Source organism: Oncorhynchus gorbuscha, linkage group LG22, assembly GCF_021184085.1.
Source record: "Oncorhynchus gorbuscha isolate QuinsamMale2020 ecotype Even-year linkage group LG22, OgorEven_v1.0, whole genome shotgun sequence".
Lineage (NCBI taxonomy): Eukaryota > Metazoa > Chordata > Actinopteri > Salmoniformes > Salmonidae > Oncorhynchus > Oncorhynchus gorbuscha.
Window position 1 is genome coordinate 8,553,862 of NC_060194.1, and position 118,844 is coordinate 8,672,705.

Here is a 118,844-nt window from a genome sequence, read left to right on the forward strand (position 1 = left end):
GGTGCTTGTGAGCCTGAGGACACCTGTCACCTGAACGTCCTTCTGCCTCCCTGAACTACATCATCTGCTGGACATGGGTCTATGCTCATGGTCCCCTGTTCTTTCGTACCTCTGTGTTAGTTATATTTATAATGTTTATACTGCCACCTAGTGGGATATATATGTTTTAACAAACTGTGCAACATCTGGCTGAGGTCCTAAGGGATGTGAGAATAAGGAAGAGGGAGGGGGGAAAGGTATAGGCTTTATTCATAGGACCACCAGGAGATGAGTGTTGACTCCACTGGGACCAGAGAAGAGGTAGGGAGAGAAGTGGTATAGGGGAAGAGAAACGACAGAAAGAGGGGAGAAGCCGAGATAGAAAGGGGAAGGAGCACAGAACAGAGGGGAGGAGGCATAAATATTTGAGGCCCCCAGAAGTAGACTTATGTTAAAGCTGTTGGTGGTCTAGGTTTGGCTGTTTATTGGCATACATGGGTACATTAGTGTACCGCACAAGTCTGCTCAACGCTACGGGGTCTTTCTATAAACTAGGGTACCAGTGAAGATTTCCTAGACTGGACAACTTGTTACAGCTGTGGATAAGTCATTGATAATAATTGGCAATGTTTTTTTTATGTCTATACATGAAGATAAACAGGGGGGATCATAGCTATATTTAATCAAATTAACGAGTTGATTTAACCCTTTATCACGGTTGGTGTCTTGATGGATTTGTCCAAAGTAGTGTGACATAAAACCTTTATTTTCTCTCCATGCATTTATGGAAGTGTAAGTTGTCATATCATATATTAAGCATTAATCAGTTCAATTAGACATTGTACTGTAAGAATCCTGGATCTAGATGTTGGGACCGTTTTTTTGTATAACTACGTAGCATTTTTGTGTCTCCTTATGTTACGGGGTGAAAATAGTTTTCATGTATGCAAAATCGAATGCTTCAAACCGAAATAGTCACCTTACCTTGATACTGAAAACCTAAATTGATACTGTTATCAAGACGGTTCTTCAAAATTAGGCATAATACTTGTTGTATGCGCATTTGGTGTTGAGCTGTTTAATTACAGCGTAATATTTTCACACGTCATCTGATCCAATAAGGAATTTTCTGAATGACAGTCAAGTGATGAACAGCTACTGTGATAGCTCATGCGATGCCACAACAGCCCAACTGCTGGGGGAAAAAAGGTGTTCACGAGTAATGTCCAGAATATTTTGATGTTTCATTCGATACACCGGTGAAGACAGTTGTGCTTGGATCCACAATGGATCTAATATCTCTAGCGAATTGATGTTGATCATATGTTGTCTGCTTAATTTACAGCAGGGTCTCGTTAGATTTAACAGAGACATTATTAAGGTAATGAGTTCATGCTTTCATATGTTTTTTGCGCCTCAGATTAGGCACAGAGTCTTCTGTGCGCTATTGTGTAGGATATACTTTTGCGCAACCTGCCAAAGCTATTCCTATGAATTATTCTGGATATGGTGGGTTTCTTCACAATATGACCTGGTAATGAAATAACATGACAAATACATTTTGGTTTCCATGTTACACCTGCAATGTTAAACAATTCAAGGATCTTGATGTCGACTACTTGAACTTGAATTTGAAGCTCAGAAATGAAATGACTGAAATAGACCTACCTTGAAAATCAGACATACCCTTACTTTGGTGGTTGAAAAGGCCTTGTAATTATTGCAGCCAATTTATAAGTTCTCCTGCTCACTTAAAATGATCTGTGATTACATTTTTTATCCGTTTTGTGAGAAATTTTGCCACTTTTTTTGTTTCCCGCAGCGTCAATGGAAGGGTCTTATTTAAGCAACTCTGTTGAGGTTCAACCATGTGCGGTTATTATAAGCACGACACATTTGATGGCTTCAACTTGGCTTTCCATACAAATCCTTCGATTAAAAGGAACCTGGTTTTTGGTCACTTTCTCATAAAAATAGCGATGGTGAGATTCACATGGTAAGATTAATGCTACCCCTATTCATGATTTATATCCATATCTATTTAGTCAGGCAATGTCCACATTATTTCTCACATATTTTAGAATGTAATAATCATTTGAATATTAATGCATTGGCAAGGCCTAAAAAAATGTGACAATGGCTTACTTTTTTGACACTTCTTGCATGCATTGTCTTGGGGGGGTGTTATGTACAATTATACTTGTATAACATTGAGGCCCTTGAAAATTAAAATGAAGTGTTTGAAAAAGTCCTTGAATTTGACTTTCCAATGTGTTTATGAACCCTGCTTAAAGGATGTATAGTCCTAGGCCTATGCTGATGTATAGGTGGAGTTACAGTATTGGACCATTTGCATGTGTTAACTTTTTGGAACTGCATGACAAATGTTTCAAAGCATTTTACATTTTTTATCCCAATGTCACACAATGGCCCCATTATTTATAGAAATCACCTAAAGCACTGCAACAGTAAAACACACAGACACGCATGCACACAAATACATGTGCACACACACATTCTCTCTGTCTCCATCTCTCCCCCCTGTAGAGGACTTTGGGTTCCTCCCTGATCGATACAGTGCATTTTTCACAACAGTGGTCTGGTGTCTTCTTTCAGGTCCTCTCATCGATCTGCCATGAACAGACGCCAGCCAGAGTCCTCTTCTGTCTGCAAAAGGGTGGCAATGGCATCAGTCATGTGACATGGTGTGTTGGTGTGGACGGGTACAAACTGTCACCCATTCGTTCTCTGTCTTCTTTCTCTCCCAATAACTAACCCCCCACAATAGTAGACAGCCCCAGGTGTGCTCTAACAAACCCCTAGTGTAACTAGATGGCCAATTGGATGGAAAGGGAGGTGGTATGACTCCCTTCTTTTTCTGACTGACAGACTGATCCCAGCCCCTCCCACCACCAGCTGGTGGCAGAGTTCCATATAAGGCTTTGTGTCCCGTGAGGCCAGTCTGTTTGGCATAAGAATGATGATAACAGTTGCCAAGACAGCACAAACAGATCTGGAACTGGGCAACTATCCCCTACACTTTAAAAAATATATATTGTGAGGCAACCAGAGTTTGCTCAACGTTTGGGTATGTAGCTGAACCAACATACAGTGAGGCAAAAAAAGTATTTAGTCAGCCACCAATTGTGCAAGTTCTCCCACTTAAAAAGATGAGAGAGGCCTGTAATTTTCATCATAGGTACACTTCAACTATGACGGACAAAATGAGAAAAAAAATATCCAGAAAATCACATTGTAGGATTTTTTATGAATTTATTTGCAAATTATGGTGGAAAACAAGTATTTGGTCACCTACAAACAAGCAAGACTTCTGGCTCTCACAGACCTGTAACTTCTTCTTTAGGAGGCTCCTCTGTCCTCCACTCATTACCTGTATTAATGGCACCTGTTTGAACTTGTTATCAGTATAAAAGATACCTGTCCACAACCACAAACAGTCACACTCCAAACTCCACTATGGCCAAGACCAAAGAACTGTCAAAGGACACCAGAAACAAAATTGTAGACCTGCACCAGGCTGGGAAGACTGAATTTGCAATAGGAAAGCAGCTTGGTTTGAAGAAATCAACTTTGGGAGTAATTATTAGGAAATTGAAGACATACAAGACCACTGATAATCTCCCTCGATCTGGGGCTCCACGCAAGATCTCATCACGTTGGGTCAAAATGATCACAAGAACGGTGAGCAAAAATTCCAGAACCACGCGGGGGGACCTAGTGAATGACCTGCAGAGAGCTAGGACCAAAGTAACAAAGCCTACCATCAGTAACACACTACGCCGCCAGGGACTCAAATCCTGCAGTGCCAGACGTATCCCCCTGCTTAAGCCAGTACATGTCCAGGCCCATCTGAAGTTTGCTAGAGAGCATTTGGATGATCCAGAAGAAGATTGGGAGAATGTCATATGGTCAGATGAAACCAAAATATAACTTTTTGGTAAAAACTCAACTCGTCGTGTTTGGAGGACAAAGAATGCTGAGTTGCATCCAAAGAACACCATACCTACTGAAGCATGGGGGTGGAAACATCATGCTTTGGGGCTGTTTTTCTGCAAAGGGACCAGGACGACTGATCCGTGTAAAGGAAAGAATGAATGGGGCCATGTATCGTGAGATTTTGAGTGAAAACCTCCTTCCATCAGCAAGGGCATTGAAGATGTTTTTATTTTATTTTTTATTTCACCTTTATTTAACCAGGTAGGCTAGTTGAGAACAAGTTCTCATTTACAACTGCGACCTGGCCAAGATAAAGCATAACAGTGTGAACAGACAACAACACAAAGTTACACATGGAGTAAACAATAAACAAGTCAATAACACAGTAGAAAAAAGAAAAAAGAGTCTATATACATTGTGTGCAAAATGCATGAGGAGGTAGGCGAATAATTACAATTTAGCAGATTAACACAGGAGTGATAAATGATCAAATGGTCATATGCAGGTAGAGATACTGGTGTGCAAAAGAGCAGAAAAGTAAATAAATAAAAACAGTATGGGGATGAGGTAGGTAAATTGGGTGGGCTATTTACCGATGGACTATGTACAGCTGCAGCGATCGGTTAGCTGCTCAGATAGACGAAATGTGAGTGGGTCTTTCAGCATGACAATGATCCCAAACACACCGCCCGGGCAACGAAGGAGTGGCTTCGTAAGAAGTATTTAAAGGTCCTGGAGTGGCCTAGCCAGTCTCCAGATCTCAACCCCATAGAAAATCTTTGGAGGGAGTTGAAAGTCCGTGTTGCCCAGCAACAGCCCCAAAACATCACTGCTCTAGAGGAGATCTGCATGGAGGAATGGGCCAAAATACCAGCAACAATTCAACTTGAGAATATATTCTACCTTATTTGCGTATTTCTCAGTGTAATTGTAACTCATTATGACAATACATTACATACTGTGTATCATAAGGCCTTTGTTTGAGGGCCTAGTTACACCCTGACGCAGTGGTCTGAAACCCCTGGTTTACAAGCCAAATCAAGCCTGTAAGTCACGTTATGCTGGCTTGCGAAGTGATGTGTGTATTCCTATTGAAATCCAGCCAGAGTGAGGATATCCAACAATTGGAACTTTTAATCACTGCAACCTGCATTGAGAATGACTGCCAGGATAGGGAAGATGGATCATTGAGACTACGGAAAATAATTTAAACTAGAACAGCCATCTCAGTAATGGGTGCAAAAAGTCCAACTACTAAGAGATTGGTTTAGTTTAGAAAAAGGTAGCTAACACTTGACACCCAGTTTCATAACATATTATGACGGTCATAACCATGTCATAACAGCTGACATAACTTGTCATAACCTGTCATAATATGGTCATAACACTGTCATGACTTATATATTTACTCCTGTTGTGACATATATTGCGTTATTTTGCGGCTGGTTGTGACACCTCCATAGGAGTGTTAAACGCACATTTATTCAAATTACTTTTTTTCCAGCCAAGAAGTTTCCTTTCCTTTTGAAAGCTTGTTTCTTCAATCTTTTGTTGTCGTAATAAATTCTTTACAGTCATGTTTTTTTTCCATCACATTTTAAATCACTTGTAGAAAATACACTTCACGACCCTGTCATTGAAGCATTATGGCCATTCTGTGTCACTTTACTTGGACTAAGAAAATACACTTTATGACACTCTCAAGAGGCATTATGACCATTATAATCATATAAGCCAGATAGGCCTGTCACGTACATGCCCTTATGTCAGTCATCCGTCAAAAAGAGGGTGTCTTGTCCTGCTCCTGAAATCTGCTCCTGTATTCATCCCAGTAATCAGAAACAGAGCATTTGGGGTAGGTGCATGTCTGATATCAATGCGTGCGCAATTATAAATATAATTAAATATGGTCAATTAAAAAAAAACAAGTATATATCATAAATATACTGCTGACATGTGGCCTATGGTCTAATTGAATGTTTTGCATTGTGTGGTAGGTTTTGACACTCTTATGTAGGTGTCATAACCAGCCATAAAATAACTACCATGGTAGGTTTTGTGGGTTTTAACACTCTTATGTGGGTGTCATAACCAGCCATAAAATAACTACCATGGTAGGTTTTGTGGATTTTTACACTCTTATGCATAACCAGCCATAATGCATATAATATAATGCAATATATGTCACAACAGTTCTAAATATATGTGTCATGACAGCTATTATGACACGATTATGTCCATGCCATAATGTGTTATAACGCTAGGTGTCAAGTAAAATGTTACTGTTATTTTTGTTTGTGTAGCATAAAATGAATTAACCAATCAATGTACATGCAAAAACACAGGTATTGAAACAAACAATTCTGAAAATCAACCTGCAGTAGAGCATGCTGGGAAATATGATAATGATGGGTGTGGTTTTGAGCAAACATATATTTGTAATTTTACTCAACAAGCTTGTTAAAATTCAGCTCACTTTGAGCAGAGTTTGTTGATTCAAAGTACAACTGTAAGGCAACCAGCTGCCATAGGATTGTGTCAACATTTGGGCATATAGTTGAACCAACATACAGTGTTGCCTTAAGGCAAACAGGAATTTTGTTTTTATTATGTTCAGCTAGCTCACTGTGAACAAAGTGTGTAGAGTGAACAAATGCTTACACATTAGCTAAATGTTTTGACTTTCTGAAGTCCACCCAACTCACCGAATAACGCTGAATAAACAATTGGGTAAGTTGTCTTTTTTTGTGTGGAGTTTGTCATTAGAAGTGATGATGACCAGGAACACATTGTTGGTGTTAGTCATTTGTGGGCTTTGGTAACTCCTCTGCAACAACCTGGACCTATTTACACCATACAACATTATTCATCCATATCCTCCTGAACCTTTCTTCTTCGGATCAGGCTCTTTAGCATTATCCTGGACCAATTTACAAACTAAACTAATAGCTTTCATGCAAATAATATGTATATTTTATATAAATGAGGGACTATAGCCAAAGGCAGATGCCCTGTGAGTTTGATTTGGCCATGGGGATCTATTTCAGCAGAGTCTGGAAACAAACATGTTAATTTATACCATCAGGATACACAATATGTTATCATAGTGTCCTAACGGAGTGCTGACTAGAAACCAAATAGTATACCGAAATGTATTTTTTTTAAAACCTGGGTTAAATGCATGGGAGTGAATTTGAGTTCAGTGTATTTGAGTATTTTAATATACGTCAAAATATTCAAATAAAATATATCTGAATACTTACTTTGAATGTATATGAAAGTAAGTTAGATATTTGAAATTGTATTTGAACCCAGGTCTGCAATGCACACACATTACGCTTGTTCTTTCAGGGTGAAAGTGGCGTCAAGGGCTGAGTTGATAAAATGTGTGGTACCTTTTATCTGCTAATAGTATTTCATTTCAATGCTATATTAGATACAGTTAAGTAATGGGGCCCATTTACTTGAGACAATATCATTGATCCTCATTCATCAAATATTGATATCATTCTGCAAAACATCCTCTTTCGCTAGGCTATTAATGGACTTACTGTACATTGTCATACACACATCATCTGTACGCGTCATAACTAAAGACTGCCTGTCACAAATGATCCTGACAGATGACTATACCGAGTCAGCGTTCTGACAGGATAGGGAAAGGGTCAAGGCCAAATGAGGTGCGGATTAACAGAGGAATTGGTTTAGGTGATGACTGAATACACTGTAGGTAAATAAATCACCTTACACCTTGGCCAAACCGTCCCCACTCGTACGCCATACTGCGCATGTTGATTTGGTCTATCCCCACCAGACATTCATGACACCCAGGTTAAAATACCAAAACTAATACTTAACTAACACACATTCAAAATCAATGGACATTTAGCAGACGCTGTTAGGTTTTATTAGGTTTTAGTGCCTTGCTCAAGGGCACATTGACAGAAGGTAATGTTCACCAAGCCTTTTTTAAATCTGGATCTTTGTAGAAATGTTACCCATTTGAATCATACTCAATCATACTCATACTCAATCATACTCATACTCAATCATACTCACACTCAATCATAATCATACGAAAATTAATCCACAGATTAAAGGAGAAACCTAGTTAGTTTTTAGGTAGTTTTCATTGATTAATCTCTCCTCGTTCATCTTTCAATCTCCCACGTGGGTTTCCATACTCATGAAAACCAATGAGTAGATGGGAGAGGTGGGACTTGTAGGGCATCAAGCGTCTCAAATAAAACCAAGTTCTATTTTAGTGCCTGGCTACGGAGACGACCGTGAGCAATTTGAATAAAATGATTGAATAACGTGTGTGTACATTTATTTTTGCAACACTTGCACACGCAGCGTGGCCGGTCTAGTCAGTTTGTTTGTAAGGGGTGGTTAACTGGCGGCAGAGAAGTCAGACGCAGGAGAGAATGTGTTTCCAACGGCGCAGTTTATTACAACAAAAAAACACCGGATAAACATAATAATAAAAATCAATGGGTAAACATAACCCGACGCTCAGCAGTACAGACGTAAACAAACACTTACCATAAACAATCTATGACAAGGACATGAAGGGAAACAGAGGGTTAAATACACAACATGTAATTGATGGGATTGGAACCAGGTGTGAAAGAAGACAAGATAAAACCAATGGAAAATTAAAAATGGAAAAGTGATGGCTAGAGAAGGTCAGTGACGTGGACCGCCGAACACCGCCCGAAAAAGGAGAGGGACCGACTTCGGCGGAAGTCGTGATACTGTTAGGCTATTTTAGGCTTACTGTAATTATTTGGGATTCATAGTATTATTTATTCCATTTTCCATGTAGTAATATTCTTGCAATGTGAAAAATGTACTTCCTTCTACTGATATAAAGTCATATTCGGCAACAAAATCAGGCAGGAATATTTATTACATTGTTTGTTGTAAATTTTAGACCATCTGAACGAAGAAAAGTGCCACTGCATGAGTACATTTACATTACACACTGTACCTGTACATAACTCATCTGTAAAAAGCCCACCCAATCTACCTCATCCCCATATTGTATTTATTTATCTTGCTCCTTTGCACCCCAGTATCAGAACTTGCACATTCATCCTCTGCACATCCTACCATTCCAGTGTTTAATTGCTATATTGTAATTACTTTGCCACCATGGCCTATTTATTGCCTTTACCTCTCTTATCCTACCTCATTTGCACATGCTGTATGTAGACTTTCCTACTGTATTATTGATTGTATACTTGTTTATTCCATGTGTAAGTCTGTGTTGTTGTATGTGCTTTGCTTTATCTTGGCCAGGTCGCGGTTGCAAATGAGAACTTGTTCTCAACTGGCCTACCTGGATAAATAAAGGTGAAATATGTTTTTATTTTAAATATGCCAACATTCCATTCAAACGATGAGGTCAATCCACAGCCGTACACTGGCTCAAATAAGTTGATGAAAGACAAGTTATACATTCAAAAAGTACTGATATTGAGTCATATAATGGTGTAACAGCAAGAAAACCAAATCTGAGACATTTATGTTCTCTTTTACATATATTTTAGAGGCTATGTATGCAGAAAATAAGAATACAACGTGTATAGACTGTATCTGTAATAATATAACAATATCTTAGGTTGACTATAATTCCATGACACCATTTCTGATTCATCACATGCCTTACCTTTATTTTCCTGCATAAGTGAAAGCAGGAAATGCATCACCTAGGTCTCTACTCCCATTCATAGTTTAAGATCTCTCCCTGACCAAGGTGGTTGCCATTTTTTGCCCCATTATGGAACTTTTGAGGGTTTATGACATAGCCCCTCTCGTAATTTATTAGGATCTCTTTGGATTTGGCGTTCTCTCTTGGGGTACCATTTGAAAATATATTACCACAAGTGCAATGCCTTACAAAAATTAATTTGTTGCAGAGAACTTCCTCCAAGACATTGAATACATGTTGTTTAGTAAATTTAGTAAGTTTAGTTTAGTTTTCTGTGAGAAGCAAGTTCATTTAAATTATATGTGATTTTGTTTATGTAGATACATTTCAATGTTGTTAAAGTAACCAAAACCCTGATCTAATTTGCATATTCATAGTGAGGTGGCAGCAAAAATGCAGCAAACAGTAGAATGTTCGCCACAAGTTTTCCAGAAATGTTTGCCAGAATTTGACGCAACAGTTTGCCACATCTCTCTTTCTCTCTCTCTCTCTCTCTCTCTCTCTCTCTCTCTCTCTCTCTCTCTCTCTCTCTCTCTCTCTCTCTCTCTCTCTCTCTCTCTCTCTCTCTCCCCCCCCCCCCACACACACGCACATCTGAACCTCCGCCCATTTCATAAAACTCAAGCACAGCACAGACAGACACGCCAAAATAGCTGCTGCGTCCCTGTCGGATCTCGTCTGTTTATCGATCTCACTTCAGCTCAGAATCCCATTCCGCTACTGCTGTCCCATATGAAGAGGGGGAAAGAAAGCACTCCCCGACCACGCACATTCACACCGAAGCCTTCTTCAACTTACTCGCTGACCAGCTTTTTCGCAGCGGAACATGAGCGATAAAGATAAAAACGCTGGTAAGAAACGTTTATGTCCTTTTTTTTATTTGATTTGTATCGGTCTATCTGCGAAGGTGCCGTGGGTGCAGGCTATTGCAGCGTGCGTCAGTCAGTGTGTGAGTGGGTTGTGGAAGCCTACAGAAATCCTCAACTCCCACTTTTCTGTATTTTTACGTCCATTGCCGTAGGGGCCAGGGAAGTTGCATTTCACGTTAGTTGTGCAGAAGATACATGCGCTTCGTCATGTCAGGTGGTGAGGAAAAGTGCTTACTGATCACTTTTTCCCCCGCGAGATAAATGTTCTCTTACGCCTGTCGTGCGCTCCCTGATCACATCAGCATGCGCCAAAGTGGAGGGGTCGTTGTTTGAGGAACAAGTGCCAAGTCTGCCAACATTTCCGACAGCGGTTAGGGCACCGAGCACCCGAGGTTGCTAGTTGTTAAAATCGAGTATTTAAGACCCTATGACTTTAACTACCTCATTTTGTTTTAATATCAGCTCATAATGGGTTGCATATTGCCAAGATAGTGATTTATGAATAGTAATTCGTGAAATTCTGTATACAAGTGGATTATTGTTTGCATCTATTGTGTGTAGGCTAAGTGTACTAGTTGGCTGAATGTTTTCTAGTGCACGTGTTGTCTTTGTACTTCAGGTATTATGTAATAGCCTACATTAGCTGCAAAAAGTCATATCAGAAGCATGTTCACTGAAAGGAGACTTTCAAAGTGCTGAGTGCAGGTACATGTACTCTAATAATAAAGACATGTACAGTGCCTTCGGAAAGTATTCAGGCGCCTTTACTTTTTCCACATTTTGTTATGATACAGCCTTATTCTAAAATTGATGAAATTGTTTTTTCCCCTCGTCTATCTACACAAAATACACCATAATGACAAAGCAGAAACAGTTTTTTAGAAATTAAATATTACATTTACATAAGTATTCAGACCCTTTACTCTGTACTTTGTTGAAACATATTTGTTAGCGATGACAGAATCTAGTCTATGATGCTACAAGCTTGGCACACCTGGTTTTTGTGGAGTTTCTCCCATTCTTCTCTGCAGGTTCTCAAGCTCTGTCAGGTTGGATGGGGAACGTTGCTTACACAGCTGTTTGATCGGGTTTGAGTCCGGGCTCTGGCTGCTGGGCCACTCAAGGGCATTCAGAGACTTGTCCCGAAGCCACTCCTGCGTGGTCTTGGCTGTGTACCTTCACCCCAGTGTAAGGATCTGAGTGCTCTGGAGCAGGTTTTCATCAAGGAACTCTCTGTACTTTGGTCTGTTCATCGTTGTCTCGATCCTGACTAGTCTCACAGTCCCTGCCGCTGAAAAACATCCCCACAGCATGATGCTGCCACCACCATGCTTCACTATAGGGATAGTGCCAGGTTTCCTCCAGACGTGACGCTTGGCATTCAGGCCAAAGAGTTCAATCTTGGTTTTATCAGACCAGAGAATCTTGTTTTTCAGGGTCTGAGAGTCTTTAGGTGCCTTTTGGCAAACCCGGAGCAAGCTTTAATGTGTCTTTTACTGAGGAGTGGCTTCTGTTTGGCCACTCTACCATAAAGGCCTGATTGGTGGAGAGCTCCAGAGATGGTTGTCCTTCTGGAAGGTTCTCCCATCTCCACCATTGCCACTCTGACCAAGGCCCTTCTCCCCCAATTGCTCAGTTTGGCTGGGCGGCCAGCTCTAGGAAGAGTCTTGGTAGTTCCAAACTTCTTCCGCTTAAGAATGATGAAGGCCAATGTGTTTTGGGGGACCTTCAATGCTGAAGAAAAAAATTGGTACTCTTCCCCAGATCTGTGCCCCAGATCTGTGCTCTGACATGTACTGTCAACTGTGGGACTTTATATAGACAGGTGTGTGCCTTTCCAAATCATGTCCAATCAATTGAATTTACCACAAGTTGTAGAAACATCTCAAGGATGATCAATGGAAACAGGATGCACCTGAGCTCAATTTCGAGTCTCATAGCAAAGGGTCTGAATACTTATGTAACTAAGGTATTTCAGTTCTTTCTTTGTAATAAATTTGCAAAAAAAATCTAAAAACCTGTTTTCGCTTTGTTATTATGAGGTATTGAGTGTAGATTGCTGAGGAATGAAAAAAAATACATTTTAGAATAAGGCTGTAACGTAACAAAATTTGGAAAAAGTGAAGCGGTCTGAATACATTCCGAAGTATGCATGTTGAGAACATGTACATAATTATCATTCATACATCCTTCCGAGTGGTGCAGTGGTCTAAGGCACTGCATCGCAAGGGTAGCTGTGCCACTAGAGATTCTGGGTTCGAGTTCAGGCTCTGTCGCAGCCGGCCGCGACCGTGAGACCCATGGGGCGTGCACAATTGGCCCAGCGTTGTCCGGGTTAGGGGAAGGTTTGGCCGGCAGGGATGTCCTTGTCCCGTCACTCACTAGCGATGACACGGTCACCAGGTGTACGGTGTTTCCTCCGACACATTGGTGCAGCTGACTTCCAGGTTAAGTGGGCATTGTGTCAAGAAGTTAGGTTGTGTTTCCGAGGACGCACGAATCTCGATCTTCGCCTCTCCCGAGTCTGTACGTGAGTCGCAGCGATGAGACAAGACTGTAACTACCAATTGTATACCACAAAATTGGGGAGAAAAAGGTGTAAAAAAACCCAAGGGCATTAAATATGACCATAAACATTATACCCTATTCATTGCATTCTCAAATGCATAGAAAGAATTATAGAACAATGGAATCGATCCATGAATATGCTTATACCAGATATGTTGGTGTGTATCATGCACTTAAACAGACTTACTTGCATATTCCATATCATAATCCCTACCTATACTTACTAAAACATCAGGTACTAACCTTGTTTTTCACATATTTGACATGAATGGCACATACCATTCACTCATATCACAGCCGTACAATAACACACAAACTATTCCCAACAGTCTTACCCTTGTAACTAGAGGTCGACTGATTATGATTTTTCAACGCCGATACTGATACCGATTATTGGAGGAACAAAAAAAAAGCAGATACCTATTAATCAGACGATTTTTTGAATATATATATATTTGTAATAATGACAATTACAACAATACTGAATGAACACATTTATTTTAACTTAATTTAATACATCAATAAAATCTATTTAGTCTCAAATAAATAATGAAACATGTTCAATTTGGTTTAAATTATACAAAAACAAAGTGTTGGAGAAGAGAGTAAAAGTGCTATATTTACCATGTAAAAAAGCTAACGTTTAAGTTCCTTCCTCAGAACATGAGAACATATGAAACCTGGTGGTTTCTTTTAACATGAGTCTTCAATATTCCCAGGTAAGAAGTTTTAGGTTGCAGTTATTATAGGAATTATAGGACTATTTCTCTCTATACCATTTGTATTTCATATACCTTTGACTATTGGATGTTCTTATAGGCACTTTAGTATTGCCAGCCTAATCTCTGGAGTTGATAGGCTTGAAGTCATAATCAGCGCAATACTTGAAGCACTTTCCTGCTGGCAAATGCAGGAAAGTGCTGTTTGAATGAATACTTACGAGCCTGCTGCTGCCTACCACCACTCAGTCAGACTGCTCTATGAAATCATAGACTTAACTATAATATAATAGCACACAGAAATACGAGCCTTAGGTCATTAGCATGGTCAAATCTGGAAACTACCATTTCGAAAACAAAACGTTTATTTTTCAGTGAAATACAGAACCGTTCCTTATTTTATTGAACGGGTGGCATCCCTAAGTCTAAATATTGCTATGACATTGCACAACCTCCAATGTTATGTCATAATTATGTAAAATTATGGCAAATTAATTACGGTCTTTGTTAGGAAGAAATTGTCTTAACACAGTTCGCAACGGGCCAGGCGGCCCAAACTGCTGCATTTACCCTGACTCTGCTTGCACAGAACGCAAGAGAAGTGACAATTACCCTAGTTAAAAGAAATTCATCTTAGCGGGCAATATTAACTGAAAATATATACTTGTGTATTGATTTTAATAAAGGCATTGATGTTTATGATGTTTATGGTTAGATACAGTGCTTTTTTCCCATATGCGCTTGTTAAATCATCACCCGTTTGGTTTGATAAATTAACAGGCACTGCATCGATTATATGCAACGCAGGACAAGCTAGTTAAACTAGTAATATCATCAACCATGTGTAGTTAACTAGTGATAATGTTAAGAATGATTGTTTTTTATAAGATAAGTTTAATGCTAGCTAGCAACTTAACTTGGCTCCTTGCTGCACTCGAATTACAGGTAGTCAGCCTGCCACGCAGTCTCCTTGTGGAGTGCAATGTAATCGGCCATAATCGGTGTCCAAAAATGCCGATTACCGATTGTTAGGAAAACTTGAAATCGGCCCTAATTAATTGGCCATTCCGATTAATCGGTCGACCTCTACTTGTAACACCGCTAAGTGAATCCAATTACGCTCACATAAGCAGTGCCAATAGAACCACTTCTAAACTCCCAAAACTCTCTCTTGTCTATTCATTGTTCAGTTTGTGGCCCAGGAGTAATGAAAAATGTACAGACGTGTCAGAATTACTTTTCTTAGCGCAGGGATACAGAGTTTGTTTTGTGGTTGGATGGATACAGAATGTCAGTAGCTTTATCCTTCTCAACCACAAGGACTCATACAGAAGCACAGGCAGGCATGCGTGAATAAAAACACTCACGCATAGATATTTGCATGCAAACCAAAAATCTTTCAAACACTTATGGTGTCTGGAGCTCCAGACATGGTTTTGTGACTATTCTGTTGGTTCTATTGGGCCAGGTAAGCACAATCAAGCCCAGTTAACGTACATTAAATGATTAAAAATAGTATTTGAACCTGTCTGGTGCAAGCACACACCTACACACACACACACACACACACACACACACACACACACACACACACACACACACACACACACACACACACACACACACACACACACACACACACACACACACACACACACACACACTCAGCCAAATGTCAATATTAGGCGGCTCTGTTCTGTCAGTGTTCTGTGTTTCATTAGCGAAGCTACCCTGCCTTTTACTGACCTAGGCCTCTTTTCTGTTTACCCCGGGTTCTTCTTATTAAGGACTGTGAGATCCTTAAAGACAGTCATGCTTACCTCTTCATATTTTACATCCTGTCTCTCTACCTCGCTGTCCTCATCTTTCAAAATCCCATCTTTCTGTGTCATGCCTACCGCAGCTGTCATCACCTTTTAATTGCTTCTCCTCAGTCTCACACACTTGCAGAGTTTGACAATCGTATTACTCTCTCACTGATACACACACACACACACACACACACACACACACACACACACACACACACACACACACACACACACACACACACACACACACACACACACACACACACACACACACACACACACACACACACACACACACACACACACACACACACACACACACACACACACTTTCAACCCCTTCTCTCCATAATGCAAATCCTGAAGTTTCATCTTTTATATTGAGTTGGACTAGGAGTCCCAAATCAGTTTATTGGTCGCGTACACAGATTTACGGATGTTATCGCAGGGGCTGTGAAATGCTTGTGGGATGGGAGGAAAGCCCTTCTCATGGTATTTTATGCTTGGGGGTGAAGTTTCCCCTAGTTACAGATCTAGGCTCCGCTTCCCCTCCCCCAATCCTAACCTTAACCATTAGTGGGGGAAATGAAAAACTGACCCAAGATCAGCGTCTTGGGGCAAATTCACCTTATTACCGTAACACTCCCCAAAGAGACTTAATTTTCAACTCATGGGACTACATACACAACATAATACATTATGCATGTGTCACAATTGATTGAGTAATAGTACAGTACATGTGTAGAAGTCATGATATGCAGATACACTATACAGATATAACAACAACACAGTAAAACAACTTTATTTATGGGAATTTCATATGTGGTTGGCTCATTCTAGAAATGTGGTTTGCAACCATGGAAAACACTTTCAAATGCCAAATAGTCATATCTGTACAGTTCATTACTGCAGAGACGGATAACATTTTTGTAGTTGCTGCAGACGTTCAATCTCAAACTTCATGATTGTACATATGTTTTCCTCAGACAGACGATTGGCACTCTTGTGGCACCTTAAATAGATTTGCAGTCATGCTTTTGTGATTTGTAGCTCCAGATGCCTTGCCTAGCAGGTTGAAGAGACATTGCTCACTCGTTGACATTTCAGCCAACTGGGAGCTTCCTTTTCCCCGTCCTTTTGTTTCAGTTTATAGATCTCTTGCTATTCCCCTTCCCCTAGCTCTGATCCCAGGTGTTACGCTCGGCTTGCTGATACTCAGCCAGCCGCACGACCTGAACCAGGGCTCCATCTTCTCTCAGAGCAAAAACATCAGATCACCATACCATTTTGGTTGATATTTGATTGAGTGGTCAGCTAACTTAAATTCAATTAGAAATAAACCAACCATAGGAACTATATTGGTGAATTGTGGTTGAAATCTGGGTTAAAATGAGACAGACTGTGTATGTTGTTCACTTTTAACAAATTCAACCAATCAGCTACGTTGATGGACCATGATGACGTTGATAAATTAAGTTGTAATAATGGGAAACTAGGTTGACTCAACCAATGTTAGCTCTGGCCTGAAGGGCATTGGGGGCTGCTGATGGATCTATCAGCAAAAGTGTGGCGTGCTAACTCATTCAGGTTTATTAGGGCCCCTGATTATTAACTTAGTGGCACACCAACTGATGATCATCACGATCATCATCATCATTGCATTCCCACAAACAAGTTTATTACAGGCAAACACTTCATGAAATCCCAGAGTTCCAGGCTAGGTTCCAGAGTATGGACGGATCGTTTAGACCTACAAGGAGTTCTAGGGAAAGTCAGTAGGACAGATGTGGTTGGGGAGCCATGTTCGGCATTGACCAAGTTGGCTGTACAGCACAAACCGACATGGGACCAGGCTAATGCTGGGCCTCCAAGTTGGGGATAGCGGTAGAGAGAGATGGTGGAAATTTAGTTTCAAAGCATTACTGGAGATGTCTAGTTGAATTATTTGCAGATTTATTGCACTTTTTATTTTAACCAAAACGTTAAGTAAAAATGGCTGAACAGTAGATAGTTTGAGGTAACTAGAACCCATTTAGAAAGCAACGAAGAAGAGTATGGGTTGTTTACAGTCTGGCATAGTGTTTGTGTGGGAGTCTTTCCCCTGCAGGTGTCTTGCTTCTTTCTTCCTGTGTAGGCCTCTTCTCTTCTCACCTGAGACAGCTGCCGGGCACTGTCATGTTGGACTCCGATTTCACTGCTGCTGCTGGTATTGAAACATCTGACCGCTGCTATTTGCTTGTTAAGCACGATCATAACCCTTTACCCTTGTGACAAAGTCACGGCAATCGTGTAGCAGTCTAAGGCTTGTGGCTAGCTGATGAAGTGGAGCTGCTGCATGGTCTTAGCCGTTTCTGTAATCTGTGAGGTACGTTCTACAACTGTACAAATCCCCAAATGACCACTACGAATGTCATTTGTATGCAAGAGGAGTAGAAAAGCAGTATGAGGGTCTGCGGTCAGTTTTGAATGAATGGTGGCCGGGTGCGTGAGAGAAAGAATATTCAGCAGGTACTCCCACTCTAACCATAAAAAATTGAAAAAAAATCAAGGAGGCTGAGATGCAAAAATATACTTCATTTTATTCCATGCTCAAAATAATACAAACAATGCCAGTGTAAAGTGCTAAACAAAAAAGAGCATACCTTTTGTTGCAATGGCATCATTGTGCTGTATATTTTTGTATCTATTCCTCCTTGCCTTTTCCCCTTTTATGGTTTGAATGCGTGTGCCTGCTGAATTCTATGCAAGATGAGTGCCAAAAGTCTGTGAGGGGACTACAGTTCTGCACACTTAAAGAAAGAATCATGCAAGTGAAAGTTGAATGTGAAAAAAATATATATATATATATACTTGGGTTTACACTGATAATAAAGTGTATTCGTTTCTTAATTCGTTAACAACTAACTTTTTGTTGTTACAGAGGATAGATTTTTACATTCAAAAAAAGTTACATTCATAAAAGCTACCATTCCCAGACTTTTGCCACTAAATTCACTACATTATGTGGAGTGCGTTTTTAGTGCCTAAATACATAAAACATGTATTTGAATAACAGGTTATCAAGTCATTCCACATGTTAGAACATGTTAGAATTGCAAAAGGAATGTGTTAATTTTGTATCGAACTTCTGTTTGGATCGTAAACAACTTGCCATTAAAAAAGATAATGCATGCAGCAGTGTGTAATGGAACAATAGCAGAGACGGACTGTCCATTTTTAGCCTAATGGGCCTGTATAAATTGGGGTTTTTAGTGGATCATTATTTGGCTAATCATTGGGTCCTCAAATCAAAAAGTGGGCCGGTGTGGGGGGGCCTTGAAGAAGAAAATGGCCTGGTGTGTTAGATAGAAAATCCCCAGGACGATTTCTGTTCCCAGTCCCTCTCTGAACAATAGTGACCTTGCTGTTGTTAAGAAGCTGCAGCACTATGACATGGACTGTTCCAGAAATTGTTATCGTTTATTCTACATCCACGTAAACGCATGTTGAAACATTTGATTATTGTTATGAGGGATCTCAACTGATGTTTAGGATCACTGTATATTATTTACTGATAAATATTATGGAGTATAATAAGATTTCACTTTCACTTTTAACTTTGAGCGTTCAGCTTTACAGTTCTTGTTACTGTCTTGTTTTAAGCTCCTATCACCTTACAAGGTGAACATTTTAACCTCGCTTCTGTTGACATAATTACGTGAAAGGAGAGAGGGGTCGGGCCAAGCTTCTGGCAACACCAGTATCGCAGCCAATAATGAGTTGACTCAAATAGAATATATACTGATACTTATCAATGCATAGGCCTATACATCAAAGGGTCAACATTGCAATATTTTCCCTTTTAAATGTATTCTTAATTGCATAATTTGGTAGGAAATGGAAATGGAAAGAGGCAAGCAGCAAGCATTGGTATATTCCCATATTGAAAATAATCTATATGAATCATATAAGGATTCTTATATGGGTGCTCCTGAAACATTTTAAGTAACATACAGTTGAAGCCGGAAGTTTACATACACTTAGGTTGGAGTCTTAAAACTTGTTTTTCAACCACTCTACTGTCATGTTCTGACCTTTATTTCCTTTGTTTTGTCTTTATTTAGTATGGTCAGGGTGTGAGTTGGGGTGGGCAGTCTGTTTGTGTTTCTATGTTTTTTCTATTTCTGTGTTTGGCCTGATATGGTTCTCAATCAGAGGCAGCTGTTTATCGTTGTCCCTGATTGAAAACCATATTTAGGTAGCCTGGGTTTCACTGTTGGTTTGTGGGTGTTTGTTTCCGTGTGAGTGTTCGTCGCCACACTGTACTGTTTCGGTTTGGTTATTTCACATATTTGTTTATTGTTTTTTGTATTTCATAGTGTTCAGTGCTTTTCTTATTAAAATCGTCATGAACACTTACCACGCCGCATCTTGGTCCGATCCTTACTCCTCTTCAGACGAAGAGGAGGAAATCTGCCGTTACATCTACAAATTTCTTGTTAATAACAAACTATAGTTTTGGCAAGACGGTTAGGACATCTACTTTGTGCATGACACAAGTCATTTTTCCAACAATTGTTTACAGACAGATTATTTCACTTATAATTCACTGTATTACAATTCCAGTGGGTCAGATGTTTATATACACTGACTGTGCCTTTAAACAGCTTGGAAGATTCCTGAAAAAGATGACATGGCTTTAGAAGCTTCGTATAGGCTAATTGACATCACTTGAGTCAAATGGAGGTGTACCTGTGGATGTATTTCAAGGCTTACCTTCAATCTAAGTGCCTTTGATTTCTTTGCTTGGGAAAATCAAACGAAATCAGCCAAGACCTCAGAAAAAAATCATTGGGAGCAATTTCCAAACGCCTGAAGGTACCACGTTCATCTGTACAAACAATAGTACACAAGTATAAACACCAGGGGACCACGCAGCCGTCATACCGCTCAGGAATGAGACGCGTTCTGTCTCCTGGAGATGAATGTACTTTGGTGCTAAAAGTGCAAATCAATCACAGAACAACAGCAAAGGACCTTGTGAAGATGCTGGAGGAAACGGGTACAAAAGTATCTATATCTACATTAAAACGAGTCCTATATTGACATAACCTGAAAGGTCGCTCAGCAAGGAAGAAGCCACTGCTCCAAAACTGCCATAAAAAAGCCAGACTACGGTTTGCAACTGCACATGGGGATAAAGATCATACTTTTTGGAGAAATATCCTCTGGTCTGATGAAACAAAAATATAACTGTTTGGCTATAATGACCATCATTGTGTTTGGAGGAAAAAGGGGGAGGCTTGCAAGCCGAAGAACACCATCCCAACCTTGAAGCACGGGGGTGGCAGCATGATGTTGTGAGGGTGCTTTGCTGCAGGAGGGACTGGTGCACTTCACAGAATAGATCGCATCATGATGAGGGAAAATTATGAAGATATATTGAAGCAACATCTCAAGACATCAGTCAGGAGGTTAAAGCTTGGTCGCATACTTCCAAAGTTGTGGCACAATGGCTTAAGGACAACAAAGTCAAGGTATTGGGGTGACCATCACAAAGTACTGACCTCATAGAACATTTGTGGGCAGAACTAAAAAAGCTTGTGCGAGCAAGGATGCCTACTCAATTACACCAGCTCTGTCAGGAGGAATGGGCCAAAATTCACCCAAGTTATTGTGGAAGGCTACTCGAAACATTTGACCCAAGTTAAACAATTTAAAGGCAATGCTACCAAATACACTCAATTAGTATGTAAACTTCTGATCCACTGGAAATGTGATGAAAGAAATAAAAGCCTAAATAAATAAATAATAAAGTGGTGATCCTAACTGACCTAAGACAGGGAATTTTTACTATGATTAAATGTCAGGAATTGTGAAAAATGGAGATTAAATGTCTTTGGCTGAGGTGTATGTAAACTTCCGACTTCAACTGTCTTATAAGACGTAGGCCACAATTATACACAGGCATAGTACAATATTCATTTCTTTTATTTTTAACTTATACGTTGTATATACCTACTGTAAATGTGATAAACACAAGAATTGTATAAGAATTATACATGTTTTGTGTGTTTTCTTATATGAAGTAGGCCATAATAATCATATAAGATTGACAAATATGAAGATTGACATAAATAAAAATGTGTATGAATCCTTCCCATATGGATTAGCAGAGAATAGTCTTGTACAGTTTATAATGTAAAAACACAACATCATTGGTGTACAGCCCTTCTATCTGCACACTGTTTAGGGTCTATGTTATCTTTTTGTCACCTGCCTTTGCCATTTCCATCTCAGGGCAAAATCTGTGAGACTTCCTTATGTTCAATGTTCAGATAATGATATATTGATATTTGAGGAATTATAACTTATTAATAATGACCTTATTCATTAGTACAAGTGTTTTACTGTATCTTAACTCAACATCTAAGGTTGTATTGCTCCATTGTTTATGTATTATTATTATTATTTTTTAAATTGAACCTTTATTTAAAAAGGCAAGTCAGTTGAGAACAAATTCTTATTTACAATGACGGCCTACCTCGGCCAAACCCGGACGACGCTGTTTCTCCACCGACTATTGGATAAAGGGAACCATGAGTTGTTAACAACACTCGGTGGAGACTAAAGATTCTGACTGCCAATGTGTCCAGCCTGAGACATGCCCTTAACACTCGAACCGCTGGGCCTCGAGGGACGCCCCTTCAGAAGCGCTGGGCCTCGGGGGTGTAACGGCGTTCTTCGTTTGTCGAAAGAAAGTCAGACCGAAATGCAGCGTGGTGGTTACTCATGTCTTTAATGAATGAATCGCGGTACATGAAATAACTGATACAAATACAAATCAACAAAACGGAACGTGAAACCTAATTACAGCCTATCTGGTGAAACTACACAGAGACAGGAACAATCACCCACGAAATACAAAGCGAAACCCAGGCTACCTAAATACAGTTCCCAATCAGAGACAACGAGAATCACCTGACTCTGATTGAGAACCGCCGCAGGCAGCCAAGCCCATACAACACCCCTACTCAGCCACAATCCCAATAACCACAAAACCCCAATACGAAATACAACAAAACAAACCCATGTCACACCCTGGCCTGACCAAACAATCAACGAAAACACAAAACACTAAGACCAAGGCGTGACAGGGGGATGCCCTTTCAAGTTAAAGAGCAGTCATTCTGATTGCTACATTCCTACAGTGTAATTAATAAATGTCATGTATGCTATTGCAAAAATAATTATTTGGTTGTGTTTATGAAGGACTTGGGTAATATTAAAATAATGTTTCTTTTATTTCAAATAACACAATAGCCTTTTCATTAGTTTATGTTACTGTAGGCTATATGTAAAAACAAAACACACCAAAATTCAAGTGTCAATTTTATTCATGAGTGCCTTTGTTACAACTATGAAACAGAAAGCATATGTCTTGGAACACGGTAACAGTTTATTTTTATAACGACAAAATGTCGATGTTTATGACAAAAACGTTATGTTGTGTAATGGTCTGGGTGTAGCTGGTGCAGAGGAGTCAGGTGCAGGACAGCAGAGATGAGTAACACAAGTAACTTTACTCAAATATTCCAATAACGTGTCGTAATACAGAGCCCACAATAACGGACCGAACATACATAAAACAATCAAGCACAAAAACTATGGGGAAAACAGAGGGTTAAATAATGAACATGTAATTGGGGAATTGAAACCAGGTGTGTAAAACAAAGACAAAACAAATGGAAAATGAAAAGTGGATTGGCGATGGCTAGAAGGCCGTTGACGTCGACCGCCGAACGCCGCCCGAACAAGGAGAGGGACCGGACCGACTTCGGCGGAAGTCGTGACATGTTGTTAATGTTGTAATATCTGTATGCCATGGCTGAGCCAGGGGGTGTGTGTGTTTGGTCAGTAAAAAATATTTTTTAAAGACTTTTCAATGCAGACAAAAATGCTAAACTTCCCCCGAAAGAACTGTTGCTGTCTAGGTTCTTGAAACATATTACTTCTTAAAATGGGAAACTGACTTGTAATTACTCTTGTTTATTTCAGCTTCATTAAAACGAGCACCTCTGCACGTCATTTGGCATGTAATCAATTGTGTTTCATCATTCAATGTGTCAAATCACTTGAAGTAAGTACGTAAACTTATCTATTGCTACAGTACCACACACTTTCATTACGAAGTGAATTCCAGAAATAGGACTATAAAATAAACCGGATCGACCCCATCCCGCATAATCAGTGTACATCATCTTGTCTCTTTCTCTCTACCTTCCACCCTGCTCTCTCTTTCCCTCTTCCTTTTGCCTTAACCCACTCCTCCCTTCGATGACACCTTCCTGCTCTCCCTCCTTCTGCTCTCTATTGTCTCTCTATCCCCCAGCCAAGACCCCACTCATCTCTAAACCCTCTTATACAACATCCTAAATCAATCAAAGCCCATGTTTGGTTTGTGTCTGCTTCAGGGCAATCCAAACAGCAAATTCACACCAAACTCATAAGCATGACTACATTTCTACCAGTCCCTGTTCTCAATGTGTCTCTGAGCTTGGATACCAGTACACATGTTCTCGATCCAGCTTGTTAGTGTAACGGTTTAGCTTCCGTCCCTCTCCTTAGTCCAACCTGGGCTTGAACCAGGGACCCTCTGAACACATCGACCACAACCACTCACAAAAGAATATTGACTTTCCGCACCGACCAATGAATGATGGCATATATCTTGGCAGGGAACCTTGATTGAATTTGGTGGATGTCTTGAACTGTGTTGCTTTCTCTACCTCTCCCTTTCCCCTCATCCTTGTCTACCTCCCCCCTCCCTGTCCAAATCTCATATTCTCTTCTCAGCTCACTCTCCATGGAAATGTAATCATACAGCGCCCTCTACTGTAAAATGGGATGTAATTGTTATTATATCGTGTTAAGCAACGCTGATTAATAATATACACTACAGCGTCCTTATATTGCTTTATCATGACTTTTTAATGTGAACACTGTGTAGAGAAATGTAAATAATCAAATGAATTCATGTTTGGAAACATTTGCCTGTTAACAAAATGATGTGTAAGCACTTTTGTTTTGGCTATGTGTGATCGGGTCATAATCCAATCACAACTGGTTTTGGGTCATTTTTAGTTACCTCATTCTTTTGGCTGTTAGTTTCCAGGGTTAAAGGAAACAAAACTCTTCCCATGCCGTGAGAAAGTACTCTATAGTTTTACCATAAACGAAAAGGCTCTGTGCCGAAACGGTGACAGTACAGTTTTTCTCAATCGCGTACAAGCATTTTTCTGGAATAATGTTGTCGATTTTGAAACCGAGTCCAAAAGACACAGAACTCTGGACTTTTTCAAAACAGTAGTTGCCTTCTCAAAACATAAATACATTAGTCAAAGCTATATTATACTATGAAAATTGGAAATACATTAATCAAAAGAACATAACTGTAGGCAAAAAGATTAATGCAAGCAGGTAGTCTTTCCTTTAAACATCCCAGTAGATCAATACATTTTCTTTGCATTCACTAAATTATGAAAATCAAAACTGGAAGTACAACTATCCAAAGTTGCAGAATTATGGGAAATGACTCTCCTTTTATGCATATTCCACCATACAATTTCATACACTTCAAATAAAATATGATTAAAATAAGCAAAGGAAGGATTCATTCATCGGTATCATCACAATCCAATTCCATGTATTCAATACAAAGGTTGGTTTGCTCATAGTTTAGTTGAGGTTCCATTGGCGCACAGAAACACAATACACAATAGCAATAAGGAAAGGTAAATGCAATGGAAGAACACAACTGATATGAATGTATAGGCATAAATCCACACCAAAGAAAACCTCTATAATGGAAGGTCACAATGTTGGAGATGATGATTTAGGACTTAATATTCTGTGAACTAAACACTTAACAGTAAATTTGTATTGCTGATGACATTTGTATTTCAATTTTACCAAAAGATCTGCAAGTCAGGTACTAAAGGCAAGAAAATGATCAGAAGTTCTGTAAATGTATTTGAGCATTTGATCATTGCTGTCCTGCTATAGATACAGTACATTTCAACACATATCTAAAAATGTACACAATTGATCAAAATGGTTAACGCTCTCAACTATATCCCCACTTCTCGTTTTTCAATGGTATGTAGCCTAAGGGGATGAGCATTGACTGTGTAATGTTGATCTTCATTATTCATTACCGGAAACTCAGTCACAAGTTTTAGCATATCAGGGGGTCCCCTGTGCAAAGCACCAAAAGCAATGGTGTAATTCAACATCATTATTGCCTAGTTAAATAAAGGTTTAAAAAAAATGCCTCATCATAATAGATTTTTAAAAAACACCATCATCCCAATAGTTAGAATTACAGGTTGACCGATTTAATCGGTATCAGCCTATTTTTGGTCCTCCAATAATCGGTATCGGCGTTGAAAAATCATAGTCGGTCGACCTCTAGTTAGAATGGTCCATTGACAATGGAAAATGCCACTTGTTTCTGAGAGCGCTATGTACAACTGACCATAATGGCACAGGTACAAAGATGAGGCCTCTTTATATCTCTATGGTGTCAATTGTTTAGATTGTGACAGTTTCGGATTGGACTAATTATACTTATGTTTTACTGTAATTAATCCCCATAGCTAAAATATGGCTGGGTAGATTTCATTTGGACAAATGTATAGTACATACCAGCAAACATATATTTTAGTCCAAAAAGCATTACTTTACATATTTCTTGAAATATTAGATGTTCGGTATTGACACTTCTTAAAAATACTTGAAGATTTACCAACTTGCTTATTCACTTTCTCAAATGTTTGCAGAGGGACTACTGACCATGTGGCCATGCTGGAGAGGGGTGGAATCTCTTTGCCTCATTATATTTGTAGGGGTGTGGCTTAAGGCACACACATTCTAGTCTTTTAATGTGTGTTTTTTTGAGAAAGATGTTTAAAAATAAACTAAATGACTAATTATATCATTATCTTTCAATGTAATAATAGAACAACTCAAGATGCTCTATAGAAATAATAGTGTTGTAGAAAATTACAATAATCATTCCTCTTTATTTTCAAAAACTTCAATTATGCGTCAAGAGACAATGATATTTGATATGAATCATATCATATTATTATATCACTTATCATTAAGATATTCATAAGTCACAGGAACGTTCATGTCTGTTTTATTTCACCTAAGATTGGGGAGCTCAACAGAATTGGTACTGGTACCTATTGGTACTGCAAGAAATGATTTAAAAAATATGTCCTGGCCAAATATAGTCATACTACTCAGATGTCTAGGTTGCCTACGTCATCACCAGACAGTGACCACTGATATGTCTATGCACAGTAGGCTAATAGTTGATGTGGAAATCAGAGTGAGTCAACCTAAGTAATAGACTTGACATCTGCATGGTAGGCTATTGGATAAAAGTTTCTTTACGATACTCTTTCATCATGACCGTGCATTTGCTCATATTTTGTCTTTAAACTGTCGGCTGCATCTGACGTAGGCTATACGTTGTCCTCCGGTTTCCCGTGGATCGTGGAACATTGGCGTTTTAATCCCAACAGCTGTGCAGCGTCTCTTTCGCATTGTCTCGGCTGGACAAAAAGCACGGTACCGCATTACCTCATTCATGGCCGTCCCGCCACTTACCCCTGCAGTTTAACTTTTGCGTGCACACTGCTTGCACTAGGACTCTCTCTCTTTCTCTCTCTCTCTCCCCCCTCCCTGATATTACGTCCGCCAGTGAAGACGCGGAGACGAGCTGTACAAATTAGGAGAACATTCTAACGTCCTTGCGTAGCCTAGCCTTGGAAGACAGAGTGTTCTGAATGACCGTCGGTGGACGAGAATAGAAGAGGGGGAAAAAACACTCATGATGCCTCATTTTTGCGTAATTTGTCCCGGAGACTCTGTGCCCTTCCGGCGTTTTGAAGCTTGTGAACCGAGAGAGCGGCTACTCTAAATCGAGGTGGCTATACGCTATGCTACCTCGCCCAGTGTTGTGATAGTGTGTCCGGATTGCTTGGATTGAGGAAGGCTCCCACCAACCCAAATCAATGAGGATTCTGAGGCCATTCCTTCAGAAAGGAGCGCATATGCTGCAGTGTTTCTGTGGAGAACGATCGAAGTCGACCACAATTACCGCCGGTGAGACATAGCCTCTACCCTTGCATGCTTTCTCTCTTGGGCGATGATGACAAAGAGGGGGGAAACGATTTCATTGGCCACCGAGTGTGTGAGTAACATCTTCCGAGTCTGCGGTACAACAGGCTCCCCTTGCACTTGCCTCTGTCCCGAGTTTTGCCTCTCGCCCGCCGATGCGCGGCGCAGTGACGGCAGTGCGCGAGACTCGTCATCCCAACACTACTGTAGAAAGACCCAAGTATTTGTGTTCCAAGTCCTCATACAAACTGACACACCTCCGACATGTAGTCTTGTTCATCGGCTTTATGTCATTTATAGAGCTATTAGGAAATTCTATTTTTAGGAATGAGTCATTTACAGCACTGCATATTAAGCAGGCCACCAGGACAGCCAATAGGCGACAAAGGCCTGGAATGTCATTTCAGAACCATAGACTGCAACCCAGAGCTTTCAATAGTTTAGGTTTAAGCACCATAGACAACGAGTCATATCTTTCTATGTATGCTTGCGTTTCAACACCATGGACAGCATACATAGTGGCAGTCTTGAACTCAGTTATGCTGGGAGTAGATTCCCCTGCTTTTACCATTTCACTCAATATTTGTGTTTCAGCACCATGGACAGCATACATATTCATAGTCTTTGTTAGTGAAAGATGCCAGCATCCGTTCACCCAGTAAGGCTTGAAGACCCCTGGCAAGTCCTGCAGTCCCCTCGTCCCACAACACACTGCAACGCTGCTCTCTGCAACGATCCAACTCACTTCCTTCATCAATGACACTAAACACTATTAATATTCCTCATCCTGATCTGATCAAATACAGTTTCTGTTAAATTGAAACAAAGGCAACACCATTCCATCACACTGCCATCTCATCTCATCACATAGGACCTCAAGTCGTTTCAGGTCTAGCGCTTCTCAGATTCAGGGCAGAGACAATTAGAAACTCCATTAAGCACAGTTGATTCCTGTGGGGGTAGTTGGACCAAAAGCAGCATCCACACTGGGATCTCCTGGATAGAGAAGCACAGTCACTGACTATCCTATACAGCAATTTTGAAGAAGTTCAAGTGAACTAATTAGACTTGTAATTGTACTTATACAACAAGAGTCAAATCATGGCTAAAACAGCATATGATTATGACTATTTTGTTATAGTATTCTAGTGTCAATTTAAGACATCACAGATGAGTGGTAAAAAAGGACTTAACGGCTTAAATAGTGAAGATACCCTTTAAGAAGTGGAAGTGAAGGGAACTACAACAAAGTAAAGCTAATTCAGCATTTCATTTTGATTGTAATATAATTGATTTGAGACAGATATGCCCCTATAGATATCAGTATAGGTACTAAAGTCATCCCTGTTATACTAAAGCTTATTGGTGAAACGGTGCCTTATACAGATGTCTTGAAGTTACACTTCCATATTCTTACTTTGTTTTAAGTTTCACAATGAGCATGTTCCATTCTTCCACATGACAGGAAATGGTATCTGCAGCAACTTGTAAATCTTACCGAAGCAACTTAGAAAGACAAATAAACTAAACTCAGCAAAAAAGGAAACGTCCTCTCACTGTCAACTGCGTTTATTTTCAGCAAACTTAACATGTGTAAATATTTGTATGAATATAACAAGATTCAACAACAGATATAAACTGAACAAGTTCCACAGACATGGGACTAACAGAAATTGAATAATGTGTCCCCGAACAAAGGGGGAGGAGGGGGTCAAAATCAAAATAAGTCAGTATCTGTTGTGGCCACCAGCTGCATTAAGTACTGCAGTGCACCAGATTTGCAGTTCTTGCTGCGAGATTTTACCCCACTCTTCCACCAAGGCACCTGCAAGTTCCCGGACATTTCTGGGGGGAATGGCCCTAGCCCTCACCCTCCGATCCAACAGGTCCCAGACGTGCTCAATGGGATTGAGACCCGAGCTCTTCGCTGGCCATGGCAGAACACTGACATTCCTGTCGTGCAGGAAATCATGCACAGAACGAGTAGTATGGCTGTTAGCATTGTCATGCTGGTGGGTCATGTTAGGATGAGCCCGCGGGAAGGGTACCACATGAGGGAGGAGGATGTCTTCCCTGTAACGCACAGCGTTGAGATTGACGGCAATGACAATAAGCTCAGTCCGATGATGCTGTGACACACCGCCCCAGACCATGACGGACCCTCCACCTCCAAATCGATCCCGCTCCAGAGTACAGGCCTCAGTGTAACGCTCATGCATGTTCACTAATTGTTTATGGTTCATTGAACAAACATGGGAAACAGTGTTTCAACCCTTTACAATGAAGATCTGTGAAGTTATTTGGATTTTTACGAATTATCTTTGAAAGACAGTGCCCTGAAAAAGGACATTTTCTTTTTTTTGCTGAGTTTAGCTAAGTCGATTTTTATTAAACAATAGTGGATGACTGAGATTTTGCAGACTAAACTAGATTTTCTAAAACAAGCCTACTATTGCAGGTTTCTGACTATGCAATGCAGATTATTCTTGGGGTTAGCTTTGTTCCCACTTATGAGAACATTGTTCTGTCATTTGTTGATAGCACAGACAGATCTGGGACCAGGCTAGTTCATTCAATAGATACAAGGTACAATCTGTATGATGCTTATAATGCAAATAACCATTTGTGTCCAATGAAATGTAGCCCCAGGAACCATCATTTCAATTTACAATGAGGTAGAGGTACAATGAAGCCGTTAAAAATAAAGTGCCTGTCTTGCTAAGTGGTTTCACCTGTGCAACGTTTGCACCTGTTTTTCTTTCCATGTTCGTTATCATGTGCAGCCAATTGGTGTAAAAGATGGAGACTCATGATCAATCAGAAAAACAACAGGTACCGAAAGAGAAGAGTTTTTCAGTTTTGTTTTTGGTGAAGAAATTCTCGAGTTTACTAGCAATTATAAATATTTTGATCTTTGGATGAATATATGACCTTTCTTATCGTCAGGTCAGCAGGTAGAGCTCTTGAGGGGGGAAAATAAGAAACCCTCAAAGACATTGGTTATGCCAAACTGTATCAGACAAGCATGTGTCCTGTCGATAACAGAGCAGTGCATTATTCTTTTAGGTTCACAAGCTTGTGCCTATATTGGCAATAACTGGGGACATGGACTGGGAACCATGTGAGGTGAGATGGAAGGTGTGCATGGTGATAGACTGTTGGCTATGCCAATTGCCAGAATAGCCAGCAAAGTTTTTCAATGGGATCTATACATAGGGGGAGCCTCAGCAATCAAAATGTCTGACCTTTTCCAACAGTCTGACTGTGAGCATTCGTACGAAAACCATATTTAGGGACCCTTACAAAAAAAAAAACATTTAAAAAAATATATTTTATTTTCACGTGTCAGATAAACGATCTCACCATGTAATAACACTATTACTCCCCGCCACAGTTTAAGTTAAAAGCTGGGGGATGAGGCTGGAGAAATGAAACCACTCTCAAATCTATTGACTACGGCATCGATGCAAGGACTGACCATCCATGGTGTCAAAATGATAGTTTTAGGGCTGGATTCAATCTGTACCACTGAAGTATTGTGGATCTTCAGCTCTACGGATTGAATAGAGCCCATAACCATGTTTTTAGGCTAAGCAATGGTTGTTTACATTTACTTTGTTTACAAACATTGGAGTAAAACAAGCTGATATTTTTGGTTTTGATTGGGTACAACAGTTTAAATAAGCTCATGAGGCATTTAACGTTATATTCTTCAAGAATCAATGGGTACATACATTATCATTCATTTATCAATCCAAAAATTGATGTTGCAATTAAGGATTACCCGTTTAACAGGAAGTGACCTTCATACAGCAGAACTATGTTACCATTTGAGATTGATCCATTAACCTGCCCCCCCCCAAAAAATATATTCTGTTCTGTGAACATCCCGCAAAATTGTTCCCGTCCCACATTTGGGCTTTTTAGATGTGGTCACCCTAATTCCACCGGCGGAGACATTGCTTCTGTAATGTGTTGACACCATCTTTTCACGGAGAATAACAGTATTTCAACCCTACAAAGTGAGATTTTTATAGTTGGAGGTTTCCAACTGCAAATTAGATTTAGAAACTGCAAATTAGATTTTCACATGATTGTTTTTCATATATGAACTTGCAATTCCACATGTGAAAGTGAGATTTTCACATGTTCATGTTTTTTTCACATGCAAAACACCATATCCAATTTTCATGTGAAATTATATATATATTATAAATTATATATATATATATATTTTTTTTTCCTTTGGTACTTTTGACCTCTTTTTGTGATATCCAATTGGTAGTTACAGTCTTGTCCCATCACTGAAACTCCCGTACGGACTCAGGAGAGAGCCATGTGTCCTCTGAAACACGACCCCGCCAAGCCGCACTGCTCCTTGACACACTGCTCGCTTAACCAGCTGCACCAATGCGCCCAGCCCGCCACAAGGAGTCGTGCGCCCAACCCGCCACAAGGAGTCGCTAGAGCGCAATGGGACAACACCCGGGTCTGTAGTGACACCTCTACTTAGACTCCTGTGCCACTCAGGAGGCCCCTTACATGTGAACATTTTTAACATGTGAAACAGCAAATTTCACATGTGAACCTACAATTCACGTGAGGTGAAAACATGTTATTCTCCTGCGCGCGCACACACACACACACACACACACACCCTTTAAACACCCTCCTTATGCTCCTTTGAGACCCTCTCTTTCAAAGTCACTGAGATCTATTTTTCTAGCGATGTTAGACAAAATAATGGCCAACTAGGCATTTTTATACACGACCGTGAGTATGATGAGAAGTTAATTGCTTACTTTGTATCCCTCATTTACTCAAGTATGCCCTTTATTTTGGCAGTTATCTGTATCTACTCTGACCTTGCACATAATAGGTGGCAGGTAGCCTAGTGGTTAGAGCATTGGACTAGTAACCGAAAGGTTGCAAGATCGAATCAAAATAAAACAAATCTGTGGTTCTGCCCTAGGTCATCATTGAACATTTCAATATTTCTCCTTAACTGACTTACCTAGTTAAATAAAGTTTTAAAAAATTGAGATCTGGCCATGAAATGTATACTTTATTTCCCGAGGGCACTAAAACTGACATTCCATCATGCTGCATTCTGTTTATGGAATGGGGGAGAGGATTGCAACTATGTATTCCAATAGTTTACAAGAGTGCCAATAGAGTACACAATGTAACACAATCTATGCACTTCTTATTATATCATGAAAAAGTTCAGTATCACACTTCCCTTTGTGTCACATGGTCACATTTCCAGTACAGTAAATAGTTTTATGTACAAGAAAAAACAAATGCAGTATGCTCTAATGACAAGACAACTGAAATTGAGCACTAAAATACTTGACGCATGACAAAGACGCAATGTCCACAAGATGGCGGTAGATATAAGGAAATCTGTAGTGCTCTTCTTGGAACGCCGTGGCCTGCTGTGGCACTGTTCCGCGGGGTTGACAGGCTCACAGCTGGTGAACAAGATCACTTTGGCCACGTTGTTGTAAATGTTTCAATATTTTCAGAATTTGAAGGAATCTATTAAAATTCTAAGTTTGTTAGTGATATTATGAGTTTCCTGTCTAGTGAAACGAGAATCACTCTACAACAGACTGAATGCTGATTAAAGGCCCAGTGCAGTCAAAAACGTGACATCCTATGTTTTATATGTATATTTCCACACTAGGAGGTTGGAATAACACTGTAATTGTAAAAATTATGATAATGCCTTTTTAGTGTAAACGCTGTTTGAAAATATGGCCTGAAATCTCAAACTGTTTTGATGTGATGGAGTTTTGGCCTGCCTGGTGACATCACCAGGCGTTACATTTGTTAATTAATAGACCAATAAGAAAGAGAGTTCCAAACCTCTCTGCCAATAACAGTTAGTTTTCAGTTTTCCCCTCAGACCACTCACAGACAGTCCTATCAACATTCTTGCTTGAGAAATTGATCTTTGCTAAGAAGCTATTTCTGTTTCTTTTTGACAATTTTTATAGAAATATGTTCACAGTAAGATACTTAATTGTTACCCAGAAATGATTTGATATTGAGGTAAAAACAGCTGCATTGGACCTTTAAGCTTTGTTGAGACACAAATGACTTCATTTTGTTGAGTAACAAATAAAGGAGCATTTGTATCCCACTGGGCAAAAACTGGTTGAATCAACGTTGTTTCCACATCATTTCAACCCTAAAAACCTTTGTGACGTCGTTGAATAAATGTGGAAAACTAATCGGCATCGACGTAAGAGCATTTCTTTTTTTTTTCTCACCCAACTTTGAACCTAAATCCAATGATATGGTGATACATTTATTTAATTTCACGTTGAATTCATGTTAGTTGACAACTCAACCAAATGATAAATCAAAACTAGACATTGGAACCGACGTCTGTGCCCAGTGGGATTTGAACAGTGACAACTACACAGAAAGCATTTACTAACATTTACATACACATACACATGCTGTGATATATGTTGATTATTGTCTACAATATGACAAGTGATGAAGTAGAAAAACTTAAAACCTTAAAAAAAAAATGTTTAAAAGGAACAAAAAAAAATATCACTCACTTGACTCAGACATTTCAGGGCATTTATTGATAGTAGAAAATAATGAAGGTCAATGCTACACCGTAAATATATTACCTATAGGGGTATATACTATAGAGAGAACAAGAATAGGTCATGTAATAGAGACTGTTTAATGTTGACATTTCAGCACAATAATATAGATTAAATAGAGTTATACAATGATAACATCCACAATATGAAAACCGATGATGAGGGGTTTTACTGTAACTACTTGTGTTACAGTAAATCACACCACACACAAGAAGACATTCTGTGTGGACAGATGGAATGAAGCAGTAGGCATCTTGAGGAGAGAGAACTTGTAATGTACAATTCACTTTGCGTAAAGTAGTTACCCATTAGGGAAAAGCTTATTTTTTTAATATATATATTTTTTATCTTATTGTGACAATGACATACGTCCCATTTTGGGCCTGGTCTTTATTCGGCACCACAGTGGAGCCACCATAGAGAGCTATTCTATTTGTATTCTGTAAGAGATGATATATAATTTAATTATGTGGGAGCCATTTCCCCTTTCCAAGAATTCTCCATAATACCCATGAACCCCTTCTCCACAGAACGGTATATCAGAGAATTACGTGGGACAGTGAATACATCCTTCAGTAAATGGCATCCTAATCCCTACATAGTGAACAACTTTTGACCAAAGCTCTATAGGCCCTGGTTCAAAGTAGTGCACTATTAGGGAAATAGGGTGCCATTCAGGGCGACAAACAGTAAAAATGATAAATGATGTCATTTGGGATTTGCTATTGATTATGTTTTCTGGTAGTAATTAAATATCAGTTTTGACATATATGCGCTTGCACCCCCCCACCTAACAATATGCATGAACACTTTGGCACTAACTCACAAGGCGAACACACACACACTCAAACCCCTTTCACCGCCCCAGACTTATAAGCTATGCATCCCAAATGGCCCCTTGATTGACAATTTTGTCTCTTACTCTGAAACTTACTTGAGAAGACAGGGGGTAGAGTCGAGACAAGGAGCGAGACAGTAGCTTCCTCAATCATTGATTCCGTTTTCAGAGAAGAGATGTCAAACCCAGACAAAGTTTACCCCTGAATGTTTCATGCCAACTCTCTGTGGCAGGGAGGCAAGAGGTTTTCCATGTACTGTGTGACTCACGTCATTCTCCCTCCCACCCTCTAAGCCGCTGTGGCGTGTGTGCTCCTACATGTGGACACACACGTGATATAGGACACAGCACCAGAAAAAAAAAACACACACACCGCCATTCATCAGTTAATGCAACAGAGGTCAGGAGTTGCCACTTTCATTGAGAGGGCCTGCCACTGCCAGAACACTAACACTGGCAGACTTGATATAACACTTGTTATAACGTGTCATGACACCCTTGTAATGTAATGACACTGTAATAACGCATGGAACAGAATATTACTTTCACCAAATTAGAATTCACATAAAGGCACTGTATTTCATGTGATTCACGTGTGTGTGTGTGTATATGTCTGTAATTTAGTCCTGTTGTGTTGTCGCTGCCTTATCAATATGTGCTTTATTTCTACCAGTATATGTGCATTGTGCGCCGAGATTCGTGTAGGGTGATGTTGCATAAACTCTTTAGCCATCACGTGTCCATAGACACTTCGAACTAATGTGAGACCCAATTAAATAGGGATGTACTTGAATGCTGCAGCGTATAAAACAATATAATATAAAACTGATGTTTGCGAAATGGACTCATAAACCAATGGAATTTGAACGGTATAGTCTGAATACCATTGGGCCAAGTTGTCCCTGTAGCACCAGATGATATAACATTCTTCACTGCTCTATTTCAAACTGAAGAAAGACTCTTGTCCCATGAAAAAAAAAATGTGGCACCGACGTGCTTCTCAAATCCGTGGACAGTTTGGGGTTGACCGCGTGTAGGGACCACAGCACACCGTTATTTTGGAGATCCGCGCTCTCCGTCTCTCTCTTACGCATACACGTACACTCTCTCTCTTACATGCACGTGTACAGACACACACTCTCTCCCTTACTCCGCTGCCCCTCCTGCCTCTCGCTCTCTCCGTGCCCCTCTCATTTATTCTGTGCCCCGGAGAATTCCTCATCCAAACCTCAATCACGTATGATTGCGTAGAGTGAGAGAGATCGAAAGGTGAGCCCATTCACGCTTGCCTGGTCGGCGATAGCACACGCCACACATCCATACGGAACGCATTGGAAATACTCCTTTAGGCTACACCAATGGTTTGTGGGCAATAAGAAAACAAATGCGTTTGGGGTAATCTTTATAGCCTACCTACGGACAATAATAACAACAAAACGCATATTTGTTTTCTCTCATCGTAAAAGCCCAAATCACCATGTTGCTGCTGCATTCTCGCAGACCATTGTCTTTCCCGGAGAGTGCTCGCGGTGTCTGCTACTGGTAGAGGTGCTGGTGCGCTGGCACAAATGCCCGTAGTCCTCGAGAGCGAGTGGGGCAGCCAAACAGACAGTCACCTAGCTCTCGTCGCCTCTCGATTCGGCGTTGTAATTTGGCTTAATACGTTGAAAAGTTACGAGGCGTTGCATTAACGCAGCTGTTGATGAATTTGTTTACAGTGGAGTTTAAGGTGTCCCGAATGCTGGATATTTTGCCACTTACCGACTTTCCGTGCACATGAGGATTGCACAGAGTCGATCTTGTCAGACTTGGCGCCATTCAACTGGAATACCTGAGACTCAATTGTGTGCACGCACGCACGCACGCACGCACGCTCCGACAACGCACAAACTTATTTACCACTGTTGTGACTTTTTTTGAATAGCCTACATTTTGTAGCCATGCTTTTATCTGCGTGTAAATTTGCGGCATATGTTTTATGAGTCAATGGCATTTGACGCTTTCCCTGCAAGGAATTTGTGACTGTAGGCTGGTATCGTTCCCCATGATGCAGTATGGATGCCCGATGATGCGCGGGACTTGGTGGATTTTCTAAAGGGGATCGGAATGACATTTGAGTAAACCCCCGTGGACCGTAAATTCGATTTTCTCCACCCGGTTCCTTTTGCACCAAACAGCTGCACACAACTCGACATCTGTCCAACGATTCTGGGCTCGGTTTCGGTTCGGCTCGCCCGCGAGGGAGATGGCCGCAATCGCCAGCTCCTTGATCCGACAGAAACGCCAGGCGAGGGAGTCAAACAGTGACCGGGTCTCCACTACTAAACGGCGCCCCAGCCCCAGCAAAGACCCACGTTCCATATGCGAGCGGCATTTCTTGGGGGTCTTCAGCAAAGTCCGTTTCTGCAGTGGCAAGAAAAGACCAGCCGCTCGGCGGCGACCAGGTCAGTGCTGTAGTTTTGTGTGCAACGGTTCCCCCTGCCCCTCGACCGAGCCGAGCTAAGGCATTACCGCAGTCGAAGGCTCTAGCTAGCCCATCTAAAAGGCTTGCAGGTAGATTTATCCGCGGTGCCTGAGAATGCGATGCGAAAATTCCACCTGTTCCATAGCTCCCATAGCTCTGTCGAGAACCACCGCAAGACACAACAGTTTACCCACATACTGCCGTATCAGCCTCAATGTAAAACGATGTATATGTTGTGACGTTATCAATATGTATGTTATATTGCTGTGGTCATAATGATCGTTTATCTTGGCACCGTTATTGCCATCCTATCATATAGTCAAATGCTGTGCATTTCTGTTAGAAGGCAAGGCAAATATTGGCTTACATAAATTAACATATATTTTTAATCCAGATTTCTTTTTTACATCCCCCTTGCCAAGTAGAATAATGCTACCTTAAATAATTCAATAATGAATGCAAATTGAGACTTAGTGAAGATAAGTTGCACCGCAGTGCACCAAGGCTCTTTTGAGATGAAATGTTTAATGGTAAATGTTTATTGCAGTGGGGATGTTTATTGCAGTTTAGTGAGGTAGCTATAGTGATTAAGAGGCTACCCAGGCGTATTGATGGACACAGGCTCCGTTCCTACTATGCTAAGGTATCATTCTTCCCATCCTCCTGGTGCACAGATAAAGAGGAACGGGCAAATCATTCCTCTCCTTATCGAACCAAAGGCTGTCATGTGATGAACAGCAGGTGCACCATCCCCACAGACAGACAGGGAGACAGACAGACAGGCCAAAACCACAGACAGACAGGCAGGCAGACCACAACCAAATACAGACAGACAGAACAAAACCACAGACAGACAGAAGAGAAACACATGCAGACAGACCAGAATCACAGACAAACCAAAACCACAGACAAGAGAGACCAGAACCATAGACAAACTGACAGACCAAAACCACAGACGAACAGACCGGAACCATAGACAAACTGACAGACCAGAACCACAGACAGACTGACCAGAATCACAGACAGAACAGGACCATAGACAGACAGACAGAACAGGACTATAGACCGACAGACAGACATAACAGGACCATAGACAGACAGACCGAACTGGACCATAGACAGACAGACAGCACATGTCCTTTACCTCATATCCCTATACTGCTATAATGATTTTAGCATTTTGACAAACAGCCAATGCTGGAGGAATTTGTCTGTTAAAAGAATCTTGTTTTTCCTTTTATCCCCTGTAAGATGCACCCTCCAAACCTCCACAGGTGTCCCGTAAGGGCGGCAGGCTAGGTTAGTAGCTCAGCCTCCATCCGTGTGTGCTGTGTTTTTTTCCGTCTCCACCCCCCGCCCCATCTCGCGCCCATGTCGATACCCCTGTTGCGAGGGAGGGGAGGTGGGTGGGTGATGGCTTATAGCACCTGTCTGGTGCCGGTGACCCCTGCTGATTTGTTTGACACTATGCTTTCAATTTTTTTTTCTTTACTCCTTGTAACGCTCTCTTCCAGTAGTCTCTTTGTCCTTGGCTACTCTCTCCCTCTCGTTTTTTGTCTCAGTCTTTCAGTTCGTATGTGTCAGATCAGTTTTTATTCTCTCTCTTCGTTTTCCTCCTCCAGTGTGTCTTTGTTTGTGTTTAACATGTATGTCACATGTGGAGTGTTGCTGTGTGACTGGGTGGCGGTCTGTTTATTTGTGTGCATCGACCTGCTGTGTTTTCCCTGTCTAACTTGTCGACGGTAGCAGTTGAGGTGATCATTCACCATTTCATGGTCATAACGCCATTTGTCAACATACCCAAATGTCCCTGTGTATGTCTCTGCATCGGTACACGTAAAGTTGTGCCATTTTGAATGGCTCCAGTTAGCATTCATACACACAGGCACATTCTCCCATACTAGGCATATCCCAAGCGCAAAAACAGGTAATTTGCTCCTTCAATGTCCACCCGTCTCTCTCAAACTCATACTTAACACTCCCTCGCCCTCTATTTCTTTCTCCTCTCACACATACCAGCATACTTCACTTGCACGTAAACGCACGTCCATTCTGTTTCCCGCCCCTCTGAATGGAGCTGACGTGCTCTGCTGTCAGTGATTACTTAGCCCTTTATTTACAGAAGTGCAGTTATCACATGTGATTTAGTGAGACCCCCCCCCCCCAGCTAGCCCCCACTCTCTCTGCCCTACCCATGATGGATGATGGCGGGCCTGTCCCAGAGATTGATGGCTCCACCCCCGAAGGGAAGTGAGTTGTGGGTTGATGGACAGAATAGTGTACAGCTGAGGCGACATGAACCTCCACTGCTGCGAGGTCAGCTTGCAGGCCAACCCTGGGCTCAACTACAGTATGGATCAAATGCCACTAATCTGCTCCAGGACCAGCTCTGGAGGCCTACAGATCCACTGTGGACACTAGCCCCGATTCTGATGCTACACCATCAGCCCTATCTGAAGCCGTCCACATATTCACACTACACCTCTAAAGATCTGATCTTGATCAATGAATGGTTTGTTTAATTTAAAGACCAAGAAAATTCAATTGAATAATGAACTTGCATCCAAACACAATTTTGTTTGTTTAGCTCAGGCAAAGTGAAGGATTCATTATTTCCAGATTGCGACTTCCCATTCACTCTCAGTTTGATTATGAACGTTATTTTACACTTTCACAGATTATACGATGGTTGATCCAGTTGGATCACAACTGCCTTAACTTCAACCGTGCTTCAAATTAACCTTTGCATGACTCCATAAGCAGCATCACTTCCATAATATACAGTGCCTTTGGAAAGTATTCAGCCCCCTTGACTTTTTCCACATTTAGTAGGTCACAGCCTTATTCTAAAATGTATTAAATATTTTTTTCCCCTCATCAATCTACACACAATAGCCAATAATGACAAAGCAATAACAGGCTTTTAGAAATGTATGCTAATTTATAATAACATTTAAAAAAGGAAATAAAAATGAAATAGCACATTTACATAAGTATTCAGACTCAGTACTTTGTTGAATCACCTTTGGCAGCGATTACAACCTTGAGTCTTCTTGGGTATGACACTACAAGCTTGGCACACCTGTATATAGAGAGTTTCTCCCATTCTTCTCTGCAGATCCTCTCTAGCCCTGTCAGGTTTGATGGACAGCTATTTTCAGGTCTCTCCAGAGATGTTCGATCGGGTTCAAGTCCGGGCTCTGGCTGGCCCACTCAAGGATTTTCAGAGACTTGTCCCGAAACCACTCCTGCATTGTCTTGGCTTTGTGTTTAGGGTCGTTGTCCCGTTAGAAGATGAACCTTCACCCCAGTCTGAGGTCCTGAGTGCTCTGGAGCAGGTTTTCATCTAGGATCTCTGTATTTTGTTCCGTACATCTTTGCCTTGATCCTGACTAGTCTCCCAGTCCCTGCCACTGAAAAACATCCCCACAGCATGATGCTGCCACCACCATGCTTCACCGTAGGGATGGTTCCAGGTTTCCTCCAGATGTAACGCTTAGCATTCAGGTCAAACATTACATTACATTTAAGTCATTTAGCAGACGCTCTTATCCAGAGCGACTTACAAATTGGTGCATTCACCTTATGACATCCAGTGGAACAGTCACTTTACAATAGTGCATCTAAATCTTAAAGGGGGGGAGGGAATACTTATCCTATCCTAGGTATTCCTTAAAGAGGTGGGGTTTCAGGTGTCTCCGGAAGGTGGTGATTGACTCCGCTGTCCTGGCGTCGTGAGGGAGTTTGTTCCACCATTGGGGGGCCAGAGCAGCGAACAGTTTTGACTGGGCTGAGCGGGAGCTGTACTTCCTCAGTGGTAGGGAGGCGAGCAGGCCAGAGGTGGATGAACGCAGTGCCCTTGTTTGGGTGTAGGGCCTGATCAGAGCCTGGAGGTACTGAGGTGCCGTTCCCCTCACAGCTCCGTAGGCAAGCACCATGGTCTTGTAGCGGATGCGAGCTTCAACTGGAAGCCAGTGGAGAGAACGGAGGAGCGGGGTGACGTGAGAGAACTTGGGAAGGTTGAACATCAGACGGGCTGCGGCGTTCTGGATGAGTTGAAGGGGTTTAATGGCACAGGCAGGGAGCCCAGCCAACAGCGAGTTGCAGTAATCCAGACGGGAGATGACAAGTGCCTGGATTAGGACCTGCGCCGCTTCCTGTGTGAGGCAGGGTCGTACTCTGCGGATGTTGTAGAGCATGAACCTACAGGAACGGGCCACCGCCTTGATGTTGGTTGAGAACGACAGGGTGTTGTCCAGGATCACGCCAAGGTTCTTAGCGCTCTGGGAGGAGGACACAATGGAGTTGTCAACCGTGATGGTGAGATCATGGAACGGGCAGTCCTTCCCCGGGAGGAAGAGCAGCTCCGTCTTGCCGAGGTTCAGCTTGAGGTGGTGATCCGTCATCCACACTGATATGTCTGCCAGACATGCAGAGATGCGATTCGCCACCTGGTCATCAGAAGGGGGAAAGGAGAAGATTAGTTGTGTGTCGTCTGCATAGCAATGATAGGAGAGACCATGTGAGGTTATGACAGAGCCAAGTGACTTGGTGTATAGCGAGAATAGGAGAGGGCCTAGAACAGAGCCCTGGGGGACACCAGTGGTGAGAGCGCGTGGTGAGGAGACAGATTCTCGCCACGCCACCTGGTAGGAGCGACCTGTCAGGTAGGACGCAATCCAAGCGTGGGCCGCGCCGGAGATGCCCAACTCGGAGAGGGTGGAGAGGAGGATCTGATGGTTCACAGTATCGAAGGCAGCCGATAGATCTAGAAGGATGAGAGCAGAGGAGAGAGAGTTAGCTTTAGCAGTGCGGAGCGCCTCCGTGATACAGAGGAGAGCAGTCTCAGTTGAATGACTAGTCTTGAAACCTGACTGATTTGGATCAAGAAGGTCATTCAGAGAGAGATAGCGGGAGAGCTGGCCAAGGACGGCACGTTCAAGAGTTTTGGAGAGAAAAGAATGAAGGGATACTGGTCTGTAATTGTTGACATCGGAGGGATCGAGTGTAGGTTTTTTCAGAAGGGGTGCAACTCTCGCTCTCTTGAAGACGGAAGGGACGTAGCCAGCGGTCAGTGATGAGTTGATGAGCGAGGTGAGGTAAGGGAGAAGGTCTCCAGAAATGGTCTGGAGAAGAGGGGAGGGGATAGGGTCAAGGAGGCAGGTTGTTGGGCGGCCGGCCGTCACAAGACGCGAGATTTTATCTGGAGAGAGAGGGAGAAAGAAGTCAGAGCACAGGGTAGGGCAGTGTGAGCAGAACCAGCGGTGTCGTTTGACTTAGCAAACGAGGATCGGATGTCATCGACCTTCTTTTCAAAATGGTTGACGAAGTCGTCTGCAGAGAGGGAGGAGGGGGGGGAGGGGGAGGAAGATTCAGGAGGGAGGAGAAGGTGGCAAAGAGCTTCCTAGGGTTAGAGGCAGATGCTTGGAATTTAGCGTGGTAGAAAGTGGCTTTAGCAGCAGAGACAGAGGAGGAAAATGTAGAGAGGAGGGAGTGAAAGGATGCCAGGTCCGCAGGGAGGCGAGTTTTCATCCATTTCCGCTCGGCTGCCCGGAGCCCTGTTCTGTGAGCTCGCAATGAGTCATCGAGCCACGGAGCGGGAGGGGAGGACCGAGCCGGCCTGGAGGATAGGGGACATAGAGAGTCAAAGGATGCAGAGAGGGAGGAGAGGAGGGTTGAGGAGGCAGAATCAGGAGATAGGTTGGAGAAGGTTTGAGCGGAGGGAAGAGATGATAGGATGGAAGAGGAGAGAGTAGCGGGGGAGAGAGAGCGAAGGTTGGGACGGCGCGATACCATCCGAGTAGGGGCAGTGTGGGAGGTGTTGGATGAGAGCGAGAGGGAAAAGGATACCAGGTAGTGGTCGGAGACTTGGAGGGGAGTTGCAATGAGGTTAGTGGAAGAACAGCATCTAGTAAAGATGAGGTCGAGTGTATTGCCTGCCTTGTGAGTAGGGGGGGAAGGTGAGAGGGTGAGGTCAAAAGAGGAGAGGAGTGGAAAGAAGGAGGCAGAGAGGAATGAGTCAAAGGTAGACGTGGGGAGGTTAAAGTCGCCCAGAACTGTGAGAGGTGAGCCGTCCTCAGGAAAGGAGCTTATCAAGGCATCAAGCTCATTGATGAACTCTCCGAGGGAACCTGGAGGGCGATAAATGATAAGGATGTTAAGCTTGAAAGGGCTGGTAACTGTGACAGCATGGAATTCAAAGGAGGCGATAGACAGATGGGTAAGGGGAGAAAGAGAGAATGACCACTTGGGAGAGATGAGGATCCCGGTGCCACCACCCCGCTGACCAGAAGCTCTCGAGGTGTGCGAGAACACGTGGGCGGACGAAGAGAGAGCAGTAGGAGTAGCAGTGTTGTCTGTGGTGATCCATGTTTCAGTCAGTGCCAAGAAGTCGAGGGACTGGAGGGAGGCATAGGCTGAGATGAACTCTGCCTTGTTGGCCGCAGCTCGGCAGTTCCAGAGGCTACCGGAGACCTGGAACTCCACGTGGGTCGTGCGCGCTGGGACCACCAGATTAGGGTGGCCGCGGCCACGCGGTGTGGAGCGTTTGTATGGTCTGTGCAGAGAGGAGAGAACATGGATAAACAGACACATAGTTGACAGGCTACAGAAGAGGCTACGCTAATGCAAAGGAGATTGGAATGACAAGTGGACTACACGTCTCGAATGTTCAGAAAGTTAAGCTACGTAGCAAGAATCTTATTGACTAAAATGATTAAAATGATACAGTACTGCTGAAGTAGGCTAGCTGGCAGTGGCTGCGTTGTTGACACTACACTAATCAAGTCGTTCCGTTGAGTGTAATAGTTTCGACAGTGCTGCTATTCGGGGGCTAGCTGGCTAGCTAGTAGTGTTGTTTACGTTACGTTGCGTTAAAAGAACGACAATAGCTGGCTAGCTAACCTAGAAAATCGCTCTAGACTACACAATTATCTTTGATACAAAGACGGCTATGTAGCTAGCTATGTAGCTAGCTACGATCAAACAAATCAAACCGTTGTACTGTAATGAAATGAAATGAAAATGTGATACTACCTGTGAATGCGACCGGGTTGTTGAGTTCTATTCAGAAGACGTTGGCTAGCGTTGGCTAGCTGTTGGCTAGCTAGCAGAGTCTCCTACGTTAAGGACGACAAATAGCTGGCTAGCTAACCTCGGTAAATTAAGATAATCACTCTAAGACTACACACTCTAAACCTAAACAACACAATTATCTTGGAACGAAGATACGAAGACAGCAAAGACAGCTATGTAGCTAGCTAACACTACACTAATCAAGTCGTTCAGTTGAGTGTAATAGTTTTCCCAGTGCAGCTAATCAGTGGACGTTAGCTAGCTGGCTAGTGAAGACTACGTTAGGACGGCGAAATACGATAATTACGCAATTATCTTTGATACAAAGACGGCTATGTAGCTAGCTGTAGCTAGCTGAGAAGAAATTGCTATAATGAAATATAATGAAATGTAAAAAGTTATACTACCTGCGGGAGCGAAGCGCCGATGCGACCAATATTTTTTGTAGACCTCCACAAGTCTGGTTCATCCTTGGGAGCAATTTCCAAATGCCTGAAGGTACCAGTTTCATTTGTAGAAACAAGAGAACGCAAGTATAAACACCATGGGATCACGCAGCCGTCATACCGCTCAGGATGTTTCCTAGAGATGAAAGTACTTTGTGTGCGAAAAGTACAAATCAATCCCAGAACAATAGCAAAGGACATTTTGAAGATGCTGGAGGAAACAGGTACAGGTACAAAAGTATCTATATCCACAGTAAAATGAGTCCTATATCAACATAACCTGAAAGGCCGCTCAGCCAGGAAGAAGCCACTCCTCCCAAAGGAAAAAGGAGGAAGGCGTCAAAGAGTTGAATCTTGATTTCATTAGACCAGAGAACATTGTTTCTCATGGTCTTAGAGTCTTTAGGTGCCTTTTGGCAAACTCCAAGCGGGCTGTCATGTGCCTTTTACTGAGGAGTGGCTTCCGTCTGGTCACTCTACCATAAAGGCCTAATTGGTGGAGTGCTGCAGAGATGGTTGGTTTTTGCACGGACATGCACTGTCAACTGTGAGACCTTATATAGACAGGTGTGTGCCTTTCCAAATCATGTCCAATTAATTGAATTTACCACAGGTGGACTCCAATCAAGTTGTAGAATCATTTCAAGGATGAACAATGGAAACAGGATGCACCTGAGCTCAATTTTGTGTCTCATAGCAATGGGTCTGAATACTTATGTAAATAAGTATAATTTTTTTGTAAATGAACAAACATTTTTCAAAATCTGTTTTATCTTTGTCATTATGGGGTATTGTGTGTAGATTGCTGAAGATTTGTATTTATTTAATACATTTTAGACTAAGGCTGTAACGTAACAAAATGTGTAAAAAGTCAACGGGTCTCATAACTTACCGAAGGCACTGTAGTTCAATCCAAATCTAACACGTGCTTTCATAAAGGCCAAATATTGAACGACCAAAAATCCCAAATGCAAGATCGTTTACTCACAATCTATTTTCACTGTAAGTGCTACTGGTGATGAGCTCCATCGAAGTGAAACTATCCACACAATCAAAATAACTGCATGTGAATCGTTCCTGAGAGTTCACAGATTGTTGTTTCTCACAACGTGATCTTCTAGCACCCCCCACCCTTTCCCAAACGATAAACAGTCTCATTCACACATACATTTTTTTCTTGCCTTGGGAGAGAAGACTCCCATAGCCTTGGGCTAAAACTCCGTATCCACCTGCTCCCTCACAAGTGTTGATTGCTGCAACCTGAGCCCAGTGCTAGCTCGGCTCTCCTCCAAATATCATCAGCACCACCAAGTTGGAAGGTAAACTCAGTTATTTATAGATGGTATGACATTTTGGGCTGACTCTCCTCAGGATATAACCATAGCCTTTGATTGGGGATCAGTTGTGGTGTTGAAGGCCCTAAATGGCACAATCAACATACAGTTGTGGATTTATGTTACTCAAACCCACATTATGAAGTCCCGGCTCACCAACGTTACCAGGCCCATCTAGGAGCAAACAGTTACATAGGGCAGAATACCAGTTTGAGATGATTGTGCACAACTGTTGTTTTTGCACAAATATCCCAACGACATCCGTTCATTATTTACGCAAAAGTTCAAGTTAAGCACATAAAAGGTTAGGATTCATCCCTTGGTGAACAGTGACAATGTGAATATTCCCACAAGGCAATCATCTCATAAAAATTGTGAAGAACAGGTCAATCTCAACCCTCAAAACCCCCCAAAACTTAGGCCAGTTGCTGTTGCACCATAATATACTGTATTACATTTCAGATTACATCATTACCTTCAAGAACCACTCATTAACATCACCAGACTACAAGAGTGCAGTAAATATACATCATTTTTACAGATGCATCCGTATTCGAGGGTCAGTTTGTCTTATAAATGTTAGGAGATACCTTAGCTAGCAAGCTAGCAAGTTGGCAGTACAACAAGGTAACAGTTCAGATGCATAGGTTACTGTCGTGACCACGAGCCCACCCATTGATTCTCTTGAATTTTCTTATTCTACGCCAAGTCAATTCTCACCCCTGACCCCAATCTGGTACCCAGGCTTTTTACCGTTAACCACATCCCCAACATCTGTTTTACTAGTTTGTCAATGTGAGCAGCAGTGGCGAGGTGTGAAGTGATAGGGGTGTGGTCTGACATGCCCCTGGGGGGTGGGGCGTGGTGGGGGTCTGTCCTTTGTTTCAGAGCCGCAGTTGAAAGGCATCGTGACACGATTGTTCAGCCAGCAGGGCTTCTACCTGCAGATGCAGCTGGACGGCTCTATCGATGGCAGCAAGGACGAGAACAGCGACTACAGTGAGTAATTGGGTTAGGCACTACGACTCCCAGCATGCCGCATGGTTACCACTAGTCACTGGCCCAATTCCAGTTTCTTAAAAGTGTGTCCTTCCTTTCTTGACAGAATAGTGGTTAGACATGATTTGACAGGTGAACGCAAGGGCTCTGCCACATAGCTTTCACCTGTCGAGTCATTTCTAATCAGTGATTACTTTAAGGAATGAAGGAAGGAAGGATGCACTTTTAAAGACTCTGAACTGGGATACTCACGTTACCCCATTTAGTATGACTTCCTTTATGGTATTGTATGATCAAAGCATGACAGACTTGCTAAGCTAACCAATTTGGCCTGCTATTTAGTATTTACTGTGAAACAAAATGTGTGTGCAAATGTGTGTGCAGTTTTGTTATAGCTAAGTGCCAACATCTACTGCCAAGATATATAACTATGTAAAATACACCAGCTGCGAACAATCAATTGGGTCAAACTTTTAAACAAAGTCTTGCAGATTAGCAATTTGCATATATAATTTTTTTGCCTCGCGTGACAGTTTTAGACAATATTACACATCAGTGTAATATTGAGAAATAAACAGCCTAGAGTTTGTGTCAAATCCATTATAATTTTGATAGAAAAGAAAAACAATTTGGATTAAAATTTGCATGTTCAACTGAGAACACTAAAATATGTTTTTTTAAATATCAAATGGAAGCACCTCCCGGCGTCTAGCAAAACATCCCTCGTGTGCCACTGTGTGGATGTAAGTGCCACATTAACCAGGTTTCCATTCAACCCTTTTATGCAAGTCAAGCACTTTGTATAAAGAATGTCAAAACACCTGATGGAAACAATAAACGTTCCAATTGTCGACAAAACAAAATATGCTATACAAGGTTAGGATCTTTTTGTCGGTAACATGAATTATGCGAGAAATGTCGGGAGAAATGCTTTTATGGACAAATATTTATATAATAACCATATATATCGAAGTAAACTTGGACACACTATATAACTCAACATTTATGGTGAGAAAACCCATCAGTAGAGTTGAAAATGCGATGAAAACCCATTTAACATGTATTTTTTATTCAATGCATGGTAAAACCATCTGGTGGGAAATTGCGCATATTGTTTTAATGCACATTTTTGAATAGTCGCATGCGATGAAAACCCATTTAACATGTATTTTTTATTCAATGCATGGTAAAACCATCTGGTGGGAAATTGCGCATATTGTTTTAATGCACATTTTTGAATAGTCGCATGAAAATCTGTCACCAATTGGATGGAAACCTAGTTAGTGTTTTGATTTATTCAGGTCTAAAGCCTGTGATTATCACAACTGCACTTTCGCTGTGGATGTTCATGGCGGGGAATAAATCCAATCGAAGGAACTTCATTCTCAGGGGAAATCTGGTCCAAAGGATCATTCCACGAGTCATTTCCCTCCACTTTTACAGTGGTCGCTCTCTCCAAGTCGGTTTGCCATGCACCGAAGCAGTAATCTTTACAGTGTCTCCCTATGAACTTTGTCACAGTGAAGAAACAGCTTTCCTTAAAGGAGTCACCCTGGAGGAATGTGTCTCGGGGGGTAACAGTCTCTGCATTGTTAACAATCCCTCAGGAATAGGTTAAGCCCCAGGATCAGTATTTATGTCGGACAGACAACAGTTTCCTAGGGGCCAGTGGCGCTACTCAAGGATTACTTTGCCCTCTAGGAACCATAGTTGAGAGAATGCCAAGAGTGTGCAAAGCTGTCATAAAGGCAAAGGGTGGCTACTTTGAAGAATCTAAAATATATTTGTTTAACAGTTTTTTGGTTACTACATGATTCCATATGTGTTATTTCATAGTTATCCTACAATGTAGAAAATAGTAAAAATAAAGAAAAACCCCTGAATTAGTAGGTGTGTCCAAACTTTTGACTGGTACTCTATATTATATGTATATGTATATGTATGTGTGTATATATATATATATATATATATATATATATATATATATATATATATATATATATACCGTTCAAAAGTTTGGGGTCACTTAAAAATGTCCATGTTTTTGAAAGAAAAGCACTTTTTTTTTGTCCATTAAAATACATTAAAATTTTATCAGAATTATAGTGTAGACATTGTTAATGTTGTAAATGACTATTGTAGCAGGAAATGAACAATTTTTAATGGAATATCTACATAGGTATACAGAGGTCTATTATCAGCAACCATCACTCCTGTGTTCCAATGGCACGTTGTGTTAGCTAATCCAAGTTTATCATTTTAAAAGGCTAATTGATCATTAGAAAACCCTTTTGCAATTATGTTAGCATAGCTGAAAACTGTTGTTCTGATTAAAGAAGCAATAAAACTGGCCTTATTCAGACCAGTTGTGTATCTGGAGCATCAGCATTTGTGGGTTCGATTACAGCTCAAAATGGCCAGAAATAAATAACTTTCTTCTGAAACTCATCAGTCTATTCTTGTTCTGAGAAATGAAGGATATTCCATGCAAGAAATTGCTAAGAAACTGAAGATCTCATTCAATGCTGTGTACTACTCTATTCACAGAACAGCTCAAACTGGATCTAACCAGAATAGAAAGAGGAGTTACACGGGCCTCTAACAACTGAGCAAGAGGACAAGTACATTAGAGTGTCTAGTTTGAGAAACAGACGCCTCACAAGTCCTCAAGTGGCAGTTTCATTAAATAGTACCTGCAAAACACCAGTCCCAATGTCAAGTGAAGAGGCAACTCCGGGATGCTGGCATCAATTTGATGTTATTTTAATGGACAAAAAATGTGCTTATGTTTCGAAAACAAGGACATTTCTAAGTGACCCCAAACTTTAGAACGGTAGTGTATATGACAATTTCATCAATTGTGTAAATGCGTGAGATGATAGCATTTTGCAAACCATCTCCCCCCATTGCCCCAAGATGAATGGTTCTGACCACAAAAGTTTTTGTCTATCCAGATATTGAAAAGGCACATGCAAAAAAAAAATCAAGGAACTTATAGGACAAGAACTGTGACTTTCCTTCCTCTCTGGAGCAGGGCTCTGCTGAAAGGAGTGATAACTGGAGTGGTGTTAAGTGTTGAGGAGGATCAACTGAAGTTCGCCGTGTCTGTGACACCCGCCGTTTGGTGCGACACAGACCCAGTGGAGAGTGTGGTGAAACAGAGAATACACTATCTGTACTACTGAGTTCAGATAAAGTTAAGTTAGGATGGGTCAGTTATCCCGTGAGAGCTTTTGTCTCGAATCCATTACGTTGTTTTAGGTGTCAAGCTTATAGTCATGTGGCAGCAGTATGTATGAGGGAGTTTCCTAGATGTGTGAAAGGTTCTGTGTGTAAACTGTAGGGGTTCCCATGGTGCTGGAGATCAGAGGTGTCTGGTGAGAGAAAGGCAGGTTGAGGATTCCAGGATCAGAGTAGTACAGAAGGTGTCGTATGATGAGGCAGTGAGGAGAGTAGTAGAGAAAGATGGGTCCAGGGTGAGGGATCTTAAGAGGCTACCTGTGAGTAGACCGAGGCCAATAGAGAGTGATAGGAATAACGTGCTTCAGTAAGGTTGTTTTTTTGGCATTCATGGCCATGGTTGTCAATTGTACCGCAGGACTGGAATGTAAATCACAGAGGATAGATGTTGTGGTGGAAGCTGCAGAGAAGTACTTGGGTGTACGCAGTGGCGATTTTAGCAGATAAATCTTGGTGGGGCCAAAAAATTTAGTGGGATGCATGCCAGCATAGCCACTACACAACACAACACTAAACAATACAGTAATTGCACTATAACGGTGACAAACGGTTAGGACCTACATAAAGCTGTCCCAACAGCAGAGTCCCAACAGCTGTCCCAACACCTTACCACTGCTACACCTAGCGGAGCCTTGTCTGGCAGCGAAACAGTTCATTCATCCTCATTTACTGCCTTTTGAAAAAACAGCTGATATGGCTGACTTGCTTAAACAAATGTGGGTTCTACTGACAATTGAGATGTACAAACTATGGCATAAGGGGACGACAAGCGGATAAGAGGCCATCCCTAATTTCGATTAAAAAATTAATGAGCGAGCGATGACGGACGTAGTCAATATAACTATTTGTTCAGCACTTTTGAAATGTACAGGGACAGAATTCAGAACATGGGCCGTTCTTCCAGTGTACTCCCTGTACACCAAGTCAAAACCGTAGGATAAATAAAAGGGGCATATAAGCAGACAACGAAAGCTCATTTTCGATGATTACATTTCTCAAAAACAGGTTATAGGCTACATGTGCACCACCAAGTTAGAACAGTAGGCGAAATTAAGAGGTGAAAATAGACCAAATTATTAGGGTGAACGCCATTTGGGTCTTTGCATGTCAAAAACGATACACTTCAAATAACACGGGATTCCTTAGAAACCGCTCATTGTTGAATTTGCAAATTTCCAATTTGTTGTGTAATGTTTATGTCTGATGGCCGATGAGCAGCATACATTCTATCTATTTCTCGTCTTTATTTCTCTTCATATGATAAGGATTAAAAAGGATTTACCAGTAGATTGTCGACTTGATTCATGATGATGACTGCCAGCTAAGATTTTGAAAGTAAGATGTTGACATGATCAGCTACTGTACATACAATGTGATTTTGATTTGATTTTTATCTGTGGCCAATGAACTTGAGCCTTCTTGGCTCAAGGGCTCTAATAATGTAACTTGCAGGACCCAAAGGGTATACATGTTCGATGTCTACCCCTACTAAGGACTTAGACTTGAGAGCCAGTTTCTCATGAGAGACAGTTTCATCATAGTGCTTGATGGTTTTTGTGACTGCACTTGAAGAAACTTTCAAAGTTCTTGAAACTTTCCGTATTGACTGACCTTCATGTCTTAAAGTAATGATAATAACTATTTGCTTATTTGAGCTGTTCGTGCCATAATATGGACTTGATCTTTTACCAAATAGAGCTATCTTCTGTTTTCCACTACTACCATGTCACAACACAACTGATTGGCTCAAACGCATTAAGGAAAGACATTTCACAAATGAACAAACAAGGCACACCTGTTAATTGAAATGCATTCCAGGTGACTACCTCATGAATCTGGTTGAGAGAATGCCAAGAGTGTGCAAAGCTGTCATCAAGGCAAAGGGTGGCTATTTGAAGAATCTCAAATATAAAATATGTTTTGATTTGTTTAACACTTTTTTGGTTACTACATGATTCCATATGTGTTATTTCATAGTTTTGATGTCTTCACTATTATTATACAATGTAGAAAATAGTAAAAATAAAGAAAAACACTCATCTCGAGTGGCACTGTGGTCTAAGGCACTGCATCACAGTGCTATCTGTGCCACAAGAGATCCTGGTTCGAATCCTGGCTCTGTCGCAGCCGGCTGTGACCGGTAGACCCATGGGGCAGTGTACAATTGTCCCAACGTCATCTGGGTTACAGGCTGACTACACCGTGCGCTCGCATTGCAAAATAAATTTAGAAATCTATATTATTCAATTATTGCACCCACACTGCTCGAGCGCGCCAACAAGTGTCTGAGTTGCCACGGGCTAAAATAGAAGTCAGTTCTATTTGTAATGCAAGTCCTGCCTCTCCCATCTCCTCATTGGTTTATAGAAGCAGGTACCCACGTGCCATCTCCTCATTGGTTATACCCACGTGGGTGACTGAAAGACGAACAAGATCGGTGGCGGTAATGCACCTAATTTATGAAAGTTGCTAATCGCAATATAAAGTCCAGAGAAGAAAAGCCTGGAAGGAGTAGAGATGACTAGAAACGATTCGGTTGACCATTTTATGTGTGGATTAATTGTCGGAGTAGAGGACCTTGTGCATTTCAGGTAAAATAACAAGTCAATGTTTATATCCCAGGACAAATTGGCTAGCAACAGCAAGCTAGCTAAATAGGACAAATTAGCTAGCAAGTGCAAGCTAGCTAGCTAAATTGCCATAAATGTTTAATGCTTTTCGACCTGTCTCCAAATTAATGTAATTGTTTCAGAGTTTGTTTTGATATTTTAACCTGCGTGTCGTGATCGCGTTTGTTGAGGAGGGACAAAGTACATTTATGCACGATGGTGCACGATGGCACATGCGCACAGCCGGTTTGGGTTCCGTGTTAGGGGAGGGTTTGGCCGGCAGGGATGTTCTTGTCCCATCGCGCACTAGCGACTCCTGTGGCTGGCCAGGAGCATTGCACGTTGACAAGGTCACCAGGCGACACATTGGTGCGGCTGGCTTCCAGGTTAAGTGGGCAGTGCGGCTTGGCTGGGTTGTGTTTTGGAGGATGCACGGCTCTCGACCTTCGCCTCTCCCAAGTCTGTACGGGACTTGCAGCGATGGGACAAGACTGTAACTACCAATTGGATACCACGAAATTATGGAGAAAAAGGGGGTGCATTTTAAAAATAATAATAGGAAGAAATAGAAAAACCCTTGAATGAGTAGGTGTTCTAAAACTTTTGACTGGTAGTGTATATATTTTATTTTTTATTTTATTTGCCCCACCAACCCTGAATGATGGGTCGCCACAGGGTGTACAAGATTTTACTGCAGAAAATATGTTTTGAACAACAGTGCCCGTCCTCCCAGACTGCTGGCCTGGAGTAGGATCAGATAGGGACAAAGTAGTGGAATAGTGGTGAGGTTTCAATGGGTGCAGGGTTAGTTGGTAATTTTGCACAAAGTATAATGAATTCATACTTAAGCAATTAAGGCCTGAGGATGTGTGGTATATTGCCAATATAGCACGGCTCAGTGCTGTTCTTAGGCACGACGCAACGCGGAGGTGTACACAGCCCTTAGCCATGGTATATTGGCCATACAGTATAACACAACCCCCCGATGTGTCTTATTGCTATTATAAACTGATTACCAACGTAATTAGAGCAGTAAACGTAAATGTTTTATCATACCTGTTGTATACGGTCTGATATACCACAGCCAATCAACATTCAGTGCTCAAACCAAACAGTTTATAATACAGAATAGTAGGCTGATACACAGCCAATATAGTAGGTGGCAGCCTGCACCTATAACATTTGTTTGAGGATTGGCATAATTACCAAAGAAGCAGAAGGAATTTATAGTTAATTACGTGTCGTGCATGATCATGAGCAAAGTCATTGTAGCCTATCATTTGTGAGAACCATGAGTCATGAGCATGGGCTGACTTTGCTTTGCTCTACCGTGGTCCATTACAATGTAGAAAAAACGCATATCAGCCAGCTGTCCATATTACCAGCGCTTCATTTTATTATTTCTAACTATTTCTGTGTTGGATTTGTGGCCGTAATTTATGGAAGATGACAAAACTTTGGAGAAAACAATAGATGGCGAAGTCAAAGATAGGACAGTGGTTGCCATCTGTGGCAATATTTTCCCTAAATCAATGCTTATGACAAATCCAGCTCCAGAACCATCCATAGAGCCAGCTGGCTAATCTTTTGAATACGGTGTAGTACCTTTTTTAAAATATCCAACAACATATAACATTAGCTAGCTAGATAAGGTTAGCAAAATAGCTAGTTAGCTAATCTAGATAAGGTTAGCATGCTAGCTAGCCCTATTAGTTGATGTTCATCAACTCCACTGGGAAATTACCACACCCAATTCTTGAATGTGTATAAGTAGCCTTCGTCATTCTTCGGAGGTGGAACCTAAACATGCATTTCATCGCTAGGACAGGAAATTATATTGACATATTGGCGACAACTTCCTCTGGGGGGGGGTCCTTTAAATGAGTTATTGGGAATGGAACAGTTGCAGTGTTCTAGGAGTGATGCTGCACTGTAAAGGGTTTTCCGTGAATTAGACAGCATGTTATAGGCAGCTCAGTGGCTTGTAAAATTATGTGTTTCATATTACAGTACACCTACTGTAATATAAATACAGTATCAAAGCAAGTACTGTGTAATGACACACAGTACAATACCATATAATTGTCTGTATTTTATGGTAAAAATAATCAGAATGACTTAATTTTTTTATTTTTTATTTATTTTACCTTTATTTAACCAGGCAAGTCAGTTAAGAACATATTCTTATTTTCAATGACGGCCTGGGAACAGTGGGTTAACTGCCTGTTCAGGGGCAGAACGACAGATTTGTACCTTGTCAGCTCGGGGGTTTGAACTCACAACCTTCCGGTTACTAGTCCAACGCTCTAACCACTAGGCTACGCTGAATTAATGAAATTCATTGAGAGGAGGGGTTTGCATTTCACTGTAGTTTACTGTAATTACGGCATGGGTGTAAGCAGGTTAGCTGCTACACTGTAAAACAGTAACTTGTTTTTACAGTAACTTACTGGCAGACAGTTACCTGTAAGTTACTGTAAAAAAAATGTGTTACTGTAAATTCCAAATAAACTTTGGTTAAACAATACATTCTTTGGAATTTATGGTAATATACTGTCATTTGTTTTGTATTAACCAACAGGTTATTGGCTGCCAGTAAGATACCGTGAAAACAACAGGATTTTTTTTACAGTGTAGGTAAAAAGTTTACACATTCCAGCATAGGGTGGCAGGTAGCCTTACGGTTAGAGAGGTGAGCCAGCAGCCGGAGGGTTGCCAGTTCAAATCCCTACAATCATGATTGAGCACTCAGATAAGTAAGATCAGCATCAAACTACTTCAGTTTGGAAAGTTTGCCCCAAAAATCTTTTGGGAAGTGAGTTGTATCAAATCCTAGATTCCGTTGCTTGCCGTTGTGTCCTTGAGCAAGGCACCTAACCCCCCACAACAACAGCTCCCTGTATGGCCACACCTCTTTAAAACATATGCATGTCTATTTTTAAGCAGAAGTTACATTTCAGTTGGACCTTGTGTGCAATTGACCAACAAAGTGATCTTAATTCACATTTTGTGTTTTATATCATTTACACTTCCAGAGGCCTTAACAAAAGCTTCCAGACTGGCAGTAACTACAGGGCAAAACAGACAAAAAGGCCATGACAAAATGCTCAACCATTTGAGACTTGCTGCCACTACAATGAGTCCTCTATATATTTTACAATTGATGGGGCTCTATAACCACAGGAATCAATACCTCTTACAAGGCACGCCTCAAAATATGTTAATGAGCTAGAAACAACAGTACCATATACTCACTAGTGGTCAAAGGTTTGTTGGTGTTCGTAAATTGCGGTATGGTACTGTATTATGAGAGGTGGATTACAGTAATGTGCTGTTAAACCAAAGTTTATTTGGAATTTAGTAACATAGTGTACCTTTTTTTTTTTTTTTTTTTTACAGTAACTTACAGGTCACTTGCTTCCAGTATTTTTTTGTGTGTACCATTCAAAATACAGCAATTATTTCCCCACCCACAGCATTATCCCACAATGCACCATCATTTACAGTATGCTGCAGTAAAAACATTTCTTGAGTATTTTACTGTTGATAATACCCCAAATGACCGTATAAATGACCGTTTTCCAATACAGTGTGATTTGGGTCAGTGGTATCTGGGAAATCTTCTCAATACCCAGTAATGCTGGCCCAGGGATGGAGGAATGCAGTAAACTGCAGTAAATAATTCAGTAAATAGAACTAAAAATACCTCCTTCTCCATTTGTACCAAATGAATAATTCCCCCTGCGAGAAGCTTCATGCTCAGAGACAGACTGAAGACGACACAGAGAGGAAAGGAGAGAAGAACCTGGCCTAGCTGGCTCATGATGTCTTAATGCTTTTTTTTCTGTTTAAGAAATGATTGTATAACCAGATTGCAACCAACTGCACTGTTGTTCATCTGAAGTGCTTTTACTGATTGGAATGATTGTAACGGCGTTCGTCTGTTGAAATCCAGCGTGTAGGTTACTCATGACTTTAATGAAATAAATCGTGGTACATGAAATAACTGAATACTAAGTACAAAAGCAACAGAACGGAACGTGAAACTAATTACAGCCTATCTGGTGACTACAACACAGAGACAGAAACAAACACCCACGAAATACAAAGCGAACTCAGGCTACCTAAATACGGTTCCCAATCAGAGACAACGATAAGCACCTGACTCTAATTGAGAATCGCCTCAGGCAGCCAAGCCTATACCACACCCCTAATCAGCCGCGATCCTAAATATCCCAATTATTCAAATTGTCATCGTAAAGACGTCATATTTTCAAATCAAATCCAATTTTATTTGTCACATACACATGGTTAGCAGATGTTAATGCGAGTGTAGTGAAATGCTTGTGCTTCTAGTTCCGACAATGCAGTAATAACCAACGAGTAATCTAGCTAACAATTTCAAAATTACTACCTTATACACACAAGTGTAAAGGGATAAAGAATATGTACATAAAGATATATGAATGAGTGATGGTACAGAGCGGCATAGGCAAGATGCAGTAGGTGGTATCGAGTACAGTATATACATATGTGTAACGGCGTTCGTCTGTAGAAAGAGAGTCGGACCAAAATGCGGCGTGGTGGTTACTCATGTTCTTTAATGAAATTGAACGATACATGAAATAACATAAATAGCAAAACAACAAACGAAACGCGAAAACCTATACAGCCTATCTTGTGACAACAAACACAGAGACAGGAACAATCACCCACAAAACACACAGTGAAACCTAGGCTACCTAAATATGGTTCCCAATCAGAGACAACGAGAATCACCTGACTCTGATTGAGAACCGCCTCAGGCAGCCATAGCCTATACTAGACACCCCTACTCAGCCACAATCCCAATGCCTACTAAAACCCCAATACGAAACACAACAAAATAAACCCATGTCACACCCTGGCCTGACCAAATAAATAACGAAAACACAAAATACTAAGACCAAGGCGTGACAATATGAGATGAGTATGTAAACAAAGTGGCATAGTTTAAAGTGGCTAGTGATACATGTATTACATAAAGATGCAGTAGATGATATAGAGTACAGTATATACGTATACATATGAGATAAATAATGTAGGCTATGTAAATATTATATTAAGTAGCATTGTTTAAAGTGTCTAGTGATATATTTTACATCAATTCCCATCAATTCCCATTATTAAAGTGGCTGGAGTTGAGTCAGTGTGTTGGCAGCAGCCACTCAATGTTAGTGGTGGCTGTTTAACAGTCTGATGGCTTTGAGATAGAAGCTGTTATTCAGTCTCTCGGTCCCAGCTTTGATGCACCTGTACTGACCTTGCCTTCTGGATGATAGCGGGGTGAACAGGCAGTGGCTCGGGTGGTTGTTGTCCTTGATGATCTTTATGGCCTTCCTGTGACATCGGGTGGTGTAGGTGTCCTGGAGGGCAGGTAGTTTGCCCCCGGTGATGCGTTGTGCAGACCTCACTACCCTCTGGAGAGCCTTACGGTTGTGGGCGGAGCAGTTGCCGTACCAGGCGGTGATACAGCCCGACAGGATGCTCTTGATTGTGCATCTGTAGAAGTTTGTGAGTGCTTTTGGTGACAAGCCAAATTTCTTCAGCCTCCTGAGGTTGAAGAGGCGCTGCTGCACCTTCTTTACGATGCTGTCTGTGTGGGTGGACCAGTTCAGTTTGTCTGTGATGTGTACGCCGAGGAACTTAAAACTTACTACCCTCTCCACTACTGTTCCATCGATGTGGATAGGGGGGTGTTCCCTCTGCTGTTTCCTGAAGTCCACAATCATCTCCTTAGTTTTGTTGACGTTGAGTGTGAGGTTATTTTCCTGACACCACACTCCGAGGGCCCTCACCTCCTCCCTGTAGGCCGCCTCGTCGTTGTTGGTTGTTATCTGGTTAGATATCCAGATTACAACCAGATAAAAACTGCTTGCTAAAAACCTTTCTCTAGACAACCACCATACAACGTGACCATGATGTCTGTTTTTCCCATTGGGGGAAAGATAGAACATTTTAGAATACAGTAAGAGAGAGCTGGAGAACTGTTGAGCAATAGTTACTAATAGGCATGTAGGGAGGGAGGGTTGAGAGATGAGAGATAGAGAGGGAGAGAAATGCAAAGTGAAAGCTTGGGATTCAGGACCTATTGATCTGTGTGATGGATTATTAGAATAATAGATTACCTCCACCCTTGAACTGCTCGACCTCCTGACCTCTGCTACATTATGTGATGCCGAGATGGCAGGAATAATTTACTTTCAGGAGGCGGTTTGGTTGTACTTTTGGGATCAGAGGTAAAAACTCTAACTGCATACTAGGTGTGACCAGCTATGGTGAAACCAGACATTTCAGTTACATTTATTTGGCCTCTAATTCTCCTCCAATAAAGAATGGTCCATGCTTATTCTTTAGGCAGCAAGCTGAAAGCAAATCTGACAAGGATAAACTGTTGATTTCAGAGAACAGGAGGATTTCATGCACAAATACAAAACATTCTGTTTAATTGTCCAAAATTAGGAATTTGGTTTCTAAATGTCATGATATTTGTTGGTGGGCTGATAAAGCTGGTTTTAGGGTGCAGGCGGCTGCATTTACAGTACTGAGTGGGCGTCTTATTGGTAATATGATTGACTGGTAGGTTAGTACACAATTGCAAGAGAGTGCTTGGAAACCACCATTAAATTCATTAACAACCGTGTTCAATTTTGAGTCAGCAACCCGACACTAATTTCATCGCCAATTCGGTTGATCGCTCCTCTATAAGTACCTGCACAAATTGAGGCTTATGAAACCATCGCTGGTTGTGGAAGACCAACTCTATATACAGTGCTAGTTCTTCGCCTGCTCTATCATCTCCATGGCTAATGCTCTTGTTTAGCATTAGCTGTTAGTGCAGCTGAGAGAGCCTTCTCTATCTGTCACAGTAAGCCCCCCCCCCACTTTCTCCCACCAAATTTCACCCAAAGTATGTCCCTCAGGATTATAGGAACTGCCCTTCCCATTTGCACGGCCCAGCACTTTCTAAACTGTCCCGGGGTTGTATTATCTACCGAGCCCATATTAGCGCATCAAACAGGCTTACCTTCCCTTTTGGATTCGCCTTGGCCGATTACAGCTTCTTCAGAGGGCTGACATTCCTAGGAGTTGACGTTCTTGAGTCACTTTGACACGTTTGTCTGCCCTTTTGAAGAATGAATATTTCTGGAAATCTTTTTACACTCTCATATGGCAGGTTAGGCCAGCTTTAGCTGGTGTCTGTCAGATATTATAGACGCGTGAGTAACAGGCTCGTCGTTAACGCTTGCCTAGTTAAATAAAGGTTAAATAAGTCAAATTAAATAAAAACTCAATGTTTGCCAATGTCTTTGCATGCTTAAAGGACATGATTGTTGAATCATTCGATAAAGTAGACAAAAGCAGGGTTTTCTCTTACGGATTCGAATGTAGGACAGCTCCTGTCTCATTAGTTAAGTCACAGTTGCTGAACAAGTCAAATGAGAGCTCTGGCAGCTATTAATCATTTCATGATTTCTACCCCACACGTCCTACCACTTCTCTGATCTCAGGCAATGGCAATGTAGGTCTGTCTGAGGGGACTGCATCTGGTCTGATTGAACCCTAAAATATGTCTAGGTCTGTCTGAGGGCACTGCATCTGATCTGATTGAACCCTACAATATGTCTAGGTCTGTCTGAGGGCACTGCATCTGATCTGATTGAACCCTACAATATGTCTAGGTCTGTCTGAGGGCACTGCATCTGATCTGATTGAACCCTACAATATGTCTGTGCGGTTGATGGCTGATCGCTCTTGATGGCGGCAGCTCTCGTCCAGAACATTCTGTCTCACGCTCACGAAGTCATGCACGAATCCTCGGAGAGACAAGTTTTGGTCATCAAAGCAACAGAGGCCTCCGTCAGAAAGTGCAACCGAGCGACGGATGAATGAAAGAGAGAGCGAGAAAATGGAAAAGAAAGGAAAGGAAACTATGAAGTGCTGGACAACCCCGCCACATTGGGCCCAGAGTACAGTAGCTGAAAGATCCATCAAAGCCTTTTCAGTGTAAGTATATCTCCTGCCTGGAGATCCTCAGAGGACAATTTATACTATAGCTAGGCGAAAGCGGCATGTCGATTTTTATTGAGTGAAATTGAATCTACTGGGCGGACAGACATGTGTTGGCACCTCTCCTCTAATCCCTGTGAGCTTTATCTGAGCTTCATCTGATTCCGTCACCACTTACAATCTTCTTAGTGCTCGTGCTGTATCCCTAACCACTCAACATGGAAATTCACCACTAGAGGAAGACCACTTTAGGAAAGAGTCCACCTGAGAGAGGGATGTCCACGTTTTGTCAAATATTTGCTCTCAGGGAAGACCACTTCAAAAGGAGTGTCCACTTCAGAGGGAATTCTGCCTCAGAAGGAAAATACATGTGGTATAACTGCAATGTCAGCCACTGTTCAAAAACCCCACTTTAAGAGGTGCCATACAGGAACATCAGTCAGGTCACACTGGTGTCAGAAGTGGGATCCATCTCCCGGGTAATTCAGTTATAATTGCGCACAGCAGGCCTTTCACAGGTAAAAGTTAAATACTAAAAGTGCGAGGTCAAAAGGTCTCCGGTGAGTAATACCTGTCTTTTCTCTCTCTCTCTCTGTCTCTCTCTCTGTCTCTGTTTCTCTCTCTCTCTCTCTCTCTCAATCTCTCTCTCTCAGCACTGTTTAATCTAATTCCTGTGGGTCTGAGGGTGGTGGCCATCCAAGGGGTGAAGGCCGGCCTCTACATTGGAATGAACGGAGAAGGATTCCTCTACAGCTCAGTAAGAGCCACCGCCTCTCACAGGCGTGTGTGTATGTGTGTTTGTGCCTGTTCGTTTATGAGTCCATGCGTGTCTTTTTGTGTGTGTATGAATACATGCTAATGTTGTGCAGTGTGCATGCATATGTTTTTGTATTTGTTGTTTTTGTTTTGTTTCGTAAAATGTTTTCCTTCATTGTACATTACCACATTCATTCTACATTGATACATATCTATTTCTGTATTTTTGTGTGGAGCTGTGTAAAACACTTGTTTTATTGTGCAATAATTTCCACCTTGTTCCTTATTTCTTTCTAGTACCTTGCATGCACTTAATGCAAACTTTAGAGAAAAAGACTAACTGCCCCTAAAATCAAACTTCTCCTTTGACAACTGCCTATGTGGCATCAATATGTGTCAGAAACATTTATTCTTGTGTGAAATGGTATTTAAAAAAAAAAATGTATTCATATTTTTTTCTCCCCAATTTCGTGATATCAAATTGGTACAGTCTTGTCCCATCCCTGCAACTCCCGCACGGACTTGGGAGAGGCGAAGGTCGAGAGCCATGCGTCCTCTGAAACACGACCCTGCCAAGCTGCACTGCTTCTTGACACACTGCTCGCTTAACCCGGAAGCCAGCCGCACCAATGTGTCGGAGGAAACACCGTCCAACCTGCGACCGTGTCAGCGTGCATGCGCCCGGCCCGCCACAGGAGTCGCTAGAGTGCGATGGGACAAGGGAAACCTGGCCGGCCAAACCCCCTAACCCAGACAGCGCTGGGCCAGATCTGTAGTGACGCCTCTAGTACTGCGATGCAGTGCCTTAGACCTCTGCGCTACTCGGGAAGCCCTCTTGTCTCAAAATTTACGACAAAGTGTAAATAGGATAGTTTTGGTCATGAAGTCAGTCTCGTGGCAACACAGAGTTTGTAAGTGAGTTCGTCACGACTTACTGGAGGGTTGGGTATGGGCTACTTACAGTTGAAGTTGGAAGTTTACATACACCTTAGCCAAATACTTTTAAACTCAGTTTTTCACAATTCCTGACATTTAATCTGAGTAAAAAAAACCCTGTCTTAGGTTAGTTAGGATCAACACTTTATTTTAAGAATGTGAAATGTCAGAATAATAGTAGAGAATGATTTATTTCAGATTGTATTTCTTACATCACATTCCCAGTGGGTCAGAAGTTTGCATACACTCAATTAGTATTTGGTAGCTTTTTCTTTAAATTGTTTAACTTGGGTCAAATGTTTTGGGTAGCCTTCCACAAGCTTCCCACAATAAGTTGGGTGAATTTTGTCCCATTCCTCCTGACAGAGCTGGTGTAACTGAGTCAGGTTTGTAGGCATCCTTGCTCGGACATGCTTTTTCAGTTCTTCCCACAGATTTTCTATAGGATGGAGGTCAGGGCTTTGTGATGGCCAACACCTTGACTTTGTTGTCCTTAAGCCATTTTGCCACAACTTTGGAAGTATGCTTGGGGTCATTGTCCATTTGGAAGACCCATTTGCGACCAAGCTTTAACATCCTGACTGATGTCTTGAGATGTTGCTTCAATATATCCACATAATTTCCCCCCCTCATGATGCCATCTATTTTGTGAAGTGCACCAGTCCCTCCTGCAGCAAAGCACCCCCACAACATGATGCTGCCACCCTGTGCTTCACGGTTGGGATGGTGTTCTTCGGCTTGCAAGCCTCCCCTTTTTCCTCCAAACATAACAATGGTCATTATGGCCAAACAGTTCTATTTTTGTTTCATCAGACCAGAGGACATTTCTCCAAAAAGAATGATCTTTGTCACCGTGTGCAGTTGCAAACTGTAGTCTGGCTTTTTTAAATGGTGGTTTTGGAGCAGTGGCTTCTTCCTTGCTGTGCGGCCTTTCAGGTTATGACTCATTTTACTGTGGATATAGATACTTTTGTACCTGTTTCCTCCAGCATCTTCACAAGGTCTGTTTTTCTGGGATTGATTTGCACTTTTTGCACCAAAGTGCGTTCATCTCTAGGAGACAGAACGCATCTCGTTCCTGAGCGGTATGACAGCTGCATGGTCCCATGGTGTTTATACTTGCGTACTATTGTTTGTACAGATGAACGTGGTACCTTCAGGCGTTTGGAAATTGCTCCCAATGATGAACCAGACTTGTGGAGGTCTACAATTTTTTGGCTGAGGTCTTGGCTGATTTCTTTTTTTGTCAAGAAAAGAGGCACTGAGTTTGAAGGTAGGTCTTGAAATACATCCACAGGTACACCTCCAATTGACTCAAATTATGTCAATTAGCCTTTCAGAAGCATCTAAAGCCATGACATAATTGTCTGGAATTTACCAAAATGTTTAAAGGCACGGTCAATTTAGTGTATGTAAACTTCTAACCCACTGGAATTGTGATACAGTGAATTATAAGTGAAATAATCTGTCTAAACAGTTGTTGGAAAAATTACTTGTGTCATGCACAAAGTAGATGTCCTAACCGACTTGCCAAAACTATAGTTTCTGTGGAGTGGTTGAAAAACGAGTTTTAATGACTCCAACCTAAGTGTATGTAAACTTCCGAATTCAACTGTACATGCCCACTTTTGCCGATGATACCCAATTGCCCAGAGACAACACATTGTGGTCTTTCCCCAGCTGCCATTTGTTGTCAAGTTTGCATATGGGTGCCACGCACGCACATTTCACTCGGCAAATTGGAGGGACAATTGAATTCCATAAAGTTGATGCAAACCTCCAATGCATTTCAACAATATTGCCAAATGGCCAGGAATGGATTACCTCCGACACGGTCACTTCTGCCGAATGTCAACCGTATAACCGCTGGTGTTGGTGAGTACTTTAGCAAAGTAAATAGCTGGTACTAGCTAGTAGCGACGTTTGGTTATACAACATTTTTTGATAACGCTAGCGAGCCAGGCTAGCTATGATACCACAGATGAAAGAGGAATGATACTGTACTGTAGCTAGCTAAATGCATGAAGCTAACGTGTAATGTGATGTAGCTTGTCCGAGGAAGATATGCAGCTCATGTTAGCTAGCTACCTTGCTAACAATAGCTGACTGTAGCCCATTGGCATTTAAGGTCAATACAGGGCAGGCACTTGGGCACTAGCTTGCTAGCTAATCAGAGGATGTAGCAAGCTTGCTTTCAATAATGTTTCAACTCGAACTGGCTAGTTAACGTTAGCTGGCTGGCCAACTCATTTCAACTCATGCAAAGATGTATAACTTACCCTGATTTGCAAGAGTTAGCTAGCATTTGGGGTCTCTGTCTGCTAACCCAAAACAACATGCCTGTTCTCATATAAGTTGATTGTGTGTTTTCTAGGGCAAAAATAAATATAGCTATGGCTCTTGTCAGCAAGCATTCAGCAAAGTACACAGTTGGTTGCATATTAACTGTGTCAGCATCACCGGCCTTAATCTATTTTGTCGTGACAGCCCCTCTATTAGCATATAAATTACTTTCAAACTAAAGTAAGTTATTTTTCTCGCTAAATGTTTATTGATGATATTTTTATTTCATTCACAGACTAAGTACAAAACCTACCATATCAGGAGCTGTTACAGAAGGCTGAAAAATCAGAGGAAGGCCCGAAACATTTTCAGACTCCAGCCACTCAGGTCATAGACTGTTCTCTCTGCTACCGCACGGTAAGCTGTACCAGAGCGCCAAGTCTAGGACCAAAAGGCTCCTTAACAGCTTCTACGCCCAAGCCTTAAGACTGCTGAACAATGAATAAAATGGCCACCTGGACTATTTACATTGACGATCCCCCCCCCCCCCCTTTACTTTTTACACTGCTGCTACTCGCTGTTTATTATCAATTCATAGTCACTTTACAAATTACCCTGACTAACCTGTACCCCTGTACATTGACTCGGTACCGGTACCCCCTGTATATAGCCTCGTTATTGTTTTTATTATTATTTTTCTTCACTTTAGTTTATTTTGTAAATATTTACTTAACTCTATTTAATCAACTGCATTGTTGGATAAGGGCTTGTAAAGTAAGCATGCAACGGTAAGGTCTACACATGTTTTATTCACTGCATGTGACAAATACAATTGGTTTTGATTTGTGTACAGTATGTGTGTCTTGTATGTTGTAAGGAGGTGCCCCCTTCCACTGTGCCAATGGACTACTCCTGGGCCTGAGTGAGTAATGTGAACCAGTCAGTGCCATGCTGGCACGTGTCCCTTGTGAATTAGCTGTGAATCATAATCTCTGATTGGCTATGTTCAACAAGTGTATTTACTGTTGGCTTCCATGACTGTATGGTGACTGACTTTCGCTCTCCCTCCCTCTGTGATATACGAGCTGGGTCAGAGATTATATAGCCTAAGATATATAGCCTAAGTCAGGCTCCTTTATGACCAGTATCTGTGACAAGAGGGACCTGGAGCCGATCTACGCTGCCATAGACATCAGGTATTGGCAAACCACTCAGAAGGGGCAAAAGTTGATAAGTAATAAGATATTACTAAATACTTGTGATGTACTATCACTCTTTCAATACATGTCACTCATCAACTCATTCTTGTTTTACTACAGATGGAGGACAGAAAGAGATGCTTTTGAAATGGAGTCCTCAGGTTGATACTGATGTCTGAACCGGGACAGAGATCTTGCACTCAGCCGTCAAATTATACAACCTATCTATTACTTGTTGTGGTCTTTTGTTATTATTGAATCGGACTGTACTATCCATGTGGGATACACACACACACACACACACCATATAGAAAGGTATAATATTTGCACATTGTTATATTAGCAGAACACTGCTTCTATAATGTTATGTGAGGTAGGATTTATTCTACATGGAACTGTTACACTTGAACGTTATCTACGTAAGTGGCTCTGGATAAGAGCGTCTGCTAAATGACTAAAATATCAAATGTAAATGTAACAAGTTCAGCAATTGCACTCTTCTAATATTACTGATTAGGCTACTAACCTTCTGGAGGAAGCTTTGAATTGGTCAGTAGCCTACAGAATGGTATGAGAAGTGCGCCATCCTCCAGTAGTTATTGAACTCTGCCTACTGGACCCATGGGTTGAAGCAAACTCTGTCACATCCGGGATGGAGTGTCATGCACTCCACTTCTCCTGTCCCCTGACTGCACCTGTCTAAAACATTACATAGATTGAAGGGACTTCAAGTCTCCAGTGGGTGATGAAGACAGAACCTCACCCAGAGAGCTGTACATCTCAGATTTGGACAAATAGAATGCCATTCTAGTTCTGGTTAGACAGCTGAAGTTGTACAATACATAATTTTTTTTATTTGCTAGGCAAATGTAGGCATACTGTCTTAATCAGCACATCAATATGATATTTACAACATAAAATGTTTTGTCTTTAACACGAACACACAATTCTGTTGTTGATAAATGTATCTACACTCAAGCTTGGCGATATTTGTGCGAAGTTGACATGTAGCCTACACCTGTTGGGATATTAGTAGATCTAACAGCAGGCATAAGGAGAGACGAGACGAGAAATTGTGCCAGTTAAAGAACTAGTGTTGTAGGAGAGCTGAGCTGACTCAAGACCGGGCATTGAACTCACAGTTGACACCATTTCCACAGTAACATGTCTTTACATGAAGTGATGAAACATTGAACCTAATTTGCAAGCTATTTTGGTAGCAAGGTGTTCTAGAACAAGTGTCTTGTGAAACGCATACCAGACACTGGCTCTTGCTATCTTGCCTTAAACTGATTTCACAGAGAAATATCAGCTCGATAGGCTAGACAGCTACAGCTATCCCCAAGCTATACTAGCTAGCTACTGTCAGCTTGGCTAAACATAAGGTCAGCCCAGGCTTTAGCCTACACATGGAACTGAATTAGCTGACCACCTTGAGATAACAAGTCAGTAACAAGTCCTTCACTTCAACATTTCGTTCTCTCCATAGCAAAGCTAGCTTAGCTTACCTCACTGTACTCACTACTGCCTTGTTTGTTGTGATTGAATGGATGGTAAAGACACACCCAAGAAACACCCACATCAAACCACACCCCCAAGACAACTCTCGTTTGGCTTCAGTCATAGCCGCTAACATTTTATTAATGACCAAACTTCAAAACGAGGCCAAATCAGGAAGGTCAGTCGTTCTTTAAATGTAGGATGATACAATGTTTCTGTGGGGCTCAATTGTGGGTGTGTGTGTGTGATAGCTATGGGGAGGGCGTCATAGCTGTTCCCATTGGTGACGAATGCATGCCTCTGCACTGACAGGAGAGGCTTGAGCACGTTTGTGGGAATGTGGTGCAGCAGAGAGGAGGATCTCAGATTGGTTACGTAACGGACAGCAGCACAACTTTCTAATCCCGTTATACTATGTACGGGGAGAAGAGGGGTATGTGGTCCCCCAGGAGTGTCTGACTGCTGAGGTACTTGTGGTGCGGCTGTAATGGCCATCTGATCACTGCTCAGCCGTGATGAGTCTGTCAGAGAGGGTAGCTCGGCTTTCGACGTCTCTGGTGGCAACAAGTTAAACAGAAATACACAAACGTATGCCTGCACGCACACACACATATCCACACAAATGTATAAAAATCCATAAATAGAGATAAGAATGCCAAAATATTCATAATCACTCACATACAGATACATAAATTCACCAATACTTTTGCAAATATACTCACACAATCACAGATGCACAATATATATATATACAGAGACAAATAAATGACCACATACACACCAAACAGTACAAACACTTAAACTTAAAAGATACAAATCACACATTATTGTGTACGTTACATTACAGTTGAATTAACAGTAATTTAACAAACATTAACTCAATGCAAAGCTCATTTAAAGAGTTTGACAGTGGAACCGCATTTCTCCGACTTCTCCCCTATAGTCAGTCAGGTTAAAACATTCAATTACCATCATCTTGGGAGCCAGACGGACTTTAACCCCAGTGTCAAACAGCAGCTTTTTAAGGCTCTGCTACACAATCCTTCATCATCATCACATCACTCAGCACAAATAAGGAATCTGTCAGAAGCCATGTAGGCTTTTACAGTAGTGGCTGAAAGGCCCATTGTAATTAAACAGAGAGCAGCCGTATACGGTGGCCCATCTCTCCAGACATGCATCATGGGAAATTAGCATGACCTGGCAGATCACAGAGGCCTTGGCAAACAGCCGAACTGGATAGTTAACCCGTGCTGCCCTCAAACCAAAACCGCTAATTATTTATAGGCTGTGTTTCAACATGTCAATTTCAAATTCAAAACAGTTTGAATTGAGGTGTGTTCCGCCTCCTCGTGAATTCACGTTGAAGGCTTTGAGGCGTTACGAAGCCGGACAAACTCTTTTCGAGGAGAGCCCAAACACTTTCACAGTGTTTCCGCAAATCAAGTATGCAGACATTTGCGCAGTCTAGCACAAACTTATTCCCCATAGCGTGTTTTATGGCTGCCGCTCACATTGCCTTCAAATGCTGTTTTCCTTATAAATAATAACTTTGGACATGTATGTGTTCCTAACTGCCTTATTTTCTGTTGTGTTGTCGTTTCTAGTGGAGCATACTGTATGTATGTATGGAGCATAATGTATTTACAGTTTTATTCACATTTTCAAGTATTGGGTGACAAATCATGCATTCAGATTCTTGCATAGATTTTAATGGACACATACAATGTGTGTAAAATACTTTTTGGCAAGTTGTACTGATTATGATGAGCTAATGCTAAGCCACACTACATGACCAAAAGTATGTGGACACCTGCCCGTCAAACATCTCATTCCAAAATCATAGGCATTAATATGGAGTTTGTCCCCTCTTTGCTGCTATAACAGCCTCCACTCTTCTGGGAAGGCTTTCTACCAGATGTTGGAACATTGCTACAGGGACTTGCTTCCATTCAGCCACAAAAGCTTTAGTGAGGTCGGGCACTGATGTTTGACTATTAGGCCTGGCTCACAGTCAGCGTTCCAATTCATACCCAGGTGTTCGATGGGTTTGAGGTCAGGGCTTTGTGCAGGCTAGTCAAGTTATTTCACACAAATGTTGACAAACCATTTCTGTATGGACCTTGCTTTGTGCATGGGGCATTGTCATGCTTGAAACAAGAAAGGGCCTTCCCCAAACTGTTGCCACAAAGTTGGAAGCACAGAATCGTCTAGAATGTTATTGTATGCTGTAGCGTTAAGATTTCCCTTCACTGAAACTAAGGGCCCTAGCCCAAACCATGAAAAACAGCCCCAGACCATTATTCCTCCTCCATCAAACTTTAGAGTTGACACTATGCATTGGGGCAGATAGCGTTCTCCTGTCATCTGCCAAACCCAGATTCGTCCATCGGACTGCCAGATGGTGAAGCGTGATTCATCACTCCAGAGAGTGCGTTCCACTACTCCAGAGTCCAATGTCGGCAAGCCTTACACCACTCTAGCCGAAGCTTGGCTTTGCACATGGTGATCTTTGGCTTGCGTGCAGCTGCTCGGCCATGGAAACCCATTTCATGAAACTCCCGACGAACAGTTCTTGTGCCGACGTGTCTTCCAGAGGCAGTTTGGAACTCTGTAGTGAGTGCTACAGGGCGATTATCATTTAGCTCAGTTACCTTCGCTTTCTTGAGTACAGGAACAATGGTGGACATCTTTAAGCAAGTGGGGACAGCAGACTGGGACAGGGAGAGATTGAATATGTCCGTAAACAATCCAGCCAACTGGTCGGCGCATGCTCTGGGGATGTGGCTAGGGATGTCTTCTGGGCCGGCAGACTTGCGAGGGTTAACACGCTTAAATGCCTTACTCATGTCGGCCATGGAGAACGAGAGCTCACTGTCCTCGGGAGATGTGCTGGCCCACATCGGCAGCACTGTGTTTTCCACGAAGTGGGAGGAAAAGGTGTTTAGCTTGTCCGGTAGAAAGATATTGGTGTCCACGACGTGGTTCGATTTCCCTTTATAATCCGTGATTGTCTAGAGTCCCAACCACAATCTCATGTCTGAGCCTTTGAATTGTGACTCCACTTTGTCGCTGTACTGAAGTTTTGCCTGTTTGATTGCCTTACGAGGGTATAACTGTGCTGTTCCTACTCAACCATATTCCCAGTCACCTTTCCGTGGTTAAATGCAGTGGTTTGCGCTTTCAGTTTTGTGTGAATGTTGGCATCAATCCATGTTTTTTTGGTTTGGATAGGTTTTAATTGTCACGGTGGGAAAAACATTCCCTGTACACTTCCTGATGAACTCAGTTACATGAACTCATGTCAGTATATGCGTTAGTGTTATTCTCGAAGGCAACCTGGAACATATCCCAGTCCGGAATTATCAAAACAATCTTGAAGCATGGATTCCGATTGGTGAGACCAGCGTTGGACAGTCCTTACCATGGGTACATCTTGTTTGAGTTTCTGCCTATAGGAAAGGAGGAGCGGAATGGAGGCGTGATCTGATTTGCCAAAGGGAGGGTTGAGGAGGGCCTTGTAGCTGTCCCAGAAGGGATAGTAGCAATGTTTTTCATGTGCGAATAACACAGGCAATATGTTGGTAAAACTGCCGTAGCATTTTCCTCAAATTTGCTTTGTTAAACTCTCCAGCTACAATAAATGCGGTCTCAGGATATGTGGTTTCCAGTTTGCATAAAGTTCAGTGAAGTTCTTTGAGGGCTGTCGTAGTATCCAAAAGTTATTCCCAGCTGTATGTAATAATGCCTAAACCTTCTGATGTAATAATATGAGAAGTAACACAAAACATATATATTTAATGCGAAGTTGTTTAGGAGCCAGGAACGAGGCGATCATGTCTATCGGCGCAATCTTGTTCAGGTGCATAAAAATTCCAAGTGTTGGATATCTCTAACTCCGGCTGGATTCCAATAGGAATTACACAAATACTTTGCAAGCCAGCATAATGTGACATGCAAGTAGGGTTTCAAAATTCCGGTTGGAGGTCGCTAGGCCTCAAAATAAGGCCTTATGAGACACATAATGTATTTTCATAAAGAGTTTAATTATAATGAAAACGTTTTTTCACGGTGACTATTATCATTTTGAGTAATGACGACAAAATCACTTTAAGTAACAGTACTCGGGTATATTAAGTGCAAAGTGGTTTCCTCAAAATTTGTCTAACGACACCACATTGGGGTTTACAATGGAGTCAACTTGACCTCTGATGGCATTAGGCATGCTGCTCATGCTACCACGAATGAGATAGTTCACATGTAGTGGATGGGGAGATGTTATTCACCATAATGGAAGGAGTATAAGGAGAGGGAATGGTAAAACATTCTAACTTCTTTCACTCTTTTTAAAAATGTTATGGTCTCTTCAAGTGTTGCTGTCTGCGTGGCTTTTCTAATGCTCTTCTTTTCTGATGTATCAGACCAGAGCTGCAGTGTTGTGTTCCCCTTGGGAAGTAATTACAGAGGGGTATCCTCCTACCTCTCTATACCCCCCCCACCCCCCCACCCCTCACTACCGGGTGAGTGGGATGTTATCCAGATTTTTTTTAAATATAGCAATTTTCTCACTGGGGAGTGTTTTATGGAAGAATTTGGGGAATAGTGGTACTTATTGCAATGTTCAAGAAAACCAGTTCCACCTAAGAACATAAATGACATCATGTCAGCTGTTCAACAAAGATAAATGGTGGCAGAATTTTGGGTTCGACTCTTTGCATTCACCCCAGGTAATATCACCACGTTTCGGTTTCGTTTAGATTATTAAACAATAATCAGCGTTTTCAATTTTTGTGTTTTTATTGCGACTTTTTCATTTAATGCGTTGTGTGGGTTGAATGCTGTAACAACACAGAATAAAACAATACAAGGACAAAAATACAATGAATGGTAGTGACTGCCTAGTACTGCTAGTTTTATTGGATTACTTAATTATTTCAGTCCAAGACATCTCGTCTCTACAGAGATGCTGCCTATACTGTCTGACAATATACTGTCTGATCTAAGTAAATAAGGCATAATTGAGCGCTGAATATCAACTATCAATCACTTACATCCTGTATTTTCAGGTAGAGATACCTCGCGAAGCAAATGCTTTCTATCCCACTCGATCGCTCGTTCTCTCTTCTCTGTTTGCTCTGTCTGCTACACACTGCTCTTCAAATTTTATCTACTTTAGCATATTTTTGATACTGCATGTTATCAGATCTTCAACCAAAACCTAACATTAGATAAAGGGAACACAAACGAACAAATAACACAACCATTTCATACTTATTTAATTTATTTCGTAAACAATGCAACACCCAATACCCCTGTGTGAAAAAGTAATTGCCCCCTTACACTCAATAACTAGTTGTGCCACCTTTCAGCTGCAATGACTCCAACCAAACACTTCCTGTAGTTGTTGATCAGTCTCTCACGTTGCTATGGAGTAATTTTGGCCCACCCTTCCATGCAGAACTGCTGTAACTCAGCGACATTTGTGAGTTTTCAAGCATGAACTGCTTGTTTCAAATCCTGCCGCAACATCTCAATTGAGATTAGGTCTGGACTTTGACTAGGCCATTCCAAAACTTCAAATTGGTTGCTTCTTAGCCATTTCCATGTAGACTTGATTGTGTGTTTTGGGTCATTGGCTTGCTACATGACCCACCCAACTGTGCATCAGCTCACAGAGGGGTGGCATGACATTCTCCCGTAGAATTATCTGATACAGAGCAGAATTCATGATTCCTTCTATTAAGCAAGTCATCCAGGTTGCTGAGGCAGCAAAGCATCCCCAAACGATCACACTACCACCACCATGCTTGACCGTTTGTATGAGGTTCTAACTGTGGAATGTAGTGTTTGGTTTTCGCCAGACATAATGGGACCCATGTCATCCAAAAAGTGATACTTTTGAATCATCTGTCCATAGAGCATTCTTCCAAGCGTCTTGTTGATCATCCAGGTGCTTTTTTGACAAACTTGAGTCAACTTTTTTGGACGAAATGGGTCCCATTATGCCCGGTGAAAACCAAACACTGCATTCCACAGTAAGAACCTCAATCCAACGGTCAATCATGATGGTATATTAGGTTTTGGTTGAAGATCTGTTAATTCAGTATACAAAAATATGCAAAAATAGGGAAATGGGGGGGCAAATACTTTTTCACGGCAATGTAGCTCAGTGCTCCACACAGACCGGACAAGTAGGCAGGTGCACAATGGATTATGGTCATTGTAGTTAAACTATGTTGAATATTGGCCTCTTGGAAACTACAACTCAATACTACATCGCACAGTTCAGGCTTGATCTGATTTATTGCTATAGAAACGGCACATTGAGCTCACAGAAGAAGAAAAAACGGAGCGAAGTGGAATTAAAATAATTGAACTGAACTGTCAATTAGTTGTTTAAAAAACGGTTTATCACTCAGCACTATAAAATGGCCACCATATTTCAACTTTTTCAACAGAAATCAACAAACGTAGGACTTTTTGCGTGTTATTTTGAGTACTGTATATGTTGAAGTATTGAGTGTATTGACTATCAGTAAGTGCAGTGTGGATATGAGATTACATAGTTCAAATGTTGAGTACTGGAGCTGTTGAGTACTGGAGCTGTTGAGTGCTGGAGCTGTTGAGTACTGTAGATGTTGAGTTCTGTAGATGTTGAGTTCTGTAGATGTTGAGTACTGGAGCTGTGGAGTACTGGAGCTGTTGAGTACTGGAGCTGTTGAGTACTGTAGATGTTGAGTTCTGTAGATGTTGAGTACTGGAGCTGTTGATTACTGGAGCTGTTGAGTACTGGAGCTGTTGAGTACTGGAGCTGTTGAGTACTGGAGCTAGCCTTGGTGTCCTACAGTCTATGGACTTGAATCCAGAACGATGATCAACAATGCTGATGTTGGTTTGAAGGGTGATGTTGAGTGTTGAGAGCTGGGAGGTGTGGGGGTTCATCTCCAGTGAGGAGATCTCCATTATTTATAACACTCACTGTGACCTACTTTGCAGCACAGCAGTAACCACTCGCCCGCTGTATTTCAAAAAGCATCTATCTTTAACTAAGGGACAAGGGGCGCGTACACACTTACACTCTCAAGCAACATACATGTGCACATGAAAGTGAAGCCTTATAAACGCAAAACCTTACATAAAGCATACCGCAGTAAAACCGTAGAGGAGAGGAGGGGAAGGCAAGACTCCAGTTTTTCTTTTTAGTGATGGGGCCTCCACACCGCAAATGAGAAAATATCATTTTTTGCGAGAGAGTGCTGTGCAGTGTCTCTGTTCTCCAACCAAAGACTGATGTGAGTATGTGGAATGGAGATGATTACTGTGAAGGTGCAAGCTCTGCAGTCTGATAAAGCGATAAGACTGTGTTGCGGCCACTAATGAGATGTAGCCTGGTGGCCTTCTGTTAGAGAAAGAACACTGGAACAGAACTATTCATTTCATTCTCTCTCAGAGGGAGCCCCATAAAAATAGTTCTTGCTGTAAATTCTCTGTGTGTGTCTGCGTGCATGCGTGTGTGTGTGTGTCTGTGTCCGTTTTCATGTGTGTCTGTGTCCGTTTGTGAGTGTGTGTGTTTGGTCACTAACTGTGTAATATATGTCCTCTTTGTGGGTTCTGTGTCGTTCCCACACTCCCAATGTCACTGATGTAGCTGTCTAGACTAGAGTGGTACAGCTCCGAGCTGGAATAGTAATGATACCGAGTAGAGGGGATTCAGACCCGCAGAACAACAATTCTCGATTCAGATTAAATTGAAGGGCCTTTATATTCTGATGTTGTTTCAATTGCTGTATGGTTTCAACATGAGAAGGGGAATTCTAAAGCCTGAGGAAAGGTATGGGCTAGGCAGGCAACACAGGATTTTATATTGGTGAGTCAACTGGATTCACTCTCTGTCAGTTTACACTGAACTGGATTCACTCTTAGGCTGGGAATCCATCTGTTTGTGCGTTGATTGAGCCGAGATATACAGCGTTTCCTGGGAATGCGATCTCTGTGAACACAGGAACATTGCTGTTAAAAGGCACATTGACAACAAGGTGCTGTTGGATCGTATCCCGGCCTTAATCTATTTACACTGAACTGCATTCCATTTCAGTCTGTTTAACTGAACTGGATTCACTCTCAGTCTTTCCAAAAACGACTTTACATTTACACCCTTACTGTGTGCTTGGTCTACCATGTTTACACCACATGCCGTGCATATATCTACGCATCCGTCGGACTATTGTTGTACATACAGTATACGTTGAAGCTCCGCATGTACAGACCACTCGGTCTTGTTTGTATACTCGTGTCCATTCTGTCCATCTACTCTATTTCTATCTCTCGTCTGTCTGTCCTGTCTATGTGCTCTACACTCTTAGAAGTAAAGGAGCCTGGAAGAACCATTTGGGGTTCTAAACATTGCCACACTGGAGGAACCTTTCCAGTTCAAAAAGGTTCCTCGAGGAGCCCCCATGTAAAGGTTCAAACCGGAACCTTTTTTATGATGGAAGGGTTGAATTTTGAACCTTTTAAATAATATATTGTAGAGGTGGCAGCCTATCAGAAGATTGGAGTCATGGCTTATTGGAGGCGTGGCTTTTCAGCTAGTTCTTTTTGGCCACCCGTTACAGTAAATGTAATTCCTGTTCCTCATTATCAAGTTTGTACACTGCAGCTTTCAATTTCCTTGAATATTTACACATATTACATGTTTGAACATAATGTTAAAATTGCTGATTACATATGGTAATAAAGTGGTAACTATTTACATTTTGGGATTTGAAGCCTCAAAACTGTCAGTGTTCAACTTTAACATGTGATGACAATACAACAGAACAGGAAGGGCATTTACTCCCACCGGTGGCCTGAAAAGATCTAGCTGAAAGCCACGCACCTACTAAGCCATGCCTCCAGTCCAGGGTTTCTTCTGGAATGGTTCCTTGAATAACTCCAGGGTTCCTTGAGGATCTCTAGGGTTCATCGAATCACAACTAATTCTTAGAGTGTATATCTGCTCCTCCTGCATTTACCAGTTGTTTTCTCTCCACTGTTTCTCCACTGGGCTCCGGGCTAGTTGTTTATCCTGCCCCATGCCCCGTAATGGAGGCGCGTGAGAGCCCCCTTATGTGCCCAGTTTCACTGACAAGTTCTTTCCTTCTTCAGAATTGGGGCTGAATATAAACAAGCGTCCTTTTAATCCGTTTAAACTCTCCATGCACAGCTTGTTACTCAGAAAAATGGTGGGGTGTTTTTTTTTTACCCTCCTCGGTGAGCTCGTAACAGCTTCTCTTCATTATGCATTCCTGGCAGAGGAGCCAACTTTTAGCACGGCACAAGACCTGTGTACGTGGGTGTTAATGCAAATGTGGGTTCTTATCTCTTTGTTTATACCTGTTTTTTCCCCCACAAACTTGTGCACAATGTACGCTCATGTCCTTACAATCTCACACCTCTATCACCATCCCATTCACTATCCATTCAACAACATACAAGATAACAAATACCATACACACCTCTATCATTCTCCCATCGAAGCCTCCTACGCACCGTATAACCTTCCCTGCTATGCTACAGGAATACTAGACATTAATAGAGCGATGTCCTTGTGGCCAAGTTTGGAGGGGATTTCAGAATATGTCCGTGTGGTTGACGAAGGGAGGGGTGGTTCGGGGGTGTGGGAGCAAGGTGTGAGGGGACCTTGGCATAGATGGGGGGAAAAGGGAGATGGAGGTGGAGGAACCCTGGCTGAGTTGCCCACCGTGGGACAGGAAGGATGTGACCCCTGCGACCTCCCACATAGAGAGGCGTCTGTTTTCTGACAAGAGTGTCATCAGGTCCAGATAAAACCGGCCACTCCAACTCCCCACTGCGGCCCGTCCACAGTCACACGCCTGCTGACCGGCTTACACGCCCGACACGTACCGAGAGTCCTTCAGACTGCCACCGCGTGTCGAACAACGCCAGGTGTTATAAACGAGCACTCACACAAACAGTGTGCGATAGTGCCATGCAGTCTCATGCACGCACCTATTCACATATTAAGTATTCATATTCAGGCTTGAATGCACAAACATGCATCTCTCTCTGACTCTACACACACACACACACACACACACACACACACACACACACACACACACACACACACACACACACACACACACACACACACACACACACACACACACACACACATACTCTCTCACTCACACACAAGTTTGCCTGTGGAACATCTCCTGCAGTGAGCAGAATTGGGCTGTCAGTCAAAGGGACATCCTTAAAAGGGCACATAACCCTGAAGGAGACAGAGATGAATGAAATATCACCACACACACTGCTGAATCACTTAGCCCAGCAGTTCCAAACAAACTCATTCACCTGGAGCATACACAGTCTGATACACCAATCCAAGAGAACCCAACCAAACCTTGTCAACACACACACACACAGTAGCTAGTTCCATCTCCATTTGGCAATGGAGTTTTGTTGGATTTGAATGACGGCAGTGCCTTCTACCCAATATCATCCTCAAAACAATATAATCCAAAGATGATTTCTCATAGGCTTGTGTATTCCGCCCATCTCTCCATCATCTGTTGACCTGTGTCCGTTTGTCCCAACGTCTCGTCACTCAAACCATCTCGTGACCGCAATAACAACCCTCACTTGCCTCGTCATGTTCAGTGGGGAGAAAACAGTTTGAAACGTGAGAGTGAAATCTGACTTTGTCTAATAAGAACACAGATTTCCAATTTCGTTGGCAAAACATTTTGGGTGATGTTCCCTACTGAACATGATCCGACTTCCTGAACTTTGATCCGACTTCATGAACATTACTCTAACAACAAACTCCCTTTGTTGTTTGGCACCAAAACAGGAAATGTTCACGCCGGAGTGCAAGTTTAAGGAGTCGGTGTTTGAGAATTACTACGTGATCTACTCGTCCACTGTGTACCGGCAGCAGGAGTCCGGTCGGGCCTGGTTTCTAGGCCTTACCAAGGAAGGCCAGGTCATGAAGGGGAACAGGGTCAAGAAAACCAAGCCCTCCTCACACTTTGTCCCCAGGCCCATTGAAGGTAAGGCATCTGAATGAATCTGCTGTCTCATCTCTGTATTGTCTTTTGCAGGTTTTGATCGCCTGGAGTAAGTTGGTTGAAGCCCTATATGGTGAAATCAGGGCCCTCTTTAAAATAAATTTAAAAAACATTTTCACGCACAGATTTGATCGTACATTGTGCGTACGATGAAATCCACAGCAACATAGTGATTTATAAATCTTGAACTTGACGAACGGAAATAAGTGATTTACTTGGATTTGCATGACATTTCTTGATTTATAAACGAAACGCTTTTCTGTGATATACACACATTATTAGAGTGTATACCGGTACTCAGTTTACAAATTGCATTTCTTCACACTGCTGCTACAGTTTTCCTCATTCTAATATTAAGTACAAAAAGGTTTTATAAACATGGCCCCTGGGGGATAATGTTTGACCTATGTGGTCAAATACTTTAGCTGTATTTATTTACTTTGCACAATGGAACCAATTAAATATTCACACAAGTGGGTAACACTTTATAATTATGTCCAGTGATAAATAATGTATATGTTTTTTAGAAATAGTCTGCCCACCATTTTAGTATTCATTATTCCTACACTTTTTTTTATGTCAGTAAGCTAGTTATTCATGCATTTTTAAACAATGTATTGCTGGTTTATAAGGCCATGTAAAAGGTGTTTAATATAAATACTTATTTATATTAGATGTTTGCAGTAGGCTACCTGACCTAAAGAAAGCACTATCTACACTTTATAAACAACCTGTTTATAAAGGACCTGAGTTATTACTCCCAAAAACCCGGACATGCCATTAGTAGACATTCCAGCAGTACCTGAGGTCTCAAAATTACATACAACATATCCATGGTGAAAGAGTAACCACCCAACACAGGAAGTTACATTTTTAAGGACAGATATTTAATATTTTATTCCAAAACAGGTCCCAAGAGTAACTTCCTACACTCTGTGGGAGTCCCTGAGCTCGATCTGACTTTGTCTCTCTGTTTGCCCATCCATCTCCTCATTATTTGTCCTCCATGTTCTCCTCTATCCCCCACTGCTTCCTGCTTCATACTCTACTACATACACTCTGTGCAGTGTGTATGTACAGGGAGCCGTCGCTGCATGAGATCGAGGAGAAACAGCGCTCCAGGAAGAGCTCAGGGACTCCCACCATGAACGGAGGGAAAGCTGTCAACCAGAACTCCTAGCAGCAGGGCCCCAAGGGTGGGGGGCCCGGGTCCCCCCTCTCTTAAATAGAGGGGAGAGAGGCTACAGACCCCCTCACCAACATGCCCTCTGAAGGGATGGGCCGCCACGAGGGGGAGGAGCTACACCCAAGATGACAAAAAACTGAACTCTCGCCTGTGAAAATCTTTTAGACGAATATCAAGATAAACCCAGAGGAAAACAAAAAAAACCAACAAACATTTTCAATCAGGAGTTGACCTACGTTTTATGCAAAAAAAGAAGAAAAAAAAAGCTGTGACAAAGGAATGGTGGTCTCTTCACAATACAAATATCTATCGTTTCCAATTTAAGCTGTGAAAAATTAGCTTTAAAGACATGTTTAATTTCCCATGCATTAATTTTATGAATGCTATGGCACCCTCACATGCTTAATTGTGTTACTGTTGTCCAATAATAATAATATTACTTATGTGTTGATAACTCTTCATCCCAATTTAGTATCATGGGTGTCCTGTTTTTCATTTGAGACTGTAGACATGAAAAAGTGTTGGTATTTTTTTATTGCTTGACATTGATTGCACTTTCACACTGCATACACTGGTGTGAGGGTAAAGAACAAATATATATGAGAAGTCGCTGGTGGGCTCGGTAGGAACAGGAATGGGTGAGTGGGATGGCTTTTGCTCAGGTGATGTACTGTCAGTGTGGAATATCTCCTATGTCCACATACTCTTTGATATGACAGGACTAGACAACTGAAATCAATATGGCGGCTACTCCACCAAGCCTCATAGTAGTCCTCTAGCATATTATGGTGCGTTCGAGTGCGGATGGAAATGTGGAAATACAAGTTCCCGACCCAGAAATAATGACTGAACGACCCTCAAAGTCTAAGTTCCAAGTGGGAAACACGGTCCAGAATGAAGATACTGAAGTTTATGAGGTGTGACCTTTCACCTTTACGACCACTAGACGATAAAAGAAAGCCATTTAAAACCGTAACCATCTGATTTAATGTAGCTCGGTGGATCCATACAGTATATAGTTTGACATATTGTCAACATAAGCAATGTTAGCTAGATTAGCCATCTAGCAAGAATGTCATTGGTTGAAGAGTTATTCTGACTTTTGAAAGCACTCATGTTGTATATACAACTTCACCAACTGGGAAATATTAGATTCCGAGGACCGTTCGAATGCACCATTACTCTCAATGATCCAGTCCTGTGAACTTAATGGTCAAGAGGGAAAGGATAGCCTTGTAATATTATCAATACTCTGGCAAAGTGGGTATAGCCAGGAGGAAAAAAGATTGATAGAGCTTCTGGTTGTTTTTGTTTGGTGTGCCAGTACTAATAAGGGCATTTCTTTCTAATAAGGTCTGGGTTGGCCAATCCTGGGGGGGAAATGCAATATTCTCTCCAGAAAAGGAAACTTGGCTAGCATCCGCCAATCAAGGATTCTTTCATGAACAGGTCTACTTCACCTCTTTATGAGCTTTGACAAGACTTTCTTCGAAGTGCGTCAGAGAATGCTTTTAGTCGGTACAAATAAATCATGAAAATGTCCTTGGGAAGGCACGTTGTTGTGGCTTGTGTAAGGGCTCAGCAGACTCAGGCTGCTTGGGGCTAAGGTGATTGTGAAAGCTATCCAAGTCCCAATACTCTTAAGAAGCTTCCTCTCCTTGTGTCTTTATCTTTGTTATCAGTACACTGAGCAGACTAGAAATGTCACAATAATCGGTTGATGGGGTGTAGCGCATTCATTTTATGTAATTAGTCTCTTTATATCTGTGGCCAATGAGGGAAAAGAAACAAAGGAATTGTTTTAAGATACTTTTCGACAAAGCCCCTGTGAGCTCCTCCTCTTCCATCAATACCCTTTCTCCTACGACATTGTAATCAATAATAACCTAGCACAATGCAACAGGAAGGAGCCCAGTCATCCAAAACCAACAAAAACAAAATGTGGATGCCGGAAGGTTCTTTTGCCCTGAGAGTCTGTAAATATTTCACTTTTTTGTACTTACAGGCTGGCATCCCAATGGCTTCCATCTCAGTAAGTTTTGTGAGCCATGAAATGAGCGATTGCTGCATTGTGGAAATGAGCCCCCGCCATTTCATAAATCAAATGTAGGAGAGTGGCTGTATATATGAAGAGTAAAAAGGCTGGTTAAACCAGCAGGGAAGGCAGGGAGGAATCACCGCCATCACCAAGATGGGGAAGTCACCATGTCCACTGATCCTATTGTTCGCCTAACTCAGGAAGTCCCACTCCAGTCTAATGAATGGAGTCTGACAACAAGGCGGGCCACCCTTGCCCAGCACCTAATGCACAAAGCCTGGCCAAAGGTGTGGTCTTGGGGGGGTTGGGTCAGGGGTGTTGGTGGCAGAGTGGGGGGTCTGGAAGTCTTGGGATCTGGCCAGGGCATGAGATAGGGGATGTCAGGGTGTCATGTCAGACACTTCCTCATTTAACTGCGGCAGGTCATGGCAGAAGACCAGCACAAGTCTTCCACTGGGATCAGGAGAGAGCTGGGCTCAGTTCTGCAGTAGTTGCTCCAGTTTAAATTGCCCAAAGGCACAGATCTAGTAATCGGCTTACTCTTCCTCAGTTCTAACCTTAACCATTAGGGGATAGGAACGCAAAACTGACCTTGGATCAGCATCAACTTCATTCTACTCGGAAGGATGTACTTTACATAACCTGCTGGCAGAGAAAAGAAGGGAAGATAGAAATGAGGGGTTAAGAATAGGGAGTGAGAGTAAAATAGGGGATATGCGAGTGAACTAAGAGAGCACTTTTGGGGGACAAAATGAAAGTGCCAGAGCGACAGCGCAGGGGCTCAATACTGTGTGAAGAGATATTATATTTATGTTTAAGTTTGCAAATGATTTCACCGTAAATGGAACACAGGCATATATGCATTATGAATTGTGAGATGAAAAAAAAAATGCATTGATATTTAAAAATCAGAATGAAGTTAGTGATTGTTTAAGAATAAAAAATACATTATCAAAAGCTTTCACTAATTTATTGTACCACTGTGTTCTTGTTGATAGCCTTGTGCACTGTATTCTTCCCTCTGGTGACAATATCCCCAAAAAGACTTGATTTCATGTAGAGTATAACTTCTTCTACCCTCTCTCCCAGATTTCGTGTAGTATCCTTTATGTACGAGAGAGCGCCCAGTATCAAATCAGTGAAGGTGATTTATCATATAATTTAGGCTCGAGTCCAATGTGTCATTTTGGGATTGCGCTCCTGCGCCCCTTAATTCCACTGTTGTCATGGAAACAGACTTTCCCTACCGTCTGCAAGGAGAATGAGGAGGATGGAGGCCCCATATGACTTTCAGGGCTGTCTTCTCAGCCTGATGACTGCTGCACAGAGAACGGTTTCTTTTTTTTTGGGGGGGGGGTTTGAGTTTTCTCTATTTATATTTGGATTTTCTCCCTTGTTTTAGGTTAGCACCTGAAAGAAATGTGGCACTTCAACAAGGGATGAGTGTACACCCACACACTCACAGAGAGAGAGGGGAAGATAGACTCAATTATCGCTCTAATCTCTCTTGCTCCCATGTACACAGGCACACAATTCACTCACAAAACCCTCACACACATGGACACCTCTCACAAAAGGCTTTATTGGCATGAGAAGGGGCTTTATTGGCATGAGAAACATGTTTATATTGCCAAAGCAAGTGAAATGGATCAACAAAAGTGAAATAAACAGTAAAGTGAACAGTAAATATTACACTTACACAAGTTCCAAAAGAATAAAGACATTTCAAATGGCATATGTATATATACAGTCTCTCTCTCGCTCTCTCTCTCACTCTCTCGCTCCCTCTCTCTCTCTCTCTCACACACTGTCTAACTCATTCATTAGATTTGAAAAAAAAAATAAAATATTTTGACTTCAAAGAAAGCTTTTTTATCCCTGGCTCTCCCTGATGAAATAATTTTCAAGCTGTGCTAATTTCTATGCTAGACTGGAGTAGTATTGCGCCACAATGTTTTAGTCTATAGATCTGGATATATTTGTACTTTTGATTGAATGAATGTATTTTGATTGAATGAATGTCCAACTCTGACATGGGTACTGGAACAAATTAATCAGTTATTACTATGTTTAAGTGATAGTTTGTTTAAAACAAAATGTATGAACCTTTATAAGTCTAGTATGTAGCTCTGTGTTCGACCCATCCAAATACACATAGAAATGGGAGTTATACTGTAGATCTGTCATTCTTATTGAAAGCAAGTCTGATAAGAGGTAGATCCTTTCAAAGGGTGCTATTTCTATGCTTTTCTTCTTAAGTTTTGTTTTTGTGTCTTTTTACTTTTGGTTTTGTCCACCAGTTTCCAACAGCTAAAAATACAATATTTGAGGTTATTGAAAAGATATTTCACAGCAGTTTCTGTCTACATTATATAATGCATGTTTTGTCACATAAAGGGAAAGTAGTTGAACATGCCATTTGTTCCATGCTATCTGTTGTTTAGATCCAGCTTTTGTTATTACTGTGTAATATGTGTCAATCACAAATTAATGGGAAATATATATCTAAAGCAGGGGTTCAACGAGCCCATTTTGATATCGGAACATACTCGCCACCTCAACCATGTGAAAAACATTATGTAATTAACAGACCATTTTTACTTTATTTGGGGCTATGGCAGTCAATTGAAAAACAGTATTTCTGATTGTCTTCTCAACTCAGACATCTACACACTTTTAATGTGGGGCTATGACAGTCAATTGCAAATTAATCTGACATAATGTCTCTTTACCACCACTAATGAGATGGGTGTGCTTGATGCATGTCGCGTCTGAGTTTCTCAAAGTCAGGGGGCGTGTTCGACAGTGCACACCTCATCTTTGCTGTCTCATCCAACCTGGATCGATATTTAGGTTTTAATGCAGATGAGAGTACTGAATCCAGCTCCACACATGAGCTGGCGAAGGGTAGACTACCATGAGTTTTGTGGTACTTTTAAGGGAACTGGGAACTCGGAGCTCTAGAAAGAGGCCTGAGTTCCCAAGTTGGATTTCCGAGTTGGATGACCTTTCAAAACGATTTTTCCCAGTCTGAGCTTTTTTCTTTCCAAGTTCCCAGTTGTCTTGAACGCACTTAAGTCGGAAGTCTGAGATTTCTGAGTTCCCAGTTCCGTGTTCCCAGTTGTTTTGAACGTGGTCTTAATGCTCAGAGGGAGACGGCAGGATACTATTCCCTGGATATTATAGTCGGGAACCAAAACACCTCCGTAGTAACCTGTGGATGCGTTGTTTGCAGCAGACAGGTCGATCAGCTGTTGGATTTGACCTCCCGGCATGTCATGGCATGACTGAGCCAGGATCACAGTCAAACGGATTGGAAAGAAGGTCCCAAAGTGCTCTTCCAAGCGTTGGAGGTGAGCATTTTATTTTTAGGGGGTAGATCAGCTTTAGTATTGCAGATAGATTGTAGCTTCCATCAATGTATTTTTCTGCACCATATCCAATCCCCCATATATATTTTTAAAAAAAATATTTTCCTTTATTATTTCCCCCTAACCCTCGACCCCTCACCAAATTGGAGTAAACTAATGGACAACATTTAGGCTTATACTTCCAGCTTGTACACACAATATACTGTACAGTGGACACACACCGATTATTTTACAATAATTATATTTTGCTTGTTTCTAGTCTTGTCCTTTAGCTACCCTCAACCCCTCCCATCTATCGCTGAACACCATCCAGTTTCTATTTGCATTCTATTTTTCAACTGGGCTGTGATGTTTCACAAAAGTTCTGAACCTTTCTATTCTCATAGTTTCTACAGATTGCAAATTAAAGAGAGAACATTTATTATATTTATTGATTGACTATGACTTTGTAAGTGCTATTTGCAGAGTTAGCTCCAGGTAAATGTTGTAATTCTTCTGCCATTCCTGAATCTGCGACCAAAAACAAGCTACATATGAAACTGTAACAAAACAAATGATCTGATGATTCTGTCTCTTCGTAGCAAAATCTGCAGAGCTGGGATGGTTGTATCCCCCATATATATAATGTTGCAAGAATTTTGTATAATAATGTAAATGGGAAAACTCTTGAATCCAGCATCGGTTTGTGTATCAGTTCATAAACCATGTGCCATGGAATCGGTACATCAAAAGTCTTCTCAACTATTTTGCCATTTTTATGGCACAGCTGTCAATTTTTTAGTCCTCAAATGAAACTGGTATACTTTTTTATTTATCACAATGTTCTTTAACCAATTTTGTTCTTTAATGCAGGGCCAACAGACAAGTTCCTTACTTTTTCCCCCTTCCACTTGCCTCTTCCATTTTTGCGGTAATGATTCAATTAGTTGGTTTTAATTTTGAGGAGAGCCGACATTTCCATATATATTTGTTACTGTAGCTGCATGTGTGACATAACTCCACAAGTCATATTCATGATATAATTTACAGAGATTATACAGTTTTTAAACGTTTTAAACATTCTGACTTTTCTGGTGGTTAAACTGAAATTGCGAGGATCTCATTGCCAGCGACGGCCGGGTATGGGCCCAATGCTCCAGCGCCATCCATTTTCAGGGGTAGTTGATTCGGCAGGTGAGTTGTTACACACTCCTTAGCGGATTCCGACTTCCATGGCCACCGTCCTGCTGTCTATATCGACCAACACCTTTTCTGGGGTCTGATGAGCGTCGGTATCGGGCGCCTTAACCCGGCGTTCGTTTCATCCCGCAGCGCCAGTTCTGCTTACCAAATGTGGCGGCTCGCATTCTACGCCCGGCTCCAACCCAGCGAGCTGGGCTTCTTACCCAGTTAAAGTTTGAGAATAGGTTGAGATCGTTTACGTGAGCCGCTCCCTACCCTGGCGATGCAACGCGGTTGGGTATGCACCGAGGACAGTCCGACCCGGTTGACAGTCGCGCCCGGGGCAAGGGGCCCCGTGCCCCCCCGCAGGGGGACATGACGCAGCGGGTACTAAGTCCTCGGCCCCGGAAAGCGGCGAGCACGGAGCAGGGGCGCTGTACAGCTCACGGCCGAAACCGGTAGCCACCTTCACCCCAAGCCCTTCCAAGCCGACCCAGAGCCGGTCGTGGCGCACCACCGACAGAGGAAATGCGCCCGGCGGGGGCCGAGCCCGACATGGGTCAGTCCCACGAGGGGATCCGACCACACCGGAACGGCCGACCCTGACCCGCCGAGTTGAATCCTCCGGGCAGACTGCGCGGACCCCACCCGTTTACCTCTCAACGGTTTCACGCCCTCTTGAAATCTCCCTTACGGTACTTGTCATCTATCGGTCTCGTGCCGGTATTTAGCCTTAGATGGAGTTTACCACCCGCTTTGGGCTGCATTCCCAAGCAACCCGACTCCGAAAAGACCGGACCCTGGCGCGACGGGGGCCGTTACCAGCCTCACACCGTCCACGGACTGAGCCTCAATCAGAAGGACTCAGGCCCCCGTTCGACACCAGGCAAAGTGGTCTTCTATACACCACATATCCCGTGCCTGCCGGACGGACAGGGATTCGGTGTTGGGCTCTTCCCTCTTCGCTCGCCGCTACTGAGGGAATCTCTTCCTCCTTAGTAATATGCTTAAATTCAGCGGGTTGTCTCGTCTGATCTGAGGTCGTAGTCAAAGTGAATGGAGTGTGGCCGGTCGCCCGGGCTCACCTTCTCAATACGTTTCAGGTCGGCGGTTGGAGCTCCGCAGCTCCGAGCTCTACCCCGAGAACCACATGCGTTACACGGGCAGCACGGAAAGACAGAGTCCACCGGCAGCCGCGCCAGACCATAATATATAATAATAATAATAATATATGCCATTTAGCAGACGCTTTTATCCAAAGTGACTTACAGTCATGTGTGCATACATTCTACGTATGGGTGGTCCCGGGGATCGAACCCACTACCCTGGCGTTACAAGCGCCATGCTCTACCAACTGAGCTACAGGGCCCCCATGCGGGGAACGTGGGCGCCTCTCGCCGAAGCGAGAAGGGAAAGGAAGAGCGCACAGGGGAAAGGAAAGAGCCGAGGCTCCTCCTCAACAAACCCACCGAGCCGTCCTGGTCTGAACTTAGGGGGACGAAGGCTACACGGTGGCCGCCTGCGACTGCTTCTGTTAGCAACAGTTTGGAGATAATTTCATTTTCAAATCACCGAAAGTGAGATGTTGTAATCTGAATAAAGGGAAAAAGGCCATTCTTGAACATGGGGTGAGACATTCTTACTAATCTGCTAGAGAACCAGTTCGGATTGAGGTATAATTTTTGTATGACTAATGCTTTAATATTTCATCATTTCTGCACTCCTAATTCATATTAATTATATAAATAGGCCCGTTTAATTTTGTCTGGGTTGCCGTTCCAAATAAAATGGAATAATATTTGCTATTTTTTTTTTTTTTAACTGGTCGCTAGCTGTAGGCGAGGCCAATAGGTCAACTGGGATATGACTAAAGAGTTAATCAGGCTGATTTTTCCACAAATAGACAGGTATTGTCCTTTCCATGGTAGCAAGATCTTATCTATGTTTGCAAACTTTCCCAAAATATATTGTAGTGAGATCATTTCTTTCTTTCGGGATATGAATTGTTTCATGTCCACTTCACAGTCAGACCATTTTATTAGTAAACTACACGGTAATGTAAAAGTTGTGTTTTTTAGTTATCCAATACGTAACATAGTACACTTATCAGAATTTGGTTGTAATCCAGAGAGGTTAGATAAATTATTTAGATCCGCTATGAGGCTGTGGAGGGATCCAAATTGTGAATTTAAAAGAATGAATTATCAGCGTACAATGTCACCTTTGTTTGTAAGCCCTGGATTTCTAGGCCCTTGATATTATTGTTGGATCTGATTTTAATAGCTAACATTTCGATGGCCATAGTAAATAGATATGATGATAGTGGACAACCTTGTTTCACTCCTCTTGACAGTTGACAGTTTAACCTGTTGCGACGAGCAATCCCGTATCCGGGATCTTAAGTATAGCCTCAAGCTCATTAGCACAACGCAACGTTAACTAATCATGAAAATCGCAAATGAAATGAAATAAATATATTGGCTCTCAAGCTTAGCCTTTTGTTAACAACACTGTCATCTCAGATTTTCAAAATATGCTTTTCAACCATAGCAAAACAAGCATTTGTGTAAGAGTATTGATAGCTAGCATAGCATTAAGCCTAGCATTCAGCAGCCAACATTTTCACAAAAACAAGAAAAGCATTCAAATAAAATAATTTACCTTTGAAGAACTTCGGATGTTTTCAATGAGGAGACTCTTCAGTTAGATAGCAAATGTTCAGTTTTTCCAAAAATATTATTTGTGTAGGAGAAATTGCTCCATTTTGTTCATCACGTTTGGCTGAGAAAATACCCCGAAAATGCAGTCATTAAAACGCTAACTTTTTTCCAAATTAACTCCATAATATCGACAGAAACGTGGCAAACGTTGTTTAGAATCATTCCTCAAGGTGTTTTTCACATATCTATTCGATGATAAGTCACTCGTGGCAGTTTAGTTTCTCCTCTCTTCAAAATGGAAACATGCACGCGCCTGGAGATTACACAATAGTTTCGACGGAGGACACCGAGCGTACACCTGGTAAATGTAGTCTCTTATGGTCAATCTTCCAATGATATGCCTACAAATACGTCACAATGCTGCAGAACCTTGGGGAAACGACAGAAAGTGTAGGCCCATTCCTTGCGCATTCACAGCCATATAAGGAGACATTGGAACAAAGCGCAAAGCGCCTCCAAAATCTGGGGCATTTCCTGTTTGAAATTTAATCTTGGTTTTGCCTGTAGCATCAGTTCTGTGGCACTCACAGATAATATCTTTGCAGATTTGGAAACGTCAGAGTGTTTTCTTTCCAAAGCTGTCAATTATATGCATAGTCAAGCATATTTTCGTGACAAAATATCTTGTTTAAAACGGGAACGTTTTTCATCCAAAAATTTGAATAGCGCCCCCTAATGCATAACTGGTTAATACTTTCTGAGAAGTAGCCATTATTTACTATTTTACACCTAGGGTTAACAATACATAACTTTAACCCATCGTATAAGAGATTCTCCAAAATTGAAATATTCCAGGCATTTATAAATAAATTCCAGTCATACTTTATCAAAAGCCTTTTCAAAGTCAGCTATGAATACCAAGCCTGGTTTCCCCATATTGGATGGCGACGCCTAGTTTGGGGACAGTTGATATTAGAGGTCGACCGATTAATCGGAATGGCCAATAAATTAGTGCCGATTTCAAGTTTTCATAACAATCGGCATTTTTGGACAACGATTGTGGGCGATTACATTGCACTCCACGAGGAGACTGCGTTTCAATCGGTGACGTCACTTGCTCTGAGACCTTGAAATAGTTGTTCCTCTTGCTCTACAAGGGCCGCAGCTTTTGTGGAGCGATGGGTAACGATGCTTCGAGGGTGGCTGTTGTCGATTTGTCCCTGGCTCGAGCCCGGGTAGGGGCGAGGAGAGGGACGGAAGCTTTACTGTTACACTGGCAATGTAACGTGTTAAAGTGTTCTTTGTTTCTATAAGAACATCCAATAGTAAAAGGTATATGAAATACAAAATGGTATAGAGAGAAATATTCCTATAATAACTACAACCTAAAACATCTTACCTGGGAACATATTGCACTTATTGCACTTTTACTTTCTTCTCCAACACTTTATTTTTGCCTTATTTAAACCAAATTTAACAGGTTTCATTATTTATTCGAGCTAAATTGATTTTATTGATGTATTATATTAAGTTAAAATTAAAGTGTTCATTCAGTATTGTTGAAATTGTCATTATTACAAATAAATAAATACAAATATTAATCGGCTTTTTTGGTCCTCCAATAATCGCTATCAGCGTTGAAAAATCATAATCAGTCGACCTCTAGTTGATATAAAGGCTCAAGTTTATTTGGGATTGAGGCATAGAGCATTTTTTCACCTTTATTTAACCAGATAGGCCAGTTGAGAACAAATTCTCATTTACAATTGCGACCTGGCCAAGATAAAGCAAAGCAGTTCGACACATACAACAACACATGGAGTAAAACAAACATACAGTCAATAATACAGTAGAAAAATAAGTCTATATACAATGTGAGAAACTGAGGTGAGATAAGGGAAGTAAAGGCCATGTGGTGGCGAAGTAAATACAATATAGCAAGTAAAACACTGGAATGATTGATTGGCAGTGGAAGAATGTGGAAAGTAGAGATAGAAATAATGGGGTGCAAAATAATATCGTTGTCACGCCCTGACCTTAGTTATCTTTGTTTTCTTTATTATTTTGGTTAGGTCAGGGTGTGACGAGGGTGGTATGTGTGTTTTTTGTCTTGTCTAGGGTTTTTTGTATATTTATGGGGTTGTGGTATGTCTAGGTATATGTTGGTCTGTGGTGGCCTGAATTGGTTCCCAATCAGAGACAGCTGTTTATCGTTGTCTCTGATTGGGGATCCTATTTAGGTTGCCATTTTCCATTTTGGTTTTGTGGGTTACTGTCTGTGTAGTTGCATGTCAGCACTAGTTGTTTATAGCGTCACAGTCGTTTTGTTTGTTAAAGTGTTCTTTGTTTTAATAAAAGGAGAATGTATTCCAATCACGCTGCGCCTTGGTCTCCTCGTTACGACAAACGTGACAATTGTGGGATCCATCTCGACATTTGACCCCTCTTGAGAAAGCTGTCTGAAAGTAACTGACAAACATTGTTAAGTGAATTGTGCCTTAAATATTATGATTCACAGAAATACAAGATCTCTATGGCCTTATAGGAATCTATGTTGTCCTTTCCAGCTTGCCTACTGATCAACTTTTTTAATAGGAAGAAAACTGCTCACAGAAAACCTTTCCTCTGAAAGTGGAAAACAGGGTCAGCTGTTTAGACTCCCTTGGCACCCGAGGTGAGTGAGGTCAAGGGCTGCACTCTGCCCAACTCTGCACCCTCCGACATGTAAACATGGAACAATGCAAGTTATCAGACTGCAGCCCTGCCTCGCACCTCGTCTCTACTGCGTGAGCATGAGAAAACACTGAATCGACAGGAAGTTTCTGTCGTCCGTTGATTTTCTGAATACATTTAATGAATTACACCCAATTTGAGTTGATACCAGAGTGAGTCATTTTCAGAAAATCATCAAAGCCTTATAAATATCAAATTTCTACATGTCTCTCTTTGTTTGCCTCATCTTTCTTTTCTTTTTCTCTCTATTCCCTATATAGGGCACCCTATTCTCTATATAGGGCACTACTTTTGACCAGAGCCCTATGGGCACTATAAAGGAAATAAGGTGCAATTTGAGACACATCCTCCTTGTTGTTAGATATGAGTTGGAGCCTTGGGAACCATCCTTGTTTTCTTCTCCTCCCCTCCCCAGACAGAAAGGGGAATTCCTAGCTCTGAAGTAGAACAAACATCTTCATTAAAAATAATTGGTCTCCATTCAATTAAGACTTCAGCGGTCTGCCTTTGATCTAAATGAGCTAGCAGGTGTTTCTCATGTCTTTTCATCCAAATCTACTGTTCAGAAGTTAAGAAAGTATTGGATAATAGGCTTTAATCCTTCTATTTCCTGGAGCAAGGGAGAAAAGTAAGTTGGCTGTAAATGAAAGGAGTTATACAAGTGGAAGAGACTGTACAGAAGTCTTGGACGTTTTGTGTAAGTCAGAAAAGACAGATGTTACCACAGAGAAAACAGAGAATTTCGTCCTTTATATGCTATGAAGCATTTTCTCCTTCGTGTGTTGTAGTATTCAATGGAGCTGAGTTGGAGTGAGCGGTCGCATCGTCACTTCGCTCCGCAGGTAGTATAACTTTTTCATTACATTTCATTAAAGCACAACGGTTTGTTTTGTCTAATCTTAGCAATTTCTTCTTAGCTAGCTACATAGCCGTCTTTGTATCAAAGATAATTGCGTAATTATCGTATTTCGCCGTCCTAAAGTAGTCTTCACTAGCCAGCTAGCTAACGTTCACCGATTAGCTGCACTGTAGAACTATTACACTCAACTGAACGACTTGATTAGTGTAGTGTTAGCTAGCTACATAGCTGTCTTTGCTGTCTTCGTATCCAAGATAATTGTGTAGTTTAGAGTGTGTGGTCTTAGAGTGATTATCTTAATTTACCGAGGTTAGCTAGCCAGCTATTTGTCGTCCTTAACGTAGGAGACTTTGCTAGCTAGCCAACAGCTAGCCAACAGCTAGCCGACAGCTAGCCAACAGCTAGCCGACAGCTAGCCAACAGCTAGCCAACGTCTACCGAATAGACTCACAACCCGGTCGCATTCACAGGTAGTATCTCATTTTCATCTCATTTCATTACAGTACAACGGTTTGATTTGTTTGACCGTAGCTAGCTACAGAGCTAGCTACATAGCCGTCTTTGTATCAAAGATAATTGTGTAGTCTAGAGCGATTTTCTAGGTTAGCTAGACAGCTATTGTCGTTCTTTTAACGCAACGTAACGTAAACAACACTGCTAGCTAGCCAGCTAGCCCCCGAATAGCAGCACTGTCGAAACTATTACACTCAACAGAACGACTTGATTAGTGTAGTGTCAACAACGCACCCACTGCCAGCTAGCCTACTTCAGCAGTACTGTATCATTTTAATCATTTTAGTCAATAAGATTCTTGCTACGTAAGCTTAACTTTCTGAACATTCGAGACGTGTAGTCCACTTGTCATTCCAATCTCCTTTGCATTAGCGTAGCCTCTTCTGTAGCCTGTCAACTATGTGTCTATCTATCCCTGTTCTCTCCTCTCTGCACAGACCATACAAACGCTCCACACCGCGTGGCCGCGGCCACCCTAATCTTGTGGTCCCAGCGCGCACGACCCACGTGGAGTTCCAGGTCTCCGGTAGCCTCTGGAACTGCCGATCTGCGGCCAACAAGGCAGAGTTCATCTCAGCCTATGCCTCCCTCGACTTCTTGGCACTGACGGAAACATGGATCACCACAGACAACACTGCTACTCCTACTGCTCTCTCTTCATCCGCCCACGTGTTCTCGCACACCCCGAGAGCTTCTGGTTAGCGGGGTGGTGGCACCGGGATCCTCATCTCTCCCAAGTGGTCATTCTCTCTTTCTCCCCTTACCCATCTGTCTATCGCCTCCTTTGAATTCCATGCTGTCACAGTTACCAGCCCTTTCAAGCTTAACATCCTTATCATTTATCGCCCTCCAGGTTCCCTCGGAGAGTTCATCAATGAGCTTGATGCCTTGATAAGCTCCTTTCCTGAGGACGGCTCACCTCTCACAGTTCTGGGCGACTTTAACCTCCCCACGTCTACCTTTGACTCATTCCTCTCTGCCTCCTTCTTTCCACTCCTCTCCTCTTTTGACCTCACCCTCTCACCTTCCCCCCCTACTCACAAGGCAGGCAATATGCTCAACCTCATCTTTACTAGATGCTGTTCTTCCACTAACCTCATTGCAACTCCCCTCCAAGTCTCCGACCACTACCTTGTATCCTTTTCCCTCTCGCTCTCATCCAACACCTCCCACACTGCCCCTACTCGGATGGTATCGCGCCGTCCCAACCTTCGCTCTCTCTCCCCCGCTACTCTCTCCTCTTCCATCCTATCATCTCTTCCCTCTGCTCAAACCTTCTCCAACCTATCTCCTGATTCTGCCTACTCAACCCTCCTCTCCTCCCTCTCTGCATCCTTTGACTCTCTATGTCCTCTATCCTCCAGGCCGGCTCGGTCCTCCCCTCCCGCTCCGTGGCTCGACGACTCATTGCGAGCTCACAGAACAGGGCTCCGGGCAGCCGAGCGGAAATGGATGAAAACTCGCCTCCCTGCGGACCTGGCATCCTTTCACTCCCTCCTCTCTACATTTTCCTCCTCTGTCTCTGCTGCTAAAGCCACTTTCTACCACTCTAAATTCCAAGCATCTGCCTCTAACCCTAGGAAGCTCTTTGCCACATTCTCTTCCCTCCTGAATCCTCCTCCCCACCCCCCTCCTCCCTCTCTGCAGATGACTTCGTCAACCATTTCGAAAAGAAGGTCGACGACATCCGATCCTCGTTTGCTAAGTCAAACGACACCGCTGGTTCGGCTCACACTGCCCTACCCTGTGCTCTGACCTCTTTCTCCCCTCTCTCCCCAGATGAAATCTTGCGTCTTGTGACGGCCGGCCGCCCAACAACCTGCCCGCTTGACCCTATCCCCTCCTCTCTTCTCCAGACCATTTCCGGAGACCTTCTCCCTTACCTCACCTCGCTCATCAACTCATCCCTGACCGCTGTCTACGTCCCTTCTGTCTTCAAGAGAGCGAGAGTTGCACCCCTTCTGAAAAAACCTACACTCGATCCCTCCGATGTCAACAATTACAGACCAGTATCCCTTCTTTCTTTTCTCTCCAAAACTCTTGAACGTGCCGTCCTTGGCCAGCTCTCCCGCTATCTCTCTCTGAATGACCTCCTTGATCCAAACCAGTCAGGTTTCAAGACTAGTCATTCAACTGAGACTGCTCTCCTCTGTATCACGGAGGCGCTCCGCACTGCTAAAGCTAACTCTCTCTCCTCTGCTCTCATCCTTCTAGATCTATCGGCTGCCTTCGATACTGTGAACCATCAGATCCTCCTCTCCACCCTCTCCGAGTTGGGCATCTCCGGCGCGGCCCACGCTTGGATTGCGTCCTACCTGACAGGTCGCTCCTACCAGGTGGCGTGGCGAGAATCTGTCTCCTCACCACGCGCTCTCACCACTGGTGTCCCCCAGGGCTCTGTTCTAGGCCCTCTCCTATTCTCGCTATACACCAAGTCACTTGGCTCTGTCATAACCTTACATGGTCTCTCCTATCATTTCTATGCAGACGACACACAATTAATCTTCTCCTTTCCCCCTTCTGATGACCAGGTGGCGAATCGCATCTCTGCATGTCTGGCAGACATATCAGTGTGGATGACGGATCACCACCTCAAGCTGAACCTCGGCAAGACGGAGCTGCTCTTCCTCCCGGGGAAGGACTGCCCGTTCCATGATCTCGCCATCACGGTTGACAACTCCATTGTGTCCTCCTCCCAAAGCGCTAAGAACTTTGGCGTGATCCTGGACAACACCCTGTCGTTCTCAACCAACATCAAGGCGGTGGCCCGTTCCTGTAGGTTCATGCTCTACAACATCCGCAGAGTACGACCCTGACTCACACAGGAAGCGGCGCAGGTCCTAATCCAGGCACTTGTCATCTCCCGTCTGGATTACTGCAACTCGCTGTTGGCTGGGCTCCCTGCCTGTGCCATTAAACCCCTTCAACTCATCCAGAACGCCGCAGCCCGTCTGGTGTTCAACCTTCCCAAGTTCTCTCACGTCACCCCGCTCCTCCGTTCTCTCCACTGGCTTCCAGTTGAAGCTCGCATCCGCTACAAGACCATGGTGCTTGCCTACGGAGCTGTGAGGGGAACGGCACCTCAGTACCTCCAGGCTCTGATCAGGCCCTACACCCAAACAAGGGCACTGCGTTCATCCACCTCTAGCCTGCTCGCCTCCCTACCACTGAGGAAGTACAGCTCCCGCTCAGCCCAGTCAAAACTGTTCGCTGCCCTGGCCCCCCAATGGTGGAACAAACTCCCTCACGACGCCAGGACAGCGGAGTCAATCACCACCTTCCGGAGACACCTGAAACCCCACCTCTTTAAGGAATACCTAGGATAGGATAAGTAATCCCTCTCACCCCCCTTTAAGATTTAGATGCACTATTGTAAAGTGACTGTTCCGCTGGATGTCATAAGGTGAATGCACCAATTTGTAAGTCGCTCTGGATAAGAGCGTCTGCTAAATGACTTAAATGTAAATGTAAATGTATTCACCCAAAGACACACACACAGACTCATGAAGCACCCACACAAATACTGATATATTTCATCCAAAACACACACCTAAAAAAACACACTTTTATTTTATTTACCGTCATTTAACTAGGCAAGTCTGAACAAATTCTTATTTACAATGATGGCCTACCCCGGCCAAACCCGGATGACACTGGGCCAACTGTCGCCCTATGGGACTCCCAATCGAGGCCGGATGTGATACAGGCACATACACATGCCGCATAGACACAAATATATTCTAATATACGTACACTTCAACAGAGACACGCATGTTCACACACGGCGGTCCCACATAGTTGAGGATTACATCAGTCAGGCTTATGTTATCGAAGGTGTGTGTACATTCCAACACACATATGCATGTACACACATACACACACACACACCAAGCTCTGCAGTATGATCATGTAATTCTGCTGTTTCCTGTTACATTGCGACACTGTTCTGCTCAATCCCAGTAGCCCAGGGACAGAACAGACACTAAGCCAAGCTCTGGCATAAACTCTGCTACACTGCTGCTTTAATGATTCACACACTCCCTCTATCTTACTCCTTCTCTCTCTCGCTCTTTCGCTCCTCTATTCACAAAAATGGTTCTTTCTACATTTCTTGCCTCTCTCCCCTTCTCCTCTTTTCTCTCTCCATCTCTCTCACTCTTTTTCTCTTGCTGTGTCTCTTATCTCTCTAGTCTCACACTCTCTTGCGACTTTCTGGCTACTTTCTCTTTCAGCCCAATTTGATATTAATTAATGCATATTTATTTCTCTGGGGCTTAATTTTAAGCCCGTGCAGTATTAAATACATAATATACAGTGCATTCGGAAAGTATTCAGACCCTTTGACTTTTTCCACATTTTCTTACGTGACAGCCTTTTTCTAAAATTGATTTAAAAAATGGTTTCCCTTCATCAATCTACACACAATACCACATAATGACAAAGCAAAAACAGTTTATATTATTTTTTTAATGCAAATGTATAAAAAAAAAACAGAAATATAACATTCGCATAAGGATTCAGACGCTTTACTGTTGAAGCACCTTTGGCAGCGATAACATCCTTCAGTCTTCTTGGGTATGACACGCCTGTATTTGGGGAGTTTCTTTCATTCTTCTCTGCAGATCCTCTCAATCTCTGTCAGGTTGGATGGGGAACGTTGCTGCACAGGTATTTGCAGGTCTATACAGAGATCAAGTTCAAGTACGGGCTCTGGCTTGGCCACTCATGGACATTCAGAGACGTGTCCCGAAGCCACTCCTGCATTGTCTTGGCTGTGTGCTTAGGGTTGTGGTCCTTTTGGAAATTGAACCTTCGACCCCAGTCTGAGGTCCTGGGTGTTCTGGGGCAGGTTTTCATCAAGGATCTCTCTGTACTTTTTTCCCTCAATCCTGACCAATCTCCCAGTCCCTGCCACTGAAAATCATCCCCACAGCATGATGCCGCCCCCATGCTTCACCGTAGGGATGGTGCCAGGTTTCCTCCAGAAGTGACGCTTGGCATTTAGGCCAAAGAGTTAAATCTTGGTTTCATCAGACTAGAGAATATTGTTTCTCATGAGTCTGAGAGTCTTTAGGTGCCTTTTAGCAAACTAATGAGGAGTGTCTTCCGTCTGGTCACTCTACCATAACGGCCTGTGCTGCAGAGATGGTTGTCCTTCTGGATGATTCTCCCATCTCCACAGAGGAACTCTAGAGCTCTGTCAGAATGACCATCAGGTTCTTGGTAACCACCCTGACCAAGGCCCTTCTCCCCTGATTTCTCAGTTTGGCTGGGCGGCTAGCTCTAGGAAGAGTCGGTGGTTCCAAACTTCTTCCACTGAATGATGGAGTCAATGTTGCAGATTTGTTTGGTACACTTCCCCAGATCTGTGCCTCGACACAATGCTGTCTCAGAGCTCTACGGACAATTCCTTTGACCTCATGGCTTGGTTGTTGCTCTGACATGTTGCTCTGACATGCACTGTCAACTGTGAGACCTTACATAGACAGGTGTGTGCATTTCAAAATCATGTCCATTCAATTGAATTTACCACAGGTGGACTCTTGTCAAGTTATAGAAACATTTCAAGCATGATCAATGGACACAGGATGCACCTGAGCTCAATTTCGAATCTCATAGCAAAGGGTCTGAATGCTTATGTAAATAAGGTATTTCTGCATTTATTTGTAATACATTTGCAGACATTTCTAAAACCCTGTTTTTCATTATGGGTTATTGTGTTTAGACTGATTAGGATTTGTTTTATTTAATCAATTTTAGAATAAGGCTGTAACTAAACAAAATGTGGGAAAAAATCAAGGGGTGTGAATTCTTGTATATGCATTCTTGAGATATACACATATGTTTTACGTGCATAATGCATGCATACTGGAGTAAAGTACATAGCTCCCTACATACAGTACATACATGTATGCACGCTCACTCATGCATACACAGTGGTGTTTGCACACACACACACAATACACTCACGCACCACAGGAGGTTGATGGCACCTTAATTGGGGAGGACAGGCTCGTGGTAATGGCTGGAACGTAATAGGCGGAATATAAAATACAGTACATTCCATTTACTCTTTTCCTGCCATTATTATGAGCCGTCCTCCCCTCAGCAGCCTCCACATACATGTATCAAGTATAGTCAGAAACACAGACCACCCAGCACAGGCAGCAAAGGAAGATGTCAGAGCAGCTTACCCAGCCCATCTGTAAATAGCCCAACCAACTACCTACCTCATCCCTATATTTGTTTTTTTTCTGCTCTTTTGCACACCAGTATTTTTTGCACATCCTCATCTGCACATATATTACTCAATTGTAAATTGCTAAATTGTAATTACTTCGCCATGATTGGCCTATTTATTGCCTTACCTCCTTACTTCATTTGCACACACTGTATACAGATTGTTCTAGTGTGTTATTGACTGTTGATTTTTGTCGCACTGCTTTGCTTTATCTTGGCCAGGTCGCAGTTGTAAATGAGAACTTGTTCCCAACTGGCCTACCTGGTTTAATAAAGGTGAATTTAAAAAAATAAAAATATAATCCAGTTAATGTCATATAGTACACGGGCAACGGAATATCCATATAGAACGATGGGTGTTTATGTTTACTACTGTAGTGCATAGATCATTGAAGTAAATCTGGGGTACTGCAGACATTTGATGGATTTCAGGTAGATTCATTGAAGCACCGGGCAAAGAGCCCCCCCTGTTGATGATGAAGTGCTATAGCGCATGACACACCAGCTATCAAAAAATAAAACAAGGAATAAACCCTCCTCGATTTTAAATAATGATAAAGGAGCAATCTGCAGTTCGAACACTAAAAAAGTGGCCAACCCACCTGTAGTGACTTCGTATCTAAATCAAACGTTCTATAGCCAAGGCCGACCCGGGGACATTATTGGAAAATCACTGTATTTCTATTCACCTTAGGGTCCAACAGGTGGTTGATAGCGGGGGTATAGCTCATACCAAGTAAAATCATATAAAGTTCTCATACATGATGCCTTATATTAAACATGAATCATAAAAGCCTGAAATGAAAAGCATGATTTGAAATCAAACAAAACTGTGTCTCTTCCCCCGGACTAACAATCCCGCCCACGAAGTATCACTCTCCTTATAGAATGGGTAGGCTACCCCATCACTCTCCTTATAGAATGGGTAGGCTACCCCATCACTCTTCTTATATAATGGGTAGGCTACCCCATCACTCTTCTTATAGAATGGGTAGGCTACCCCATCACTCTCTTTATATAATGGGTAGGCTACCCCATCACTCTTCTTATAGAATGGGTAGGCTACCCCATCACTCGTCTTATAGAATGGGTAGGCTACCCCATCACTCTTCTTATAGAATGGGTAGGCTACCCCATCACTCTTCTTATAGAATGGGTAGGCTACCCCATCACTCTTCTTATAGAATGGGTAGGCTACCCCATCACTCGTCTTATAGAATGGGTAGGCTACCCCATCACTCTCTTTATATAATGGGTAGGCTACCCCATCACTCTTCTTATAGAATGGATAGGCTACCCCATCACTCTTCTTATAGAATGGGTAGGCTACCCCATCACTCTTCTTATAGAATGGGTAGGCTACCCCATCACTCGTCTTATAGAATGGGTAGGCTACTTCACAGGGATATCAAAGCCTATTTGGCATTTCGGGTAAGTAGATATTTCCTACATATAACAAGATTTTCTTCAAACATAAAGGCAAATATTTTCCCATGGATATTATTTTTCGCTCAAAATTATAAACATTTTTCATAAATGGCTCCAACACCACCACTGTTTCAGTAAACAGCTGAGGGGTGGAGCTGGAGTAATGTAACCACTCTGAAATTCATAGACAGAGCTATGGATACAAGGCTTGACCATCCATGCTATTACAATTATAGTTTGAACCACGATTTGAGGCTATACAGTGTTTGTTTACAATTACATTGTATACAAACTATGGAGTAACAGTTTAACTTAGCTCGTGAGGTGTTGTATTCTTCAAGAATCAATCGGTAGCCTATACATCATTAATATATACGTTTTAAAAAGTATATATACATTTGCAGATTGGCCCTTTTTTAAAGTGCAGTCCAATCTGTATGATAACATTCTGTTCTGAGAGAGTGAGAGTGAGAGTGAGAGAGAGAGAGAGAGAGAGAGAGAGAGAGAGAGAGAGAGAGAGAGAGAGAGAGAGAGAGAGAGAGAGAGAGAGAAAAGAAAAGATTCTGGATACAAACAATGAATAAATAACTCACATTTTATTACAACTTGACATTCGTAGCCTCACAACCACGTCAATAAGTTGATAAGTTACCATTCATAAAAATAACAAGTTACATTAATAATTGCAGAAAAACTTTGGTAAGCTGATTTGGAATGAATTCTCTCGATTCGAAAACCATCTGCATTTTGGCGTAAAAAGTAGACAAGTCTGTCAGCATGCAGTCCATGACTTCCAAAAGAACATTCTGCATCCGGCTTTGCGAATGCGCTTGTCCTTCTGTGGCGTAGTCTCGCGCCTACTCTCCTGTATCCCGCCACTCTCTGGTCCAGGAGGGAGAAAGTTGGATTTGAACTGGTCGCTGTGTGACTTTAAAAGCTTGTATAGCAGCCAGGCGAGGTGGTATTTGTCGTCGGTGGTTACCTGTGAAAGGAAAAAGATATGTTCTTGTAGCTTATTGTCATATCCTGTAAAGTAAGTTAAGTTTGCAAAAATGGACAGAGGACAGTGTTAGCAATATTTGATGTGTAGAATATAGGCTAAATATAAGATGTTAAATGCATTCCTTGTTAATTAAATTAGTCTATAGCCTAGCATAGGTAGGCAAGCCTACTAAATGAAAACATCTAAAGTGAAGCAGCATATAATTTTGTGTGTTTACTACCAATAAGCAATTTCAGCACCATGGACAGATCCACTCATTTAATTCAATGCAAACATGTTCCACAAAGTAAACTTTATCGCCTAACGTTCACAAACCCCCCAAAAAAGGGGAACAGAACACCATACTCCTTACCCTTTTCTCCTGTAATGTTCCGAGCCACGTTAGTTTATCTTGGTGGTTGAGATTGCGATCTGACAAACCTCCGACAGAGTCAATCTTCCCTGCCTGACACAGCGTGACACATACAAAGGCAAATGCACACAAGACTCCGGTGAGGGCCATCTGGTATTTCTCTTCAGCTAGTAGGTGAGATGTCCCAAGATTGAATAAGGAAGGATACTGTGACTAAATTCCAGCTACCTAGGTACCCGGTCTTTTTAAACCAATGTATTGCGTAAGATGAGGGTGAGGTAATGAAGATAGTTCTCAAATTGTATTTGTCCTTAGTGATGCACTAAAGCACGTGACAGATAATTTACAACAGTCATTAAAGCGTCAAAATATAACGGGTGAAGCTAAACGCAACTCGTGTTGTTATATTATTTGCAATACTGACTATTCTACAAGAAGATAACATGTTGGACCATAATTAAAAACGTTACCAGGGTTAGGGTTAGGGGTTAGGGAAAATAGGATTTTGAATGGGACTGAATGGTGTGTCCCCACAAGGTTAGTTATACAAGGCTGTGTGTGTGTGTGTGTGTGTGTGTGTGTGTGTGTGTGTGTGTGTGTGTGTGTGTGTGTGTGTGTGTGTGTGTGTGTGTGTGTGTGTGTGTGTGTGTGTGTGTGTGTGTGTGTGTGTGTGTGTGTGTGTGTGTGTGTGTGGCCTAAACATATAATATACTAGCCTAAACAAAAGTACATCAGAATTCACAGAATACTAAAAGTATTCTGAGGGACGTACAATTTTTGGTGGGAGAATGACTGAGAAAGACAGTTCTGGTAAATTCTACTCCAAAATGAATGAAAAGAAATCATGCTGAAATCTAAAATATAATTCACCCCTCCAGAAATTAGCCCCAAAACATATTGGTCCATATTATAAGGCAGGTGTGCTATTTAGCAATACGCATTATCACCTGATGGAGCACCTGATGGAGCATAATGGTGATAAATACATAGGCTGAGGATTTCCCATATGCATTTACCCCATTGAGCAAATCATTGTAACCTACCTGTTACACCTAACCCATGCTACATTTAGCCCTGGTCTTCCCGATGAATTCAATGGCATTGGCAAGCACTGACGCACATAAACCATGCTAAAAACTCCAGTTCAAAAATGGTGCATTTTACTAATTTATTTGACAAATAAGTGTAGCCTAGTAACACTAGAAATCTCAAAGATCCTCCTCTTTTAACAACATTTTTTTTACCCCTTTTTCGTGATATCCATTTGGTAGTTACAGTCTTGTCCCATCGCTGCAACTCCTGTACGGACTCGGGAGAGTTGAAGGTCGAGAGCCATCCGTCCCCTGAAACACGACCCTGCCAAGCCGCACTGCTTCTTGACCCAATGCTCGCTTAACCCAGAAGCCAGCCACGCCAATGTGTCGGACGAAACACTGTCCAGCTGGCGACTGCAGTCAGCTTGGAGGAAATCCCTGCCGGCCAAACCCTCCCCGAACCCGGACAACGCTTGTGCGCTACCTCATAGGTCTCCCGGTCACGGCCGGCTGTCACACAGCATGGGATCGAACACGGTTCTGTAGTGACGCCTCAACACTGCGATGCGGTGCCTTAGACCGCTGCACAACTCGGGATGCCCCGCAACTCCATTATCAACAATTGAATAGGTAACTATTCTACTATGGAGATAACAATTTTTCATTTGATATAAATTCAAATAACCAAAGGTACCATGTCTTAGCATCTGCCTGGCTCTAATTTGGATCATAGGTGCCAGGACTTGGACCCCGCAGGACCTTGCCATGTCTGTTCACATGAAATAAAACATTAATGACACCAACACAGCACAACAGTGATCTCATTAACCAGCTTTCCACTCCATAAAGTTGAGGCAACGGATGTCCACTCGACTGGAGCACATTAGGGAATCCAGAGGTCATGGAAGTCAATAATCATCGCGGCATGTTCCCTTTGCCTAGCCCATTAATGAGATTTACGCTCTGTTTGACATTCGTCGTTGTCCCACCTCTCCCACCTCTCTAATTATAGTTGTAACCTTCACAGCTGGAGACATGCCGTGGACGATTTCTGAGATCTATTATGGGTATCCGGTGGCAAGAAAAGGTCTCCAACTGGGAGGTAATGCAGCAAGCTAACAGCACTAGCATTGAGGCTAACATCAGCTTCGATGGACCGGCCACACCATCAAGATTCCCCAACACTGTCTCCCAAGATGGATCTTCTTTGGCGAGCTGCAGCAAAGGCACCGGAAGACAGGCTGACCCAAAAAGCGCTTCAAAGACAACCTTAAACACAGCCTCAAGTTCCGCTATATCCAGCCCAGCCAACTCACAGACATCGTCTCTACCCGATCCACCTGGCACGCCAAAACCCTCACAGGAGTAGACAACCTTAAGAGGGTCAGAAAAACGTACTTACTCTCACTTCAGCCAGAGCAAAGCTTCCTCCACGCACAACCGGACCAACAAGACCTGCGAAAGCACATGTCTGTCCCTCATGCCTCAGTCTATGCTTCAAAACTTGGACGTCTGAGCCACTCAAGAACCCACAATTAATCGAAGTGACATGCGCGAGTCATCATCAAAACTGACAGACTACCAGAGAGAAGACTGACGGACAACACTCTAAGAAGTAAAGGAGCCTCAAAGAAACCTTTGGGTTCATAATGGGGGAACCTTTTCAGTTCAAAGGTTCTTCGAGGAACCACTCTGAAAAGGTTACTTGAGAAACCCCTTTGTAAAGGTTCAAACAAACTTTTTTGTGATGAGAGGTTCAATTATTAACCTTTAATTCATATATTGTAGGTACAGCAGCCAGATTGGAGGTCAGAAGATTGGAGGTGTGGCTTATAGGAGGGTGTGGCATTCAGATATATATTATGGCCACCTGTGAGAGTAAATGTCATGCCTGTTAATCTGTTCTGCTGTATTAACATTATAGGTTGAACTTGTACATAGCTAGTTCTGAAGCATTGTTAAAGGCTTATATAAATGCCTGTGATATACCAAAAGGTCAAATAGTGACCATAAGAATCTACCTTAAATCACCTCACCTTTATGAAAACACAGCAGAACAACAGGCATGCCATTAAGGGTTCAATTCAATCCATAGCACTGAAAATGCTGCATGTGTTTTCTCAATCAGAAATTACCTTTAAATTCCAATCACGCTATAGCGCTGAACTTTAGCGATACGTATTGAATCAAGCCCTTACTCTCACGGTTGGCCAAAAGTAACTATCTGTCTCCAATAAACCACGCCTCCAATCTTCTGATAGGCTGCTGCCACTTCAATATTATTGCTCTTATCCATATTATTATTATTGTTATTTATAGTAAATATCTTGTGTGTTAATCAACCCAAGAAAACACACCCACACTGTGTGGCCTACCAATTTGATCAGGGAGTTTTTGTTCAATTACATTTTCTGCTCATTTTTTTTCAAGCAAACCCTTTAGATACTGTGTACCTTTAATTTGAATTTGATTGGCAGAAGACTACAATGTAGACTATGGAGAATACTTTCAGAATATGGAAAGGTAGCAATGCAAACATATACATATTTGTCTCCGTTTCAGAACCCATGGTACATTTAAAAACACAGATTTGACACATTATTTTATATTTAGGGAATCGTCATGAATCCTACTTCAAGGAAAAATAGGGTGGTTTGATTCATTCTGAAGGTTGTCACGTTCAGTGAATCAATGGCAATGTTGAAAGTAGTATACAATATTTTTATAATATGGAGAATAGTATACAACAGTATAATAGAATAAATATCGCCCTAAAACCTTCTTAGGGCTAGGCGGGACACCTTGACAACTTCCGGTGAAATTGGAGGGCGCACAATTCAAATAAATAATCATTAAAATGATGGATATTAAACATTTAGGTATATGGAAGTGTCTTATATCGGATAAAAGCTTAATGTCTTGTTCATGTAACTGCATTGTCCGATTTACAATAGGCTTTACAGCGAAAGCATGCCATGCGATTGTTTGAGGAACCCGCGCCCCACATCAAAATATTTTGCAACCAGCTCAGGCTTCATAAAATCCCAAATCCCAAATAAAATCCCAAATAGCGATTAAATATTCCCTTACTTTCTGATTTGCAATCCATAAATTCCCAGCTACAACATGCATGGTCGTTTTGTTAGATAAAATCCTACTTTATATCCCAAAAGGTCAGTTTAGTTGGTGTCATCGATTTGAGTAATCCACTCGTTCAACATGTAGGGAAAGGAATTCAAAAGCGCTAAACTTTGTGAAAACAAGTCAAAATACATTTCTATTAAATCCTCAGGTACCCTAAAATGCCATTAAACTATAACTTTTCATACGGAAAGAAGTATGTTCAATAGGAAAGCAAAATTAGCAGGTGCACGTCCTCTTCGTCGTGTGCGCACAGATAATAATTACAACTCTGACTCCCTGCACTGATCATGGAACTGTTTGAGGACAAGTGACAAGTTAAAATTCTCCATAGTCTACAATTGTTGCCTTCTTCCAGTCAAATTCAAATTAGAAGGTACAAGTCCTGATTTATTTCTACTACAATTTCTATTCTGCCTTCATTAAATAGTATCCACTATTACTTGACCCTGGACAACAACCACAACAAATTGACAGCATTTACAGAGGAAACACAGCTAGGCTAAATCGAATGATGTAATGGAAGGATACGAATTTAGGGTAGGGCCTACCAACTGAAGGGAACGTATAGTAAATTGGCAGTTAAATAAAGTATACGTAGTTATTACTTATGGTTGCTACTGATAGTGGTTAAGAATATTTAACATGCTGTATAGCCTACAGATGGAAAGAAACAGGAAAAGTCAGGGCATATGATTCAAACGTTCTAGACAGCACAAAGATTCAACTTGGCGCAACTCTTTGCATTGTCATCCCATTGGTTTGGGTCTCCAAATGTAAATTTAAGTTATAAGGCCATACAATTCAAATTCTGCTTAATGACACAGCATTTCATATTTCATTGTGGGAAAGGGGCATAAATACCTGTCATTTTGATATGCTTCTCAGTTTCCTGCCACATGACTGGTTTCACATTCATCTCCAACGATCATAAGACCAAATAACGTAGATCTAAAACAAATTTGGCCTATATTTACATTCCCCTTATCCAAACGGATTACTCGTTTACATAGCTCGTATCAATAGCTATGGTCAATTTATAAATTACAGTGCATGGTTAATGCTGTTATTTCTATCAGGAAAAAATGAAGAAAAGGTTTTTCCAATTGGAACCGGCAGGTTCGCTGAACCTTATCCATGGTTTCCTCACGCATAGAGGGAAAAGTGCATAAGAAGTGAGCTAAATTCCATTTACGTGCGAGTAACTCAGGCCTGAATTCTCTCCACAGCCCATAACTGACCATAACTGACCATAACTGACCAGTCACTTAGATTATGTTTCATGAAAACGCATTCAGAATTCCTATACCTAGAAAGTCACGCTTGGCAAGCCCAAGACAAAATAATGTGGCTCCTCTTATTGAAGTTCACCTTGAAAGGGAAGGAGGCAGGCCGGTAAGAGGATAGCACACAACTTTATATGATTAGATACTGTTGGAGCCCAGTGTAGCGACCCTGCCATTAGTAAGTACTACCTCTTTGACTGAGTGGATTAATCCTATTAGTGCAGAAGGTAGTAGTGCACTTCCCTAACAAGTTAATGGCACTGTGCATGGTACCGTGCATGGTCCAATGAAGACTACTATAAGGCGCAAATTACAAAATGTCTTTACACTGAAGGTATTTTAAGATTAGAAGAGGTAGTGCCGTAACCTCGCGAGCCACCTGATTGTGCGAGTTTACAGTACATGAATGGTTTGCTACTAGTGCCGTGCACACTCTTAGAAAAAAGGTTTCCAAAAGGGTTCTTTGCAGAGGGATAGGGTTCTACCAAGAACCATTTTCTTCTGAAGAACCCATTTTGGAAGAGAAGGGTTTTTTGTAAAGCATAAATCATAGCCCACAGACGCTGAGACGTGACAGTTCGGCCTCCCATTGCGACATAGCAATGTGGCTCTGAGACCACCATCCATGGGGGAAGGACAGCCCGCACGACCCCACAATTCCCAACCAACAAATCTCCAGTACGCGTCCTCTATTTGAATGTGTTAACAGTTAGAGAAATTGCTTGAGCTGCCCTAAGAATTCGAAAAGCATGAAAGCCAACGGTCCAATATTCTAGGACTCTGCTGTGCATACATGTGCACATTTGGTACTCTGATAGACCCTTTTGGATATCACATTGCAAACCACCATAATGTGACAAATTAAGAAATATTTTTAAAGGCTTTACACCTGTATAATTAAAAGAAAGTCAACTGAAAAATAAATGTACTCTGCTGGAGTTGATTGTTAATTCAAAACAACATTGAAAATGAGTGAAATAGCAACTCTTTGAGAGTTGTATATTTACTATATTTTGTGTCATTTTAACTCCAAAAATATCAACACCATGACCAGAGTAGTTTTAACATAAAATGGGGGTGGGACCATATAAACCCCACAAAATTGTTACATTTGACTCCATAGGTGTTGCAACTTTACTGTGTACACACTATTATGACTCCACCATCGAAAGGTGAGACTCTCACGAATATCTCATTTTGCTCTAGGACGCCCACAAGCCTCACAAGACTCATCTGAAGGTAGCCCGGTACCAGTTTAAAAAATGTATAAAAGTATACATGGAAGTACTTTAGTAGCAAAAAAGGGTTAAATATGGGTTAAAAATATATATAATAATTTCCTGAGATTTCTTATATATCTCAGATATAAGTCACACACTTCAAAACACTTCCTTTGGATAACATTTTTTGACTCTCTGTTTTGCCATGTATGAACATGTTATTCAATGCATTTCTATGGGCTACTAGCAGTAAGGCCAAATAAAACAAATCCTCAAATATACAATACCAATCCAAAATGTGGACACACCTACTCATTCAAGGGTTTTTCTTTATTTTTATTATTTTCTATATTGTAGAATAATAGTGAAGATATCAAAACTATAAAATGACACATGGAATCATTTAAATATATTTTAGATTTTAGAACCTTCAAAGTAGCCACCCTTTGCCTTAATGACAGCTTTGCACACTCTTGCCATTCTCTCAACCAGCTTCATGAGGAAATTTCGAACAGTCTTGAAGGAGTTCCCACATATACTGAGCACTTGTTCGCTGCTTTTCCTTCACTCTGTTCCAACTCATCCCAAACCATCTCAATTGGGTTGAGCTTGGGTGATTGTGGAGGCTAGGTCATCTGATGCAGCACTCCATCACTCTCCTTCTTGGTCAAATAGCCCTTACACAGCCTGGAGGTGTGTTGGGTCATTGTCCTGTTGAAAAACAAATCATAGTCCTACTAAGCACAAACCAGATGGGATGGCGTATTGCTGCAGAATGCTGTGGGCTTGCAGGCCTGGCGTGGCCTGTAAACCAGAAGTTTCCTAACACCACTATGTTAGGGTATAACTAATTGTGTATATAAACCCTGGATTGCTGATGCTATTGATTGGCTAATGAGAGGCTTTGAAGCCACTGGTCAGCCATATTGTCACTCCCCAAAATAACCAGGCCGCCATAGGAATTAATGGAATTCTACAGTATTTCAATTCAATGTTTCAAGGCTAAAATGAAATGTATTTAAGTATTGGGGACAGTGACATTAGAACCTTAAAAAATATATATATACTTTAATAAAAATGTTTTTATGTTACATATTATTTTGCTCACATAATATATTTAAAAGTATGCATGAAGGTGTCTGTAATAGAATAAATGTGGCAAAAAAATTTAGACATTCATATTTTAATTTCTATAGCTTTCAAAAATAAATACAATGGGAGAGTACCAAGATGGAGGAGCGGGGGCTTCAAAACTACGCCCCTTGTCAATCATCTAGTGAACATGTAAATCATTGGGTATAACTAAGCCCTCAAAGAAAGGTATATGTAATGTACTGTCATATATGTAATGTATTGTCATAAATAGTTAGGCTTCTTGGTAGAACCCTTCCTAGAGGGTTATAGGTAGAACTCTCTGCAAAGAGATCTACTCAGAGTCAAATATAGAGAGTTCAGATAGGTTTTAAAATGGCTTTCATGTTAGTGCCTTTATTCTTCAAATTTTGGTGATGTAACAATACTAGAGCGCCTCTGACAATTCCCCACGAAATGACCCGCTCGCTGGCAAAACAAAACAGATCTCAATTTTACCGACTATTTATTGATTAGCATTCGGGATAATGTGTATCCAAATCTGTACTGTGTTGAGGTGTCAACAAATTGCATATCTGCTTTCACTGGAGATCTTAATAGGTTCAGAAAACTATAAAAAATAAACAACACAATCCGGAAGTGTTATTACTTAGCAACGGCTAGTTAGGAGAAATTGGCACTCTCAGAACATTCACACAGAAACCGCATTGGCCCAACTCTCTATTCATGGGTTGCTCCTTGGTCACGTCATTGCCATTTTTATTAACGTTCTACAGATGCCGCAGCATACTGATGTCCGACTGATGTTTAAACAGTCTTTCTGAACGGGGGCTAATGACTGTTTCATCAACATTACACTATAGTGGCTTGGAAATATAATGACATTGCTAAAGTAGACAAATAATTAGTAGAAAACAAATTTGCCATCATTATGATTTTGTCAAGTTAGCTTTAGCGAGATGGCAATGTTGCCAATATACTCAAAACTGAATCAGCAATAGCTAGCAATGCTAAAGTTCATTGCCCTCCCCTCAATCTTAGCTAGCTAGCTAGCTAAAGTTCTACTGCATCTAAAGTCAATCTGGCGACATCACAATAATGACAAAAGTTTGCCCTACTAATTATTTGCCTTCTTTTGTCACCAGGTTTCCAAGCCAAAGTAAAGCACTTTAGACTAAATCTTAATCAATACCTATTGAGACCGAATTTAGTAGAACGCTCAGCTGGACATCAGTCCTAAAACGAATGTTAAAAACAATCTTATAATGAATATGGCTCTGTTTCTACCTAGCACTAAAAAGGGTACAAAGCGAAAAAGCCTATATAGGTGTACTTAGCACCTTTTTTTCTAAGAGTATATGGCTTCTTATGGTGCCTTCGGTGTGTTAGGATGGAAATGACAGTGTCTTTCTAGGCTTTGGTAGTATAGTACCTTCATTGAGCTTCCTATGCTCTGCAACAGGGCCTCATTAGAATATGTAAAAAATAGTTAAATTTAACCATTGAAGTTGTATGTCACCTTTGTCTGTAATTTCCTTACCTTAAAAGTACTACATGTAACAATTCAACCCCGAACCATCTTGCTGTAAAGTTGACCGGGGCCAGCAAATCACTTGTTGTCAAATTGACTGTGGACAGCAAATCTGTTGCTGTAAAATTGACTAGTCGGTTGTTGACTTGACAACAAGATATTTGCTCCCGAGTGACGCAGCGGTTTAAGGCACTGCATCGCAGCGCTAGAGGTGTCACTACAGACCCTGGTTCAATATCGGACTGTATCACAGCTGTGATTGGGATTCACATAGGGTGGAGCACAATTGGCCCAGCGTCGTCCGTGTTAGGGGAAGGTTTGGCAGGGGTAGGCCGGCATTGTAAATAAGAATCTGTTCTTATCCGACTTGCCTCGTTAAATAAAGGTTCAAATTAATATTACATTTGCTGACAACAGACTATTTGACAACAAGACCCTGGTCATTCTTTTGTTGACCAATAAGAAGGCTACAACATTAGAATGCAATTTTGTGTGGGCCCAATTCACGAGTTTCAGGACCAGACAGTAAAATGGGTTTCCAATATTCCAATATTTATTGAGGAAATGGAATGGATGTGAGAATGAGGATTCAGGAGGGGAATGAGACCGGATGACGCAGAGGGCTGCAGATGAATGGATTTGGGGGTGTGGACTCAGGCAGATATCATCATCAGGTCGTGGTAGTTAGGCTGCTGTGGTGATGGCAATCCCCCAAGGACATCCTTGGAAGAACGTAAGATATACAAGATAGAAGGTGGGATGCAAAACTTGATATGGCTAGTAACACACATTGTCATGCAACACTGCAGAACAAGTGGTAGGCCACTGTGCAGTTTACTGTATTTAAATGAATGATTTTGTGATTTGTGTATGTCCAATAAATAAAACAACCTCGTCAGTTGTACAACTGAATGCATTCAACTAATATGTTGTCTGCCACATTTAACCCAACCGCTCTGAATCAAAGAGGTGCGGGGGCTGCCTTAATCAACATCCACGTCTTCAGCACCTGGGGAACAGTGGGTTAACTGCCTTGCTCAGGGGCAGAATGACAGATTTTTTTACCTTATCAGCTCGGGGATTCGATCCAGCAACCTTTCGGTTACTGGCCCAACACTCGAACCACTAGGCTACCTGCCGTAGGATGGCAGTGGTGATTAAGGCTATTAAGGATACGTGGTGAGGCTGATTATTATTTCTATATTTTTCTGCATTGTTTGGGAAGGGCATGTAAGGAAGAGTTTCACTGTTAGTCTACCTGTTATTTACTAAGTGTGTGAAACATTTTTAAAAATGATTAGCAATGAGTTATAGCTGATGCTTGTTGGGGAGCTGTGTTCAAAGCAACTAATAGTTAGTGTTGCGTTTAAGTCTGGTCCCCTCTCCTGAATTTTTGTTAATTCTTAACACCATTAACATTTTGTGGGAAAAATATTGTCAAACACTATCATTCCACCATTACTGTAGATGTATTAAGGACAATTTCTGAAATGACAATGCAAAAGTATTGCAAATAGCTTCTTTAAAGCAGTGTGTGTTAAATATGCTGGGCCTTTGTTATCCACTGTGATAATAGGGATTTTCAAGCTATTGACCACAGCCATTGCAATGGTTGAGTGAGTTGAAGTGTTCTACTATAGGGGGCCAATACTGCTCTTCTGATGATAGTGTGACCTAATGACTTCTTTTCTACTGAACAAAGGAGAAAAGAGACAATGGAGTCGTCGCAGACAGTTCAACACACTAGAAGTTGATAGAATGAAAAGTGGCACCTAATACAACATTCTATTTTCTCCTACCATGCACCATTGGTTCAGGTAGCCTGTGGAATTAGCTGTTTAAAATGTACAGCTACCCGGCTGGCATTCACACAGCACAAATACAGACACACAGACATACTGCACTCACACACAGGCGCATGCCTACGCCTTTCTATTGGCCTTCAGCTCTTTGGACAGCTACAGTATGTTGCTTGTCTTGTTAATGAGGAAATGAAGGGATACTTGTTCGAAGGATTCTGGCTGTGGAATTTAACAAACCAATAATGTCACAACAGGACATTTCAGGAACAGGATGCCGGCAGTTTGGTCTACAATAAGTGGTCATTTTAGTATGTTACGCACCATAAAACCGTGGAGTATAATTCAAGTGTGTAAAAAAAAACAATATAGGAGTTCATGTAGACAGACGTACAGTAGCATGTGTATTTTCCCAGTACCGGCTACAGTCTGCATTCAACAGTGCACAAATTCACATCATTTGTTATTTACTGTCTACACCCGGTTACTCAACCCTGCACGTTAGAGGCTGCTGCCCTATGTACAGTACATAGACATGAAATCACTGGTCACTTTAATAGTAGAACACTGGTCACTATAATAATGTTTACATACTGTTCTAGTCAATGCCACTCCGACATGCTTGTCCTAATATTTATATATTTCATAATTCCATTATTTTACTTTGAGATTTGTGCACATTGTTGTGAATTGTTAAATACTACTGCACTGTTGGAGCTAGGAACACAAGCATTTCGCTTCAGCTGCAATATCATCTGACTTACAGCTGTAATCGCAGAAAAAGGTGACGCTACAAAGTATTAACTTAAGGGGGCTGAATAATTTTGCAAGGACAATTTTTCCGTTTTTGATTTGTTAAAAAAGTTTGAAATATCCAATAAATGTCGTTCCACTTCATGATTGTGTCCCACTTGTTGTTGATTCTTCACAAAAAAATACAGTTGTATATCTTTGTTTGAAGCCTGAAATGTGGCAAAAGGTCGCAAAGTTCAAGGGGGCCGAATACTTTCGCAAGGCACTGTATTTATCAGATGATATTGCAGCTGAAGCGAAATGCTTGTGTTCCTAGCTCCAACAGTTCAGTAGTATTTAACAATTCACAACAATGTGCACAAATCTCAAAGTAAAATAATGGAATTATGAAATATATAAATATGTGTACCCGTTGTACGTTTTTCTGTTTGACATCCAAAACCTCTGCTCTCTGCGCCTGACTCCTCACCCATCACTCTTTGAGCATTACAGTTTCCCTGCAACCAAAGTGATGTGTAACCTTCTCAAGTGTAATAAAAAAATCTAAGCAAACATTATTATTTTTTAAAACTTGCCTACCGTAAACTAAAACTCACACTTGACTCCCCCTTCCTACTTGTTCTGACTTTGCGGATAGCTACTTTGAGCACGAAGGCCTAAAAAGGTAGAGACAACAATACATAATGCGAAGCAGCCAAAAGTGTCTGTAAGAGTGTCCATGATTGAGTCTTTGAATGTAGAGATGGAGATAAAACTGTCCACTTTGAGTGTTTGTTGCAGCCCGTTCCAGTCGCTAGCTGCAGCGAACTGAAAAGAAGAAAGACCCAGGGATGTGTATGCTTTGGGGACCTTTAACAGAATATGACTGGCAGAACGGGTGTTGTATGTGGAGAATGAGGGTTGCAGTAGTTATCGCAGATAGGTGGGAGTGAGGCCAAAGAGGGTTTTATAAATAAGCATCAACCAGTGGTTCTTGCGCCGGGTATACAGAGATGGCCAGTTTACAGAGAAGTATAGAGTGCAGTGATATGTCCTATAAGGAGCATTTGGGCCAAATCTGATGGCTGAATGGTAAAGAACATCTAGTTGCTCAAGAGCACCCTTACCTGCCGATCTATAAATTATCTCTCCATAATCTAACAAGGGTGGTCATCTGAATCAGCGTTAGTTTGGCAGCTGGGGAGAAAGAGGAGTGATTACGATAGAGGAAACCAAGTCTATATTTAACCTTAGCTTGCAGCTTGGATATGTGCTGAGAGAAGGACAGTGTACCGTCTAGCCATACTCTCAAGTACTTGTATGAGGTGACTACCTCAATCACTAAACCCTCAAAAGTAGTAATGGTGGTGGTAAAGGGGGGGTGGGGGGGGGTTCTTCTTACCGATCCACATGACCTTTGTTTTGGATGTGTTTAGAACAACGTTAAGGGCAGAGAAAGCTTTTTGGATACTAAGAAAGCTTTGCTGTAGAGCATTTACCAGAAAATCCGGGCAGCTGAGTATAAGACTGTATCATCTGCACATAAATGGATGAGAGAGCCTCCTACTGCCTGAGCTATGCTGTTGATGTAAATTGAGAAGAGCATGGGGCCTAGGATCACACCCTAGGTGACAAGCAGTGGCTGAGACAGCGGATGTACTGACTTTATACACTGCACTTCAGAGAGGTAGTTAGCAAACCAGGCCAAACACTCCTCAGACACCAGTACTCCTTAGCCAACCCACAAGAATGGAATGGTCTATGGTATCAAAAGCTTTTGCCAAGTCAATAAAAAGAGCAGCACAACATTGCTTAGAATCAACGTCTGTCACACCCTAATCTGTTGCACTTGTCTTGTGCTTGTCTTCACCCCTCAACAGATGTATCCAATTTTCCCCCATTTTCCCCTGTGTACTTATACCTTAGTTTCCTGTTGGGCTGTTGCCAGTTTGTCTTGTTTTGTCAGGTCGTCCCAGTGTATTTTATGTTTTTCCCTGCTCTCTAGTTTTTCCCTGCTCTCTAGTTTCTGTTTCCTTTCCGGTTCTGACCTATCTGTTTGCCCTGAATCTGAGCCTGCATGCCATTCTGTACCTGCCTGATTCTGACCTGGTTACGAAACTCTGCCTGCCCTCGACCTGCCCTTTGCCTGCCCCCATGTCATAATACATTCTGAGAATTGAACCATCCGCCTGCTGGGTCTGCATCTAGGGCATATCCGTGATAGTACGAACTGGCCATGACTGACCCAGGAGACTTGGACCAGCTCCGCAACGCTGTCTCCATCCAAGGAGTCTTATGGAAAGACTCCAGAGGAATGCGATGACCATGCTTTTTACTGCGTTGCTGGAGCAATTCCGTGAGTTATCTACTAAGCAGCAAGCCACAACAGTAACCCCCAGACTGTCAGTTACCCTGCTACCTGGTTTCCAGAGAAAGCCGCTTACCTCCTCCGGAGCGCTACGCTGGAGATCCACGCTCGACCACGGCGTCCACCTCGCCTCCGAGGATTTCCGGAAGTCCCCGGGAGAAGCCGATGTCACCTGAGTTCCCTCGAGAATTACCGAAGGCTGTCGACTCGCTTCCTCCGTAGCCCATGCAACTGGGCAGGGCCAGATTGTCTCCTGCTCAACACTTATGCAGACTGAGCACCAAGAGCTGTCTGTATTGTGGAACATCAGGACATTACATATCTACCTGTCAATTAAAAGACCAGGCTTTTCAAGTAGGTACGAGTATGCTGGTGAGCCCCCCGTTACTTGTGCCCATCTCCATGCCATCCTGTTGTGGGTTTACCAGTCCAAATCTCTCTGGTTGCTCATTGACTCTGGGGCCGATGAGAGCTTGATGGACGCGACCTTGGTGTCGTAGCTGGGAATCCCCACACAACCCCTCTCCATTCCTATGGACATCAAAGCGCTGGATGGGCGCTCTATTGGCAGAGTCACCCACAATATGTTTCCCATTAACCTGAGAGTATCAGGTAATGAGCAGTTACTGCTCATTGAATCCCCTCATGCACCCGTGGTTTTGGGGGTTTCATGGCTCCAGAGGCACAATCCCCTGATCGATTGGGCTACTGGTTCTATCATTGGTTGGAGCCCGTTTTGCAACGCGCATTGCCTGAAGTCGGAACAGCCTGCCCCAGGACATCTTCTTGTGAGCTTAGGAGAAGCCACCAATTTCTCCACCATTACCATGGACCACCAGGATCACCGGGAGGTTTCAACAAGGCCCGCGCTACATCTCTCCCTCCACATTAACCCTATGACTGTGTTAATGACCTTCTCCTGGGGGGGTCAGGAGATCAAGAACATTGAAAGGTACATTGAGTACTCTCTTGCTGCAGGGAATATTCGTCAATCTGCCTCTCCTGATCGTATATCGACTACAGGGGCCTTATTAAAAACCGTTACCCTGTACCACTCATCTCCTCAGCTTTCAAGCCTCTCCAGGGGGCAACGATCTTCTCCAAGTTGGACCTTCGCAATGCCTACCATCTGGTTCAGATACAGGAAGGAGACGAATGGAAGATAGCACTAACACGGCTAGCGGGCACTACACACATATAACATACCCACTATACACACACGTACACATGGATTTTTAATTTTAGATATGTGGTAGTGGAGTATAGGCCTGAGGGCACACACTTAGTGTGTTGTGATGTTTGTAATGAATGTATTGTATTGTTTTTAAATTAGTATAACTGCCTTAATTTTGCCGGACCCCAGAAAGAGTATGGGGTGCCATAAAAAATACAAATACGAGTACCTCGTGGGGGCCATCCTGTCCCAGCGTTTTGCCCAGGACCAAAAAGCTGCATCCCTGTGCTTTGCTTTCCCATCGTCTTAACCCCGCTGAGAGGAACTACGATGTGGAAAATCTAAAACTCCTCATAGTGAAGATGGTGTTGGAGGAGTGGAGGAACTGTTTAGAGGGGGAAGAACATCCATTCATAATGTGGACTGATCACAAGAACCTGGAATATCTCCGCACCTCCAAGCTCCTCAACTCTAGGAAAGCTCAATGAGCCCTGCTATTCACTCGGTTCAACTTTACCATCTCCTACCACCCAGGGTCCAAGAATGGGAAGCCTGATGCGCTCTCAAGCCTCTATAGCCCCGCTGCTACATCGTCGGACCCCCATGACCATCCTCCCTATCTCTTGTCTAGCGGCCGCAATTTGGGGTATAGAGAACCAGGTCCATGAGGCCCAGCTAACCGGATGTTTGTCCCGGACT

At 42.0% G+C, this 118,844-nt stretch overlaps 2 protein-coding genes across 7 annotated transcripts; one reads left to right on the forward strand and one right to left on the reverse strand.

Moving 5' to 3' along the window:
• Positions 1–10,299: 10,299 nt before the first annotated feature.
• LOC124009740 (fibroblast growth factor 12-like) lies at positions 10,300–80,604 on the forward strand. 6 transcript variants are annotated; one of them, XM_046321869.1, is made up of 6 exons: positions 36,301–37,701; positions 38,973–39,020; positions 47,464–47,574; positions 62,126–62,229; positions 79,008–79,206; positions 80,292–80,604. In XM_046321869.1, the coding sequence occupies exons 1-6, from the start codon at positions 37,503–37,505 to the stop codon at positions 80,402–80,404; spliced, it is 774 nt and encodes a 257-aa protein (XP_046177825.1). In that variant the 5' UTR covers positions 36,301–37,502; the 3' UTR covers positions 80,405–80,604. The 6 variants fall into 6 exon arrangements, with proteins under 6 accessions (XP_046177828.1, XP_046177830.1, XP_046177827.1 ...); XM_046321872.1 differs by lacking the exons at positions 36,301–37,701; positions 38,973–39,020 and adding an exon at positions 10,300–10,503; XM_046321871.1 differs by lacking the exons at positions 36,301–37,701; positions 38,973–39,020 and adding an exon at positions 27,396–27,775.
• A 21,461-nt stretch (positions 80,605–102,065) lies between these two features.
• On the reverse strand, positions 102,066–102,960 carry LOC124009585 (somatostatin-1-like). Its single transcript, XM_046321504.1, has 2 exons — positions 102,769–102,960; positions 102,066–102,395 (listed from the first exon to the last, which is right to left on the reverse strand). Exons 1-2 carry the CDS (start codon positions 102,916–102,918, stop codon positions 102,186–102,188), a joined length of 360 nt encoding a protein of 119 aa, XP_046177460.1. The 5' UTR covers positions 102,919–102,960; the 3' UTR covers positions 102,066–102,185.
• Between the last annotated feature and the right edge of the window lie 15,884 nt (positions 102,961–118,844).

Coding starts and splice junctions, on each gene's coding strand:
- LOC124009740 (XM_046321869.1), top strand. CDS start 37,503: ATGGCCGCAATCGCCAGCTCCTTGATCCGACAGAAACGCCAGGCGAGG. Junction 39,021..47,463: donor CCGTAAGGGCGGCAGGCTAG/GTTAGTAGCTCA, acceptor CCTTTGTTTCAG/AGCCGCAGTTGAAAGGCATC. Junction 62,230..79,007: donor AAGGATTCCTCTACAGCTCA/GTAAGAGCCACC, acceptor GCACCAAAACAG/GAAATGTTCACGCCGGAGTG.
- LOC124009585 (XM_046321504.1), bottom strand. CDS start 102,918: ATGGCCCTCACCGGAGTCTTGTGTGCATTTGCCTTTGTATGTGTCACG. Junction 102,396..102,768: donor GAACATTACAGGAGAAAAGG/GTAAGGAGTATG, acceptor TTCCTTTCACAG/GTAACCACCGACGACAAATA.